Source organism: Mesoplodon densirostris, chromosome 12, assembly GCF_025265405.1.
Source record: "Mesoplodon densirostris isolate mMesDen1 chromosome 12, mMesDen1 primary haplotype, whole genome shotgun sequence".
Classification (NCBI taxonomy): domain Eukaryota; kingdom Metazoa; phylum Chordata; class Mammalia; order Artiodactyla; family Ziphiidae; genus Mesoplodon; species Mesoplodon densirostris.
The window spans coordinates 23018046-23162224 of record NC_082672.1 but is presented as its reverse complement, the minus strand read 5'-3'; the positions used below and the strand labels follow the sequence as shown (position 1 = coordinate 23162224).

Below are 144179 nucleotides of genomic sequence, written 5' to 3'. Positions count from 1 at the left end.
TTGCGGTATGCGGGCCTCTCACTGTTGTGGCCTCCCCCGTTGCGGAGCACAGGCTCCGGACGCGCAGGCTCCGGACGCGCAGGCTCAGCGGCCATGGCTCACGGGCCCAGCCGCTCCGCGGCATATGGGATCCTCCCAGACCGGGGCACGAACCCGTATCCCCGGCATCGGCAGGCGGACTCTCAACCACTTGCCTCACCAGGGAGGCCCTGTCTTTCTTTAATGACTTCAAAATTTGGGATGTAGTTTCTGTGTGTCCACGTTTCATGTCTGAATCTTCATTTAAGTATAGTCAGTTTAAGATGAAGGTGGAGAGAAATCATTAAATTTTCCATACTTAAACATACATATGTGACATAAAAATGTCTTTCAAAGTGCCTCGAATACCTGTCTAGGATCTTACATTCAATGATTCTACACTAATTGAGATTTTAACTCTATAAGTATCATCACTATGTTATGTAACATGAATTAAACTGCCCACTTTTCCAGTTGGCCAACAGAGATGTCTTCTCTTACATCTAGTACCTCCCTCTCTCCAATCACTTCTCTTACCATCAGCACTTTATTGTAATGAATACCACATGTCAGTGAGATCCATGGTATTTTGAGAACCATTCTAGAGATTAATGTTTCAGAAAGTTCAGAAAAAGTGCAAAATTTGAGTAAGAACTAGAAGAGAAATGGGTTCCCAGAGAAGTATTCAGCATGTTTAACTTGCAACAAGTTAATATCCTCACGGTCTAACTTGCTTCAAGTGTATGATAAACTTTTCTAGACAGAAAATTATGCTGAGGTTTTTGTCCAAAAAATTGATGATCATTTATTGAGCTTCTCTTACCGGTGTAATATTTGCTTAGAATTTTACAGACCTTTCACTGGGTCCTGTCAGAAATAGTCGACTTTAAATGATGCTTAAGAATGGTAGTTTTTAATACAGTCGGTTATCTGGGCAGCAATAAAATTGTCAGGTAATAACATCCATCATCCTCAACTCACTGAAGGCAGGTGGTTTTAGTGAATGAGTTGTACATTTCACTGACCAATTTGCTTCACTTAGGGAACAGCCCTGGTAGTGACATAAAGTCTATAGAGCAAAATTTCAAAGAAATACAGAACAGGCAAAAAGGATCCCATGAAAGACAGTGAACCAATATCTAAGAGTGAAAAAGTGGGATTCAGTGAACATTGAAAATCTGAGTTATGAAAATAATTGGCTCCTAATAAGAATGAAATAGAAACAGACTCTTTTTCTTAAGCCATTTTAAAGACATTTTTGTGATATTAACTATACCTGAGAAAAATTTCCACCATGTCAAGTAAACAATGAGCAACAACTGGCAACATTTAAGATGACTGGAGTACCATTTAGGGAGCTTAATTTAACATTTTAATATCCTGAAAACTGTTCTAATAAGGAGGAACCTTCCCTCTGAAACTTGCCATAGCCTAGTCATTCATATATACAATCATTTTTACTCTCAGTAACTGTGGCTTTCCTCACCCCCATCCGCATCTCACAGACTGGTTTAATGCCAACAGATACCATGAGATTAGAAGACCACCATCCTAAAACTTCAGGGCAACTTTGGATCTGAAAGAGAAAATAGTTAGCCCAGGAGCACCACTTCGTGACAAGGTCAACTTCCAGCTAAGTAAGGATAACCCCAGATATGGGGTCAGAAGGCCCGGTTTCAAATTCAGTTTCTTTGTTCTCTAGGTATGCAATCCTGAGCAAATCACACCACCCTCTAAGCCTCACTTTTCTCACTGTGGAGCAGTGATAGTTACACCTAACTCATAGGATTAAGTGTGGCCCTGCACGTGAAATGGTCTTGTTCAGCTTTACATGTAGAAAGCACTTGGAATTGTAGCTGAACCTACATCCGAATGTTGAGATGATTCCAGAGCCCCTTACCTAACTTCTACTCTCAACCCTAACAGTTCATGTCCACACCAAAATGGAGGGCGTGTCCTCTCCAGTGCCCACGTGGAGTACATACATGGAGTGCATACACAGTGTCAGTAATCGTCCTGTCTATTACACATGAGGGGTCTGCATTTCCCTGTTCCTATTTCATGTGCAGTTCACTTAGTGGCAGGAGAAGCAATTTAATAAATATTCCTGACGTATAAAAATAATAACAAACGCGATGTGCCAGGCACTATTCTAAGGTATTACCAGTATTAATTTATTTAACACCAACAATAAGGTAAAAAAAATGTTAATTTATTTTTGTGTGCCTGAAAAACATAGGCAACAAAGAGACTAGAATCCCTTGTGTCTTAGAAATATTTCTAAATAGTGAGAAGCCTGATTTTGTGCAGCTGTTCTTTGCATCCCCCAAGGTCCAGTTTGTTTTAATAATACAGGGAATCACTCCAAATCCAGGATGTAGGATTCCATAGAAATTGTCCAGGTGGCTGGCTGTTTAAGAGAGGTGCACAACAGCTAGAACTATAAGCTTTTGCAGCTAAAGAAGAGGAAAGGTCAGCCTAATTCAGTCACAATACCATTAATCAAAACAACTTTTCTGTAAATCACTGAGGATAATAATGTATAAAGAGGAAGTTTCTTCCTTTCACTTTTTACTTTTCTTGATTTTTTTGTGTGCTCCAAATCAAGAACTTCTGTTTTTACATTGATGGCGGGTATAGTCTTCTCTTGGATTCTATCAGATGGTTGGAAGTATTGAAAATATCTCATTTTAAGATGTCAGAGAAAAAGACAGAATAAAGACAGGCTCCTGTTGAGAGCATTCAAGGGCATTTGGTGACATTTTCACCTTTCAAATAGCAGTGCTTCTTATTGTTCTTTTTCTTTTCTACCAAACTGGCAGTTATATAAGTGTTTGCTGGGATTCAACACTTTTTGCTTTAAAGTTTGAATTTTTTAAATTATTGAATCATCTTCCAGCAATAAGCAGCATTTATTATATTTGTATATTTTGAGGCAATGAAACAAGTACTTCAAAACAGACATAAGACATTCAAAAGCATTCACCAGAATGTACAATGATTTTAAAAATCAAATTTTGAAAGGCTTGTACATATTAAATTTTCCAATATGATAAGGAAACAGTGCTTCCTTCTCTGTTATAATACGTCTTGTTTCTTCATATCAAATTCTATTTTTTACAGTACACTATTGCTAACTATAGTAATCATTCTGTAAGTTACACCCCCAGAACTTATTTATAATTTGAAGTTGTACCTTTAGACCACCTTCACCCATTTCTTCCACCCCTGCTCCAAATTCTTCAGTATGTGATTTTTCTATTTTTAAACGTATGAATCTCAGCTAATGTTTTCCTTTTCTTGTCATACCTTAATACAAATCCCAAAACTATGTTACTATGTTGCCAATGCCTACATTTCCACATAAGTTGGATTCTCATTCATTATATAATTATTTTTTAAAGGGAAAATTGTGTTCTTGCATCTCTACGTTGAGGGGTAGTGATGTTCTGATAATTGCTTGACACCTGTTCTCCTGGGGATGTGTTGTGGGGAAGCCCTAGTTTATATTGCTTGCCAACTTACATGGGGTAAATACTCCCACTGTAGCTCATTTCGAGCTACCAAGGTAAAGTCACAGAATAAGGAAGAGATGTGTAGTAACATTCATTTTGTAGCATTTCCAACATAGAGATACAAAGCCAAATTCTGGAACTAAGTTGTGAGCACAATTTAGCAGTATATTAAATTGCAAGGACAGCTGTAGGTTTCCATCAGACAAGCAAAATAGAGGCAAGGATCTATTTGTGACACCAGACCACAGTCTAGATGAGCCCATGGGTGACCATGGCATAGTGGCATGGGTCTCAAGAGATGTGGAGGAGAGGTGTGGAAAGACAGGCAGAGTCACAATGGGTATAGCAGGGGTCAACGATCAGTTAACAGGCTCTTAACAGAAATCCAGCTGTGGTTCAGGGCCTTGGGTCATGCTAGCCCATAAGGTCTATGACATTTAAGAGAGGATTAGACATCCCAGGTGAAGCAAAAGGAGGGTTTTAGAGTATGGGAATCACACAGGGTATAATAGTATTCAACGTATTTGCACTAGCCCCTCTCCATTATCCTGAAGATCATCTCTTCCTCATGGATGGTCACTGCCCATGGGTATATAATTATTTACTCTCAGGATAGAGAATAAAGGTGCTTTCTTAAAATGCAGTTTTTTTATGTATTGTTTATGCTCACTAGTTAGATTCCATGCAAAATTAAAATGCAGTAAAACAGGTCCCATCAAATCCTATACATGAGGAGAGAGGCTGAGTGCCCTAATGTTAAATGTGCTAATTGGAGTAGTCAAAAATGATCATTGTATCTGGTGGCTCATATAGTAAATCAGTTCAAGGCAAAAGCAGCTGCAAAGTGTCTGCATCAGTAACACCTTGAGGAGGAGGAGAAAGCAAGACAATTTTGTTTCTAAATCTAGCACTGTTTTAGACCATTTCTGCTTTGAAATCCTTTATAGTCAATGAAAAAGCATGAAAAGTACCCTGATCTATTTCTTGTACTGAAATAAATCGTTTCACTTTCCTCCTTGTATGTTTATTGTACTTACAACAATACAAATTATGTTAATTTGTTTTAAAGCAACAGATTTCAAAAGCCAACTTCACTATATTTCTGTTTTTAAAAAAAAGAAAAGGAGGGCCTCCCTGGTGGCGCAGTGGTTGGGAGTCCGCCTATTGATGCAGGGGATAAGGGTTCGTGCCCCGGTCCAGGAGGATCCCATATGCCGCGGAGCGGCTGGGCCCGTGAGCCATGGCCGCTGAGCCTGCGCGTCCGGAGCCTGTGCTCCGCAACGGGAGGGGCCACAACAGTGAGAGGCCCGCTTACCGCAAAAAAAAAAAAAATTAAAAAAAAAAAAAAAAGAAAAGAAAAGGAGCAAAAGAATTTTAAAGGCTCAAGGGTTTCTCAATGCTGCTATAAGGGGGGGATAATAAGTGTTTTGTTTTCTCTAGCACATTTTCTTTCCTAGTACTCTGATTTTTCAGACTTTCTTTAAAAAATTTTTCAGTCATTCCATCGGGTTTCTATAGTAACAAAACTTAATTTCTGGGTTTTCTTCATGAGCTATGATCATGTTGAAACCAAAGAGGACTCACGGGTCTTGCAAAATTCATAAAGTCCTGAACAAATAGGACTGCCATCTTCTGGCATTTGTCGGAAATGACAGATGTTGTACCAATTCTGCATCTTAACTGTCAGATTTTCCCCTCGTATTTCCTCCTGCTGTTGCCAACCCAGCACAATAACGTGGCACATTCAGATGGTTCTTGGGTGACCTCATCAAGTTGCAAATAAGCCTTCTGTCCCACAGGGAACATGAAGAAGAGAGGATGTCTTAATGCAAATATTTGTTCCAGAAAGTTGGACAATAAATGCACTGTTACTGAAAGGATCAGAATCTTCTCCCTTCTTTCAAGAGGTTATTTAATTGTTTCAGATTCAGAACAATTCAAAGAATAAACCATGCGGTCCAAAAGGAAATTCTACCAGTGATTACTATGACAGAGCTTTTCTCTTCTAGGAGAGAAAAGAAATAGGACAAATGGAAGAGAGCATATAGGATGTGCAGACTTCCTCCCGCCCTTTTCAGCTGACAGCAGTGAGTTATGAGGTGTTACAGAGTAAAACAGAGTTACCGTAAGATCTGTCCAAATAACTTATGACACTGAATCACAACACCATCTTCAGGAGATAATTCATGTCACCAGTGAATGTTCAGTAATATGGATTTTCTCCAAAACACCATATTTAACAGGTAACACCACTGAGAGGTGAATTTAATGGCAAAGTGAATTATTTAATAGAATTGAACTATACTCCAACATGGAACAAGAGCTGATTAAAATGTATGCATAGTTGATAAAGTCATTTAAACTAAATACAGTTCGTGAGTAAGAAACAATAATCAGCCCAAAATGTTAAGATGCAAGCCAAATTAATGATTCAAGAGAGTAAATAGTAATCTATTTAGGATTTGTGTATATTTCAACAACGCCTTTTTATTATTACTGATGTAATAGTAAATTAAGCTTTAAATGCAAAGGCAGATATTTATTCTATCAGAATAGTTTATTGTTGCAATATCAGTTCTTTATAATATTAAGCACAATAAATAATTACTTGAATAAATGATTTACTTATCCTAATATTGATAGACACTACCACTCTTAAAAGAATATATTTCTCCATGATTAAGTCCTGTGCAGTTGTGGAGTTCGAGTCACAAAGTAAAAATGGCTCCACGAAGTGTTCATTTATAAACTGAAAGATTATCTGGAGACTGTCCCAAATGTAAGCTAGAGTCTGCTCATCAATAATAGATTAACTGAGATGGCTATGTAACATTATAATATGCAATGATAGTAGTAAAATATTTTGATTCCATTTGAACAACATTACTACCACTTGCCTCAAGTAAAACTGACTCAAAAAGACCAAAATGGGAGTTTAAAGCACTTACCCCTGAATCATACCACTGTGAAAAGAGCTGCAATATTATAATTAGTCGTTGATTTTTGGCTCTAAAATCAGTGTGACATTCTGTCCCAGTAGTAAGCCCCAACTTTGATCCATTTCTACCTGTAACTGGTCAGTTCACCCTGCACAACTACAGACATTTCTCTGGAATTGCTAATGCTAGTGAATTTCTCTGTGATGTGTAGACTTTAAGTTTCTCTCTAAAGTTTGAGTCTTGGTCAGAGTGCCTTGTTCTCTTTCCAGATCAAGTAATTTTCAACTTCACAAGTTCTCTCAGTAAAAGAGCTAATAGTACAAGTAAAAGTCTCATGTACGGACAATTATTAAAGTGCAGAATAAATACCTAGTACAACTCCATGTACCCTGTTGAATACTCTGCGAGCGCGATTTACCTTTAAATTGTCTTTTATATCCACTATCTTCTTTCTATTCCCATTTCCAAAACTCTAGTTCAGGTCTTCACAATTTTTCATCTGCACTATTCCAGGCAATAATCTCCAACTTGCTTCTAAAAATTTTTTCCCTCCACAAACCATCCTCCATGCTACTTTCATATAAGTTACCTGAAGAAGCAACTCTGTTAAAACGTGTCTTTGCACAAAGTCAGTGATTGCCCTTAGCTTGCAACACAGAATCCAGTTTTGCCATGTCTTTCAAACCATGCACAGTATGACATCAATTTACCTTCCTAACTCTTGCTTCAACAATTTCATCTGGCAAGTTTATGCTCCAGCCAAAATAGACCGACTACTATTTTTAAGACTTGCCTATTATACACTATTCCTTCCTCCTGATACCAGTTCATCCCAGATCTCCACTTATTAAATCCTAACTATCTTTCAAAGCCCTGCTTAAGTGCTACCAGCTCTTCAAGGCTTTTCTGATAACCAGCATCTAGAAACTCTCAATCCCTGAACTCTCATCATTTGTACATTTTGTACAATATCTAATACATTTCTCAAGATATTATAATTATCTGTTCTTATTTTTAGGTCCACACTAAAGATGAATTCTTTAAGTCGGATATAAAATTAATTTGCATTCACTCTTTTATTTATAACATCAATAAACATTTGTTGAGGACCTACTAAATCCCAGTCTTCATGACAAGCACTGGGGATAGAGCTATGCACATGCTGAAAAGATTTCTGCCACAAGGAACTCACATTCCAATGGGAAAACAGACTGTACACAAGCTAATAAGTAAATAAATAAGTAGCCTAGATATTGGGACAAATTCTATAAGGGAAATAAATATGATGATATGAATGTGAGAGATAATTTTACCTAGAGTAGTAGAGAAGACTACACTGAAAAGAAAATTAGGCTGAGACTTGAAGAATGAGAAGAAATGGACTTATGAAGCATTCAGGATGGTCATTCCAGCTGAAGAAACTACAAGAGCAAAGTCCTGGATATTAGTGGTTTGGTACATTTTTTTAAAGTCCAGGTGGAGAGTATAGCGGGGTGTGAGATCAACTTGGAGAGTTCGTTAGATCATGCCAACTATGAAGGTCATGGATAGTGTTTGGATTTTTTTTTAGGAGCAATGTGAAGAGACTGAAGTTTATTTATAATTTTCTCCTTTCATTCTTTCAACAAACATTTATTAAGTACCCACTTTATGTCACAAGTAATGAAGTTATTGAGAACTTACAGTTGAATAATAAATTCCCTCCCTGAAGAAAGATACAGACTTTCATAAAAATCATTCAATCTTTGTAGAGTTTAGGCATAGCTGGCTGCTAAAAGAATACAGAAGAAGCAATAATTTCAACAGAGACCATATTTAAATTGTTCATCCCATTTCCAAGCAGCAAAAAAATGTTTTTCTTTATTTACACTATATCTTCAACCTGCTTTAATGGCCAGGAAATAGTCACAAGCAAAGATGATTTTTTTTTTCTGTACTTTGGCCAATTTGGAGCTGGTACAGTCCTAGAGAAAAATCTGGAGAAAACCATGAATGATTAAAATCAGAGGAAGCCAAAGGAAGCTTGATGGTATTGTGTTAGCTTGATGGCTAAAGTGAAGCACCACGGCTTCCTCATTCATCAAAGAAACAGGACAGGCTTTGTGTTACAGTGGAGTCAGTTAGTGCATGTAGAACATGAGGAGTGACATGATATCTCATAAAAGTTCAAGTGCATCACTGTGATAACAATGTCGTGGTCATTACTTGTCTCTAAACTCCTCACTATTGAAGTCTTTTTATTAATCCCCAAAATGAAAATATGAGGGAGAAAGAGAGACTGCCAGGCAAGGTTGAATGAAGTTTACAGGTTGCAACTTAAACCTGAATGAATTTTTTGTTGTTGTTATTGTTGTTCATTTTGTTTTTATTAATGATAAAAACACTGATGTCAATGCCCTCCAGCCAAAGACCACCAGGAATGACCCTATAGTTGAACAAGTTGATTTTTTGCTTGTGCTGTGAGGATGAAAACACATCATGGGACCCACGGGCTAGCTCAGTGACAGGGTGCTAGAGAAGACTAAGGATAGGATGTGAGCTTGTGTTAGATGATTGTGGGGAGGATTTAAGGAAGCAGGACCTGGCTGTGGATTGGATGCCTCAGGGATTGAGGATAATTCTATGACTGAGCATTGTAATAAGCTAAACCCAGTCTAACACCATAACTGGTAAAGAAGCAGTAGTTACTCATATTTAGCTAGGATAAGGGGCTGTCAGGTAATTTCTGTGGCTTGGAGAAGGCACATATTTTTCTTGGTCCATCATAGTTACAGCATGGCCTTATCTGATTTTAATGTTCTGCAAAATTGCTTATGTTTAACAGGAGAACACTAAGGTCTTGCTTGAGCCAGGGCCAGCTTCTTGATGTCAGGGACTGTTTTTGTCTTTCTCACAGGTTATTCTATATAGTTGTAGTAGATTGTCATGGCTTCATTTATTTGTTTGTTTGTGTAGGCACAGTAAACTTTCCCCAATACTTCCATAGGGTAATAGCCCCCTTGGAAATAGGCATGCACACCAGGCCTTAGACAAATGCTTAGTCACTGCTGCATGAGACACCCAAGAAGAGCTCATCAGAATCCTTCTCAGAGACTCAATATGTGGCTGGTGGAAGAAGAAATTTATCTGATTCCTCTGATGTTTTTAATTTAGAGCTGCCTGAGATAATGTGCCCTGAGCCTTGAAAAAGGAAGAGAAACACCTTTTTGTGCACAGAAACAGAGATAAGAGGTCCATACAAAGTCCAGGAATATCCATGGGCTTGGACACAGTTTTGCCTAACATCCCAATCCACCACTAGATTCCTCAATCATATGAGCCAATACATTCTTTTTTTTCTTAATCTAATTTTAATTCAATTTCTGTCATTTGCAGTCAAAAGCATCTAGAATAATATATAAATATCACACACATAAGTAAACTTCTCCATTCAAGAACCAAAAATCCTTCTATTAAAATTCGTACATAATCCAGCAACAACTCTTTGCATGTATACTCCCATTTATATCTTATCTTTGACCACTTCTCCCCAATATACATTGCCACCATGCTGATACAAGACATCAGTGACTACACATCTTTGTCCTGTGTACTACTGCAGTACACTCCTTACTCATCTCCCAACTTCTCTATTCTCCACAAAGCAGCCAAAATAATCTTCAGTAAGTAGAAATAAGTATACATTGGCTTGGTTAAAATTCTTTAAAACTTAGAATTTCCCCTCAAATAGATTCCAAAGTCTGGAGTTAAGACCACTGCCAAACTCCCAAACCTCATCTCATTTTACCTTCCCCCTCACCCACTCTGCTTCAGTCACTCTGGCCTCCTTTAAGCCCATCAAAAATATCCTGGTTTCTTTCTGCCATGAAGACTTTACATCTATTTCCTTTGCCTGGAACACTCCTCTAATCACTGCTACCCAAAAAACCCACCCTTAACCTCCTAGGTATCAGTCAGATCTCTTTCAGGTACATGTAATAAAACAATATTAATAGTAAAATAATTTTGAAAACAAGCCTACTATGAGGTGTCTTTCCATCCTTCCTTTCAGCTTAAACATCAGAGGTCGTTTCTCATCCCCACCCACACATTGTTGTTCTCTGTCTCAGCCCTCTATTTCTCTAACAGCACCAGCATCATATTATAATCATATATTGGTTTTTTGTTTTGTTTTCTTTGTTCTTGTATCTTTCCCACACTTATCTATAAGACTCAACAATACCCATAAGGCCCACTTTAGCTACCTGACAATCCCGCATAAATATTTGTTTTTGCCAATGTTTCTTGCCTAACTTTCCAGTTTCCATGAATTTGGGGAATTCTTAACATTCTTCCTCAAGGTTTTCCTTCTGTTCGAGTTAGCTAGTGTCCGTTCCTGACAATTAAGATTTCTCTGACCATGTCTGCTTTATTTACACTGTATACACAGGACCTAACAGGGCACCCATTACATAGTGATGCTACATAAACATTTGTTCAAATAAAATTTTATGCTGTTTTATGAAGAAAAAACAGGTCTAAGAACTGTAATCATATCAATATAGTTGAAGGTGGGACTTCCCTTGTGGTCCAGTGGTTAAGGCTTTGTGCTCCCAATGTAGGCGACCCAGGTTCAATCCCTGGTCAGGGAACTAAGTCCTGCATGCTGCAACTAAGATCCCACATGCTGCAATTAAAAAGATCCCGCATGCCACAATTGAGGACCGGCACAGCCAAATAAATAAATAAATATTAAAATATATATATATGGTTTACACATGTCTTCTTTACTATTTGGGTCTGCTGAGTAGTTATCACAATAAAGTGCAAAAATGCTGTGTTGGGAAACTTAAACTTGAGGATGACAAATAAGTTATTTCATCTCTAATTGAACCATAACAAAAGAAAAGGAAGGATAAACTACTGAGAAAAGTATTCTGACACTGAAGTTGTACACTTCTATACATTACCAAGAAAGCTGTGCCGTTGTTTCTCATGGGGACTTTTTGTTTTGTTTTGTTTTTTGCGGTATGCGGGCCTCTCACTGTTGTGGCCTCTCCCGTTGCGGAACACAGGCTCCGGACGCGCAGGCTCAGCGGCCATGGCTCACGGGTCCAGCCGCTCCGCGGCACGTGGGATCTTCCCAGACCGGGGCACGAACCCGTGTCCTCTGCATCGGCAGGCAGACTCTCAACCACTGCACCACCAGAGAAGCCCCTCATGGAGACTTTAAAGATGAGATATCACAGTTCTCTTACTAGTGGTTTTGATGTCATCTTACAGCAGATAAAGCTTTGGCACAGATGATGAGTCTAGTGATCTACGGTTGTTCAGAAGTTAATACAATAAACCTGTAAGAAACCACCATACTTGAAATTGCTCATCAAAGTTACAGTTTAAATGCCATTTTACCATGCAAAAATTAGAGATAAGAATAGGATCAGAACCTACATTGGAACAGCAAAGTATAGTACCTGGTAATCCTGATGTGTTAGACTTCACATTTGTCCCAAGTTTGATTATTTTCCCGCTTACTAGTGTTTCACCAATGTAAAATCCTGGGCAACTTTATTTTCATTTTTGTTACTAACCATAGACTGAAAAAAAAAAAAGACCAGCCATGTTTACCCACACCTATATTTTCAATGAAAATATAAGTCAATGAAACAGTCTCTCTCAATCAAGAAAACATCTGGCACCCAGCTGGAGGGAAAAAAAAAACAAGAATTATAAGTCTAGCCTTTCTCAGTGCTTTTACTACATTACACCTCAGCCTTTTAAGGCAACTTGCATCCCAGTGGATAAGAGAACCAAATCTGGAGGGGCGAGAGGGTGGTAAATCATACAAAGTATGGAATTTATAGCATTCAGGAGTTCAGAATTTTCAATACAAGAACTAGATCGGAAAAGCAGACACTCACGACAGCAAATGCCCACAGCTCACCCAAAGTCTCTGGCTTTTTCATCCTAACCTGTCAATTATATCCAACCATAATCATTTAAATTGGAAAATATTTGACAGATATTTCATGAATTTTACACATTGTATTAGAAAACCATTTATCTGTACTACTTATAGTATTAAGAATACTGTCTAAGATTATATTATACAATGACCCTTTCTTTTATTTTTTTCACTTAGTGGAACCTTCAAAAAGAACAGAATGCAGTCAGGTTTTAGTTATAAATCCCTAAAAATGGAAGTAAATTTTCATGCAGATAATAATGGAAGTCAGTGGATTACTTCCCAGCTATAGTAGAATCATGGTCCCACAGCCATAAAGTGGCTGCTTTAACCTGCAAGAGTTCTCAGGTTACCCTAAAAGTTGTTTCCTGATGACCAACTGTGAGCTTTCTTCTCATTTCAAACTACTGGACATTTTAAAATAAGGCAAATCTAAAGGCACGAGTAACTCATGAAGCTTTCAGAAAAAAGGATTCAATTATGCTTTATGCCCTTGGCATTTCCCCTGAAAGGTATCATCCAAATGATACTTTGTCAGACACTCCAAGCTTTGCCTGACATGAGGAAAGCCATGTTTATGGCTGCATAGTAGTGCAGAGGATACAGTCAGAGTATAACGTTATGATGAACCCAATACTTCATAGAGTTTGATCAATTGTCTTCTAATTCCTGTTTGAAAGAAGGTTTCCATTTAGTTCAGTAAGAAAGAGAACTACAGGATGATCCCCTGAGGCACTGAACAAAATGCTTCCATTCTTTATTTCCAGGGACCCTCTTTATCTCCCAGCCCAGCACCATTCAACTCTTCATTTATTCAGTCTGTAGTTACTTGGTGAGCACCAACTATATTAAACTATATTCCAGGAACTGTTTTAAGCCCTGAGGATATGGTACACATTAACACAGACAAGTGCCTGCTCTTATAGGACTTTTATTTAAGATGAAGGAAAAGGACCATACCAGTGAGTAAAAAAAGAAACAAGATAAATGCTGTAGGAAAATAAATCAGGACAAGGTAATGGAATGAAATGATCTGATAGTGGCCTCTATGAATTGTTTGGTGACAGACAACCTCTCTGGCAAGAGTCAGCCATGCAAATATCTGAGAAAAGAGACTTCTAGTCAAAAGGCACAAGTGCAAAGACATTGAAGTGGGAAGCTGTCTGTGTGCTAGAGGAACAAAAAAGAAGGCCGGTGAGGTGGAAGTTCAGTGAGCTAAGTGGGAAGTGAATTTGAAACGGTAGTCAGAGACCAGATTATGGGATCTAAGCAAGTAGTTTTTATTTTATTCTAAGTCTATTGGGAAACAAAGGTGTGACATGGTCTAATTTAAGTTTACCATGATTTCTGTTTGCAGTGTGGAGAAGGCCTTTAATGTGAACTAGAGTGAAACACGGAGATTAGTTAAGCATTTACTTCATTAATCTAGGCAACAGAGGAGGGTAGCTTAGAGCATGTGGTAACAATCGAAATGGAGAGATAGCAAAAGACTCAAGATATATTTTGGAAGTAGAATCAACAGGTTTTGCTGATGTGGAGGGGCAAAGAAAGAATTAAGACACTCCTGGGTTTATCTCCCTTCAGTAAAGTGTGGAAGTCATGATATTTGCCGAAATGCAGAAGAAGGAGGGATCAAGTTTAGGAATGATGAATTAGATGCAGACACATTCATTTGAGGTGACTTTGAAATATTCATACAGAAAGTGTGATTTGCAGGTCTGGACCATAGCTGCTGCCCTCTTTAAGGCCCATCCAGAACCTATGTCCCTTGCTCTTGGGCAAATCAGTTTCCGAGCTAAAACTTGAAAATGAGCCTTACAGTGATTCAAAAATCCCTCCCCTTTTCTTCTCTTTTATTTTCTCATCCTTTGTGGAACTCTTCCTTTTCTTGCTCCCAAGAGTTAAACTGTTTATCCCAGGACACTGTAACACACTTCAGCATAGCTTTGGGACTTTAAGTGATTCTGTATTTGATCTTAAACATACCCACTCTTCCAAAAGAATTTATTCCTATCTCTGCTCTCTTACTAATGACTGATGGTGAGTCCTCATTAATCAGAATCCCCTTAATGCACCAACTGTTGACAGCCACTTCCAAATCATACCCTTACCCACTGCATCTCTAGTTTAGAGGGCCGATCCAACCGAAGTCTAGGTTCCTCTTCAAAGTCTTCACTACAAAGTAATAAACAATGTCCCCTTGATTTGTTTCACAAGTTCTGGGGCATTCTATGAAATAATTTATTGACTGCAATATTAAAGAGCAGTTTTTAAAGTTTTCTGGAACCTTCATAAAAGAATGCATTAAAGATGTCTAAATAGTCCATATCGACAAAGAGAATGCTCTCTGAAATACATAAAAGCTACCATAAAACATTTTGACTTTGCTTCTCTGATAAATACCCAGTAAAATATGCTCCCATTAATTATATTTCTGATTTTTGTTTTACTCTAGAATATTTTTAGCTAAAAAAGCCAATATCTGCCTTTTCATAAGAAATTATATATAAGAAGGCAAATCTTTTGCTACACCTGACCTAGTTATTGTCTCCTACCTTCTATATCTAATAAGCAAATCCACAGAGACTTTCACTGAATATTTGCAGTGGTTATTATTGTTGCTAAGAGCTCAGGATAAAACTCTCATTTGTTTAGATAAAGAAACTATGAAAGCATAATTTTTCTTTCATCATGACTAAAAAGTAGGTGGAAAGAAAAATATTGATTTCATATACTTTGAGGTGACTGACTCAATTTAAGAAAAACATAAGAAACTTATACTAATGAAATAATTTATTTATAGTTAACCTAGCCACTAAGATCTACTATGAGAGTTTAAGCCGTAACAACACTAAAATATTGCAACAAGATGAAAGATTGACATAATCATATAGATATTTCATCTAAACACCAAATAATAAGAAACAGTAAGGTGATTGTGTGGAAGTTTCATTTTCCATCCAGATGTTTGGCACTCTGTTGAAACACCATTGGTTTGTACGTTTCTAGTGGACAAGAATGCTATCCAACCGTAAAATACATGTACAAAAAGGAATGAAAAATACCCTTTAAAGATTAATCAAGTGCAGCAATTTTTGCTTCAAGATTCCAGACCCATCTCTCACTTTGCAATGCATTACTTTATGAAAATTTGAGTTAAGACCCTCTCATTTGTCACCACTTTTGCAGTCTTTCTATTAGGAGGGTTTGAGATACTAATATGCATTAAATCTTATAATACAGTTCTGAAGAGTATGTGCCCAGAAACACTTCCTCTAATGGTGGTTTCAACTGGTACAGAACACAGTTACTGCAACAGAAAACCATGCAAGTAATTTAAATACCAGACATCATGATGCACCAACCAATTAAGCTGTTAAAGCCAAAGAGACTTCTCACATCTTGAACTTTGAAGCAAAAACTCTCCACAAGTATACTGAGAGGGCAAGATTTTCTCTTTTCTTAGAATACACAATTGAAATTAAACCCAAGTTTTTTTCAGTCAAAGTATTTGTGTCTGAAATAACGACTTCAACTTTATTTCATTTCTCTGTAACCCTTATAGATTTCAAGTTTCTGACATATGACATCTTCCTCTTTGTAAGCAGCTATATATTTTATACTTTTTAAATGTGTTTTCCCTTGGATAATACTGCTTACAATTTAGTTTTATGAACAAATGCTATTATAAGAAAAAATAAATTTATTCATGATGCACTGACATCTTTTGTTCATTAAATCAAATAATATAAAAAGTAATCACACATACTTAAAGAGATACAATAATTGCAATCAATAATCTCTGGCCAGTCCCTCAGTGAAAATTCACTCACTGAAAGCACAAGTTTCAAAATAAATCCAAGATTATTTATTCAATTATGCCATTGATTCTGAGATAGAAAGGAAAAAAAACCACTCACGTTAGAACTGATTCTAATTTAACTTGCATTAAATTTATTACCCCTTTAAAATAACAGTGAACAGTCATACTAATATATCAAATGGAATTATTAATTCCCCAATTCTTCACATTCCCACAATCTGTATGTTGCCAAACCATAAATCAAAATTTAAGAAAAATTACCATAATATCCTTTATCATGACATCTAATTCTTTAAAGCTTCAAATAATAGAATGAATATCAACTAATAGTAACAGCAAACATCTTAAAATCAGGTGTTTAAAATTCTAACAATCACAATATGGGTTTTTTACTTATAGTATTATTTTTCCCAATGAATACTTCAAGTTGGCATTCATCTACCCCATCAATATGAAAAACATAACACAGAAGAAAAGAATAGCTTCCTACTTTGAGCCAAAGGCTCAAAATCATAGGCAAATTGTCCTAATATGTACCTTAGAAATCTAAACAGCAGATTCTGATTGAAGCAATCACACTAATGCCCTAAATAATTCTGGGATAGGATGGTATGTCATTAAAATGGCAAAAATACCACTTTTTAAACTTCAAAAACTTCATTCTTTTCTAACAAAAGAAAAATATTCTTTATATTTGAAGCTGAGTGGACTTGAGGGTAGTGAAATTTGTTTATCTGTGACTTTATTGCTAGTTTGATATTTTGAATTATTTCAAAGAGGAAATAAAATCTTCCTCAAAAATATTTAGCAAGGTTTTAGTTTTAACTGAAAAATTATACAATTACCTTAACAAAAGATTGTATATATAGTGATATTTAGATTTTGAATGATTTAAGGAAATATTAATAAAGGAAAGAATATAGTTATTAGATAATTTAAATAGAAATTTCCCTACTTGACACCAAGACAGTGTTCTAAGAAGACTATAGAACTTGACTCCAGAATTTTGTGATTTTTGTCTTCATATGTGTAACTTTGCACCCTGAGTTTATTAAGTAATGTTTTATTAATTAAAGAGAAGTCAATATGGTATTCTAAATCTGAGGTCAATATAAAATGAACTAAAAAGCATTAAAAGTGTTCAAACATTTATCTTTATTTTCTATGTCTTGATTTCATTCACTAATAATAAATTCTCCTAAAGAAAATGTATTCTCCTGTCCTGTTCAGTGAGGTATGCCAAATCATTCTATTTAAAACATGATACATTTCATTGATATGCTTCTTGGCAAATTGCCTGGAGAGGAGAAACAAGTTCTAATTTTTAAATACTCTAGACAGTTTATTATAGCCTAGGTTGAAATACAAAACAAATGTAGGCAGATCAAGTACTCCTGAAATTCAGCATGCACTTTTACATGGTCCTTATTGATTCCAAGAGATTTATTTGATTAAACACATAACCAGAAATAACACTGCTCTTGGTAACTGGCTATTTGGGTAAATTTATGTTTTTAAAATAAGTTAGAAGTCTACATTAAATTCAATTTCCTATTGAATTTTATTAACTATCTGCAAGATACCACATATTTGTTTGACCAAATTCTTCCTGCTTTGAGGTGAAGTTTTAGCCATTGAAAACCATGAACTTATGTGGATGAGTAAGTCTAATGGAGAAAGCAATCATATTAAAATAATTTGTGGGTTTTTTCCTCCTTCTGCACTCTCATAACACCATGCTCTTTTATACTCTCCTTTCTTTCACACATGCACGTAAAGAAACATACAAAATGGGGAAAAAATGGATCATACTGATGAGGGCTTACACTTCTTGGTTTGAAGAATGCAGCAGAATACCACACACTCAAAGCAAATAGATAACTTCTAAAATTCATAAGAAAATTAGAAATTTTAAGCCTAGACTCATGTTTACAATTAAATTTTTGCAACATATGCAAACAACAATTTGAACATTTAAGTGCTTGATCTTCAGATTTGATTATCTACAATGCCAAAATACCTCAAATGATTACAGGTTTCCCATTTCAACTAATTCTGTTAAGTACTTTGTAAAATACTTTTTAGGTCCCTAAGTGGGTTACATTTATATTATTCTTCTACAATGAGTAATAATGGATAATTATTATCTGTTTATTGCCCAAGAGGAGAATTAGTTCCCAGAAATAAAATCTTGGTTAAATTTTGCTGTACACTACTTCAAGTGCAAATTACCCACAACAGATTAAGACTTGGCTTTGTGTATAAGAAAATTTCCTGCTTGAAATTTGGGGAAGACACACATATGGAAAAAAATAGAGCTCTTAAAGTAACTTGGTAAAATAATTTAGAAAATGAAATGGTGTAAAATGCTGTAACCACAGTATATAAGTAACGTTTCCTCCAATAACCATTAAAGATACAGTTATAATCAGACTTTCTTTAGCACTCTTATTTTATTCTGTTATAACATTACAAAAATGGCTTTCTGCACTAAAACTAAGCACACCTTGCTCACATCTATTTACTCACACCTTACTCCTTGTTCAAAAAAGTCTAAGGAAAACATGCACACATGCTACTTTATTTGAAGTTGAAATGCACATGCATTTCATTTCTCAGAAACTTAATGGAAATAGTTCCTCAGTGTGCAATGAAGACAGTAATAAAATATTAGTAAGTGGAAACTTGCACTTGTTCAAAATCTACTAACTATTTTACACCTCTATAGAATTATAAACATTTAAGATATGTTCTAACATGCAAATAGTCCAATAAAATATATGTTTTGGTATCAAAAGGTGTTCCATTAATTTTTATTATTTCTCTTCTCCCTTTTTTGTATAACATGCACAAAACAGAGAAAGAAATGCGGGGGCAGAAACTATGTTTCCACGTTGTTATATATGAAATTTATTTCTGTAAAAGTATTCACATGGGTGACCAGAATTTAAGCTATTATTCTTACCCCAGAATGAGAAAGGTAAGCTCAGAGAACTATTCTTTTTTGTCCTTTATTGTCAAGGAAGCTCTACATTCCAGGGAGGAAAATTTGCATGCTTATTTCTTCTTCCAGTGAATTATCTGATTTCCAGTTTCCTGACAGTATTGACTATAGATAAATTATACAAATTTAAAGTTAGATAGATGAAAGTTCAACACCAGGCTCTTCCATCCTTTATTTATCTGCTTACTAATCCTCAGTTCCTTCACTCATAGAATGGGAACCAGAATAATGCCTTCCTTATGAGCTGACATGAGGCATTCCTGCAAGGGATATACTACAAGATCTGCCACATAGTAAATGTTTAATAAATTTTATTATTATTTTACTACATGTGGAAAGATGACTTTAAAACATGATGATAGAAACTATATTTCCTGAACATGTACTGTTATGCCAGGCACCATGTGAGTACTTTATATGCATTATCTAACTTGACCCTTACAATGTTGTTAACCCATTTTACAGACAAAACAATTAAGGGGGAACATTCTCTAGTCCCAAGCATTTCAAAGATACTATATTTTTTTATCTCTTTTGAACTACTCTAGGCTTAAAGAGGAGATTCAGAGAAAAAGACATAGTCTATATCTACATTAAAAATAATAATTTGGTGAGAAATTTCCCTTCATTATGGCAGATATTACCACATTAGACATAGGTTTTTTTCCTAATACTTCCATGAATTACAATACTACTAGATGAAATTATATAAATCAATTCATTGATTGGTTTTTTTAAAGATCTATTTCACCCTACATTTTTAAACAGATTTGGAATCTGGCATTTTTGTTCTATTTCTGGCTAATAATCAGTTTGATTTGTTTCTGTTGTATGATTTCATAGATGATAAATTTGAAGCTTATGTCCTCTAACTTCATTCCTTAATAATAATAATAAAAATTTTAAATGTCCAGAAATAAATAGAAATATTTCACAATATATGTACAATAACTATAAATAAGCTAAGTATACATAAGATCTGATCAAGGCCAAAGTTGAAACTCTAATTTTAATATGAACCAAATCTCACGTGTGTGAGTATATGTATGTGTGTATAAGGCATGAAGTTTTGTTTGACTTGGAAAATATATGATAAAAGTAAACATTAAATATTTACTTCATCATGTTATATATAGTATGATCACACATCATAGAATATATACTAATATAGTAACTCTCAGGTTTCTATTCCAAAGAAAGGAAATATTTGAAAAAATTGTGCGATTCACAGAACTTCTTGAAAATGAGAAATTATAAAAGTTTAGTGAGTGAATTAAAATTATAACCCAGTTGTAGAATGCAACAGTCAGATTCACAAAAATGTCTGTACAGATAATCCTCAAACTGCTTAATTCATGAAGAGAGCTCTAAGTATTGAGCATGTCTCCAAAGAGCAGGGCTCAACATTAAGAGACAGTCTGGGAGCTGGGGGAAGATGGCGGAAGAGTAAGACGCGGAGATCACCTTCCTCCCCACAGATACACCAGAAATTCAAATACACGTGGAACAACTCCTACAGAACACCTACTGAACGCTGACAGAAGACCTCAGACCCCCCAAAAGGCAAGAAACTCCCCACGTACCTGGGTGGGGCAAAAGAAACAAGAATAAACAGAGACAAAAGGATAGGGACGGGACCTGCACCAGTGGGAGGGAGCCGTGAGGAGGAAAGGTTTCCACACACTAGAAGCCCCTTCACAGGCGAAGACTGCGGGTGGCAGAGGGGGAAAGCTTCGGAGCCACGGAGGAGAGTGTAGCAACAGGGGTGCGGAGGGCAAAGCGGAGAAATTCCCGCACAGAGGATCGGTGCCGACCGGCACTCACCAGCCCAAGAGGCTTGTCTGCTCACCCGCCGGGGTGGGCGGGGCTGGGAGCTGAGGCTCGGGTTTCGGGTTTCGGTCGGACCGCAGGGAGAAGACTGGGGTTGGCAGCGGGAAGAGAGCCTGAAGGGGTTAGTGCACCACGGCTACCCGGGAGGGAGTCCGGGGAAAAGTCTGGAGCTGCCGAAGAGGCAAGAGACTTTTTCTTCCCTCTTTGTTTTCTGGTGCGGGAGGAGAGGGGATTAAGAGCGCTGCTTAAAGGAGCTCCAGAGACGGGCGCGAGCCGCGGCTCACAGCGCGGACCCCAGAGACAGGCATGAGACGCTAAGGCCGCTGCTGCCGCCACCAAGAAGCCTATGTGCTAGCACAGGTCACTATCCACGCCGCCCCTCCCGGGAGCCTGTGCAGCCCACCACTGCCGGGGTCCCGTGATCTAGGGACAACTTACCCGGGAGAACACATGGGGCCTCAGGCCAGTGCAACGTCATGCCGGCCTCTGCCACCAGAGGCTCGCCCCACATCCGTGCCCCTCCCTCCCCCCGGCCTGAGTGAGCCAGAGGCCCGAAATCAGCGGCTCCTTTAACCCCGTCCTGTCTGAGCGAAGAACAGACGCCCTCAGGTGACATACACGCAGAGGCGGGGCCAAATCCCCAGCTGAACCCCGGGAGCTGTGAGAACAAAGAAGAGAAAGGGAAATCTCTCCCAGCAGCCTCAGGAGCAGCGGATTAAATCTCCACAATCAACTTGACGTACCCTGCATCTGTGGAATACCTGAATAGACAACGAATCATCCTAAATTGAGGAGGTGGACTTTGAGAACAAGATTTATGATTTTTTTCCCCTTGTTCTCTTTTTGTGAAAGTGTATGTGTATACTTCTATATGAGATTTTGTCTATATAGCGTTGCTTCCACCATTTGTCCCAGGATTCTATCCATCCATTTTTTTTATTTGTTTCTTTTGTTTTGTTTTTAATTTTTAATTTTTTTAATAATTATTTTTTATTTTAATAACACTATGATATGTTATCATACTTTATTCTATTTTACTTTATCTTCTCTCTTTCTCTTTTTCCTACCTTCCCTCCTTCCTCCCTCCCACCCTCCTTTCTTTCTTTCTTTCTTTCTTTCTTTCTTTCTTTCTTTCTTTCCTTCCTTCCTCCCTCCCTCCCTCCCTTCTTTCTTTCATTCTTTCTTTCCTCCCTCCCTCCTTTCTTTCTTTCTTTCTTTCTTTCTTTCTTTCTCTCTTTCTCTCTTTCTTTCTTTCATTCTTCTACTAATTCTTTCTTTCTACTTTTTCTCACTTTTATTCTGAGCTGGGTGGATGAAAGGCTCTTGGTGCTGCAGCCAGGAGTCAGTGCTGTGCCTCTCAGGTGGGACAGCCAGCTTCAGGACACTAGTTCACAAGAGACCTCCCAGCTCCACATAATGTCAAATGGCGAAAATCACCCAGAGATCTCCATCTCAACACCAGCACCCAGCTTCAGTCAACAACCAGCAAGCTACAGTGCTGGCCACCCTATGCCAAGCAACTAGCAAGACAGGAATACAACCCCACCCATTAGCAGAGAGACTGCTTAAAAACATAATAAGGGCACAGACACCCCAAAACACACCACCAGACGTGGACCTGTCCACCAGAAAGACAAGATCGAGCCTCATCCACCCGAACACAGGCACAAGTCCCCTCCACCAGGAAACCTACACAACCCACTAAACAAACTTAGCCACTGGGGACAGAGACTGAAAACAATGGGAACTACTAACATGCAGTCTGCAAAAAGGAGACCCCAAACAAAGTAAGATAAGCAAAATGAGAAGACAGAAAAACACACAGCAGGTGAAGGAGCAAGATAAAAACCCACCAGACCTAACAAATGAAGAGGAAATAGGCAGTCTGCCTGAAAAAGAATTCAGAATAATGATAGTAAAGATGATCCAAAATCTTGGAAATAGAATAGACAAAATGCAAGAAACAGTTTACAAGGACCTAGAAGAACTAAAGATAAATCAAGCAATGATTAAAAACACAATAAATGAAATGAAAAATACTCTAGATGGGATCAATAGCAGAATAACTGAGGCAGAAGAACGGATGAGTGACATGGAAGATAAAAGAGTGGAAATAACTGCTGCAGAGCAGAATAAAGAAAAAAGAATGAAAAGAACTGAGGATAGTCTCAGAGACCTCTGGGACAACATTAAATGAACCAACATTCGAATTATAGGGGTTCCAGAAGAAGAAGAGAAAAAGAAAGGGACTGAGAAAATATTTGAAGAGATTATAGTTGAAAACTTCCCTAATATGGGAAAGGAAATAGTTAATCAAGTCCAGGAGGCACAGAGAGTCCCATACAGAATAAATCCAAGGAGAAATACACCAAGCACATATTAATCAAACTGTCAAAAATTAAACACAAAGAAATCATATTAAAAGCAGCAAGGGAAAAACAACAAATAACACACAAGGGAATCCCCATCAGGTTAACAGCTGATCTCTCAGCAGAAACTCTACAAGCCAGAAAGGATTGGCAGGACATATTTAAAGTGATGAAGGAGAAAAACCTACAACCAGATTACTCTACACAGCAGGGATCTCATTCAGATTTGATGGAGAAATTAAAACCTTTACAGACATGCATAAGCTGAGAGAGTTCAGCACCACCAAACCAGCTTTACAACAAATACTAAAGGAACTTCTCTAGGCAAGAAACACAAGAGAAGGAAAAGACCTACAATAACAAACCCAAAACAGTTAAGGAAATGGGAATAGGAACATACATATCGATAATTACCTTAAATGTAAATGGACTAAATGCTCCCACCAAAAGACACAGAGTGGCTGAATGGATACAAAAACAAGACCCATATATATGCTGTCTACAAGAGACCCACTTCAGACCTAGAGACACATACAGATTGAAAGTAAGGGGATGGAAAAAGATATTCCATGCAAATGGAAATCAAAAGGAAGCTGGAGTAGCAATTCTTATATCAGACAAAAGAGACTTTAAAATAAAGACTATTAGAAGAGACAAAGAAGGACACTACATAACGATAAAGGGATCGATCCAAGAAGAAGATATAACAATTGTAAATATTTATGCACCCAACATAGGAGCACCTCAATAAATAAGGCAAATACTAACAGCCAGAAAAGGGGAAATCGACAGTAACACACTCATAGTAGGGGACTTCAACACCCCACTTTCACCAATGGACAGATCATCCAAAATGAAAATAATAAGGAAACACAAGCTTTAAATGATACATTAAACAAGATGGACTTAATTGATATTTATAGGACATTCCATCCAAAAACAACAGAATACACATTTTTCTCAAGTGCTCATGGAACATTCTCCAGAATAGATCATATCTTGGGTCACAAATCAAGCCTTGGTAAATTTAAGAAAATTGAAATTGTATCAAGTATCTTTTCCGACCACAATGCTATGAGACTAGACATCAATTACAGGAAAAGATCTGTAAAAAATACAAACATATGGAGGCTAAACAGCACACTACTTAATAACGAAGTGATCACTGAAGAAATCAAAGAGGAAATTTAAAAAAAAACTGGAAACAAATGACAATGGAGACACGACGACCCAAAACTTACGGGACGCAGCAAAAGCAGTTCTAAGGGGGAAGTTTATAGCAATACAATCCCACCTTAAGAAACAGGAAACATCTCGAGCAAACAACCTGACCCTGCACCTAAATCAATTAGAGAAAGAAGAACAAAAATCCCGCAAAGTTACCAGAAGGAAAGAAATCATAAAGATCAGATCATAAATAAATGAAAAAGAAATGAAAGAAACGATAGCAAAGATCAATGAAACTAAAAGCTGGTTCTTTGAGAAGATAAACAAAATTGATAAACCATTAGCCAGACTCATCCAGAAAAAAAGGGAGAAGACTCAAATCAATAGAATTAGAAATGAAAAAGGAGAAGTAACAACTGACACTGCAGAAATACAAAAGATCATGAGAGATTACTACAAGCAACTCTATGCCAATAAAATGGACAACGTGGAAGAAATGGACAAATTCTTAGAAATGCACAATCTGCCATGACTGAACCAGGAAGAAATAGAAAATATGAATAGACCAATCACAAGCACTGAAATTGAAACTGTGATTAAAAATCTTCCAACAAACAATAGCCCGGGACCAGATGTCTTCACAGGAGAATTCTATCAAACATTTAGAGAAGAGCTAACACCTATCCTTCTCAAACTCTTCCAAAACATAGCAGAGGGAGGAACACTCCCAAACTCATTCTACGAGGCCACCATCACCTTGATACCAAAATCAGGCCTGGATGTCACAATGAAAGAAAACTATAGGCCAATATCACTGATGAACATAAATGCAAAACTCCTCAACAAAATACTAGCAAACAGAATCCAACAGCACATTAAAAGGATCATACACCATGATCAAGTAGGGTTTATTCCAGGAATGCAGGGATTCTTCAGTATATGCAAATCAATCAATGTGATACACCATATTAACAAATTGAAGGAGAAAAACCATATGATCATCTCAATAGATGCAGAGAAAGCTTTCGACAAAATTCAACACCCATTTATAATAAAATCCCTGCAGAAAGTAGGCATAGAGGGAACTTTCCTCAACATAATAAAGGCCATATATGACAAACCCACAGCCAACATTGTCCTCAATGGTGAAAAACTGAAACCATTTCCACTAAGATCAGGAACAAGACAAGGCTGCCCACTCTGACCACTCTTATTCAACATACTTTTGGAAGTTTTAGCCACAGCAATCAGAGAAGAAAAGGAAATAAAAGGAATCCAAATTGGAAAAGAAGAAGTAAACCTGTCACTGTTTGCAGATGACATGATACTATATATAGAGAATCCTAAAGATGCTACCAGAAAACTACCAGAGCTAATCAATGAATTTGGTAAAGTAGCAGGATACAAAATTAATGTACAGAAATCTCTGGCATTCCTGTACACTAATGATGAAAAATCTGAAAATGAAATCAAGAAAACACTCCCATTTACCATTGCAACAAAAAGAATAAAATATCTAGGAATAAACCTACCTAAGGAGACAAAAGACCTGTATGCAGAAAATTATAAGACACTGATGAAAGAAATTAAAGATGAAACAAATAGATGGAGAGATATACCATGCTCCTGGATTGGAAGAATCAATATTGTGAAAATGACTCTACTACCCAAAGCAATCTACAGATTCAATGCAATCCCTATCAAACTACCACTGGCATTTTTCACAGAACTAGAACAAAAAAATTTCAAAATTTGTTTGGAAAAACAAAAGACCCCGGATAGCCAAAGCAATCTTGAGAACAAAAAAACGGAGCTGGAGGAATCAGGCTCCCTGACTTCAGACTATACTGCAAAGTTACAGTAATCAAGACAGTGTGGTACTGGCACAAAAACAGAAAGATAGATCAATGGAACAGGATAGAAAGCCCAGAGATAAACCCACGCACAGATGGCCAACTTATCTTTGATAAAGGAGGCAGGAATGTACAGTGGAGAAAGGACAGCCTCTTCAATAAGTGGTGCTGGGAAAACTGGACAGGGACATGTAAAAGTATGAGATTAGATCATTCCCTAACACCATACACAAAAATAAGCTCAAAATGGATTAAAGACCTAAATGTAAGGCCAGAAACTATCAAACTCTTAGAGGAAAACATACGCAGAACACTCTATGACATAAATCACAGCAAGATCCTTTTGGACCCACCTCTGAGAGAAATGGAAATAAAAACAAAAATAAACACATGGGACCTAATGAAACTTCAAAGCTTTTGCACAGCAAAGGAAACCATAAACAAGACCAAAAGCCAACCCTCAGAATGGGAGAAAATATTTGCAAATGAAGCAACTGACAAAGGATTAGTCTCCAAAATTTATAAGCAGCTCATGCAGCTCAATAGCGAAAAAACAAACAATCCAATCCAAAACTGGGCAGAAGACCTAAATAGACATTTCTCCACAGAAGATATACAGACTGCCAACAAACACATAAAAGAATGCTCAACATCATTAATGATTAGAGAAATGAAAATCAAAACTACAATGAGATATCATCTCACACCAGTCAGAATGGCCATCATCAAGAAATCTAGAAACAATAAATGCTGGATAGGGTGTGAAGAAAAGGGAACACTCTTGCACTGCTGGTGGGAATGTGAATTGGTACAGCCACCATGGAGAACAGTATGGAGGTTCCTTAAAAAACTACAAATAGAACTACCATATGACCCAGCAATCCCACTACTAGACATATAACCTGAGAAAACCTTAATTCAAAAAGAGTCATGTACCAAAATGTTCATTGCAGCTCTATTCACAATAGCCCAGAGATGGAAACAACCTAAGTGTCCATCATCGGATGAATGGATAAAGATGATGTGGCACATATATACAATGGAATATTACTCAGCCATAAAAAGAAACGAAATTGAGCTATTTGTAATGAGGTGGATAGAACTGGAGTCTGTCATACAGAGTGAAGTAAGTCAGAAAGAGAAAGACAAATACCGTATGCTAACACATATATATGGAATTTAAGAAAAAAAAAATGTCATGAAGAACCTAGGGGTAAAATAGGAATAAAGACACAGACCTACTTGAGAATGGACTTGAGGATATGGGGAGGGGGAAGGGTAAGCTGTGACAAAGCGAGAGAGGGGCATGGACATATATGCACTACCAAACGTAAGGTAGATAGATAGTGGGAAGCAGCCGCAGAGCACAGGGAGATCAGCTCAGTGCTTTGTGACCGCCTGGAGGGGTGGGATAGGGAGGGTGGGAGGGAGCGAGACGCAAGAGGGAAGGGATATGGGAACAGATGTATATGTATAACTGATTCACTTTGTTATAAAGCAGAAAGTAATAAAATATATATACATAAATTTAAAAAAATTGAAGGAAGGCTGTAGAAGGCAGAGACATCATCTTTATAATTTTACAATAAGCTCATTTGCTTTCCACCTCAGTGCCTGTATCCTGATAATTAAATGCATCTGTGAGTAAATATTGATTTGAATTAATGAGTCATTTGTCATCTGACTCATATGTAATACAGTAGAAGTAGTTACACAGCAACCCACAGTTTTAAAATGCTTTCATATGAATTGTTTCATTTGATAAAATAATTCTGTTCAGTACAACTGATTAGTGTACCCATTTTGCAGAAAAACTCATCAAAACTAAGGGATTAAATGATGTTCAAATGATCACAGAGCCAGTGAGCTGATGACTCAGGATTCGCACCTACATCTTGTGACTACAGATTCTACATTTTTTTCAATGATAGCACATTGCAGAGAATATGAAGAATCAAAGCAACTGAAGAATCAAATGCTTTATCTAACCTATCTATTTTTAGACATTTGACCTCCTTGTTCTTTTAAAGTCAATAGTATTTTTAACAGGAAAGACGTTTTTACGGTGGAGAAACTAAGCCTCAACAGTGCTAGCAGATTACATTTCATATTTTTTAAGTTATCTCTAAAAACTGAATTTTCACAGAATCTATATAAATGTCTATAATCAACTCTAGGTTGTGCTTTCATAATCCAAAACTGATTCCTAATGAGATGTTTTATGTTTGGTTCTCTCTGAAAATGTGGTCCTTTTCCAAAAATTAGTTTGAATTAAATCACAATCATTAAAGTTTTAATTTTCAAAAAGTTCCTCCAAATCTCCACAAACAATAAAAGAAAGTAGAGAAGAAGGTCTACATTGGAAGTTGAAAAAATATTCTTAATGAAAATCTTTATAAGAAAAAAATAAAAACTTAATGACAAATAGATGAATCAAGGGAAGTGCTAGGAAGAAATAAAAGTTTAGTGTTTATTTTTGCTCCCCATGAAGACCTATGAATAACTGAAAATAGAAACTACTGCCCAGAACCTTAATAAATAAGTAGTGTTCATGAGGAGTAGGCTATGGTTCTAATGACATTTAATATTTTGTATCAATAATTAAAACAATGAGTTAAGAAACAGCTCATTAAGTTTGAAGCTAGCAGTATGAAGCCAGGTCATCACTTTAGAGCATGGATTGAAACTGAAAATAACCTTGGTCAAATGGAAATAAATAAGGATAAAAGAACAGAAAATAACAACAAGCAATAAAAAGGGAAATTTAATGAAGACTTGTGTCCTTTTGTGTAGAAAATAAATGAATTTTCCAAATGCCAGGTTGTCAGTACATTTGGGATGTAGGTGGGGTTCTCCAAAGAGCTAAAGATAATCTAATGGTTACATAAAATATTGTTTAAACCTATACATTGATTCAAAAGTAAAAATAATAATGCACTGAATATATACAAGTATAGCATATTGCTATTTATCTTGTACTAAACATTGGATAAACTCTTTCCAGAAGAAAATCCTCTACACTTCATATCAGCATCAATTTTTCCAAAAATGCAATTAATAAACAAATAAGGACTAACTAAAAACTTTTAACTAAGAACTTGTTAAGAATTAGCAAATAAAAAATGCAATTAAATTATTAAAGACCTTGGAAATTGGTCAAACCCTCCTGAGCAATCAGTAATTGGAAGGACCAGAGTAAATTGTTATTTGGGGTTTTGAAATACACAAATGGGAAGTGTACTGCTTGTGACAACTAACAATAAGGAAAGTGTTGAACTTCACTCTCTGATCTCATGGCTCAGCCAGAACAGATGTCACTACTTAAATGCATCACTACAGGCAAAAGACTAAAAGGTATATCTTAGAAGGGCCTTATTTCCACAGAGAAGTAGGCAAATAGAACCAGCATAAATGGTTAAATGAGAGACTTGTCTGAGATGTGGTAATGTGGAACAGTGCGACGGGCAGAGCAGTGACGCAATGCACTGAGTGGCTGAGTCTCTACAAGATTGTTGCACATTCATTCTATAGCTTTTCTGTGAAATGAATAATAAAGATTCCTAGAGTGTGTGGAGGGCAGAGGAAGGCTAGGCTATGCAATTTTAAAACTACTTTTAAACTAATGCAATTTTAATTATTTTTAAAATAATGATTTTCTTATATTTTTTTCAAGCGTCACATCAGTCAATTTTAACTCCTTTTACTCTAATTCCCAGATACTGTCTCTCTCCTTCTCCCCTCCTCCTCCCAGCCCTTCCTTTCTCCCTCTTCTCCCCAGGTACACTCCCTGCCCCTCTCCACTGCTTTTCTAGGCCACCCACTGTTACCTATGCCCTTACCTGTCTGTGCTGAGGGCAGTGAGAGTGAACACGGACACCCACACGGAGGTGAGCTGTATCACCAGGATGAGTTTGCAGCCCACCTTCCCGAACATCCACTCATCAAAGAAGTAGCGGGATTTGTTACCGTATGCTAACACATATATATGGAATCTAAGGGAAAAAAAAAAAAAGTCATGAAGAACCTAGGGGTAAGACGGGAATAAAGACACAGACCTACTAGAGAATGGGCTTGAGGATATGGGGAGGGGGAAGGGTAAGCTGGGAAAAAGTGAGAGAGTGGCATGGACATATATACACTACCAAATGTAAAATAGATAGCTAGTGGGAAGCAGCCGCATAGCACAGGGAGATCAGCTCGGTGCTTTGTGTCCACCTAGAGGGGTGGGATAGGGAGGGTGGGAGGGAGGGAGACACAGAGGGAAGAGATATGGGAACATATGTATATGTATAACTGATTCACTTTGTTATAAAGCAGAAACTAACACACCATTATAAAGCAATTATACTCCAATAGCGATGTTAAAAAAATTTTTTTTTAAAGTTGCAGGAAGCATCCACAGGGAAGCACGTGATCAGCAGCAGCACGTCCCCAACGGCCAGATAAAGATGCTGGGGACGCTCCTCAGGGCGCTGTTGGTGATGAAGATATTCACCGGCATGATGTTGCCCAGCAAGCCCACTGTGATGATGGGCAGGTAGAGGGACGGGATCACACAGCGGATCACGAACTCCGCAGTGGTCCCGCCCTGGGCGGGTAGGAAATCCCTTTCTGAGACCTCTGGAACGAAACCGCTCTGATTCATGCCCGCGGTCCGGGAGAGGTTGGAAGGAGACTCGGGGGGCATGGTCTCTTTCCCAGGAGAGTCCGCTGGAGTTTTCATGCACCCAGGTGCCCTGAAAAGTGCAACGCACTCTTGTGCTTAATGGATTTCCCTCTTGCCAACTTTACCTCCCGCGGGGATCTCATCACACCGCCTTGTCCGGAGGAGGACCGGGCCGGGTGAGAAGACTGGCCACAGGCTCCAGCCCTTCACTTTTAGAAGGGGCACGCCCATTGGCTCCTGCTGGCTCCGAATTAAAAACAAAAAAAAAAAAGAAGAAGAAGTTGAGTCTTTGTTCCAGTCCTCAATGGTTTGTTCTCGCTTATAGGTAGCGGAGAACAGCCTTTTTGTGAACAAAGATTTATCCCTCTGGAATTAATTAAAATACCTGCCAGACCTTTCTCGGGGAGGGGAGGAAGTCATCCTGTCGCTGTCCAGCGAACCGCCGCTGAAATGCTAGGAACTAGCGTGGGGCGGCTGGCACTTTGCTGGTCCCACAGCTTTGCTCTTGTTTCTGCAGTTCCTGCTGTATTGTGTGGGATTGGAGGGGCTCTGAGTCCTCTCTCGCACACTGCCTCCCTATATAGATCTATTCTTACCCACCTCCGAGTAGGAGACGCCCCAGACAGAAGTCTGTGAACCTCTGAAGATTTGGGGGTTGAGCTGATGAGTCCCTGAGGCTCTCGCACTGAATTTAGGAAAGAAAAGGAGTGACAAAAGAGGAAGTAAATGAGTGGAATTCCCTCCCTACTTTTCTTCCTTGATCTACTTTTCTCACCCCAAATATAGAAACTTTCTTACTGCTGACATATTATTTTCTAACTTACAGTTTATTGAAATATAGAATGCATAAGGTACACAATTCTTAAATGTAAGTTCAGTCTAACCACCATTCAGAATCTACAATCTAACCACTATCCCCTAATGTCACCACTATTCATTCTGCCTTTTATCATCTAAAGTTAGTTTGCCTGCTTTTGAGCATCATATAAATGAAATTATAAAATGTTTAATCTTGTGTCCAGCTTCTTTTACTCAACATTATAGCTGTGAGATCCACCCACATTTTTGTGTGTAGTATTTTTCATTGCTGTATACTATTCCAGTATAAATATACCACTGTTCAGGTATCCCTTCTAATGTTGATTGACATTTGGATTCTTTATAGCTTTAGGTAACTTGAATAATGTTTCTGTAAATATCCATGTGCCTGTCTTCTGGTGCACATTGGAATTCCAGAGGTGGATTTGCTAGGTCGCAATGATTATGTTAAACTTGAGCAGAAATTAACAATTTTTCAAAGTGAATTCCAAGTTTTTTTTCTTTTGGAAACTTGCTTGACAATACCTATTAAGGCTGAACATATGCATGTCTATGACTGAGCAATGCCACCCTTAAGTGTATTCTCAATATATATCTGATACATTGTTTTAAATAGAATGTCCCTAAGAACAAAATAACTCTCCAAATTAACACCATTTGAGTCTAATATAAACCTCTCAGGAGTGGCACAGTTCTGAAGTTAGCCAAATAACACTTTTTACATTAGGAAAAAACATCTGGCTAATTCTTGGTTAAAAGATAAAATTTTTTTATCCACTTTTATCCAACATTGTACTGCAAGTTCTAGGACTGCAATAGGGAAAAAAATGAAATGAAAGGTATATTGATAAGGAAGTAAGAAATAAAACACTCTTTGTTAGGGAATGACATGATTGTCTATGTAGAAAATCCAAAAAAAAAAATCAACAACAACAACAAAAAAGAGCTCCTATAACTAATAAGCAATTACAGCAAGGTTGCAGAATATAAGGTTAATTTATAAAAGTCGATTGCTTTCTTATATACCAGCAATAAGCAAGTGGAATTTGAAATTAAAAACACAGTACCATTTACACTAGCACCCACCAAAATAAAATACTTAGCTATAAATCTGACAAAATATGTACCAGATCTGAGATTATTAAAGCAGATGAATCCATGGGGAACCTAACTGGGCTCAGATACTGGAGATCACATTACTTGCAATGAAGGTGGCCTATGGGAGACCCACATAGGTATATTGGGTATATAAAGGTATATTTAGGGGTAACCACTCCCACATGAGTTTGTCTTGGGAAATGGAAAAATTTTCTGTGCAAATGTGTTTCCTAATTTCACTCAGGCAGTTACAGTACAATGGATACAACATATATGGTAGATAAAACAAAACTGGACTACCAGGTCAAAGAGACCATCAGGGGAAATGAGACTAGACATAGGTAAATCAACACAAACAGAATTCACCTTTAATGCAAAGAGACATTCAGAGGATAAAACCTTCTTGCAAGAGTATGGTGCCCCATGATATCTTATTCTAGGGAGAAGGCAAATGAGAGTAAGCTTCTTAGTCTGGTAAAGAAGGTTTAACTAAATTTCTTCCAAAGGGAAGAAATGTTAAGAAAATGTGAATGAACAAACTGGTAGGAAGGAGCTTGCACTCTGAATCAAAAAGAGCTGTTAGATACATTACTATAAATAGAAGCAGAAGTAGCCCAGGATGGGAGGACAATGTCTAGAATGGCAGTGCAAAGAGTCCACATACATTCTCCCTAGTGAAACAACCATAATTGGTGAAAATTATAAGTAAACAAAAATAATCATTTAATGTCTCTAGAAATTGTCCAAAGTACATACAGCAACTGAAGAAATATTATTCAATATTATCTACTAAATCTAAGTGAAAACATCCAAAGTCTGACATTTGAGACTTGATCCTCTTTTTCTATCCCCCACACTGTTAGCTCTGCATGACAAAATCTCCTCTCTGTGTGGGTGCAACAATGAACACAAGACTCCTCCTGCCCCCAGCAGAGAAACCAATCATTAAGCACCATGAAGAACCATGGTAATGTGATATCACAGACACACGAAAAAGAAAATTCTCCGGAAACCAAAATTAAAGTCATGGAATATTATGATCTAACTGATAAAGAATTCAAGATATAATAAAATAAAATAATTTATTCAGGAATAAAATTAATGAACAGAAGGAATACTTTATCAAAGAGATTGAAAGTCTAAAAACAAACCAAACAGAAATTCTGGAGTTGAAGAACTCAATAAATGAGATGAAGAACACATTAGAAAGCACTGGAAATAGAGAAGACCATATGATAGAGAGTATTAGCGAGCTCGAAGATAGAAATATAGAAATGAGACAAGTAGAAGAGGAGACACAATTAAGATGTTAAAAAATGAAGAAATTCTATGACAGTTATCTGACTCCATTAGGAAGGGCAATGTTAGAATAATGGGTATCCCAGAAGGAGAAAAGAGGGAGAAGAAAGCAGAGAGTTTATGTAAAGATATAAAATCAGAGAACTTCCCAAACCTGGGGAAGGAAATGAATATACAAGTCCATGGAACTAAGAGAACATCAAATTACCTAAAAGCAAAAATGTCTTCTCCAAGACACATTATATTAAAGCCGTCAAAAGTTAGTGACAAAGAAAGAATTTTAAAAGCAGCCAAGGTGAAAAGAATGGTAATCTACAGAGGAACCTCCATTAGGCTATCAGCAGATTTTTTCAGCAGAAACTCTACAGGCCAGGAGAGAGTGGAATGACACACTCAAAGTATTGAAAGTATTGAAAGATAAAAACTCTCAGCCAGGAATACTCCACATGCAAAATTATACTTAAGATATGAAGGAGAAATAAAGGATTTCCTAGACAAACAAAAGCTGAGGGAGTTCATCAACACCAGACTTGCCTTACAGGAAATAATGAAAGAAGCTCTTCTATCTGAAACGAAAAGGGGAAAAGCACACAAGACTTTGAGTAAGATGATAAATAGATATACAGGAAAAATGCAACTTTATTGGAATAGGTTGTTAAAAACTTAATTGTAGCACAAAGGTTAAAGGGAAAAAAGCAGTGAAAGTACTATAACTACTTCAATTTGGTAACAAACTCACAACAAGAAAAGGGATAATTTGAGACAAAAAAATCAAAAATGGGGAAGAGGAAAAGGATGGAACCCATATAGGCAAATGAAGATAAGATGCCATTAGCAGAAAAAGGACTATTTTATCTATGAGACAGTTTACACAAACCTCATGGTAACCTCATGTCTTTCAAAAATAGGTAGGATTATAGTTTCTTAGGAGTTATTAGCTCCCAAGAATTTCATTTGAATTCTGAATTTTGTGCTTAAAGGAATCACCACAATGTGATTCAACATTTTCCCCTCTTGCAGCATATGACTGGAAAGTAGTTCATACAGGCAAACAACTTGACTTAGCTCTCAGTAGAAGGTGCTTTATTTTTTTCAAATATTATGAAGTAAACATGAAAGAATAAATTTAATCTTCAAATTCAGTATAAAGTAAGAATTGAATAAATCTCGAAAATCATTGGATGTGGCATCAGCACTCCTCAAATAAGAGACAGGATGACTAGCATGTCTTTACCCCCTAAATTCTTATTACTAAACTATAATGTATCTTCATGGGCAATAGGAGTTGACAATTTAATATTTTGTGTCTGATTAGCTCCACCTACTGAGTGCTGGTCACATTTCAGAAATAGTTACAAGTAAATGCAAAAGGAACCAAATCAAAGTAACAGAAGGATGACAATAGAATGATTGTATCTCAGCATTTCTTTTAATCCATGCTATTTGAGTAGACATGCAGTAGCCAGAGCAGTGACCGTCAGGTCAAAAAAAAAAAAAGAATTATGACACTTAATTTGATTAAAATATTTGACAAAAGCAAATATTAAGCCATACCAGCCTTACTCATCAGAATTATAATAAAAATTATATTAAAAATGTACGTGAAAAATCTTTGCAAAACACTAAAAATTTTAAAATATTCTATACAATTTAACCCATAATGGAATGTCATTTTCAGTTTTAATTTTTTTCAGAAAACTTTAAAATGCTACAACTGAACTTATGATCTAAGCTAGGCTGTTACCTTAACTTGGATTAATCAAAAAATTTGGGAAAGCTGAAATATTTCATTTCACTGGAAAGAGATTTTCCATATTTGATGTTTAAACCCCTTTCTTAGTATTTTCTCATATCTAGAAATAAAGGGGGGTATATTTATAGCCTAAAGTCATATTTTATTTTTCAGTTTTGAAAATGCATTGAATCATACACACTGAACATGGTGTATTAAGACTCAATTGATGAAAATGGAGTGGTAATTCAAACTTCTGACTTCTCTGAAACAACTGAAAGAGTCAGGAAGCACATGAAGAACTTAAAGTAGTTAAGTATCAAGTTTATTGATATTCAACTGTTGGTAAGTTTTATAAAACAGAATGGTTCTATTTGGAAAGAGTTCTTCTCACAAACTTTAGCTCTTTTACCACCTTCCTGGAAATCTTGTCTGAAGTAACAAAATAACAATAAATAATAAAGTAATAACTAATAATAAAACTAAAATTAAATAATTCCATATATCTGATTAAATACTTTCATTGCATGTTTTTTTCCTACCATATGCATAATGCAGGTAAAACACCAGGATTGAGGAATCAAACAAAGCTCCCATTGCATGTTTTCTCATCCACAGTCTCCAATCGTATAATAAGCAGCTTACTAAATTTGAAAGCATCTAAATATCTGTAAACATTTAAATATTTGCCACTTTTCCCTGACATTTCAATTTTGTCTGAACATTTCTTTTTCATGTAGAGCCTTTGATGTTTTGAAAATATAAACGTAGCCAAAATATTGAAGTCACTAGTGGTCTCCAAATGCAAATACATGAATGTTTAGCAGAAATCTTCCTTTGGCTCAATTCCTTCCTACGTTCACATTTCCCTGGCTGTAAACCTCTGGTGATGCCCCAGAGGTTTCTCAGCATGAAGAGCCCAATTATGAAATGGGAAAAGCTCACTCAAAGCCTATACATGCAGTTACAAAGTGCTCTGGAGAGGTTAAAAAACTGATAAGAATCTGGTCCACTGAATATAACCTGCCGTGATATTGCTAGAGAAGACAAGAATTTGAATGCACATAGGTTGGAAAAATAAATTACCTCTTTGCCTTGAAGGCAATCTCCTTGGGTCAAGGCCAAGAACTTTTTCTTTGGTTTTGTGTGGAGAATTATCTCTATCACTTTTTTTCTCCACATAACTAGGTGGTTTGTGGTCAGTAATCTGCTATTTTTTCAAAAATTGCCTTTCAAAAAATGGAAAGGGTTCTCATTAGTTGAATGGAAATGGTTGATCATGCTAACAAATGTCTTTCTCAAAATCCATCATGACTTTAAATCAAGGTCAGGGTATGACTAGGACTTTTACCTTCCTCATATTTATTTTCCTCTCTCTAGGTTTGTATGTCAGTCTGTGTCTAGCTAATGTCAACAGCAGAAGAAAATAACATCATGCTTCAAGGAATGCCGTCTTGTTAATATTTATTTAAGGGGTACGGACTTGATAATGGCCATCGGAAAACATTTCAGGAAAAAAAAACAAAAATGTACTTGTGTCTACAAATACATTTAATTTCTATAGCAGAAACTTTAATTCAAGGAGAAAATAGACTAGTCCTGAGACTAAGGATGGTGGCACAAAAAACAATATTTGTAAAGGTCGGTACAACTTACTGATTAGGGTTTCTATGCCAAATAACTTGCTAGACAGTTTACACTCATTATCTCATGTCATATTCTTACCAACACTATGAACTCCATATTATTATGCTTGTTTTACCAGGAAGGAAACTAAATTTAGAGAGGTAAACTAGCATATCCAAGGTCATCCAGATAGACAGTGACAGAAGAGATAACTGAAGTCTAGTGAATCTCCATTCACTAGGAAAAATGCATCCCGGAAAGGAGTTACATGTGATAGGATTAAGAAGTACTTTTTTCTAATTCACTTAGAATCAGAGTCAGCTCACCCAGCTGTGCACCTGTGGGACTGTCTGCCCAAATTGAGTGAGTCTTTCTCATTTATACAAAAATGTCCAGGGATCTAGTACCAGCCCCGTGTGGTGGCAAATGTTCTAAAACTTCAGGGAGAAGTTTGCTTTTAGCTCAGTTGATCAGAAATAGGATCATACACATAAAATTTAAACTTAGCCTGAAAAAAAGTATAGAATTTTAACTAGGAAGATGAAGAGTGGGAAGGTAAAGTAGGACATTTTTTGGAAAATGCAAAGGATCCACCCATTGTTCTGTGTATTCTCTTAATCTCACAAAAACATATACCTACCCAAACACATACACCCACACCCACACAAAAACATATCTTTAGCCTACAATTACTATAGGAAGCTGTGCATAGAATATTTGGCTCAAAGGAAATGTGTAGCATTATTAAAACCTTGTTTGAATGCAGATAAAGTTCTTCAAGGGGTTCTATTTTTAGAACCTTTTATGAAGAACTCATGCTCAAACGGTACTTTCACTAACAGTCTTGAAATTCTAGAAGGTTGTTGATGCTTTTGAGTTGTGACATAGCAGGAATCAGGGGAAGGTCTCTATATCATATCTGTGATACCACTTGATTCCAAATTACTCTGTCTACCAACTCCAGGGTCTTGCTTTTTCACAAGATCTCCTTGTGTCATTTGACAATTGATAAGCAATTTTCAGCCAGGTGTGACTTAGGCATTCTTTTATTTTCTTACCCATCAAATCTCCATTCATAACTGTTACATATCTCAATAGATTTAAGATCTATTGGCATAAAATCATTTTTCAGATTATTATTATTGTAAATTTTTTTTCATCCATGTATGATTTTGTTTTTATGAGTTTCTGCTTTATAACAAAGTGAATTAGTCATACATATACATCTGTTCCCACATCCCTTCCCTCATGCATCTCCCTCCCTCCCACCCTCCCCATATTGTAAATTTTATACAGTGAGGCAAATAACCCCATAATTATTATCTTTGTTGTTAACATAATTGCTTTAAACAAATTAACTTATAACATCATCGTTAGAAACCTGCCACCTCACCCAAAATAAGTTAAGTCTTACATACGTTTTATAGATAAAAAGTGTTATTAGGAACTTGCAGCCCATAAACTCACCTTAAATTGTTTGTATCTCAAAAACATAAATGATGGGACTGGTTTCCATTCGTTGCAGTGTACAAGGATCTTGTGATGATAAGGTCACTAAAGGTCATTAGACATTCACAAAACCTTTCACTACATCTTGAAAAGTATGTACCCTGAACATATAAAGCTGGATAAATCATTCCTTCTAAAACTATCAGAGACTACATGATGGTTTTAGTTCATCTGACTCATAAAACTCGAATAATTATAGTCAGTGGCATATTTATATAATCATCTAACATATGGTTGCATATTTTACCAGCTCCAGTACATTTGCATCCTGAGATCTATATTAACATTTTAAAGGTAAATTAGCATATCCTAATACTTAATAAGTAGGAATTCATAGAAAAATGGGCGTTAAAATGTGCTTCTAAAAGGGAGAAAACATGGTTTATATATTAAGTGTTCATAGCAGGAAAGGCATTAATCAGCTGTCAAAAGCTAAATTTGTCTCAAGCTCATTATTATTCAAAGCAATGAATTTTCCCTGGTAACATGTCACAAAGGGAATAAAGAATGGAAGTTCTAATGATAGCCCAGCAATTTAGCACAGGGTTTTAATTCAGTAATCTGGAGTTTATGCACATAAGACTGATTATATGCACCAAAGTTTGATTCTACAAGCATTTCATAAAGTAAAGGAATACTATGTATTTCAACAATGCAAAATATGATTCAGTATATACTGAAATTAAGAAACTGTTGGAGTATACTGCTTTGCCAAATATAAAAGAATCATACTTTTCTCCACACTAAAGCATGCAACAAAAGTACTTACAATTTCTCATTATGTCCAACATTGGAAAATTACAGCAAATTGATCACTTATAGAACTTATACTGATGAAAATCGGGGTGAAATCAAGGATAAGCACTGACAAATGAGTAATATCAAGATTGGGCTTCTGAGTTTGACTCTATAGCAAATAATTTCACAAAAACAATTGATTGTCAGATGTTTAGTTCCCAGCAGATACTTGGTTCATAGAAAATAATTTAATAAAACTGAGCATGAACAAATTTTAAAATTTAGTATTTCTCAGGAAGATGAATAAAGCCTCCAATCAATAAATCTAAAGGGTCCTGTTACAGCGCCATAATGCTCACTAACTCCTTTGGTATTGAAGTAATTTGAAATAATATGAAAATTTGAGCATGTTAAAGGTATATGTTAATACACTCATATTTGTAGTCATCACTAAGTTATTACTAAGAATATTAATCCTGTGCACATAGCCAACCCCAATACCTAAGTTTCCCATTTGCTAATGGCAATTTGTAATAACTTCAGATAAGAGCCCTCCAAAGTCAGGTCTATTGACGCAGATTGTCTCATATCGGGAGAACCTGTTAATTGAAGAATTACACTAACACACCTTCAGGTTTATCTAGGAATCACTTTTAGGAGAAATGGCCATGTCTGAAAATCTTTTGGAATATGTGGACTATTCAAAAAGTGTCAGGAAGCATGGAAGCTTTGGGGAAGTTAATGTGAATCTGAGAGTTAAGAAATATTCCATCTTCTGGCACATCTGAAAGATAAACACCTCAGCTACCTAGAGCTATCTTTTTTTTTTTTTTTTCCCAAAAGCGACTGTGCAGGTTGGTCTAATTATTGCCTCTCTTTCTGTACTTTCTCCATGTCCTTCCTTCCTTCCTCTTTAAGATTGAAATGTATTCAGGAACACATGTATTATAAAGGTTTCCAATTTAAAAAGAAAAAACAGGGGCCCGGAGGAAGATGGCAGAAGAGTAAGATGCGGAGATCACCTTCCTCCCCACAGATACATCATAAATTCATCTACACGTGGAACAACTCCTACAGAACACCTACTGAACGCTGACAGAAGACCTCAGACCCCCCAAAAGGCAAGAAACTCCCCACATACCTGGGTAGGGCAAAAGAAAAAAAGAATAAACAGAGACAATAGGATAGGGACGGGACCTGCACCAGTGGGAGGGAGCCGTGAAGGAGGGAAGGTTTCTACACACTACAAGCCCCTTCGCGGGCAGAGACTGCAGGTGGCGGAGGGGGAAAGCTTCGGAGTAGCGGAGGAGAGCACAGCAACAGGGGTGCGGAGGGCAAAGCGGAGAGATTCTGGCACAGAGGACCCACACACCAGCCCGAGAGGCTTGTCTGCTCGGGCGCCGGGGTGGGCGGGGCTGGGAGCTGAGGCTCGGGTATCGGCTTTCAGTCGGAGCGCAGGGAGAGGACTGGGGCTGGCGGCAGGAAGAGAGCCTGAAGGGGTTAGTGCACCACGGCTAGCCCGGAGGGAGTCCAGGGAAAGGGTCTGGAGCTGCCGAAGAGGCAAGAGATTTCTTTCCCTTTTGTTTCCTGGTGCGCGAGGAGAGGGCATTAAGAGGGCTGCTTGGGGAAGCGCCGGAGACAGGCGCGAGCCGCGGGTAAGGCGCGGACCTCGGAGACGGGCGTGGGACGCTGAGGCTGCCGCCGCCGCCGCGGGGCCTGTGTGCGAGCGCGGGTCACTGTCCGCCCCGCCTTCCGGGGGGCCTGTGCACCCTGCCACTGCCGGGGTCCCGGGACCCGGGGACGGCTTTCCCGGGAAAGCGCACGGAGCGCCACGGGCTGCTGCAACGTCATGCCGGCCTCTGCCGCCGCAGGCCCGCCCCGCACTGCGTGCCCCTCCCTCCCCTCTGCCTGAGTGAGCCAGAGCCCCCGAATCAGCAGCTCCTTTAAACCCGTCCTGTCTGAGCGAAGAACGGACGCCCTCCGGCGACCTACGCGCAGAGGCGGGGCCAGGTCCAAGGCTGAGACCCGGACCTGTGAGAGCAGAGACAGGGAAATCTCTCTGTGCAGCCTCGGAGGCAGCGGATTAAAGCTCCACGGTCCATTTGATGTGCCCTGCGTCTGTGGAGTTCATGAATGGACAGCGAATCATCCCAAATTGAGGAAGTGGACTTTGAGGACAAGATTTAAGACTTTCCCCCCTTTTCCTCTTTTTACAACGAATTATCCCAAATTAAGGAGGTGGACTTAGAGAGCAAGATTTCAGACTTCTCGCCCTTTTCCTTTTTTTACAACGAATTATCCCAAATTGAGGAGGTGGACTTGGAGAGCAAGATTTTTGATATTTCCCCCTGCTCTCTTTTTGTGAATGTGTATGTGTAATCTTCTGTGTAAGATTCTCTCTGTATAGCTTTGCTTCCACCATATGTCCCAGGGTTCTATCGGTCCGTTTTTTTTTTCAATAATTACTTTTTAATTTTAATAACGCTACTATATTTCATACTTTATTCTATTTTACTTTACCTGCTCTTTCCTTTTCTCCTACCTTCCCTTCCTCCCTCCCTCTGCTCCTCCTTTCCTTCTTTCTTTTTCTTTCCTCCCTCCCTCCCTCCCACCCTTCTTCTTTCCACTTTCTTTTTCTTTCCTTCCTCCCTCCCTCCCTCCTGTCTTTCTTTCTTTCTTTCCTTCCTCCCTCCCTCCCTTCCTCCATTCACTCTTCCTTTTGCTTTCATTCCTCCCTCCCTCCCTCCTTTCTTTCCTTTTCTTTCAATCCTTCCTCTCTCCCTCCCTCCTTTCTTCCTTCCTTCCTTCCTTCCTTTCTTCCCTTCTTCCTTTCTTTCCCTCTCTCTTTCTTTCTTCTACTAATTCTTTCTTTCTACTTTTTCTCCCTGTTATTCTGAGCCGGGTGGATGAAAGGCTCTTGGTGCTGCAGCCAGGAGTCAGTGCTGTGCCTCTGAAGTGGGAGAGCCAACTTCAGGACACGGGTCCACAAGAGACCTCCCAGCTCCACATAATATCAAGCAGAGAAAATCTCCCAGAGATCTCCATCTCAACACCAGCACCCAGCTTCAGTCAACGACCAGCAAGCTACAGTGCTGGCCACCCTATGCCAAACAACTAGCAAGGCAGGAACACAACCCCACTCATTAGCAGAGAGGCTACCTAAAAACATAATAAGGCCATAGGCACCCCAAAACACACCACCAGACGTGGACCTGTCCACCAGAAAGACAAGATCGAGCCTCAACCACCAGAACACAGGCATTAGTCCCCCCCACCACCAAGAAGCCTACACAACCTACTGAAACAACCTTAGCCACTGGGGAGAGACACCAAAAACAACGGGAACTACGAATCTGCAGCCTGCAAAAAGGAGACCCCAAACACAGTAACATAAGCAAAATGAGAAGACAGAAAAACACACAGCAGGTGAAGGAGCAAGATAAAAACCTACCAGACCTAACAAATGAAGAGGTAATAGGCAGTCTACCTGAAAAAGAATTCAGAATAATGATGGTAAAGATGATCCAAAATCTTGGAAATAGAATAGACAAAATGCAAGAAACAGTTAACAAGGACCTAGAAGAACTAAAGATGAATCAAGCATTGATTAAAAACACAATACATGAAATAAAAAATACTCTAGATGGGATCAATAGCAGAATAACTGAGGCAGAAGAACGGATAAGTGAGGTGGAAGATAAAATAGTGGAAATAACTGATGAAGAGCAAAATAAAGAAAAAAGAATGAAAAGAACAGAGGACAGTCTCAGAGACCTCTGGGACAACATTAAATGCACCAACATTCGAATTATAGGGGTTCCAGAAGAAGAAGAGAAAAAGAAAGGGACTGAGAAAATATTTGAAGAGATTATAGTTGAAAACTTCCCTAATATGGGAAAGGAAATAGTTAATCAAGTCCAGGAGGCACAGAGACTCCCATACAGAATAAATCCAAGGAAAAATACGCCAAGACACATATTAATCAAACTGTCAAAAATTAAACACAAAGAAATCATATTAAAAGCAGCAAGGGAAAAACAACAAATAACACACAAGGGAATCCCCATCAGGTTAACAGCTGATCTCTCAGCAGAAACTCTACAAGCCAGAAAGGATTGGCAGGACATATTTAAAGTGATGAAGGAGAAAAACCTACAACCAGATTACTCTACACAGCAGGGATCTCATTCAGATTTGATGGAGAAATTAAAACCTTTACAGACATGCATAAGCTGAGAGAGTTCAGCACCACCAAACCAGCTTTACAACAAATACTAAAGGAACTTCTCTAGGCAAGAAACACAAGAGAAGGAAAAGACCTACAATAACAAACCCAAAACAATTAAGGAAATGGGAATAGGAACATACATATCAATAATTACCTTAAATGTAAATGGACTAAATGCTCCCACCAAAAGACACAGAGTGGCTGAATGGATACAAAAACAAGACCCATATATATGCTGTCTACAAGAGACCCACTTCAGACCTAGAGACACATACAGATTGAAAGTAAGGGGATGGAAAAAGATATTCCATGCAAATGGAAATCAAAAGGAAGCTGGAGTAGCAATTCTTATATCAGACAAAAGAGACTTTAAAATAAAGACTATTAGAAGAGACAAAGAAGGACACTACATAACGATAAAGGGATCGATCCAAGAAGAAGATATTACAATTGTAAATATTTATGCACCCAACATAGAAGCACCTCAATACATAAGGCAAATACTAACAGCCATAAAAGGGGAAATCGACAGTAACACTCTCATAGTAGGGGACTTTAACACCCCACTTTCACCAATGGACAGATCATCCAAAATGAAAATAAATAAGGAAACACAAGCTTTAAATGATACATTAAAAAAGATGGACTTAGTTGATATTTATAGGACATTCCATCCAAAAACAACAGAATACACATTTTTCTCAAGTGCTCATGGAACATTCTCCAGAATAGATCATATCTTGGGTCACAAATCAAGCCTTGGTAAATTTAAGAAAATTGAAATTGTATCAAGTATCTTTTCCGACCACAATGCTATGAGACTAGACATCAATTACAGGAAAAGATCTGTAAAAAATACAAACACATGGAGGCTAAACAATACACTACTCAATAACGAAGTGATCACTGAAGAAATCAAAGAAGAAATTTAAAAATACCTAGAAACAAATGACAATGGAGACACGACGACCCAAAACCTATGGGACGCAGCAAAAGCAGTTCTAAGGGGGAAGTTTATAGCAATACAATCCCACCTTAAGAAACAGGAAACATTTCGAGTAAACAACCTGACCGTGCACCTAAAGAAATTAGAGAAAGAAGAACAAAAAACCCCCAAAGTTAGCAGAAGGAAAGAAATCATAAAGATCAGATCAGAAATAAATGAAAAAGAAATGAAGGAAACAATAGCAAAGATCAATGAAACTAAAAGCTGGTTCTTTGAGAAGATAAACAAAATTGATAAACCATTAGCCAGACTCATCAAGAAAAGAAGGGAGAAGACTCAAATCAATAGAATTAGAAATGAAAAAGGAGAAGTAACAACTGACACTGCAGAAATACAAAAGATCAAGAGAGATTACTATAAGAAACTCCATGCCAATAAAATGCACAACGTGGAAGAAATGGACAAATTCTTAGAAATGTACAATCTGCCATGACTGAACCAGGAAGAAATAGAAAATATGAACAGTCCAATCACAAGCACTGAAATTGAAACTGTGATTAAAAATCTTCCATCAAACAAAAGCCCAGGACCTGATGGCTTCACAGGCGAATTCTATCAAACATTTAGAGAAGAGCTAACACCCATCCTTCTCAAACTCTTCCAAACAATATCAGAGGAAGGAACACTCCCAAACTCATTCTACGAGGCCACCATCACCTTGATACCAAAACCAGGCAAGGATGTCACAAAGAAAGAAAACTACTGGCCAATATCACGGATGAACATAGATGCAAAAATCCTCAACAAAATACTAGCAAACAGAATCCAACAGCACATTAAAAGGATCATACACCATGATCAAGTGGGGTTTATTCCAGGAATGCAAGGATTCTTCAATATACGCAAATCAATCAATGTGATACACCATATTAACAAGTTGAAGGAGAAAAACCATATGATCATCTCAATAGATGCAGAGAAAGCTTTCGACAAAATTCAACACCCATTTATGATAAAAACCCTGCAGAAAGTAGGCATAGAGGGAACTTTCCTCAACATAATAAAGGCCATATATGACAAACCCACAGCCAACATTGTCCTCAATGGTGAAAAACTGAAACCATTTCCACTAAGATCAGGAACAAGACAAGGCTGCCCACTCTCAGCACTCTTATTCAACATAGTTTTGGAAGTTTTAGCCACAGCAATCAGAGAATAAAAGGAAATAAAAGGAATCCAAATTGGAAAAGAAGAAGTAAAGCTGTCACTGTTTGCAGATGACATGATACTATACATAGAGAATCCTAAAGATGCTACCAAAAAACTACTAGAGCTAATCAATGAATTTGGTAAAGTAGCAGGATACAAAATTAATGTACAAAATCTCTGGCATTCCTGTACACTAATGATGAAAAATCTGAAAATGAAATCAAGAAAACACTCCCATTTACCACTGCAACAAAAAGAATAAAATATCTAGGAATAAACCTACCTAAGGAGACAAAAGACCTGTATGCAGAAAATTATAAGACACTGATGAAAGAAATTAAAGATGAAACAAATAGATGGAGAGATATACCATGCTCCTGGATTGGAAGAATCAATATTGTGAAAATGACTCTACTACCCAAAGCAATCTACAGATTCAATGCAATCCCTATCAAACTACCATTGGCATTTTTCACAGAACTAGAACAAAAAATTTCAAAATTTGTTTGGAAAAACAAAAGACCCCGAATAGCCAAAGCAATCTTGAGAACGAAAAATGGAGCTGGAGGAATCAGGCTCCCTGACTTCAGACTATACTACAAAGCTACAGTAATTAAGACAGTGTGGTACTGGCATAAAAACAGAAAGATAGATCAGTGGATCAGGACAGAAAGCCCAGAGATAAACCCACGCACATATGGCCAACTTATCTTTGATAAAGGAGGCAGGAATGTACAGTGGAGAAAGGACAGCCTCTTCAATAAGTGGTGCTGGGAAAACTGGACAGGGACATGTAAAAGTATGAGATTAGATCATTCCCTAACACCATACACAAAAATAAGCTCAAAATGGATTAAAGACTTAAATGTAAGGCCAGAAACTATCAAACTCTTAGAGGAAAACATAGGTAGAACACTCTATGACATAAATCACAGCAAGATCCTTTTGGACCCACCTCCTCGAGAAATGGAAATAAAAACAAAGATAAACAAATGGAACCTAATGAAACTTCAAAGCTTTTGCACAGCAAAGGAAACCATAAACAAGACCAAAAGACAACCCTCAGAATGGGAGAAAATATTTGCAAATGAAGCAACTGACAAAGGATTAATCTCCAAAATTTATAATCAGCTCATGCAGCTCAATAGCAAAAAAACAAACAACCCAATCCAAAAATGGGCAGAAGTCTTAAATAGGCATTTCTCCAAAGAAGATATACAGACTGCCAACAAACACATGAAAGAATGCTCAACACCATTAATCATTAGAGAAATGCAAATCAAAACTACAATGAGATATCATCTCACACCAGTCAGAATGGCCATCATCAAGAAATCTAGAAACAATAAATGCTGGAGAGGGTGTGGAGAAAAGGGAACACTCTTGCGCTGCTGGTGGGAATGTGAATTGGTACAGCCACTATGGAGAACGGTATGGAGGTTCCTTAAAAAACTACAAATAGAACTACCATATGACCCAGCAATCCCACTACTAGGCATATACCCTGAGAAAACCATAATTCAAAAAGAGACATGTACCAAAATGTTCATTGCAGCTCTATTCACAATAGCCCTGAGCTGGAAACAACCTAAGTGTCCATCATCGGATGAATGGATAAAGAAAATGTGGCACATATATACAATGGAATATTACTCAGCCATAAAAAGAAACGAAACTGAGCTATTTGTAATGAGGTGGATAGACCTAGAGTCTGTCATACAGAGTGAAGTAAGTCAGAAAGAGAAAGACAAATACCGTATGCTAACACATATACACGGAATTTAAAAAAAAAATGTCATGAAGAACCTAGGGGTAAAACGGGAATAAAGACACAGACCTACTTGAGAATGGACTTGAGTATATGGGGAGGGGGAAGGGTAAGCTGTGACAAAGCGAAAGAAAGGCATGGACATATATACACTACCAAACGTAAGGTAGATAGATAGTGGGAAGCAGCCGCAGAGCACAGGGAGATCAGCTCGGTGCTTTGTGACCGCCTGGAGGGGTGGGATGGGGAGGGTGGGAGGGAGGGAGATGCATGAGGGAAGGGATGTGGGAACAGATGTATAGGTATGACTGATTCACTTTGTTATAAAGCAGAAACTAATTTAAAAAATAACATAAAAAAAAGAAAAAACATTTCCAGATTCACTTGGGTTGCTGAAGGTTGTGTTTAAGAACTACAGGGAAGGAAGGCATAGGAAACCATCTTAGCAGATGTTCAATAACTCTTGATCTCCTTACTCCTGATTCAGAGGCCTATGTCTGGTCTCAGAGAGAGCCAGAGCAATGGATCATCTGTATGCCTGATTACCATTCTCTCACTGGTTATGTCTCATATTCATGCTCCCCAAGTTTCAGAGTGGGTTTCACAAGAATGGACTTTGAGATGATGACATGTGTGCAGAAGGTTTACTGAAGAATGCTCTCAGGAGTTGACACTGTAAGGAAATGAGGAAAGTAGGACTGAGCAGATGAAGAAACACTTGCAATGTGGTTGCAACTGAAGTCTCCATCAATCCCAAGGGTTTCTCCAGAGCTGGAATGGCCATTTAGAGTTGTTCTGAAATAGGATGGGAGCAGGCCTTTTAGCTCTGCATCAGCCAGTTTCTGGCCACATATCCCTTCGCTCTGGGAAGGGACACAAGCTTGGGTGAGGCATTTCCCTGCAATGGAGGGCTGTGTTCGGTGAAGAATATATGCATTCCCACCAGCCAATGTTCCCAGCAGCAGGGGTATGGTGCAAAGGCAAAGGGCCATAGCGTTCACCACCCCAAGAAGAGAGCTCTGACTCAATCAGGTTACTTCCACTAAATAACAACACGTCATTAGGCATGACCTTCTCTACTATACCTACTCATGGCCAGTTTCAGCTGGTGCCCTAAGAGCTTGTTCGGTCTGTTGAAGCCAAGTAAATTGGCCTGCTTTCACCCAAAACATAAAGCAAGGACTCTAGCAAAATTGGTACTTAAATGTTTATAGACTCATCTTCAGTACAACTTCTCAATAACAATCACATCAACAACAGTAATAAAATAGTATTTTACGTTAATTTGGTACATACAGTGCTAGGTACCATGTTAAATACTTCTATTTAATCTATCTTACTTAATCTTAATTGCAACCCTATGAGATGTGTACTGTTATTTTTATATTACAGATGGAAAATTGAAACCCAGAAAAAAAGACTGACAAATGTAATTAATATCACATGACTGATAAGTCATGGAACTTAGAGTTTCACATTCCATCACTGTAAGAACTTTACTAAACTATCTACACAACTTGACTTATTACTAACCATATACTACTTGACACTTGAAGAGTACTCTGTTGACTTCTTAATTTTAAATGTAAAGTTAGATCTACTGTGTTACAAAGATTGCAAAATTGACGTTATACTTATTCAAAGCTCATATGATCTTAACTCTTTGGAACATTGTCAAGAACCATGAGACCAGTGTAAAAGGTTTTATGTTCTGGTAGAAATGGAGTAATGAGGATTGGATATTCTTTTCTACTTTCTGCATAACAACAACTAGAAAACTGGATCATAAAATGTAACCATCGTTGTAAAATATGAGATAGCCATTGGAAAACAAGCAGCACAGGACTATAATCACCGAGAAGAGGGAAGCAAACCATGGGAGACTTGAGCACAAGAACTTACTTCCTCGAGGCAGTTTTCAGGCCACTGATCAGGAAGTGGAAACCCTAATAGAGCCCAAAGTCCTCACTGAATTTAGGAACCAGAGGCAGGATCTGAGGAGGCAGAGATGGCTAGAATTTGGAGGGCAGTGTACTACTGAGGTGGGAGCTAAACAGAGAGAACTTCAGAGGTCTGCAGGGGGTTCCACTTAAGGCTTTGACTGAGTACTGATCTGCTTATGCATGAGAAGAAACTTCCCATGGCTAGAGAAAGAACCACCCACTAAGATTTAAAGTACAATCAGGGCTGAGAGTAATTTGTGTCTCCACAGGAGAGTGGAAAGACCTTGTAAAGCAATGTGTACCCTGTAGAATACTTAGAAACATATTATTTGAGTTGTGAGCCTAAATACGCCATATTCTACAAGTTAATCTAAACTCAGCTTTGCAGTGCTTTGATCAGGCCTCAAGGGTATACAACTGATTCCAGTGACCTACCTGCATGCCAGAACAAATTCTAACACTATTGAAAGTATGACAATACAATACAGCAACCAACAAGTCAAGCATCCAGTATTAAAAATTATCAGTTATATAAATACCAGGAAAATATAACCCATAATGAGGAGAAAATTAATCATTAAAAAGAGACATAAAAATGACAGAAATGATGGAACTAGAAAATAGGACATTAAACAGCTATTAAAATATACTCCATCCTCAACATCACTCATCATCAGGGAAATGCAAATCATAACCAGAATGAGAATTCACCTCACACCTGTTAGAAGGGCCATCATAAAAAGACAAGAAATAACAAGTGTTGGCAAGGATGTGGAGAAAAGGGAACACCTGTGCACTGTTGGTGGGAAAATTGGTGCAGCCTCTATGGAAAACAGTATGGAAGTTCTTCAGGAAATTAAAAATAGAACTATCACGTGATCTACCAACTTCACGTCTGGGTATTTATCTGAAGGAAACAAAAACACTAACTTGAAAAGATATATGCACCCTTATGTTCACTGGATCTGTGTTTACAATAGCCAAACATGGAAACAACCTAAGTGTCCATCAGTGGATGAATGAATAAAGAAAATACAGAATATATATGCAATAGAAAACTATTCAGCCATAAAAAAAGAAGGAAATCTTGCAGTTTGTAACATGGATGGACCTTGAGGGCATTACACTAAGTGAAATAAGTCACTGAGAAAGACAAATATGATATGATCTCACTTATAACTGGAATCTAAATTTTTTTTTAAAAACTGAATTAATAGATACAGAAAACAGATTGCTAGTTGCCAGAAGTGGGACATGGGAGGTAAGTGAAATGGGTGAATGGGGTCAAAATGTACAAATTTCCAGTTATAAAATAAACAAGTCATGGGGATTTAATGTACAGAATGGTGTCTGTAGTTAATAATAATGTATTGTATATCTGAAAGTGGCTATGACAGTAAATCTCAAAAGTTTTCATCACAACAGAAAAAAATGTGTAACTATGTGTGGTGATGGATGTTGACGAGACTTGCTGTGGTGATCATTTCACAATATACAAAAATATCAAATCACTCTGCTGTATGCCTGAAACTAAAATAATGTAATGTTATTTGTCAATTAAGACAAAAAGTGAAATAAATATATATATATTCCATCTACATTTACAAAGGTAGAGAAAAATATGAACATGATGCTCAGAGAAATGGAAGACTAAAAAATGACCCAAATAAAACCTCTATAGCAGGGCTTCCCTGGTGGCGCAGTGATTAAGAATCCGCCTGCCAGTGCAGGGGACACGGGTTCAATCCCTGGTCCGGGAAGATCCCACATGCCACGGAGCAACTAAACCCGTGCGCCACAACTACTGAAGCCCGCGCACCAAAAGCCTGTGCTCCGCAACAAGAGAAGCCATTGCAAAGAGAAGCCTGCACACCGCAACGAAAGTAGCCCCCACTCACCACAACTAGAGAAAGACCATGCGCAGCAACAAAGATCCAACACAGCCAAAAATAAATAAAATAAAGTAAAATAAATACATTTAAAAAAAAAAAAACCTCTAGAGCAGGATTGGCTCTGGAAAGATTGGCAATTTTTTTCTTAAAGGGCCAGATAGTAAATATTTGGGGCTTATGGGCAATACGATCTTTACTGCAAATATTCAACTCTCACAAAAGCAACTACAGACAACACATAAATGAATGAGCATGACTACATTGCAATAAAACCTTATTTTACAAAAGGAATGGACTGATCCATGGACAACAAATAGTTCACTGACCCCTGTCCTAGAGATAAAAATATCAGAAATGAAAAATGCCCTGAATAGGATTAGCTTCAGATAAGATTCTGTACAAGATCAGGGAAATTAACATAGTGACTATTCACAATGAAACACCATGAGAACAATGATTTATAGAGAGAATCAGGTATGTTTGGCAACATATCAAGCAGTCTTGATATATATACATATTCTTAGTCCCATAACAAGAGGTGAAGGAGAAAGAAAAAATATTTGAAGAAATAATGGCTGATTTGTTTTCCCAAATGTGTTAAAAACAAGTCTACAGATACAGAGAGCTCAACAAATTCCAAGCAAATGAAGAAACTGAGGTTTAGAGTTGTTAGATAATTTTGCCAATGTATTTTCATTACAAGCTATGATTCAAATTCATGTTTGCTGTTTAAAGAACCCGAGTTTTTACTTATTTGGTAGGCTTCCTCTCAAACTTGATAGAATGACTCTAGTCTCCGTAATAAGAGCAAAGCTCATATTTATTGAGAAGCCAAATATGCATCAAGCACTGCACTCCATGTTATCGCATATATTCTCTCATCTAATTACAGTATCTCTATTAGATAAGAATAATTTTCCTCATTTTACAGATGGAAAAACTAAAACTCACAGTTAAGACAGAATGTTTAAATAACAACCAGTAACGGTAGAAAAAGACATGAACTCAGGTCTTCTGGATTTACAGGCTGTGTTTTCCTATAGAGCTTGGCTATATGGATGGAGTATCTGAAAAAAGAAATAAAGCATATGTATTATATAACTAGATACCATGTATTTTAGGAATATTTAAAATACAAACTCATTGATAAAGATGGAAAACAAGGCCTTCAATTTAACCATTAGGTCAAGTAATTACTGGCATCATAAAAATTACTGACAATAAATCTCAGAGCTAGTACAATAGCTCCAAGTATGGTTATAAGACTTAGAATTTTAAAAAAAGCATAGATTGTGAAATTATTTACAAATCATAGAATCCAGTCTTTTCATTTTGGAGAAATGGAAACACACCCCAGAAGGTTAAATAACTTGCCTAAAATAACATCATTGGTTACTGACCCTTTATTCAAAGCCATTCCCAATTCCATTACAGAAAATATAAATTATTCATGCAGAAGGATAAACCCAATTTTGGCAGGTCAGGGATTTCAATGAGATGTGAATTGGTTAAGGATTGTGATTTATGAATTGAGGCAGCTATCCAGATTGCCTTATCTCAGCTGTCCTTCTGTGAAGCACACTGTTGTGAGCACCTAAATTGACCTCTAGTCCATCCCATTCAACAGTCATTGGATAGCTCATGTGGAGGAGGGTAAATACTGTAACAGTGCAAAACTTATATAGAGATCATTTCTTCTTGTTTGACAGATATAAAATAACCCAAGATAGTTTACGACACTACTCTGAAGGATTTAATGTCATGCCTTATTTTAAGCAAGTTCTCAGCAGTATACACATCAACTACGTGCATGTATACAAATGTACATATGTACATACATACAACACAAGCACACATGCTCTTATGTAAGCCCTATGAAGGCAGGGGCCACAACGTTCTTACATACTACCAATACCTTACACAGCAGTTGATACTGTAGGTGCTCAATATTTATTGTATGAATGAGAAAAATGTGTGAATAAGCGCAAACACATAGAAAAGCATAGATCTAGAACAATACATATAATTCAATTTTAAAGTACTAATTTAGAGCAGATTATTAAATAGTAATAATAATTAATGTATGGATTGATTTTCATGTGTAAGCTGTCATGAATAGTGCTTTTCTACACTTTAAATTTATTCAATACTGTCTTGGGTTCTGCACAGAATTAAAGGTTTATCCCCCTTCCAGGTTAGACCACAAAGGTCTTAAATGTTTTTAATCTCAGAAATTTTAGGACATCAAGAATATGTGTCAAAGATTATATGTGACTTCCAGGGTTTAGATTAGTACTGGAAGATAACAGCCATCAATAAATGCCAGCAATTTGTGTGTATGTGTATAGTAGTAGTAGCAGCAGTAGTAGTGCTAAATCTGAGCTTACCTTCACCCCACTATCTGAAGTTAAAAGCTTTAAGCAAGTTTGAGCAAGTAAGCTGGTATGGTTGGCTCAAATTTTTGGTCATTTACTCAGGAAATTGATAGAGGTGTCCTGGTCATTTTTAAAAATCTTTGAGGCTTGGAGAGCAGAGGTAGCTTTTAATGATTAAATTTACTCAAAGCCCACTGGGGTTCAATCCCACTAGTCCTTGCTGAGCAAAAGTCCATATCTTGCCATCTTAGTAATAGACCCTAACAGAAGAGACACGCCTCCCAAATAGATTAAACAGAGAAGAAGAGAGAGACACTGAAAATAGACATGGCATTTGCATGTTATTTATCCTTCCCTGAAACATTCTTACTCTGGCCAACTCGAAGTTTCTTTACATTGAAGAAAGTAGTGGTTCTTCCTTGTTTAAGAAAGATTATTAATATATATTAATATTACTATATTAATATTATATTAATATATAATATCCTGTAGTCTCCACAACAAGGAAAAATGAATAGAAAACAATTGATGGTTCAAGCTCTCATTAAAGACAGGAGGAATAGTCCTCCAAATGCTTTAATAATCCACATGCAACAACCCTGTGAGGTAAATACTATTGTCATCCCCAGCTAAAGAAGCTGAGATTGAGATAGTAAATTTTCCTGAGATCTCAAATCTAGCCAAATGGTGAAACCAGGACTCCAGAGCCCCTGATCCCAGATACCATGTGGTCATTTCGCCTTACACTGAGGCCAAATGGGAAAGAAACATTAGCTAAATTCATTCTGTGGAGTCCTTCATGTTTCTCAAGTACTCTCCCAGCATGTATTATACTTGGTTAGCTCTCTTCATGGCCTTTCATATTCACAATGAGATCTGGCCAGGAGCATGGGATAAGGGCCAAGCTCTGCAGAACCATCCAGCTGCTATGTGCCCTGATAACTCTCTGAGCTCTTCTCAGGAGAAAATAAGAATGTCTGAGCTTATTTCCCCTTCATTCCCTGTGTTTCAGGATCCTAGCAATCAACCTATTAATATCCTCAATAATATCCTTTAGCTTGTCATTTAACAACAACTAATTCATTCACTGTCAGTCCCTACCTGGTTTTGCCACTTACTAACTGTAATTTTGGATAAATTGCTTAAACCCTCTAAGTCTCATCTGCAAAATAGATCTATAAGAGTACATACTTTACGGAGTTGTAAGAATTTAGAGAGATAATTTGTTTAAAACACTTAGTAGCAAATAGAAACCGTTGAATAAGCATAATGCATTATTATTAGCTTTTAACTACAGGAGAGTTCTTTTCCCATCTGTTCTAGTCCTTCTCATGTTCCTTTCAGGGCTCAATGTAACAGCACACAAGCCTGACCTCAAACTTTAGTTCTCATAAATCGATTCTAGGATTCTCTATGAAAGAAAGTACATATCCATGATTCTCAAATTGCATTTTCAAACAGCCAAGATTCTTGAATATTAGATTTATTCAATTTATGCCCCCAGTCATGTGGTAGATTGTAAAATTACTGCAAATTCTTCATCTTTCCACATCCATGCCACTGGAATGTGACTTCAGATCTTCCCACTAAAAGGTGGAATCTAAGTTTGCAGTGACACTTGCTTTGGCCAGTGGAATGTTAGCAATCATGAATCAAGCAGAAACTTGAAAAGCTCTTGCACATTTGGGCTTTTCCATTACTTGCTACTTTGGGAACTCTGCAATCACCACCATAATAAGAAGCCTGGGTTAGTCCCCCAAACGACAAGAAACATGTGCCATAGTCACCCTTATCACTCCACCCAAAGCCTGCCAACCACCTGACATGAGTGAAGTCATTCTAGATAATCCTCCTGGCAGCTTATCTGCATACTGACCACACATACATGTGAGAATCCAGCAGAGGTCAACTGAGCCAGCCCAGATAAGGAAAAATAATCACCCAAACCATAAGCTAAATAAGTGTTTGCTGTTTGACCATTAATTGAGTGGCTTGCTATGAAAAAAATTCTTAACTGATATAGATATTGGTACCAAGGATCAGGGACTACTATAACAAATATGTTTAAAAAAACATGACATCATCTTTGGGACCAGGCAGGAGGCAGAAGGTAGAAAAGTAACAAAGAAACTATTACTAATGTCAGGGAAAGCAATGAGAAACTATTAGTGAAGGCTGGAAAAGCAGTGAGGAAACTACTGTGACAGGCTGGAAATATGGTAACCTTTATTATATGTAGTGAGACAATTAGCACAACAGTCACCTGTAATAACTTGGAAGGTAAAAAATGTATTAATTAAATGTTGGATTTGACTAAGGAACATCCCAGAGAGAATACTAAAGGTAACAGTTTGGTACTCCTGGCCACATTTTATAAGGTATAAGAAGAGAGAGATTACCTAGTGAAGAAGCCTAGAAATGAATTTGCAAAGAAAATTTGGGGAAAATATAGAGGGATCAGGACTTGCTACACAGGAATTCCTTTCCTTTTTTTTTTTTTAATCCCTAGTGTTGGCCAGTAAAACTTTCTCATGTAAAACATGGTTTGAGGGTTAAAAACAAATCATTCATGTGACTATAACAGCCTTGATAAGACCCAAATACTTAAGGCATAACTAATGATCATCTCAATCAATTAGACAAAAGTTTTCTAAAAATCTTAAAAGCATGGTCTCAGAGAAGCTTAATCCAAAAATATCAGCAAATAAATAAATAAATATCTGTAAAATAATTGTGGGTACAACATTTTTTTCCAAATTAATTGCATTAAATCTAATACATAGAAAATTCAAAAAGTGATTAAGAGACTTGTACAAGTAAAAGAACTACTAATTTCAATTAAAATAAAATAGTGGTGAAATTGTAGAAACGACTTCTGGGGCCCCAACTTTCTTCTAACAAGAAGCAGTTTGAGGAAGATAATCAGCTTCGAATATAGCCATTCTTTTAAATGCAAAAGGGAAGATATTTTCAGCCAAGGACCCACTTCCATTAAGCAGTAGAGTACACTAAACTAGGGAGTAGCTTTCAGGGAATAGTACTATACCGTAATCACGGACCTTTTCTGACTCCAGAAGAGGAAGAACTGGCAACATTTCCCCTGCAAGATTTCAAAATTGTTATGGACCAGTGACAGTGTTGTGCCTCCTGTTGGAGTAGAAGCATCTATTGGAATCATCCTACCCCTTATCATCATTGTATATTGACTTTGTATGGAAAATAACTTTTCCTTTTGTTTCATTAGATTCTGGATCACCAAGAGTCACCTCTGAGCCACATCCAGATTTGCACATGAGACAAATCACAGAACCCTGGACTCAAACTTTAATGCTATAATTAGATGAGAGTTCTGACATCCTGGGATTAAGGTGAAGACATGTAGGAGAGATATGAATATAGGTGATCATAGGGCACACTGTGGTAGAATATAAAGTTGGCCACAGATTTTTTTCTATCCTTGTACCCACAGCTCTGCAACATGATTTTGCTGGTCCATCAAGACATAGAATCTATTTCTTGAATCTGGGTTGGGATTGTAATTCATCTTGCCTAATGTAACATCAGCAAACATGAAGCAAGCAGAGGCCTAAACAATGCTTACACACTGGGGATTGCCCACTTTTGCTGTTTGGAAACTTGCAATTATTAACATGTAAGGAAGCTCAGGTTGTCACCCTAATTAACAGCCCTACCAAGTATCATGCATGTGAGGCCAACCTCACTATCTTATCTGGTGAGTTCACCTTACATTTGGAAAGTAAAATTTGGCATACATCATTCATTTCTTAGCATCTTCCCCTTGGGAGCAGGTTGCCCACAGAGATCAATAGTTCTATCTGCTCTTTTCATGCATAAATCTTATACAGGAGGGGGGCGCTCCATGCTGGAAAGGCAACCATGATACAGCATTGAACTAGCCTGCACCTGTGTCTGCCTGAGAGTCATGCTTTCCCAAAGAGTTAAGCTATGTCCCTCTTCCAACCACATCTTTATGGTAGTAAGAGTGTAACAAAGGTGACATTTTGGCGCCCATCTGCCTTATTCCTTTGTCTTATGATTCAGTCGGGTCATAACCCATAAGAGGAAGACCAGTATTATTTATTTTGCCTCTCATAGATCCCAACAATGGAATGATGCTGCATTTTCCTCTTCTTCACATGCAATTAAGGTTCAAGACAATTTCATTCATCTCTGGAAAAACACAGGAAGAACTCGGATGATTTTTACAAGTCTGACACTTGAATATATTTGTCTAAACAAAAACATTTACTATTGTACAATGGTAGAAGTCAAAGCAGGATTCCTCTCATGCAAATGATGGTTTTGGCTTTTGGATACCCCTTCGAAGGAATCAACACGTAGTGAACCTGGAATTCTGTTTCACAGAAGATGAGAATATATACCGATTTCTCTTACTCAACAGTTCTGAGGGGTGATTACATTGCCCATTTTTATTTTTTCCTATCCAGTACAACAGTCTGGTTCAAAAGGCTACTGCCTCTTGCTCATTGGTTATAACTACATGTGTTATGCAATCACTTCTCCACTTGCTGACAAGAGCAATGAAGTCAATTGGAGTTATCACTTTCACAGATTGCAAACAAAACAAAGATGAGAAAAGCAGATGAAGAAATCAAGTTTGATCAACCATTAGCTGAATAGTGTTATAGGTGGCTGGAAGGTAGCAAGCAGATGTATTATCAGTTAGAAGGCAGCCACTTGTTCTTGGCCCCTGCTCCTTCTCAGTACCCATAACCATCTCTAGCAGATGATGTGTCTACTGAGGACAAAAGAAAGGGAGGGTGGGGGCTTCCCTGGTGGCGCAGTGGTTGAGAGTCCACCTGCCGATGCAGGGGACATGGGTTCGTGCCCCAGTCCAGGAGGATCCCACATGACGCGGAGCGGCTGGGCCCGTGAGCCATGGCTGCTGAGCCTGTGCGTCCGGAGCCTGTGCTCCGCAACGAGAGAGGCCACAGCAGTGAGAGGCCCGCGTACCGCAAAAAAAAAAAAAAAAAAAAAAAAAAAGAAAGGAAAGGAAAGGTGGGATTATTCACAGGATTTATGCTAGATCCAGGTCTTATCTTGGTTAGCAGTATCCTATCTTTTTCCTTAGAATCAAGATCTAACTGCAGATTTTTCCATGTCTGTGGTAAGTATTCATCAAAAAGACAAAGATAGTAACACATTAGTAATATTCAGTGATGTAATAGCTATCATAACCTGCTTCACAGTTCCATAAACTTCCCAGAAATCAGTTTTATTCCATGGAAGTAAACAAGAAAGAATCAGGAATATTTCCCACATACTTATCTTTTCAGATATACCTAAAAGGAAGCCAAAAAAAAAAAAAATCACTTGACATTTCAGAGAAAATTCTAAGCTAAAGAGTCCACTGCTTTACGCACAGGCATTTCTTAGGTAACTAGAGGCACTGAGTGTCAGAACCCTTGCCGGCCTGGCCTCCTGCTTTACTGGCACTCCTGTCTGGCTGGCTGGCTATGCTGACAGTGTAAATCAAGGGATTATCAGATTGACCACATGTCCTACTCTTTTGTTTCTTTGTTTTTGTTTTGTTTGGGGAGGGAGAGAGGAAAGTTGACTGGAGCCCCAGAGATCTATGAAAAAAAAAAAAAAGAAAGAAAAGGAGGAGGGGAGAGAAATGTGCAGTGATAAGTGCTTTCTGTTGTAAAAGTTATGACAGAAAATAAGAGTTTGATTCTAGCAGAAACAAACTGGCAATGTGGGTCAAGGATTAACCCACAGGGATGCTGGGATAACATCTCCTGAGACATGTCTCTAAATTACATCAAAAACTTCTATGAAGGATGTGTAAGTATCATACAAGCAGCAGCAACAACAATTGTATGAGTCCTATCTGTTATTTTAACCTGATTTGCATGAGTGCTGATGAATAAGGTCCTCTACATGTATGGAGAATAATATATATATCAACCATTTACTTCAACATATTCTGAATTTAAATAACTGTAACTAGAATAATTCAGGAAGTACTTTTAGCTGTTGGTGCTTTAAAGCTGATCGTTCTCTCAATTTGATAATTGAGAAGAGAAGCTGTAATGACAACTAAATAAACATTATTTGCTTATTAAGATAGTGTGTATACTAATGAATTTAATGTTGGATTTATTATCCAATATTTTAGAAAGGTACTAGATATACTAAGATTACCTTGATTTTATTGCAGAAGGATTAGAGGGGTAAGGGATATTAATTAAATTCAAAGTTTTTTACAAGTTTCCAAAATTATTTATGTCATTAGCAACAAGTCCCTATTTGACTTGCACTTCATATTTTCAAAGTGAAAAGGGTAAGAAATCTCAAAATGCAGGATTTGAATTTGGCTTGATGATCTCTAAGTTTCTGTCTTCCTTCAAAACTTTATGAATCTTAAATTTTTTAAAATGTGATAATGAAAACATACTTTAAAATATCCCCCTTTAATATTTGTTTTCAAAAGTTTTTTTTTTTTTCTCCTAAAACTGTAACAGATGAAGCCTCCCACTGTGATCGGTCAGTTCCACACCCTTTTCTTTGGATCGGTCCGAATGTTCTTCCTCGGGGTGTTAGGCTTTGCAGTCTATGGGAATGAGGCTTTGCACTTCAGTTGTGATCCAGACAAGAGAGAAATAAACCTCTTCTGTTACAATCAGTTCAGGCCAATCACTCCACAAGTAAGTATTTCTGTGTGCACAAATGTAAACCTTACTCCACACCAGATAAAATTGTTTTCTTTTTAAATGTAAAATAATGTCATAATAAGATGAAGAATATTCTAACAGGTATTATTTCTAGAATAATTACCTTTTAAAAATATTAGCTGTATATTTCAGGTAAATTAATTTGAGTTGGTCAAGAGTTTCTTCCAAGTCCAGCATTCTATTATCTATTGATGTTAGAATTATACTCCAGGCTTGTAATTAGAAATGGAAATTGAGTAGATACTAAAATAACATATTTCATCATTATTAGTAATTGGTAGGTGATGACAGTAAAATATGACTACTTTTCACAAATACTAAGTGTTTACAATTTTAAACTCTAAACATCTTGGTAATTAAATGAGATTATGTCCAGCATTACCACCTTCATTATATTAATTTTATCCTCATAAGACTTACAAAACTTAGAATTTTTAAATTAGCCTCTATTGAGGGTCAGTGAATTATTGGGGGTTTTTTTAGTGAATTTTTTCATTACGTGTTGACTGATTTGACTAAGATATTTCTGACATACTTTAGGTGTTCTGGGCATTACAACTAGTGATTGTCCTGGTTCCTGGAGCTATTTTTCATCTTTATGCTGCATGTAAAAGCATCAATCAAGAATGCATTCTTCAAAAGCCCATCTACACTGTGATTTATATCCTCTCTGTTTTATTAAGAATTAGTCTAGAAGTGGTAGCATTTTGGCTTCAGATTCACCTCTTTGGTTTCCAAGTAAAACCTCTCTACCTGTGTGATGCTGTGTCTCTTGGGAAAAAATTTACTACTATAAAATGCATGGTGCCAGAACACTTTGAGAAGACCGTTTTTCTTATTGCAATGTATACATTTACTGTAATTACAATAGTTTTATGTGTTGCTGAGATTTTTGAGATAATATTTAGAAGATTATGCTTTCTAATTAGGCAATGACCAAAAGGTTGATTACCTACTGTCATGCCACAATTATTTATCAACCATTTTTATTTAGTTTTATCTCATTCAGTGAGTATCTCAATTTCAAACATAAATATCTGTTCTTCAAACTAACCTCACTGTGTCTAAAATTTATGTCTAGTATAAAATACAATACTCAGTTCTAAGGCAGGGATTCTTGAACAAAACCTTTGTTCCATTTTAATTTTGTCACACATTAGGAAACATACATGGAACTAATGTTAACTCTTTTTTTTTTTTTTTTTTTGCGGTACACGGGCCTCTCACTGTTGTGGCCTCTCCCGTTGCGGAGCACAGGCTCCGGACGCGCAGGCTCAGTGGCCATGGCTCATGGGCCCAGCCGCTCCGCAGCATGTGGGATCCTCCCGGACCAGGGCACGAACCCGTGTCCGCTGCATCGGCAGGCGGACTCTCAACCACTGCGCCACCAGGGAACCCCAACTCATTTTTAAATAGTACTTTTACAGAGTTCTTTCATATACAACATCTTAATCAATCACAGTATTTTATGGCCAGAGAAACTTTTATTAACTCTTTTACACAGAGTAGAAAAATGAGGCTCAGGGAGATTAATATATGCAATCCTAGGATTCAGCTTTCCTAACTATAAAGCTATTTCCCTTTCCATTTAACTATGCAGCATAAATTTTGAGGATGTAATTATTGTTGTATTCATGTAAAATATAACTTATTTAAGTGAAAAAATTGTCAATTAATTATTAAAAGAGTCATTCTATAATTTGATGACTAACTTGAAGAAATGGAGCACTTACATTTTTAATATTATACTCATACTGTTTTCTTGAAATTTTTAATATTAAATGATATGGTAATGTGGCCACCAAATAAATAAAAAATGCTATGGAAAATACTGTGCATGGTTTCCTTGTTGCTTGTTGGAAAAAAAAAAAACCCTCTGTGCTCATAGATATCCTACAACTATAGTTTCTATATTCAAGACTATTGAAATAGTAAGTTATATTTATATTAAGCTAGACTTCCTAAATAGCTATGAAATGATTTCAAAGGCAAGTTTTTAAACTTTTTATTTTATAAAGGAGTATAGCTGATTAACAATGTTGTGATAGTTTCAGGTGCACAGCAAAGCAACTCAGCCATACATATACGTGTGTCCATTCTCCCCCAGACTCCCCTCCCATCCAGGCTACCAAGAACATTGTCAAAGGTAATTTTATATTAATTCAGTGCATTTCTTTTTATCTGCCTGTCTTACCAAGAATCATGTCCATATGATATCATTTAAAAACTTTATGTATGACTGCCTTATACTGGTCCTTTATTAGGGAAATAAGTATAGTCAGTCAAAAACTGAGGTTTTCAATTTTTTTCTTAAGCATTATTCAACCTATGGTTGATATCATGAATTTCTACATTAATTTTTAAGTCATTGAGGCTTTCTCCACAGAAAAGCACAAGAAAAAGTCCAATTTACCTTCATTCAACAAATAGTTGCATAGTATCGATTATTAAACATGTACCACATTAAAAGTTCAAATACAAAGATAAACAATATGTAGAACCTTTATAAGATCATATTCTAGTGAGGGGCACAGTGACATGACAAGAGGCTAGGGGCTGTTGGAAATAGCCTCCTCTGAAGGGAAAGACTATTTGCTCATTGTTTTTGTTTAGAATTACTGGCCCTTAGTGATAATAAGCAGCAACAATGTCTAGTATGTTTTATTCTTATTTTTAAATTATCTGTAGATAATTTACCCTTTATTGCCTGTACCTAGGGTGGACTGCTCCTACCAATTCTCCCACAAACACATACATCTTCAATATGGGTCATATTTTCCTGCATCTTTAGAAGGCATGTAATTTTTTATTGGATACCAGACATTGTGTGTTTTACCTTGTTGGATGCTGAATATTTTTGTCTTCCCATAAATAATTCTTAAATTTTATTCTGGGGTACAGTTAAATTACTTGGAAACAGTTGATCCTTTGTACTTCCTTTTAAGCTTTATTAGATGGGACCAGTGTAGCCCTTACTGAAGGGCTAATTTTGCCCCGTTACTAAGGCAAAATGTTTCTGAGTGCTCTATGAGATGCCTCTTTAGTGCTTTGGAGATGGTATCTTTCCACCATTCTCAAATTCTTGAATTCCTTCCTCAAGGTGGTTGACTCATTGTCTTAGTCCATTTGGGCTGCTATTACAAAGTACCTAGACTGGATAGTTTATAAACAAAATAAATTTATTTTTCATAGGTCTGGAGGATGGAAGTCTGAGATCAAGGTGCTGGCATGTTCAGGTTCTGATGAGAGCCGTCTTCTGTGTTACAGACTTGTCATTGTATCCTCACATGGTGGAAAGAAGGCCAGAGAGCTCCCTAGGGTTCCTTTTATAAGGACACTAATCTCATTCATGAGGGCTCCCTCCCCATGACCTACTTACTTCCCAAAGGTCCCACCTTCTAATACTATCACATTGGAGGTTAGGATTTCCAAAATATGAATTTTGGGGGACACAACATTCGGCCCATTGCACTCATGGTTACAACAGAAATTGCTGTAGCTACAGGAAACAGGTTTTTGCTGTGCCCAGGGAAAGAAGGGAGAAGGAGAAAAAAGACATTCTTCTTGTTTGCCTCTCAAGATTTTTCTAAGGGAAGATCATTTTTTTAAAAAACCAACAGACTTCCCTTAATATCATTGCCCATTCACAGGCAAACAATTTGATTTATTCTTATGCTGATTCATCCTAGGACATTGTCAAAGTATGCTCCTTTTTAAGGGGATTTCTACCCTAGCTGCTGGAAAAAGTAACTATTCTCAGTTCTGTGTGAATCTTGGGTATTGTTTCTTTTAATCCTTTCAGGTAGCTCATTTTCTGCAAAGATGTTTAAAGATGTTACACTGATCAGGACTCAGTTGAAGACCCTTTACAGATCTCTGGAGCTCTCATGCTTTGTAGCTTCTCCCTCACAGTAGTCTGTCCTATGAAAACTAGCCTCTTTAGCCCTGGACTCTCTCTCCTCAACTCACAAGGAGGAAGGATAGCATTTCTAAGCCACTAGAGGAACCCTGGTCACCCCTGCTTCTTTTAAGTACACAGTCCATATTGTTATGTGTAAAGATTCAGATCCTGTGAGAGTTGGTTTGGACAGTCTTTTCAATTCCTTAATGATCTATATTATTCTATGATTTCATTTTGTTAGTAACTATATCAGGATTGTTAGCACACAGCTGTATACTCCTGGATAATAAATGCTACATAAAAATATAGCATTTATAAAATATAAGATATTTAAATATATGGAATATAGTTTAAAATATAAAAAGTGATTTTTCTAACTAAACTGCAAATGTAGAAAAAATTAATAAGAATGTCAAAGCTAAACAAATAACTAACCACTTGAAAATATATTTAAAGTTATTCCATAAAAAGTTGTTGGGTCAAATAAGGTAATTCAACGAGAAGTTTTTCAGTTTGTTTATAAATGAACAACAGTCAGACTATTACATATTAAAACCTATAAGATATTGCCAAAATTGCAGTGCATGGCCAATTGACAGTGGAAAATATATTTCTTTTTAAAAAATAAACAATAAATGTAATTCAAACAGCAAATGTAAGAACTTCAAACTAAAACTAAGGAAAACAAAAATAATTTAATAAGGATAAAGACAGAAAGTAATAAATTAGAAAACAAACAGCTTACGATGGATAAATCCAAAATTGTTCATGAAAAAACTATGTGTGGCATATCAAATCAAGTGTGGAAGTATATCCTTATAAGATTTTATAATATATATGAAGTTATATATTATCACTTGAAGTACACTGTGATAATTTAAAGATGTATACTATTAAATACAAGACAACCAGAAAAACAAAACAACAAAAGTTTAGCTACTAAACCAACAAAAGAAATTAAAACATTCAATTAATCCAAAAGATGACCAAAAAGACAAAAAGGAAAAAAAAACAGATGGGACAAATTGAAAACAATAACAAGGTAGTAGAACTAAACCTAAAAATATCAACAGTTACAATAAATATAAAGATCTTAGCAATCCAAACCAAAACAGGGATTTCTGACTGCATTTTTTTTTTTTCGGTATGCGGGCCTCTCACTGTTGTGGCCTCTCCCGTTGTGGAACACAGGCTCCGGACGCACAGGCTCAGCGGCCATGGCTTACGGGCCCAGTTGCTCCGCGGCATGTGGGATTCTCCCGGACCAGGGCACGAACCCGTGTCCCCTGCATCAACAGGCGGACTCTCAACCACTGCGCCACCAGGGAAGACCCACATTAAAAAAAAAAAATCCAGATCAAATTATTAACAAGACCCCACTTTAAATATTTAAAACATTTTAATATTTTTACAAATAACAATAAAAGTGGAAAAAGATATATCATGCAAAGAGTAAGCATCAGAGAGCTGAATTAGCTGTATTAATATGAGAAAACTCAAGAAGATTTCAGGGCAAAGAATAATGATGGGGATAAAAGAGACATTTCACAATGTCATTAGGAAGCATAACAGTTATAAATGTGTATGCCACCAGTGCCAAAATAGAAGAAGCAAAGCCTGCTAGAACTGAAAAGAGAAATAAATCCAATTATAATTAAAGATTTCAACATTCCTCATCAGAAATCAATTGACAAAGTAGAACATCAGGAAGGGAACAGAACACTTAAACATTACCAATAAGCAACTTGAACTAATTGATATTTAGAGAACACTCTTACTAGACAACAGCAGAATTTACATTTTTTTCAAGTGCAAGTGTAACATTCACCAAGAAAATTCATTTTCTGGGTCTTGATAAAGTCTCAATGACTTTGTTTAATTCACAATAGAATTAAACTAGAAATTAATAAAAATAAGATATCTGAAATATGCCCAAATATTTGAGAAACTAACAATACATTTTTATTAACCCATTGATCAAAGAAGAAATTACATGGAAAATTTTAAACTACTTTAAACACAATTTATCAAAATTTGTGGAAAGCAATTAAAACAGTTCTTGACAGCATTTTAAAAGTTCTATATATTATGTTAGAAAAAAGAATTTTTAGCTTCCATCTCAAGAAATTATTTTAAAAAGCAGTTTAAAAACAAATTACGTAGTAGGGAAATAAAAATAAGAGCATGAAACATTGAAATAGAAGACTGAAAGACAATAGAAAAATCAATGAAAGGAGAAGCTGGTCTTTGAAAAGATTAGTAAAACTGACCAATTTCTAGCTAGACAGATTGAGATAATAAAAGAGAAAATGAAAATTACTCATATCATAAATGAAAAAAGAAAGAAACATCACAACAGAACATTTAAATGATTATAAGGAAACACCATGAATGATATTACACCAATAAGTTTGATAGTTAGATGAAATGGAAAAATTCCTTGAAAGACACATATTACTAAAAACTGACTCAACAATAAACAGAAAACATGAATATCTCTATACCTATTAAAGAAATTGAATTTAAAATCAGAAGCTTTCCCAGAAAAAAAAATCAGGCCCAGTTAGCTTCATTGAATTCCTTCAAATGTTTAAGAAATAATACTTCACAACCTCTTTTAGGAACTAGGAGGGACTATTTGCCATGTCATTTAACAAAGCCAGCATAAACGTGATATCAAAACTTCTTAGCAAAAATAGGCTATGTAATCCAGCAATATATATATAAAGATAATACATCATGTTCAAGTGGGGTTTATCCCAGGAATGAAAAGTTTTTTTAACAGTCGAAAACCAATTAATGTAATTCAACTAGATTAATGGAATAAAGGAAAAAAATCACCTAGTCATCCTAATAGATGCGGATTAAAGCATTTGATTACATAACATCCATTTATAATGAAACAAACAAACAAAAACCCAAATCTCTCACTGTAAAACGGAAGTAGCTAAACTTGATAAAAAGCATCTAAAAATACCTACAGGAAATATCCTATTTAATAGTGGAAGAATGAATAATTTCCCGTATAATCGGGAAAAAAGGTAAGGATGTGTACTTTTACCACTTTTGTTTAGCATTGAACTGAAGGCCAATAAGACTAAACAAAACAAAAATTATATATATATTTAACATATACTTATTCAATAAATGCAGTAAGACAAAAAAATAGAAGATATACAGATTAGAAACGAAGAAATATTATCTTTAGTCACAGACATAATCATGTAAATAAAAAATTCTAAAGGATGTGCTAAAAGTTACTAGAATTTGTAATTAAGTTATCAAGATTAAAATTTCTGTAGAGCAATAAAAAATGAAATTTAAATTTTAAAATAAGATTTATAATATTATTCATTAAGTATGAAACAGGTAGAGATAAACTTTACAACAGATGTGCTAAACCTGTACAATGAAAACTACAAAATGGTGTTAAGAGAAATTATAGATGTTAGGGCTCCCCTGGTGGCTCAGTGATTAAGAATCATCTGCCAATGCAGGGGACACAGGTTCGAGCCCTGGTCCGAGAAGAACCCACATGCTGCGGAGCAACTAAGCCCGTGTGCCACAACTACTGAGCCTGCGCTCTAGAGACCGTGAGCCACAGCTACTGAAGCCTGCACACCTAGAGCCCATGCTCCGCAACAAGAGAAGACACCGCAATGAGAGGCCCATGCACCGCAATGAAGAGTAGCCCCCGCTCGCTGCAAATAGAGAAAAACCCACACACAACAATGGAGACCCAACACAGCCAAAAATAAATAAAATAAAATAAATAAATTTATTTTAAAAAAGAAATTAAAGATGTTTTAAATAGGTGGAACAATAAACCAAGTTCATGGTTTAGAGGCCTTAATCTTTTATAACTTCAGTCACTCCAAATTGATGTGTAGATCCAATACAGTTCCAGTCAAAATCCCAGAAAGCTTTTGTAGAAATTCATAAGCTGCTTTTAAATTTTATATGGGATACAAAAGACCTAGAATAGCCAACATGGTTTTGAAAAAGTAAAAGTAGACGACTTACATTACGTATTCTCAAAACTTACTACAAAGTTACAATAATCAAAACAGAGTAGGGTTGGTATGCAGATAGGCATGTTGATTACAGGAACAATAGAGACCAAAAATAGTTCAGCACATATATAGTTGTTGTTTTTTTTAAATTCTCCAATTTAATTCAATGGTGCTGGAACAACCAGATATCCATGTTGAAAAAATAAAAAGCAATTTTTTACCTCTACCCCTGTCTCAGCCATGGATGTGTAATGGACCTTGGTCTTCTCTTTCAGTCTTCTGCTAGTAACTGCAGGGAAAAAAAACAACTCTATTTTAGGGGATGCTAAACAATCAGAATGTGAGTGTCATATACTGGAAGACAAATTTCTACCATAGAGAGTGTACCCAAAAGAGACAGCTATAGTATATACTACCTTTATTACATTGGTTGAGCCCTGTCGTTTCCCATCAAAATATTGGTGACCACAATTAGAACAGAAAGTTTTGCTGTGAGAAGACCACGAGTACACTGGAGTCCAGGGAATGGTGCAGAACATTTAACTTTTCCCACCAAAACACCAGTCAGTTCTGGTCTCTCTCCCTTTTCTTCTTCCTGTGGTTGCTCCTATCCCCTATCTCTGCCCTCCCCTAACTTGCCAAGATTCTAGCCCCAACCTGGAGGGTGATATCAGGTCCTTCAGCAACTGATCAGAGTTGGATGGAAGAGAGTTAGGTCTTTCTTCATAGCAAAATATCAGTACATTCTTAATTGTAAATCATCAACTGGAAAAATCAACTTCATGTTGTTAATATTTACTTTGTTTACACTCATACTTACTAGCTGTGACCTGGTGCAAGTTAAATAAATTCTGTGTCTCATTTTTCTTACCTGTAAAATAATGGAAATGATAACACCTTCTTTGCAGGGTTGTAGTAAAAATTAAATGAGTTGATTTAAAGTCACTAGAAACATGCTCGATACACAGTAGATACTTGGCAAACTGCTAGCTAGTTATTATTGCTTTGTTGTGGCAGGGAAGAGGTGAAACAACTCATATTTGGTGAACTTAACTTCAGTAGCAGGAAGTGCAGTTTCTGACCAAGGCAATCAGGCTAGAGGGTCTGACTTGAAGAGAGTGGAGAAGGCTTAAAACATCAGCCATGTACTGATGATTCACTAGGGCACTGGCCCTCGAACTTGAGTTGAGATCTTGTTTCTTGGAGATGGTGTGATTCCAATGAAAACCAGTTTTAAGATGAACTCTCAAAACTGGGGAGTGAGATAAAATAAAGAAATAAAGATTAAGGTTACTGGAGGAGGTAAATAAAGTGTAAAGTCCTGATAGCATGGGCTGGAGAGGCGAGAAAAAGAACTGATGACGTCACTGATGGTAGAAGGAAAAGTTGATGCCTACCTACAATGGTATGAGTCCGCAGCATTGAGCAAGAACTACAACCTGAACGCCTTATCTGTGCATTGACAAGATAGTAACTGTCAAATGACTTTGCAAATCGCTCATTACTCTCCAGAAACAAACGATCTACAAATTATTCATTCACTAGTGTATACGCTCTCCAGCTCAGAACAAAAGCTCAATTTTCTTTAAGCTTAATGTGTTAGTATTTATGTTGAAAAAATATCTGGTTGTTTTATCCAATGTGCTCATACAGAAGAGTGTAATTTAAAACTGAAACACATCATCTCTCATCTTACGCAAGAATTAAATTTAAAGTTTCTGAAATTAGAAAAGCTTCTATGGACGCTATTAATATAATCTGAGGTACTGGAAACGATAATTCCTGAAGGATACCAAAGGCAATTCATGTCTTTACCTTTTCTCCCAATCAACAAACATTATTTTCTTTTTGTTTTTCCCTTTCTACCCATCCTTCAGCCACAAAAGGCGGGTAGAGGCTGGAAACAGAAGAGAAATAAAACAAAATCTCTTCTCCCTCCGGCCAGCGGCCAGCAGGGAGCGCTGGTGCCATAGGCGGTATCACAGCCAAGCTGCTCCACCCACTCTGGGCTCTATAGCTGCTACGAGCCAGGCGCGCTGAGGTTGTCCCTGCTGGGAACCCGTAGTTGCCTCGATCTCGCGGAGCAACGGGAAAATGGGTGGGATTTGCCTGCGCGTTAGTGCGCGCACCCTCCCAGACGGAAGCGGAAGTGTCGGCAGCCGGCGAGTAAAAAGGGCTTATTCCTGGAGTGGAGATGGCGGCGCTTGCCCCGCTGCCTGTGCTGCCCCCGCTGCCCCCACAGTTTAAGAGCATACAGCATCATCTGAGGACGGCTCAGGAGCATGACAAGCGGGACCCTGTGGTGGCCTATTACTGTGAGTCTTGCCGAGTCGCCGCGGCCCTACTTACCCTCCGGGGCCCACACACCGCCCCGTGGTTCTTAAGGCAGGCCCCGCTCCCCTAGCTTTAGATCTGAGCTTTGACCTCTGACCTGCCCTGGGAATCCCTTGGGGCCCCTCCCTCCTCAGGGATCTCCACCTCTCTCCGCCCCCTCGAAGGCCCCAGAAAGGCAAAACTTCACAAGGACCATGGTGTCCACCACCTATCCAGTCTTGTGCTTAAATATTTTTAAACAGAATACTTGGTCTCATGAACTCCGGAACACATTGTTCTAAGGGTTTTTTTTTTCCTGCGTGTACACACAAGAGCCTCCTGTTGCCACCAGGCAATCCTGATAATAACCTGGGTAGTTAAGTAATTGAGTTGGAGCTAAAACGAACGTAAGTGTCACAAAGACAGTAGTGATGTGGACAAAAGGAAGATTGACTAGTTGAAACTATAGTAATAAGTGCAGGTGAATTAGGACAACATGCAAGCCCGTTCAAAAATTCATAAAGAGACAGTAGCTGCTACAAAACAAGTACTTGGATTTGTCCATTCCCCCTTCTGCATTCAAACTACCCTGTCCCACCAATGAGAATTTATAGTCTTGATTTTGAATAATACCTGGGGTTGAGACATTTGGTAGCAATAGTCTCACTTTGGTTGACTGTGATGCTTATAATCTACAGGTGATGAAAAACACAGATTAAATTTGTTGACACTTTTTCCTTTGCAGTGAAGAGAGTAGGTCCGGTCAACTTTATTTCCTATTCCATACTCTAATGTTACTGCAAATAAAACATGTGACTAAGCAACTATAAAGCTTCTGAAAAGGATTTTTAGCCTTGAGAAGCTCAATATAATGTGTCCTCTATTATGGACGTTTTAAGATTATCTAAAAAATGGTCCACTGTCATCCCTGCCATACTCCAGGTGACCCCATTTTCATTTCTCAAATTGCAAGGCCCTTTCAAACCTCCACGTTCTTCACTGTCTTGGACCGTCTTCCTTTTTTCTCCAATTGGCAAACTCTTTATGATTCAGGGTCTAACTCAAATGGCACCACTTCTGTGGGCAGTAAGTTGATTACTCTCAAGGCTTTACCTCAGCTTGTTCAAATCGTAACAGCACTTTCCCATTATACTTGTTTTTGAGGTTCCTCAAGTAGGGACCATTAGTCTTTCATTCAGTTTGTATTTATTGAGATTCTACCTGTATGAGCCTTACCAGACACTGTGACTACAGTTCCTGCATTCATGGAACTTACATACTATGGGGTGGGGAGATTAAGCAATAAAATGAGTATATTATATAGAACATTAGAAGGTTACAAAGAAAAATAAAGCAGGGAAAGTATAGGGAGTACCAGGAGTAGGGTGGTAGGAAGTGAGGAAGGGATTTCATTTTTAGACTGGTCAGGGAGAGCTTCACTGGTTTTACATCTGAGCAAGACTTGAAAGGAGTGAAAGGCAGGCTTTGCATCACCGGGGAAAGAGTACTCTCCATAGAGGGGGAAACAAGCACAAAAGTCTTGCTTGAAGGAGGATCAAGGTGACCATTGTAAGGAGTGATAGAGCAAGGAGAAAAACGATGTGATTAAAGTCAAAGAGGTTATCTCTTATAACAATGAAATAGGAACCCTTGACTCTGTGTAAAGCTAATCCCTGTTTATGGGTTTTGTATTATATACCTTTGTGACTGCCCAGAGACCCTTTATTTCCCATGTCATTATCTTCCCTCTTTTGCTATTTCTTTCTAAACTTGCCCCAGTTTCCTTTATTTAAAAAATAAAAGGAGCTCTCACTGTGACATTCCTCTAAAGTTGCAGTCCTGTCTGCCCAGCCTCAAAGATAAGCTTGAAATAATTGTCTGTAGTTGTCTTTACATCCTTATCTCATAGAACTTTTTCAGCCCATTGCAGTCTGGTTTTCATGCCCATTATTTCACTGTAATTGCTCTCAGCAGGGTCATGAGCAAACATTTCTATTGCTAAATCCAGGTGACACTTAAAAAATATTTTTGTTATGAAACATATGCATGTTAAAGAACATATATAATGTATGTAAGGAACAGTAAAATGAATGCTAATGCACTCAACCATATTTGCTGCTATTAGACTTAAATTTTTGCCGATCTGACGAGTGTGAAATGATGTCTCATTCGAGTGAACTTTGCAATTCACTGAGCCTTAATAAAGTTGAGCATCCTTTCATATTTTAATTAACCATTTGTGATTTCCTTTTGAAATACCTATTTATTGCTTTTGACCGTTTTTCTATTTCATTGTCTTTTCTTAATACTCTATCTACTGATCCTTTGGTATATGCGTTGTGATTGTCTTCTCCAAGTTTATAGTTTGATTTTTCACTCGATTTATGAAATCCTTTGATGTGCAAAAGTTTTTAATTTTAAAATATGGCCAGTTTATTAATCTCTTCCTTATGGTTCATGTTCTGATTTTCTAGGCCTTGATTTCTTTTTGTGTACCTTATTTGGCACTTTGGCTTCCTGAGTTTGTAGGTTGGTGTCTTTCATTAAATTTAGAAAATTTTCTACTATCATCTGTTCAAGTACTGCTTCTCTGCTATCTCTATTCTCTCCTGCAGTTTTAATTAGGTATGTGTTGCATTTTTCTCCTTTAGCTTCTTTGTCTCTTAATGCTTTCATAGTTTGTATCCATTTTTTTTCTGTGCTACATTCTGTATAATTTCTTTAGGTCTGTGTTCACCTCCACATATCCTATTGTAGAACGCATCTGTTGAGTTTCTATTTCCATTTTTTATTTCTAGATGTTCTCATTTTGTTTTTAAATCAGCTAGCCATTTCTGATAATCTTTTGTTAACTGTGTTTTTAAAACACTCTTACTTCTTTAAATGCTTTAAAAAATATTTACGTTTATATTTGCTGTCTGATAATTCCTGTGCATGTTATATTTTAGGTGTGATTCTGCTGTCTAACAGAAGATGGCTCATGATGACTTTTCTCCTTGTAATTTATGCTCTAGACGTACTAAACCAGTGTTCTTCAAACTTCAGTATGCAAATAATTCTACAGGAATCATTTTCACAATTCTCAACTTCTGTATGTCTCTTTCCTGACAAACTTCCTTTGGTCAAGGTAGCAAAGTAGTATGCTTCTTTTTTTTTTTAATCATCTCCTGTTCTCAATTGCCCTTCTCCTACTTTAAAGAAGAAGGACATACTCTGATGCCTCATTATCATTTTTATGGTGTATTTCCCTGGAGGAGAAGGTGGAAAATACTCCAGGGTGTCCAGAAAAAAGGGACAATTCAAATAAATGACTGGTATTAGTGAAACCTCCATTAATTAAGGTATTAGGTAGAGCTTCCTATCTTTCTCTGTCTTATTTGGAAGAAAACCAGTCAGAGCAAAGAATAAGCTTTTATTTTAAAATGCTGGGCATGAGAAAGAAAGGATGTCAAAGGAACATTCTAACATATAACTTTTTATAAGGGGAGCAGTCAATGATGAAACTCAGAAGAAGAAGGAATTGTTCTTAGCTATTAGCAGCCATTGTTTGGTCATTTTGGATTTTATCCAGAGGAGTGCAGAGGGACAGTGTGCGACCAAGATCAAGTGCAAGATGGTGTGGAGAGGGTTAGCTGTGGGGACAAGGACATGAACGTAGCACAGTGGAAACTTCTTTGTATTTCAGAGTCTCTTACACTTGTATGTATATATATTAAGGGTAACATCTCATGTTCAAAATTGGCCTGTGTTGAGGTGTTCTGAAGTTTCAAAATGGTAAGAGTTTTCATTATATGACCTTACCTTTTTGTTCTCTGTTCCTTACCAAAGTGTCATTCCGGAGGTACGAAACAAAAGGGAAATGCTGAAGTGGGGCAGTGCCTTACTTCATCCAAGTCACAAGCTCATGTAAAGGTCTGTAGGTTATCAAAATTTTAGAATTAGAATTCAGAAATGAGATGGGGCTTGTGGGGACGTGTGAACATATTTATTCAAATTAGAGAAGTCATATTTTTCTGAAAAAAGTAAACCTCCAGTGGCTGATTGGTTTGGCTTTAACAACTGGTTTTGTCATTTATGTAAAATGGTGGACATTCTCCTTAAATGAGGTAAATCTTTAGCTCTGAAGTGTTTTGTTTTTTCAGAAATACATTTAAAACAAGTGACAAAATTAAAATATTTAAAAAAAAATTTTTCCTGCCAGCGGATGTTGAAATGAACAGTATTTCCATTTTCCCAATCCTGTGTCACTGTCTTAGGATAAAAAGAAGCCTTTGAAAGAAAATGTTGAGTCTTTCTTTATAAGATCTTTTCTGAATACTTCACAGGAATTGAGAAAATGAATACTCTAATGATGGGGTGACAGATTCTTTTCTAGTCTTAAAACAAATTTTGAGGCAGACCTAATTAAAATGTCAGCTAAGAGAGATTATTAACAATATTATTTGATAAGTGATGATGTGGTTTTTAGCCTATAACCCAGAAGGAATTTAAAGAATTCAGTGATTTTGCTGTGACAGAGCTTCCATTCTCATCTGCTGCTTTATATGAATGAATTTTCTCCCTTGTTAGAGTCATAAAAATGAAAGTAGGAATAGAACTAATACTCTACCCTGGTTCATTATGAGGATAAATCATATTAATTCATAGATAGGCAGTTTAACTCATTATTTGATGCATTTCCAAGAAAATTGTACTATTTATACTTAATGATTATTAAAATAAATAATCATGTTGTCTTGGTCAATTATACATAATAATAATTGCCAAAACTCAATTCCAGAAGAAATATTTTAACACATAGTACCTTCTCTCACAGGAAATTTTGTCAAAATTTCAATTTTTATATCCTTTCTGTTGCAGAGCAGTATGATAGGATAATCAAGTAGGACTTTTAAGCATACAAATACATTTTTTATAATAAAATTCTATAGGATAAGTAAATAGAAATATGGGTTAAAAGAAAATACAACAGTGTATTATTTCTGACTCTTAAAAAAAGAGCTTTTTGTATCTTAAAATAGATTATAATAGATACCAAATTGCTATGGTATTTACAGTTGAAAGAGTGATAATTTTTAGATGTCAATATTTGATGTAGTACAGAAATTACATTTTTTTACCTGTTTAAACTTCTGATGAAAAGTGGTAGATGTCAACTGAAAAATGTGTGAAGGGATACATTTCTATAAACTTAGAGCAAACGAAAATATTCTAAATCCCTAGAGCAAGGAAGAATTTTTTGTGAGAAAAAAATTCAAGATTATTTTGCTAAAGTACTTGCCGATTTATAAAAGTTCCATATTCTCTTATTTCTGAGGCTTTATATATGTTGCTCTCTGCTTGGAATCCCCTCTGACTTCCTCTTAATCTAACTAATTTATGCTTACGGACTCAGTACTTTTTGCAGATTGGTTTTCCTGACCTCATAGAATGGTCTAGAAATTGTTTCACATATGTCCCTCATCTTGATCACGTTGTGTTATAACACTGTTATCTTTCTGTCTCCTGGATTCTCCTGGAAGACAGGGATTGATACCTTTTTTTCACCTGGCACATAATTGGCATTCATAAATATTTAATGAAAGCCATTGTTCTAAATATTATGAATATTCCATTCTTACTAGAATGTAAGCTCTGTGAGAGCAAGAAGTATGTCTTAGTTGAATCTCTTAACTCCTAATACAGTACCTAAGCCATGGTGGATAATTTAAATTATGTAATTTACATGTAATATCTGTTGATTGAATTAATGAACTATACGGTAATTCTTAGTTTTTTCACATGCTCTTACTCTACAGTAAGGAAACGTAATGAAAAGAATTTCAAAACACAGTAATTTATGACTTGTGGGTATTAGATTAAGTCATAGATATGTCATAGGATGTGCTCATTGTGCCTTCTCCTTTCCAGTATTTTGTGATTTCCAAAAATGATTTATATCTGGCCTTAATGGGAATACTCTAGTGTTTTATCTTTTTTTTTTTTTTTTTTTTGCGTTTCGCGGGCCTCTCACTGTTGTGGCCTCTCCCATTGCGGAGCACAGGCTCCGGATGCGCAGGCTCAGCAGCCATGGCTCCCAGGCCTAGCCACTCTGCGGCATGTGGGATCTTCCCGGACTGGGGCACGAACCCATGTCCCCTGCATCAGCAGGTGGACTCTCAACCACTGCGCCACCAGGGAAGCCCCTGTTTTATCATTTTTAAAATTGTTACCTTAATATTCCTACATTTCTTAATTGATCTTTTATTTTCTTTTTAAGTCAGGAATGAGTGTTGAAACACCATAGATCAAATTATTTTTTGACTAATATGCTTAGTGTTTACTTCTCTGAACCTTTTAATGTAGTAAGTAATAACAAATTATTAAATTTACTCATATTTGGAACACCTCCTCATTCCTGGAAAGAATCCCATTAGATTTTTTTTATTAAACTTTTTATTTTGAGATAATTGTAGATCCACATACAGTTGTGAGAAATAATACAGAAGATCCTGTGTGCCTTTTACCCATTGTGCCCCAATGGTAATATCTTGCAAAATTACAGTACAGTATTACGACCAGAATATTGACATTGACACAATCCACTAATCTGATTCAGACTTCCCTAGTTTTCCATGTATTCATTTGCGTGTGCGTTTTTAGTTCTAAATAGTTTTGTCAGGTGTAGGTTCATGTATCCATCACCATAGTGAAGATAGCAGTTTCCTAAGAAGAATCCTTCATGTTACCCTGTTACAGCCAGAACTTTATGTTTTGGGGGGAAGTTATTTCTTATATTTGTCAATTTCTTACATTTAAAAAATTCGACTTCAGCTAATATTGATGTATTAAAGTTTTCTAGAATATCTTTCATATCTGTCAGATTTTCAAATTTATTAGTTAAAAATTACAAATTTAACCTTCCCATCCTTTCCTCATACCTGTCACAATCAACCAGTCATCAAATGTTTAAAATTTTACTTATCTCCTTAGTTTGTCTGATATCATCCCCTCACCTTATATCTAAGCTATTGACGTAGCTTCCTACCTTCTACTTCAAGCAGGTAATCCCTGTTGCTACTAAAAAGTTCTGCTTTAAATGTTTAGTGGAAAAAAACACAGAATAAAAGAATGATAAAGTTAACTAAACATTTAGGAATTATATGTGACACAAACAGTACAATTTATAAAAACATTGCATTAGGAAAAAATATTTCCAATAGATGAGAGACAAAGGGCCAATATCCCTGATATATAAAACACTCACATAGATCCATTTAAACAAAAACAAAACTAAGATCCCCATAGATAAATGGACAAAGAATATGTATGTACTACTAAAGGAGAGAATACTAGTTATTAACATTCAGGTAAGTAAAAATGGCATACCTTTTTTGGACTATAAAGTTATAACTCAGTGCAAATGAGTATATGGTGAAATTTTCATTGACATGGCTGTGTGAGTTGATTCATAGTTTTAGAAAGCATTTTGTCAGAGTGTATGGAATTGTGAAACTATCTGATGTTCAGTAATTCCAGTTTTGAAAAGCTTGTGCTTAGGAAATAATCACTAATATATTAAGAACTTTATGCAGAATTCTCTGAATGATTATTTATACATTTGTGGCAAGCTCAAAACAACATAAATATATATCATTGTGGAAATGGTTAAGTAAGTTATGGTATATCCATTAGATAGAAAGTGATGTAATCATCTAAAAATTAGAAAGCATCTTTTGTAACATGGGAGAAAATTGATATAAAAATACAGGATATAAAATTATATATATACTACGATTTGAACTTTCTTATATGTACATACATACATACACTTGGAGAAGAAATTGTAGCTTTTAGGTTTATGTATGGTTTTCTTTTGATTGTCTTTTTTTTTTTAATGTTTTCTATTCTGTAAGTGGGCATGTCTCGTAAATACTAAAAAACAAAAGCTTTATTAAAAGCAAAAATTTTTTAAAGGTACTTGCGGTAGCTCCATCTGACTATCAGAAAAAAATATAAGTGCCTTTAGGAACCACTTACGATTTGAATGTGGCATCATCTTTTGTAGTTTTAATCAAACTGAATTTCATTCCGTTTCTAGAACCTTACTGGATTTCTGTTGTCTCCAAGCCTTCCAACGTTTTCTCTCTCCCTTGGTCCCTCTTCCCTTCCCTACCATCCCCGCTTCATTTTTATCCTTTGGATACTAGCTTGAATGTCACTTTTTCTGGGAGACCTTCTCTTAAACTCCCTAGTTTTAAGGTGCATCATCTCTGTGTCCTCATTATGCCTGTATGGCTTTACCTAATTGCTTTTCATTTGCCTATTGTGTTTTCTAGGTGGTAAACTTAAGAAGGCTGCACCCTGCTGGGAGCTCTTTATTCATTTACTGTACCAGGTAGTGCTAGGCCACTAGACATATTTACACAATAAAGAATAAGTGCTCCAAAAATGTTAAATTGATCTGAATTTTAAGGCAACTATGGTCCCTACAGGGAACTTTGGCCTTACAGCTGTCACTGAATAAAGAGGCCAGATGACTAACATTTATGTAGCTCTTGGCATTAATAACAATACTTTTCTTCAGGGCGTCTGATTTGAACCTTATAGTTATCCTGGTCCTTTTATTAGTAAGTGATGGAGCCAGGACCTGAATGACAGATACTAGATGAGAAATGGTTATATGTAAAATTGTTGATAGTAGGTAGTAATTAGAATACCACTTACAGAGTGAAGGTAAAGGGACTAGTTAAATTGGTGAAAAAGAAAGGGGGAGCCAATGCAGTAATCTGGAAGATTTCTAGTAAGTGGAGGGTAGAAATGGAGGACAGGCTTGATGTTATTAACATATCTCTGAGCTCTGTATGTCTCTCTCTTGTTTTTTTTCCTTAATGAAGCCAGAAAATACTTGAGTCTCTACTAAGCATGGGTACCATATGATAACTATTTTGATTCTGTGAAGTTTGGTGTTGTGGATAAAAGTAGAAAGATTCCTTCCTTTTAAATTTGCTTAAGTAACTAAATACATAAAGTTTCAAGTTTGTTTTTTTAAAGTTTCCTCTAGGGGGTGATATTGTACAGTCAATAGACATTCAGTGAAAGTGTACAAGTGTTCTTTCAGAGTCATGTTTATGTGATCATAGGAAAATTAAATGTAGTTTTCAGGAAGTTGTAAATACGTATGGTATATTTCATATACAAGATGTTATAAGATGCACAAGTGTAAATTTTTAATTTAGTTTAAATAAAGGCTGGAAAATATTGGATTTTTTGCTTGCTGGTGGATATTAGGACTAATAATCAGTTGCCTGTTATTTTTTTGTTGTTACACAGAAATTGGATTTTTTTAATGACAGATAAGCTTAACTAAGCCAATGAAAATAAGCAGTGGCTTTTTTTTTTTTTTTTGCTGATTTCTGAACCTGTAACAATTAATTTGAGCCCATCATAGTCCTCTAAGTACTTATCATTTTTTATTATAAGCTGACTCGGGATACTTTACTGTAGCAATGACAGGTTAATAAATTCGCACAGAAAGTTGGACTACTGGCTTATCCATTAGTATTCCATTCTTTTTGTTTTTGCAAACATATATGCGGACATGCATTTTATATCGTAAAATAGTCGTATTAATAATTACTCTTTTTTGTTGTTGTTGTTGTTGTTGTTCTTGTTGTACAGGGGCCTCTCACTGTTGTGGCCTCTCCCGTTGCGGAGCACAGGCTCCGGATGCGCAGGCTCAGCGGCCATGGCTCACGGGCCCAGCTGCTCCGCGGCATGTGGGATCTTCCCAGACCGGGGCACGAACCCGTGTCCCCTGCATCGGCAGGCGGACGCTCAACCACTGCGCCACCAGGGAAGCCCAATAATTACTCCTTTTTTGAGTAAAGTAAATCATTTTGGTTTTAGACTCTTTCAACCTGTTTCTAAGGTTGAGGGGACAGGATCAGTGTAGTCAAGTAACTTGTCCTTATCTGTCATTGTCTTATGTTTGGCACCCATGCAAGTTTAAATCATCTTTGATAAGATTCCTTTTCTTAATGACAGTTATGATTGTTCAAAGTGAAAGCTTGCATCCTCTGAGCAGCACAGGTTTCAGTGCTTGATAAATTCTCACTTTAATTCAATTCATCATGTATTTTTCTGTGGCTTGTCCAGGTTTTTTGGTTTTTAGGTGTTTTTTAATCCCAGTTAATTGTTTCTCTTTGGAAACACTTTGGAGTCCATTGTACCTCCACTGTGGGCTTATTAGATATTCCTCTTTGTTTTAATTTTTTTAATGGTTGCTCTAGCATTTACAGTAACTTATCACAGTCTACTATCATATAACACCTCACATATAAGTTAAGAACTTCGCTTTCTTTTGTCCTGTCCTTTGCCTGTAGTTGTTATGCGTTTTATTTATACATATACCATAAACCCTAGAATATATTTTTTATTTTTTAACCATCCTTTTTAGAAAGGTTCATAAAATGAGGAAATACAATTTTTAATATATCCCCACATAATTACCATTTTTAGCACTCTTCATTCCTTTGTGTAGATCGTTTTAAATCTGGTATCATTTTCTTTCCTGTTGAAAAGTTTATCATTTCATTTGTAGGATTGCCACCAATTCTTTCAGCTTCTCTTTTGTGAAACAAGCTTTTATTTCATTCTCATTTTTGAAAGGTATTTTTGCTGGTTAAAAAATTTTAATTTGTCAATTGTTTTTGCCACACCTCCCCACCTTTGGAGGGGAGGATTCCAATTACATGTATGTTAGAGCACTTGGTGTTTTCCCACACCTCACTGAAACTCCGGTTTTGTTTTTGTTTCTCTTTTCAATCCTTTTTCTCCCTGCTTTAAGTAGTTCCTATTGCTGTGTTCTGAATTTCACTAATTTTTTCTTTTATGGTGTCTAAACTACTATTAATCCTGTCCGGTAAATTTTTTATTTCAGATAGTGTATTTTTCATCTCTGGATGGTCCATTTGTGTTCCTTTGTGTATGTTCCATTTCTCTACGCGTTTTATTCATGGTTTCCATTAAATATACTTTATAATAGTTCCCCAGTATTTTAATGTCATTGTCTGCTATTTCCATTATTTTGTCATTGTTTTATCTTATCTTATTGTTTTATCTTACGTTCACGTTCTTCTGCTATTGCCATCATTAGTCATTCTTTATTTTTTTTCTTTTGCGACATGTGGGCCTCTCACTGTTGTGGCCTCCCTGTTGCGAAGCAAAGGCTCTGGACGCGCAGTCTCAGCTGCCATGGCTCATGGGCCCAGCCACTCTGTGGCATGTGGGATCTTCCAGGACCGGAGCACAAACCCGTGTCCCCTGCATCGGCAGGCAGACTCTCAACCACTGCGCCACCAGGGAAGCCCCCATTAGTCATTCTTGATTGGTTGCAGGACAGAGTGAATTTTAAGTACTTGAATGTCTGTTCTTGAAGGGATTTAATGTGACCAACAATTAAGTTAATCACTGTTCAGTTAGATTCTTTTGTGCTTTGTTTTGTTTGTTTTTAGCTTTGTGGAGCAGGTCTAAAGTAGTCTTTGCTTTAGGGACAGGTTAACCCTATCACTAAAGCATATCCCTTTGGGGGTCTCTACTGAATACCTTGGGTAAGCATCTGGGGCTCTCCACTCCTTTTGGTTGGAACTTGAATACATCCCAGCCCTGTGTGTGCTCTGGGGACAACCCAGCTCACAGCTTCTGCTCATTCTTTGGCCGTGTGGAGTTTTCTCCTTCACATGCACTATGGTAGGGTTCTCCTGAGCCTCAAGTTTACCCCTACACAGATTTCTGGATTTCTTTTCTTCATAGCTTCATCCTGTTCAGAACTCTGCCCCTCAACTTACAGCTGCCTCAGTCTCGGTGAACTCCAATCTGTTTTCTCAACTCAGCTAGAGGACTGTGCTCTGCTTTGTACTCCCCTCCTGCTCCTTAGACTGGGATGTACCTCCAGGCAGAATGCTAGGCTGATATTGGTGTCACTTCATATATTTCCTTTCTTCAGATGTCTTGGTCTTACCATGTTTGTTTCCATTGTCTGAAAACTTGTTTTGTATATTTTGTCTAGTTTTTTGGTTGTTTACAGTGGGATAGCAAATTTCACTACTCCATGTGGTCAGAATTAGAATCTGTGTTCTCATTTTAGTAATCAAATCATCACTTAGTGTTCGCTAAGTACCAGCATGTTCTTTTAGTAGTAATTCAGAAATAGCTTTTTCTTAAAGCTACTGTATTATGACAGAAGCTCTAAAAAATTTGTTTAAGAAGGAATGAGTGAAGTAAATACCCTTTATTAATATATATTCATTCATACTTTGTTTTTATTCTTTGATTTGGAAGTCCATTCACAAAAGATAATAAAATCCCTGCTTTCACAAAATCAGGGATTTATAATATACTTATGAGTAGAGTAATATATTCAGTTCTATTTATTGGAATAAAATTTGCCTTTATACATCAGTGTATAGCATAATGATTCCTATTTGAGTGCTACATTAATTTAACCTATTAACTCTTAACCTATTAACCTATTAACAATTGCTTTTATATACCTTTTGTGTGTTTATATCATGCATTTCATATTTTTAGATTTCTCATGTATAAGCAAGGGTGTGTTAGAATGTTAATGTTTAGATTTAATGTTCATACCTTCAGGATTAGTAAATGTTTTTCTCCTAAATGTTTCACATTAAAGTTAGGTTGGAAAGTATTTAATCCTTTTGCAAATATGCCTCATTACTCATCTTCAAATAATATTTATTCATAAAAAATAAACATATTTCCCTGATGAAATAAATCAAATATATTTTCTTATACATGATTCTAGCTACATATTTATTCTGTTTCAGTAGGTAACTTTCCATGTTAGACATTAATTTTTCATCGTACTGCTGCTGCTACAATGAATTACTTGTCCTGAACAGAGTTCTAGATGAAAGTGATGCTTTTTTCCATCCATTATGAAAAGGATGTTGTTGGTGTGTTTATTAATTTTCATAAATAGATTTAATGTCTTTTCACTTTTATTAATATTAGAAAGTGTATCTTGTGATACAACTTAAGAATTGTAAACCATGTAAGATATTCAAAAATGTAAAAGGCCAACTTTTATCCTAAATCTTTCTGGGTCTGAGATGATTCTTTCCAGTCCTTCAATTAAAGGTGTTGCTTTATAATGATGTCCTTGTAATTGCAAAGACTGAATATGCATGTAAGCCAAGAAAAGAATGCATGTAAGTGAAACCATTAAACTGTATTGTCATTAAACTATATTTTGAGTATCAGCCATTTGTATTAAGGTTAACTTTTAAAGAACAAGAAGCTGACATTTGTTTATATTTGTGTTGTGAGGGAGATTGATGATGGTTGTGGTGATAGTGAATTGGGAATAATTTGATTTTTGCTTCAAAGGAGATACAGATAATCTTCATCGCTTGGTAGCAAGAAATTACTGATTAATTTTCTGCATGTTTGCTTAATGGGCTGTTACCTATGCTAGATAGCCATTTATGCCCAAAGTTGGTCCACTAAGTAGCTAACTACACTCCATAGATGGTAGGATTCATATATTGTTCACTACTTTGATATAGTAAGGAGAAAGACCTCCTAGGGAAATGAAACTGTCAGTACTGTATTTCCTCACATTATTGTGTTATTGTGTTGACTAATAGTATATATAGATATCGAGTAATTAATTAATGTCTACTAAATTTTCTGTGTGTGTGTTTGGGTGAGGTTTTGTTTGAAAGATGTTTGAAAAAGTCATTTGAGAGGTTGGGAAGATAAGGAAATCAGTCTTACACAGTTAATATAAAATGTCTTCAGAGAATGGAGAAAACAGGAGAGAAGATGGTAAACAAAATAGAGAACTTTCATATTTTCAAACCAAATGTTTCATATAGGATGCAAAATGTTGGCACATCATAAAAATATGGATGTTTAAACAACTGTAGCTTGTGCTCAGTTTATAGTGATGGAAAGTGTATTTTACTTTGGTAAATGTATAATTGAAATATTCAATTATAACAAAAGGTATTAAGCTCATTTGAGGTTGATAATTAGGGTATTTATAGTGATGCTGATCTGCCCGTGGTCTCTGTTGCTAGTATGTAGGCATAGGGAGAGAGGATAGTTGGGCTTATATATGAGTGTGCTTTTGCCAGAGGAATGTAATGAAAAGATTCAGGGATAGGAGATAGGACAATAAAGTTCAAGAAAAATCTATCATAAAATCAAAGCCGGTTGCAGAGGGAAGTTAAAGGAGAAAAGACTGGTTGTAATGAAGAAGTAGGGCAACACCAGTGAACTGGAGGAGGCCTGTTGTAACAAGCAGAGTTTAAAATTGGAAGAAAAGGAATTATGCTTAGAGTGAGTGCTTGATATACTGATATTGACAGTACAGCAGTTTGAGATGGTAATTTAGTTATGGGGTGACTGGCATGTAAAGGAGAGTATGTACAGTTATTGGAGATCATTGTATGCATAAGAAATAGATTTGCTTTTTCATCACAGAAAATTCAAAATTACGATTGCTAAGTAAAATAAGGATTTATTCCCTCATTTAAAGCAAAGTCTGATGTTGGCAGTACCCAGTACCAGTGTGCCAATTCCATGAAGTCATCAGGGACCCAAGCTCTTTCTAATTTCAAGTCTACAAACTAGCACGATTACCAAGGTCGCCTTGTGGTCCAAGATATCTGCTAAAGTTTCAGTCATCCCATTTCTATTCTTGGCAGCAGGGAGGAAAAAGGGGAAGGAGTCAGTAAGGTCTTTCCCCTGCTGTCATTCCCCCTTTTAAGGTCCAGAAGTCTCTCCCAACAGTTTCTGTTTATATGATATTTGTCTTAGGTAATAACATGGCCATATTTTGCTTTGAGGAATACTGGGAAATATACTGTTTTGGCAAGCCACATTACAACTCCCTAATAATGTGTAGGTATCTAGTTTGTAAAGAACACGGGGAGAAAGGATGCAGGTAGACAGCTAGCAGTCTTTGCCAGAAGTATTGATTATCCATGTGAACAGCGAAATTTTCAAGATGGTGGAAAGACAAGGAAAGACCCTGAGGTCCATGGGCAATTACAAGCATAACAATCCAATGGAAGAGAGTGGATGAGCCCTAGACCAGCGTATTTAGAAAACATTGAGAGAATACTGTAATAGTGGGATGCAAAGAGAAAACCAATCATACCTGCCAATTCTCTTTTTCTATTCTCTTATGCACTAGAAGGAATGTAAGAGAATTAAAACTCATTACTTGAGAGGACTGCAAATAAAATGATTTCTTCAAGTGACATTCAGGTTTTAATTAAGACAAAGAGGAAGAAGGAATCTGAGGAGAGGTAGGGGAGTTTGCTGATTCTGAAACAGTAGTTCCAGGGAATATGGTAGAAGGAACAGGGCTGTGTGGAGAAAATACAGTATACAGTTGAGAAGAGCAAGGATGCAGTGAGCAGTGATTCTTAACCTTTTGCTCATCTACCCACAAGTTAAAAATAATTAAACACAAATCTCCAATATTATGTAATTATTTATAAATAACTTTTCTGTATTGATGTACTAATACTATATATGTATTATAAAAATACTATATGTGTTATAAAAGATATGTAAAAATAGGAACTTATAAAGAATGAGATAGATGTATCAATAGAAATGCTGATATCTTCTTCCCCACACTCCTGCCAATCCCTGGGATCTTATAGGTCTCAAAGGCTGCAGCCTCAGTATAGCTTAGGGTGGGGACTATTAGGGGAAATAGGAGCAGCCTAGCACAGAATTGATCCCTACACTCAACGAAAAGCCTTCCCCTTAAAAATAAGAGCAAGGGGCTTCCCTGGTGGCGCAGTGGTTGAGAGTCTGCCTGCCGATGCAGGGGACACCGGTTTGTGCCCCGGTCCGGGAGGATCCCACATGCCGTGAGCCATGGCCGCTGAGCCTGCGCGGCCAGGGCCTGTGCTCCGCAACAGGAGAGGCCACAACAGTGAGAGGCAGAGCAAGAACACTTAAAATTCTTCAGAAAAATATTTGTAATACTGTAAGACGTAGTAAGATTAAATATGGAAGAAAAAAAGCATATTATCAGTTACAGGTATTATCATGTGAGATGACATTTAATCTGTGATCTCAGTGAAATCAAATAGCCAAGACATATAAAAAGCAAACACATATTAAGGAACCACAAATCATTAGAGAAAGAAAGGATTATTTATTGAGTGTATTTGAGACAGATGCCAGTAACTGAGATGGATGCATGTTATTAAAAGTTAAATTCAAAAAGGAATTTAACTGGAAAAATCATAACTGAATATCCAGTTTCTTAGAGATAAAAGAGCTTTCCAAGCTTAGAATTGATCAGGGGAAAAAATCGCTTTGGGTACATAAATATTTTAAGCTTCTGTGTTTTAAAACAATATTCAAAAATTGAAAGATGGCACAATATTTGCAGCCAATATGTTTATTTTCCAAAGAGCTCATGTGATGCACTTTTAATTTAAAAAAAAATGCAACAAAAATGCTGGAAGACCAGAACAACTCACAGAGAGGAGGTGTTGGGAGTTCAGTCACAATTATAACAACAAAAGCTGACTAAAACAGGTACAGAGCTTGAACAACTCAAGAGATATGACTGGTTTGAAGAGGGGAGGGTGTTCAGCCATGCTTTAAAAAGCGTGGAGTGGGGAGAGGTGATTAGAACCTGGTACTCAAATGGGTAAACGACCTGGACATGTTGTTAAATATGACTGGTTAAAAGAAAGAGAAAAAGACAAAATTTAGTCACACTTGTGATTAAAGCAATGGATAATAAGTGCTTTTTTTGCTTCTCAGAATTTTTTTTTTTGTCAGAGTGATATCCAGTGCTGGTTACTGTGCAGTGAAAATGAAAGCATCGTGCTTTTTACACTGTAAGTCAGTGTAAATCTATACAGTACTTTTAGAACTCCATTTTTTTCCTCTCATTAATACCTAGATAGATCAAACCCTTAAATTTGATATAGAAATAAATGCGTTAATTAATTAAGCTTAAAGCTCTATATCATGAGATAGCTCTAAAAGCCTAAGCCTTCAAAAGTAGTTCCCTCAGATACAGCTATTGAAATTAAAAATACATGCAGAATACATAACTGTATTATTTGTATATTAATACATCTTTAAAGAAGATATGATTGGGTTGACATAATTGAATTGGAAATCCTGAGAGTAGCTAACATACCAAGCCATGTTCTAAAGCTGCAGTAAATAAAGCAATGATAGACCAGTAGACTAACAAATAACAAAGCAAGATAGACAATATAAAGAATTAGGCCCTTTTATCCCATGAAAACTTAATATATGCTAATGAATGATAAAAGTGGCATTTAAATCAGTGGGGCAGAATGCGCTATTCTTTCATTCATGTATTTATCTATTCAGAAAATGTTTATGGAAGGCCAGGCACTATCCCAGATGCCAGGGATACATCAAACCAAGTAGACTACAATCGCCATTTTCGTGGAGCTTAAGTTGGAGTTGTAGTAGAATCAGAGAATAAAAAAATTGAAGATGATTACCTGCTGAGGAGAAAAAAAGGAAGGAAGGGGGATAGTGTTCACAAGATTCCATTTGGTGGGGGAAACATGATCTCCCTCCTTCCTACTGTATAAAGAACTGCCAAACAGCAATTTGTTAAAAAGCAAACAACGCAACAGAAAATTTGGCGGATTTTTTCCTTTTATTTTGATAGCTATTCCTAATTCATAAAGGAGGATACAGAGCTATCCAGTAAATCTCTAATACCTTTTGAATAGTGAAAATGCAGAATCAAACAGTGAGATAACACAGTTCTGAGATTGATAAGTTTAATATCAATTTTTAATTTAATATCAATTTTTTGTGAGTTTAGGAGAAATGGGTGCTTGCATGTGTTATAGATATAACTGCATAGTTGTAATTTGTTTTGGAAGACAGTTTTAAGAGTACCTCTTAGGGCCTCCCTGGTGGCGCAGTGGTTGAGAGTCCGCCTGCCGATGCAGGGGATACGGGTTCGTGCCCCGGTCTGGGAGGATCCCATATGCCGCGGAGCGGCTGGGCCCGTGGGCCGTGGCCGCTGGGCCTGCGCGTCCGGAGCCTGTGCTCCGCAACGGGGGAGGCCACAACAGTGAGAGGCCCGCATACCACAAAAAGAAAAAAAAAAAAGAGTACCTCTTAAAGTGGGAAAGGTACTACATACACTATGAGCCAGCAATTCTCATTTTTGGTATCTCCCTCAGGGAACTCTTGAATGTGCAAGAAGGTCTGGTAAGCGCAACATGGTTTGTAATGATGAAAATCTGAGAACTACCCAAATGTGCTTTAGTTTGTTGTGGCCATAGTGTGGAGCACTGTAGTGCTACAGAGATCTCCTTAGCGTATTGTTGAATGTAAGAGGTAAATTATAGGCAATATATGTACATACCAGTGGTAACAACAATTACCACCAAACTTTACAGCTCTTACCACTGGGAAAGCTATTTAGGATTGTGGTAGCAGAGAGGTTTTTAGCTTCAGCCTTATCTCTAATATTTCTATTTTTTTAAAGAGATGGTATACCTATTTTTATTTGTATATATAAAAATGACCAAAAAAATTCTCCCTGTTAGCCTCAGCTCGAGTGGCATTTCCCACTGTCCCAGCCCATATTGTGTATTTTATCAGAATTACTTATCTTGCCCTTGGCAAGTGCTCCTGTACACGTGGTTGTTTTTCTGAATGCCCTCACTTACCTATTAAATTGCAGGTCCCTTTGACAGCTTAGGACTTAGTCCTTTTATTTTTTAAACATAATGCCAAAAGAGAAGGCCTTATTTCATAAAAACTTGTTATCATCATCATTCATCTTGCATTCTTTGGATAATATTTTTGTGTTCTTTATATTTGTGAATAAGAGCCATAGTAAATCAAAGTTTTATTTCTAAATTCACTTAAAATTTGAATTATTAATTAGACAAAACATATTTTAAACATTCAGTCCTGGAAATTGTTCAAATTGTATTTTTCTTTGTAGGTCGTTTGTATGCGATGCAAACGGGAATGAAGATTGATAGTAAAACTCTTGAATGTCGTAAATTTTTATCAAAGCTAATGGATCAGTTAGAAGCTGTAAGTTGAACACTGAAAATTTATTTTCTGATTAATGTTTAAAATGCCGTTTTATTTCATTTGTGTGTGTGTTGTCATTTTAGTTCTTCCTGTTGACAGCAATCAGCAATGTCATAGCTGAGGAAAAATGAGACACATTTTTTTTTTCATTTACGTCATACTGCTTAGGGAGTTGTAAGTAGGTATAAGTCGGTTTCAATATCTTTACATATACATTATATCTTGTTCCAGGTTACTGTAGATGACCTTTGAGTCATTCTTTCGTATGACAAACCCTTTCTAACCTTCCTTCATGCAGTCACATGGATGATTGATTTGGGAATTCTTAAATGGCTCTTGTAATAATGAAATCGGGGACTTCCTTGGTGGTCCAGTGGTTAAAACTTTGCACTTCCCCTGCAGGGGGTGCGTGTTCGATCCCTGGTTGGGGAACTGCGATCCCACATGCTGTGAGGCATGGCAAAAAAAAAAAAAAAGAAAGAAAGAAAGAAACAGGCTATTTATTTAGTGAAAAGGACCATGAAGGAAGTTGCCTGTTGTTTCTTCCTCCTACTCTTGGTCCCATAACAAGATACTCTTATGGTCTAGGCATTTTCCTCTGCTAGCAGAAATGTGGTAGGTGACTAATAAGTCATCTTGAACTATGATAGAACTTCACAGGTTATGTAGAAGCACGAATCCAGGGAAAATTGAAGGATTTGATTGGGTGTCAGTGCATCAGGAAGTCAGCGTTAAACCATAGTAACCTTACTTAGTAAGCAGGGCTCCACCCTGTGCCTCCCATGCCCAGCCATCCCAGTTTCTTTTTTAACAATGTCAAGGTTTACTTCTCATGAATGCATCTCCTCCAAGGCAGTTATATTCATAGCTGTGACTTACTTTTTATTTGCTTATTTAGTTATGTGACCTGCTCAAGAGAATTAGAATCCTAAATGTTTATTTGATCAGTTGCATTATTTTGTTTAGAGAAACAAAATTCAGACATATTAAAAATCAATACACTTATACCAGTCAGCCCAGAACTTTTTTTAAATGTTGAAAGTTATTCAGATCAAAGCCTACTTGTATTAAGCAGCCATGGGCAATAGTGTTCTCTCTAACTTTGTATGGGTGCCTGGCCTTCTGACCCAGAATCCTGTCATCTGCTACTATTAACCATCCAAGGTAGCCTGGTGGCACCACTGATGACAACTCAGCTGCCCTTGGAGTCTGTCTGGCCTTCTACTTCTAACACTGCTTCTGTGGATGCAGGAAGAATTTGAGTACCCTTCTTTTGGAGGGTGGGGTTAGGAGATGGGAGGAAGAATGTGTCTGACACGCAGCAATACATCTGTACAATACTGTCTCTTACAGACATTTTATATAGAATATATCTCTTTATTAATTTTACAGCTTAACAGTAATAGCTAAAATAACAATAGCTTATGGATAAGACAAAACTCAAACAGTTCTTTATAATATGCAAAATGTAAAATCACATTTATAAAGAACTTACCAGGAATTTATTATTATCTACATTAAATAACAAGGAAGTTCATTCCATGGTGAGAACATATCTGCTTGTGCTATAATGTTTATATTTATAGTTGGAACACTTCAAGTATATTATGTTTTTGCTGCCAGATATTTTATGCTGAAGGCGAGATGAAATGACATGCTCCCACTAAATTTTTCTAGAGATAAATTGCCTCTACAATTAAATCATTTCACAGTGTGGATACAGTAAACCAGTGTTACATGTGGGGCTTTTTTTCTGTTGTTGTTCAGGATAAACGTGCCCAGATGTCCTTAAATTCCAGTATTCAAACTCTTCTGGGCCTTAATTATGAGAATATGTACTTTGCTGATTTTATGAAAAATCCCCTTGCTTTCTCTAAATTTAATTTGTTATTTTATAATGTTCTTTGAAAAAAGCAATTTTTAAACAGTAGTGTGGTACTCAGATCTAATATTGCAGAAGGTCATTTTACTCCAATATGGCAGTCTGAGTAAAATGTAGGAATTCAGTTTGTTGTTTTTAAGATACTTTAAATTATTGTATGTGTAGGAAAGGGATGTACTGACTGGAAATTTACATGGTTGTAAATTGTGTTGATTTGAGATATATATTTGTCTAAATTTTTAAAACTTCCATAATCCTATTCTAAGTTTGTTTTCTTATACCTTACTTAGAATTAGATCTCTAATGCAATGTGCTCTGAGAGATACTTTTTTAGGATATAATGATCTTTCTCATTGTATTTTTCTACACTTGATAGAAGAAATTGAAATAGGAATAAATTAAAAATTTAAATTACGCATGGTTAGGAAAGAATTTCTTAATCCCATTTTTAGGATACTTGTTAGTACATTTGAAATATTTGTCTGATGCTTTACATAGATAGTTGGATGTTTTTTATTCTTGATTATTTTGATATTTAGAGCTAAATTATACTTTCACATTATCATGAGTGTCTTTCTTCAAAATTTTGTGAATGTTGGATTTGATTATTGGGAATTTTTATACCTAAGTATACACTTCTGTGAGCCCAGAATCATAAGTTCTGTATCTCATTTTATTTTAGCTTAAGAAACAGTTGGGTGATAATGAAGCTGTTACTCAAGAAATAGTTGGTTCTGCCCATTTGGAGAATTATGCTTTGAAAATGTTTTTGTATGCAGATAATGAAGATCGTGCTGGACGATTTCACAAGTAAGTAAAGATAGATAAAATAAAAATTATAAGTTTAGTTACTGTATAACCAGAATTTATCCAGTTTTCTCTTGATTACTCTCAGACTTCCTGATTAACGATTTAGATTTTTTTTTTTGAATCTCAGAATGAGTTTGGGTTACAAGAGTGATCCTGGCTTTTTAGAGAAAATGGCTAAATGAAGAACACCCAGAGCAGATTCATTTTCTTAGTAAATATACCCTAACTAGCCATTTAGTAAAATCTGTGTTGATTTTAGCCAAAAACAGCCTGGTCCAATGATACTGATTTTAAAAATTCCCACCCCTACCGATTCAAATGATTTATCATTATTATAATAAGACTTAAATACAGAGAAATACACATGGCTTGATATGGATTCAGATAGTACTGTCATTACATTTTCTAAAATCAGACGCATACTATGAAACTTTGTTGTAGCATATTCACCTGTTATATGTGTTGTAACTTTCTCCTAATAACAGATTACAGAAGGAGCTCCATTGTACTCTTGAAATCTGATATTAATTTCAGAGTGCTTTTATAAACATTGGAAGTTTTTGTCTTGTAGCTACAAGACTAATTCTTACATTTTTCATTTGAATTAGATGAACTTTTCTTTTCTCTTCCAGAAACATGATCAAGTCCTTCTATACTGCAAGTCTTTTAATAGATGTCATAACAGTGTTTGGAGAACTCACTGATGAAGTGAGTGTACATTCTTTATTGTCTTATTAGCTGGAGATCAGTATTGTTGCTTTTTATTAGTTTTATTATTGCATTGTTTATTTAGAGCAGCATGTCCATCAGAAATGTAGTATAAGCAAAACGTGTAATTTTAAATTGTCTACTAGCCACATTTTAAAAAGTGAAAACAAAAGATGGAATTATTTTTAATGACAAACTTTTTTTTTTTTGTAATAAGTTCTTTAAATCCAGCATGTATTTTATACTTAATGAGTACATAGCTAGTGTATTGGTCCCTGAACCCCAGGATCAGAGTTTGATTTTATTAAGTGTTTAAGTATTACTAATCCTGGATGCTGTTAAATTTCTGTACTGTTATTTGGTAAACATTACTGGAGGCAGAGACTTTTTAGTGCTGTTTTTTTCCTATTTTGTTTCTAGCCAGAAATATTATTGTTAAAGATTTGTCTCTATTGTAAAATACATATAGAACTAGATATTTTACAAGATACTTCCTATGCATTTTATCAGTTTGTTTCTCATAACCACTCTAAGATAAGTAGAGCACATATTCATTTTATATATGAGCAAACTGAGGCTAAGTGACAAACTTGTTGCCGTGAGTTCAGTGTTGTTTTCACTGTAGCAGGCTTTACCATTGACGTGGAAAATGTGTTTTCTGAGAGGGGAGATATTAATCTAGAAAGAGAACAAAAGAGAGAGAGAGGGGAAGGAAGAAGGGAGGGAAGGAGGGAGGGAGGAAGAGAGGAGAAAAGAGAGTTACAAATGAGACTGATAGAGGCATGTCATATTAGTGATTTGAGATCTATGAAGACCACTGCTTTCTATGAAATGATTTTTTCAAAATGGTGAGCAGCTCAGTGTATCATTCCAAACAAAACAAAGTACAATCTATCTATGAGATATTTTACATGTTCGTAAAACAGTACATCAAAACTGTGCAATAAATGCTTTGTTTATATGTAAAATGTAGTTAAGCTCTAGGCCTGATGATCATAAGCTGAGTTTTTGAGTTGGCAGAGGTGTACAGGACATTTCAAAATTGTGCCGAATGAGGGACACTTTTTTATTGTGTGTGACTGTCCCTTTTCTTTCAAAACATCAAGCATCCTGTCTCTTGCCCACACAGCATTCCCCAGTCAGATGACTAGAAACCACCAACAGATATTTCCAAACACCCGCGAGGGTATGGGGCAATGCCCAGTGAGAGCCACTGCTGTTAACTTTTCTTGAAATAGAGAAATATAAGAGAAAACTGAGGCCTGGAGTGTGAAAACCACAAATGCTTCTCACTTTTTTGCATTTTAGAGGCCCTGTGGATCCACTCTTTAGCTCCCTTTCTACTCCTGTCTCCTGTTACTACGGATCTGGATTTTTTTCCTGTTTTACTAGTATGGGGCTCTATACTAAACAGGGCATACAGAGGACCTAGAGGTGATTTAATCATGACATTATGGAAAACTGTAGATAGGTAGTCAGGTTTTGGCGAGTACCAGGTGGCTGAAGGAGAATAATGAGACCAGATTAGAAAAGTAAGTCATAAGCCAGATCAGACAGATGATAAAAGGCCTGGCATCTTCAATTAGGGGATTTATTGAATAAAGAATTATGCTTTGGGGTGCTTGGTATGATAAGACTCTATAGAATGAACTGGGGTAGGAAAGAACTACAAGTCATTTGGCAAAAGAACTAGTTAATGATTACTGTGGAACTTCGTACAAAGTGGGTTGTCGCTGACCTGAGGAAAAATAATATGTTTAGACTTAAATTGTAAAGTGTGAGGTGCAGGTATAGCCTACAAAAATAAATCACCACAAGACACTTGGAAAGAAAAAGACAAGAAATATGCAAAATAGAGATGAAAGTTCAAGTTAGGAGATTAGACAAACCCTCAGGTAAGAAGATAGTTTTGAAAGAAAGAGAAGATGGTCAGGTAAACATCCTGATAAACACCTGTATTTAAAAGGCTAGAGGAAGAAGTGAATAAAGAAACACAATTAGAGAAGTGGATAGAAATGTAAGATATCAGAAGAGAAGGTCATGATAAGGCACAGTAGCAGATAAGTTTGCCAGATACTTCTGAGATGGCTTTTCTTGCCTCTCCTACTTCTTACTTAGAGGAGCTGCTTTTGCCCACATATCTCAGAAGCAAGCACACAGTTCTTTTAAGTTGTAACTGCTAACAGTGGGGAACCCAGATAAAAGGTAAAGTAATAGATACAGGAAAAAGAACAAAATGTCCAGAAGTCTTAAGTGAGTAATGTAGGTTTGGTTTTGTTTGTTTTTGTTTTTGTTTTTGTTTTACTTAAGGGACACATAAATACCTCCACACATAATTAGCATGTCATTCATCTGCATTTCAGAAGGAAAAAAAAATCTAAGTTTACATATAGGTATCCTTAACAAAGAACAGCTTTCTTAGTTATTTGAACATAGTAGCTAAGGCGAGGACTCTTAATGGGACAAATGAGAGGGCTTCAAAAGGAGTTGGGGGAGAGATGTTTATTTACTGAGGATACTAAAGACTACATGTAGCCCAAGAGTGAAAGAGACATTTTTCCAAAATGTTTACACTCTTTTCTTTCCCTGTCTATTCACCCAACCTGCTACCTAAGTTTTTCTGCCTTGCATTGGCATTAAAGTAGGAAATAGCATCTGTGTTGGTGGTTAAGGGATCCAGAGAGCAGGAGGGGTCTGAAATGGTATGGAAAAAAGAAATTAGGCATTGTAAGGCCAGCATGGAAAGGACGTCCCTATAATTATTTGATTGGGCTGAGGTTTATTCTTTGGGCCTTTATGTAAATCCTGCATTTTAAATTAGAAGATGTATGTACACACATTTAGTGTGTAATTATATGTGGGTGCTCTTCACTAACTTACATATGTTTGTTATAACATGCAAAGTTTATACATCCAGTGAAAGTTGTATATATCAAAAGTTATAATTTGTTGGGCATACAATACTGACATTTCTCATATCCATTATTATACAGTGATCTTATCCTTACATAACTAGTGAACTGGTTTTTGGCCATTGAACTAAGGTTGACTAAATAAAGGCAGCCGACAAGGAAAGTGAAATACTGGCAAGACTGTTCATACACCAATAACATAATCCCCCAGCCAGGCAGTTTGATCAGCCTAGTTTCAAATTCTATTTTCCCTTAATTTTAATGCTGGTTTTTGTTCCATCATTTTCCATTTCTAGAAGTGGCATATTCATCATTATCACTGAGATACAGATTTTTCAAAATAATGATTTAAAATGTCATAACTTTAAATAATGCTCCACTTGAGTGGAATAGGGAGGAATACACTCTAGCTGTGACTTTCGCAGCTCCTACCAAAACAGATAAGCAGAGTATCATCGGCGTCAACCCTCTCTGGTAGGTCCTCATTGTTGTCTGAGGAAATCTAAGGCTTGTATTTCTTTACTTGTGATTTAAGCACTCTATGCCTAAAACAAGACACAAACTAGCAGAACATTTCATTTATTTCACAATAACTATTAAAAACATGACATGTTTTAAAAGCTGGGTATAACTGGTTACTCAAAGCATTGTAACTCATTCCCCTTTCCACTTTCACTTTAGTTTCATCCTATACTTTGAAAACACTAGCAGAGACAAAGACAGGAAACAGAAAGGTGGGAAAAGAATAAGTTTAAGGATTTCAGGTAGGGAGATTTTTTTTTTTAATATGTACTCCTGTAGGTATATTTCAGGAATTGCTGTTTCTTATTTGTTCATTTATAAAGGAAATGTGGTGGTGTTATTACCTGCATAATATCCCATAGCTTTTTAATAAAGCTGGAACTTTCTTCAAAAAGAGTTGTTTCCCTTGCTTCTCAAAGAATGCTGTATGAGAAACATTAAAGTCTACAATAACAGAAAATGAAGAAGGGAAAGGCATTATAATTATCTTATAGTTTTTATTTGTGTATTTTAAAATTATCTTTTAATTTTATCATCTTTATAATCAAGATACTGGGTTTTTTTTAATTATATTTTTTAAAGTTTAAAAAATGGTGTGGTTTTTTCCTGTCAGTCCTGAAAATTTATTTAAAAGAACAGCAACAGTGGTTGTCAGTGCCAAGCCTAAACTCCAAAGCAAGAGGTCATTTTACATCTCAGGACTTGGTTTTTCTTCTGTAAAATGGGAAGCCTAGTCAAGCAGATCTCTGAGGTCCTTTGCAGCTCTACCAGTCTATGATTATATGTTCCACGCATGCAAGAAGAGATGGGAAAAGGAGAATAAAAAGCAAAGATGAAAAAGCAGACAGAAAAAGAAAAGGAGAGAAGCAAAAATAGTTTTAGATTAGAAGCTCCAAAAGGAGGGATGAAAAATTACCCATTTAAGTTATATAAATGATAACGAAAAGTAGAGCCACCAGAAATTATGACAGCCAAGCACTAATTTCTAGTAGGAAGAAAGGAGAAGAAACATGACATGGCAATGTAGGGGCTGTCAGTGTAGGGAGGGAGCAAGACGAACATCTGGGGCCTTCTTATGGCATTTGTACGTAAAGATGTTGAGTCTTCTAGTTAAATTCCTTTTATTTAACTTTCCAGCCATTTTTTTTAAAGGTCGTTGGTTCACAAGCTACACTACTGCAGTTTACCTAATTAATTTTCCTATTTTAGGCTCTTTTACCCTGGAACCTATTCTCCTCTGTCATTGTTTTATTGAAGAACCTAACAGGGACTTTTCCTTTCCTGGCTTTGCAAGTCCAGACTCCTTCTTGTGCTACTTCTTACCAGTCCCATTGTATGTTTGTCAGACCATTCTGCTTACCTCCCGCACTCAGCTCTCACTGTTGTAAACTTTGGATTTTTAGCCTGCTTTGTCTAAGTCTTACCTTCTCTTCGAGTCTTAGCTCCATTATTATAGCCCTTATATGCATTTCTCCATTCTCTCAACTCATTTAGGATCTTAACTTTATGAATGTTACACTATAAATGTGTTGACTTAAGATTTTTGGGTTTTTTTAATTTTTTTTTTAATTTTTAATTTTGTATTTTAAAGCAAGCGATGTTCAAAATATATATATAGGTTATTTTTCTACTTTAACATCTTGTGTTAACTACTTATGGCCAGTATTGATAGGCTTTCTTTTATCATATTTTAGATCTATTTCACTTCTAGCAGTGTTTGAGGAGCAGATACCATTTTGCCTTTATCTGTTGAGTTTCTGCTAATTTGGGGGAATCAAATGAATATGGTATGTTTTCCTGCCCTCACAAGGTTTGTGTTCCAACTTGGAAAGGGAAGCAGAATAACTGAGTATGATGATATATGGTGTAGTAATGACAAAATACAGTGACGCGATCCAATCCTACCATTTGCCTGGCACTGTGCTTAGACACTTTAGATATATCTTGTTTCACTTTCACAACCCTGAATTACTGTGAGAAAACAGAATCAGAAAATAAAAGTTCCTTGTCCCCAGATGCTATGGCCCAGAACAGTATTAACAAACTCTGTGTGATAAAGGTCTAGCATTTTTTTCTTCTTAATTCCCATTCTGTTGCAAGCTGATTGTTTTGTAAAATATAAATAATGATTAACTAGAAAAATAAAACCTTAAAAAGACATATAAAGTACAAGCCTAATTTGCTATAAGTTTCCCAAATGCTCTCAATTTCTGTACTGTCTTGTCACAAAAGTGGTAAACAGTTTGCAGGCCAGCTCTGGTTCTGGGACCATATTTTGATTGGCACTGATCTACATCCCTCTATGGGAGCTCCCAGAGAATCCTGTTTGTATCTCAATCAGGGACTCTCCCTACTCGAAAAACAGGGCTGCAATATAACTGGAATAATAATGTACATGAATAGCTGTCTGCAAAGGAGGTAGTCTATTTAAGGTATCCATTTGCACTGTAAGTTTCAGAATTAAGCAATATCTTCTTGCTAGCCTAGAAAACCATGGTAGATCAGGAGAAATTCATCTACTTACAAAATTGTGTTTTGTACATACACCATACCTTAAGTTTTCATGCTCTCACTGTACACTGAAGGTCTCATTCTTAGTAATTGTAATAATAAATAGAAAGATATGAGGGTAGTATTGTCTGTCTTATTAGAGTAGGAATTTCATGTATCTTGTATTCATTTCTGTATAATAATTGCCAAGAACGGTGTCTTGTACATGATCTTCAAATAGTTGTAAATGAATGAAGTATTTTTGCATGCAATGTTAGTATAATGTGGTTCAGAATACTGCAGGCATTGGCCTCAAAATCCCATATGCCACTTCATAACTGTGTGACTTTGGGTAAGTTATTTGACTTATGTAACCCTGTTCCCACATCTGTAAGATGAAGAAAATTGTAACAGCTACTTCTTCAAGGTGTTTTGGATTTTAAATGAGAAAATACATGTAAAGCCTTTAACAAAGTACCTAGCATGTAGTAAACACTTAAAAAACATTAATTTTGCTTTTATTAGTTGATGGATAATGTTCTAATATCCTGTATTTAGAGAGGACATCCACGTAAAATACATGAAAATTTTAATGGAAACTATCCTCATCTACTCAATCTTATATATTAAGATAAATTTATTCAGAAATAGGCATATTATGTATTATTACTACTATATTTGGAGGTCCAGCATGTACAATTGGAGTCCCACAAAAGAGACTAGAAAGAAAATGTTGAAGAAATGACCATAGATTTTCTAAATTGGGTGAAAAAAACAGTTATGGAGCCAAGAAGCTCAGTGAACCTCAAGTAAAATAAATGCAAAGAAACCATACCTGAGAGCATTTACTGGTTGTGATAGTCCAACCAGTAAAGTTCAGTGATGGAAGAGGAAATCTTGAAGGAGCTGTCTTGGGAAACGACACATTACGCACAAGGTAACAATGCTTTGAAGGATGGCTGGCTTCTCATTTTTTAAAAAAGTTGTGGCAAGAAGGTAATGAAATTGGCATATTTAAAGTACTGAAAGAAAAAGCAAACAAGCAAAAGAACCTGACAGCTCAGACTTCTCTGTAGAGCAAAGCTACCCTTCAAATAATGAAGGTAAAATAAAAGACATTTTTAGATAAATTAGTTCATTACTAGCAGATCTGCACTAAAGATCTAAAGAACTAAAGAACAGCAGAAAGGAGGTTTTTCAGGCTGAAAGAAAATGATACCAGATGACAACTTGGATTTATAGGAAGGAATAAAGTACACTGATACAGTGTGTAAGTAAATACATTAAAAACTATATATTTCCTCTTTTATTCGTTTCTTTAAAAAAATATATATGCCATTTAAGTAAAACTTATTGTAACTATACATATATATTTGGTAAACCACCCCCAAAAAAAGGCAGGGAAAGGGAACAGAGAGAAAGAGAAGCAGATAAGACTAATATAAAACAAATAGCAAATTTTAGGCCTACATACAGCTGTATCAGTACATACTATAAATGTAAATGGAGTAACACTCCGATTTAAAAGTAGAAAGCAAGTCCCAACTGTATACTATTTATAAGAGACATCCTTTAAATACAGAGACACAGATATTTTGAAAATGAAAAGATGAAAAAATATTCAATGCAAATACTAAGTTAGCAAAATCTGAGGTGGCCATATTAATATTAGATAAAGTAAACTTTAAGATGATGTTTTACCAGAGGTAAAATGGGACATTTTGTTATCAAGAAGATATTACAGTTCATTAAGAAGTTACCACAGTTATAAATGTCTATGTACCTAATAGCAGTTTTAAACTTTATGAAACAAAACGTGATAAAAATAAAAGAAAATACAAAAAAAAAGTCATAATAGTGGTTGGAGATTTTAACACCCCCCTCTCAGTCATTTGTAGGATAAATAGTTTAAAAGCAGTAAAATTATCTAAAATGAATAAAGACTGCCCACATCAAATATTGGCTAGAATGTGAAAACAAGAGCTTTCGTACATCGCTTGGTGAAAATGTTAGATGTCATAACCAGTTTGGGAAGAGATTTGGCAGATTTTTATGAAGTTAAACATACACCTACCTTTTTACCCAGCAATTCCTTGGTGTTTATCCAAGAGAAATGAAAACATATGTCCAGAAAAGACTTGTTCAGGAGTGCTCATAGCAACTTTATTCATGATATCCCAAAGCTGTGTAAACAGCCCAGATGTCCACCAGCAGAGGAACTGATAAATAAATTGTACTGTTACTAAGGTATAAAAAGAGGCTACTGATATACCCTAAAACATGGATCAATTTTGTAGACATGTTGAGCAAAAAAAGACCCAAAAAAATTCAAACTATATGATTCCCTTCATATAAAGTACTACAATAGACAACTTGATTCTAGTGAAGAAAATTAGGAGTTTTTTGGTGTATGCCAAGGGGAAATTGATCCGGAAAGGGATATAAAGGAGCTTCCTGGGGAACTAGAAATGTTGTATGTTGATAGGAGTATGTTTTACACAGGTAGATCTTTTTGTCAATACTCAAACTATACACTTAAGATTTATACATCTCAAGGTATATCAGTTTTACTGCAAAAAAAGTTAAATATTGAACTGTTGTTTGTAGGTTTAGTTTTTCTTGATGATATTAGTTGGCAATTCTAAAACTGCGTACTCTATATTCGAGGATTGTGCAAATGAGTAAATATATTGAGGGAGCCAGATTTCTCACTTCTGGGGAAAGAAGTTACAGTGGAGGGTGGGAGAAGACTAGATTGTATTATAGTGTTGGATTGGAGTTGGAGATGTCCATATTAACTCATGCTTTTAAATATACAAATAAGGCAAAATAGATATATTTCTATAAACAGTATGCATGTATACTATAAATGTGTGCATATACAGTATATGCATGTATTTGTATATACAGCATATATACATAGGTGTGTGTACACATGCACATAAAACATAGTTCCTATATCTCTGTACTGAAAGAACCTAGAAGCAATGATGCATCAGTAACAGTGAGCACCTCTAGTGCCTGATTTTGGGTTCTAAATACCCCTCATCTTTAAAAGGAACCAGGACTCTTATAGGGCTGGGTATCTAGGGCTGGGTAAGGGAAAGTATTAAATGAAGCTGGACCTTCTTACTGTGCCAGAAAATAAAGAAATGGTTCACATAATCACAGGAACATGTCAGAAGGATCCAGAAGCCAACTTGAAAGGGTTCCCACTGTCAGCATCAGGGACAGTTTGACTATCGAAATATGAATGATATTAATAGGTAATGCATTGAATAAAATAAGAATTCATTGGTACCTACTGAAACATACAATGGAAAAAATAAATGAATGAATAAATAAATAATGGAAGGACGGAGAAAGCTCCTTACAGTAGCGTTCTAACTAATAAATAGAGAAATGACAATGAAGTTGGAAATCATTAATGGGATTTAAAACTAGTGGGCAGAAAATTTAGTGACGAGCAGGATATTTACATTAGTCTCTAAATTTCTCCCCTCAGATTGCTTATTAATTTTAAAGGGGAAAATAGTAAGCCAGTAATGGAAAAACCTGTCTGACACCACTTTAACCAACTCGTCAAACCTAACACAAGCAATATTGGGACCAGCTGATATTATGTGGCTCCTAATAAGATGAAGTGAGAAAGGCAAATATCACTTCAGTGCAAATCCTGTGGAAAATGCATAATCTGAACCTAATCATGAGGAAACATCAGACAAATCCAAACTGAAATGTCAAGGTCAAGAAACACTAACAAAGGCTGTTCCAGATTAAGGGCTAAAAAGATAATGACAACTAAATAATGTATGCTTTTTAAGTTAAATAGACCCAGGGGAGGAACTACCAAGGACATCATTGGGCCAATTGACAGAATTTATTGGGACTGTGGATCAAACAGTATTCTTGTGTAAGTGTTAAATTTCCTGATTTTAATAACGATTGTGTGTGAGATTGTCCTTGATCTTAAAAAATGATTAATGAAAGGGTAAGGGGGCAGAGTGACTTCCAACTTACTCTTAATTGGTACAGAAAAAAATGCAGTAAACATTTTACATATTAATATGTGCATAGTAAGTCCATGCATATATGAGTAGATTGATAATACAAAATGTAAACAATTGGGTGATCTGAGTGAAAAGTACCGTGTACTAGTTTTAAAACTTTTCTCCAAGCTTGATGAAATTATATAAAGTTCCTTCACAAAACTATATATGTATATTTTTTTCCCCCAGAAGATAGCATTGGCTTCTTTTCTTGCCCTGGTGGATTAAGTTTTAAATAGTTAATGTTCATACCTTCTTTGGATATCTTTCAGCTAATTGGAGTGTACCTTTCAAATATTATAAAAATAGAGTAAATTTAAGTATTTGTGTATTATAGTTAAGACTTTTTGGTACAGTTTTACTCTCATTTTTAAAATTTGTTTTATAAAATTCTAGTTGCTTTGAAAAATATAAAGGTATAAAAATTTTGAATAAGTCTCCAGGAAATACATGTTATTTGTGATAACACTTTAATATTTGAATCATGATAGTAAGTTTGTTGAATATGTATTTTTAAAGTGTTTCTCATTGTGCTATGTCCAGTGTTCCTGGGAGTTATATAGAGCCCTTGTTGTTTGTGTAATATACTTGGGAGAATTGAGGGCCTAAGAGTATAAATGTGTTATCTGTGATGTTACCACCAACTTAGAGATTCTTATTTTCTTTTGTGTTACTAATTACTTTGAAATGTTATGAAAGCTGTGGCTTCTCTCCCATGCATATGTGTATTGCTTTTTTTTCATATAATTCAGGGGGTTTCAAGGACACCCTTCACCCCATCCACTGACCCCTCCCTGCAAGCTTAAGTGAAACTGTGTACTGAAGTTTAATGTTCACATTTATTCGTTGGCAAAAAGTGTTTCACTCCAGTTCAGTGTTTTTCTTAGTGCTGTTCTAGGACAGCCAGCTTCAGAATCGTTTGTGGTACTTGATGTAAAAAAAAAAAAAAAGGATTCCAGAGTCTACTGTCCATTCATTCATTCACCAAATATTTGTTAATGTCTACTACATGCTAAACACTGTTCTAGGCAGTAGTAATACAGCAGTGGATTAAATCCCTGCCCTTGTGGTAATCACATTCCTCTGGTGAAGACAGACAATAAGCAAATAAACACATAAAATGTATAGTATATCATGATAAATATCATGGTAGGGATCCCATGGTAGGGATAGGAAGGTCAATTTAAATAAGGTGTCTGGGGAATGTCTCACTAAGAAGGCAACATTTTAGCAAAGCCCTGAAGAAGTAAGGGAGTGAATCATACAGATGTTCCAGGAAGAGACAAGAGAAAGTGCAAAGATTTGTGAACAGCACAGTTACCTGTTGAAGTTCAAGACATAGCAAGGAATACAACGTGGCTGAATCTAGAGTGAGGAAAATGCTGGCAGGTGACGGTGGGGTAGGGGAGTTCAAATAGAGTTGACAGGATTTGACTGCTATCTTTAAGGTGTTATTACTTGCATTATAATGGACAAGGGTGGAAATAAGGGGCACCGTTAGTATATTATTAATAATCAAAGTGAGGGCAGTGGTGGCTCAGACCAGAAATTGCAATAGAAGACATGGTGAGAAACTGGATACATTTTGAATGTAGAACTGACAGAATTTAAGATTCATTGGTAGAATATGAGAGAAATAGAGGGCTCAAAAATGACTTCAAAGGTTGGGGCTTGAACAACTACAAGACATTTACTGACGTGGAGGAACGAATTGAGTAGCGGGAAGATCTGAAATCGGTTTTGAACTCTGGATGTTTTGAGCTATCAGATGTACAAGTGAAATGCTGAGTTGAATGTATACATCCTGAAGTTCAGAAGAGAGGTCTGAGCATTTGGGAGTTGACCGCACAGTATTTAAAGCCATTAGACTGGAAGAGGTCGTCAAGGTAAAGTGTTGAAAACAAGATGAGAAGTCTTAAGAACTGAAGTCTGTGGCGCTCCCCACCCTGGAGATGAGAAAGAATCACTGTGAAGGTCTGAAAAGGAACACCCAGTGAGGCAAAACCAGAAGACCTTGATAACCAGGAAAGCAAGTGAAAAGGGGGTTGCGAGGAGGAGGGAGTACTCAACTTTCCACCTTAATGGGGACAAGTAAGATGACATCTAAGCTTTGGATTTAGCAAGAGAAGTAATCCGTAACCTTGACAGAAACAGTTGCAGTGCATGCTAGGGATAAAAACTTGATTAGGATGGGTTCAAGAGGAAGAATTGGAGACAGCTAATGTAAAGCATTCTCTAACACACCATTGTAAAGCAATTATACTCCAATAAAGATGTAAAAAATAAAAAATAAAGTATTCTCTTTCAAGGTGGCTTTTTGGTATGCTAATGGAGAATGATTTATATCAGGTTTTCTGTAATTTGGGCCAGGAATTTTTTTTTTCATGTGGACCATTTTTTTAAAGTCTTTATTGAATTTGTTACAATATTGCTTCTGTTTTATGTTTTGGTTTTTTGGCCGTGAGGCATGTGGGATCTTAGCTTCCCAACCAGGGATCAAACCCGCACCCCCTGCATTGGAAGGTGAAGTCTTAACCACTGGATCACCAGGGAAGTCCCAGGAATTTATTTTTTTATTACACCCTAATATGATTCTTACATGCACCAGGTTTGAGAACCCCTGTTTTAACGTATGATTGGTGTTTGCTGGCCAGTCATTCTTCAGTGTAGCAAGTGCAAATGATTTAAAAATTAAATGAAAATTCTTATTTAACCACTGCTGACTTAGTGGCTAAAATTTGCAGTTGTCAGTGACTCTTATCAATCCAGTTACAAAACAGGAACATAGAGGCCAGGGACAAAAGTAAAAGTTCTTTTTGTAATTCCTGTTTCCCAGAAAGGATGTCTAATCAGCCAAAAGAAGTTAAAAGATTTCAAAAATACTGACATCTTGAAATTCTCCTCTTCAAATATTATTTAATATTTAGCATCCTTTATTTGAAAGAAAACAATGAAAAGGTGAATTAGTTTTGAGTTACAACTGCCAAAATCTGCTCAAAATTTAAGCACCAGTTTCTAGGGGTGTCTTGGAAATAGTGTGGAATAAAAATCAAGCTGTTGTGTTGATTTATCTGCTTTGGGGAAATTTTTTTTTCTTTTTCTTTTTTTTTTTTTTTGGTACGTGGGCCTCTCACTGTTGTGGCCTCTCCCATCGCGGAGCACAGGCTCCGGACACGCAGGCTCAGCAGCTATGGCTCACAGGCCCAGCTGCTCCGTGGCATGTGGGATCTTCCTGGACCGGGGCACGAACCCGTGTCCCCCACATCGGCAGGCAGACTCTCAACCACTGGGCCACCAGGGAAGCCCTGGGGAAATTTTTTTTAATGTATTTATTAAAATGAACCCATTTCAGGTTAGAGTAATGTTTTTTAAACTTCACATACTAATGAGGAACCCAACGTGGTTGAAATGTCTCTACACTGTTCGTACTATGAAATTAGGAATGAAGGAACCTTCTAAAGTCATTACAATATGACTTACCCAATTAAGTCTTTAGACAATGTTAAATTATTTCAGACGAAAGAAAATCTGTCTCATTTTTAAAAGACTCCAAAAGAAGGTAACTTAAACTTTCCTAAGCAATTTATTCATTTACTTTCAAAATGATTCTCTTTATATTTAAAGTACCATTTAAAAGCCCATTTTCTGGTTCTGAAGAACCTAGGAGCAGGACAGGAATAAAGACTTAGTTGTAGAGAATGGACTTGAGGACACGGGTAGGGGGAAGGGTAAGCTGGGACGAAGTGAGAGAGTGGCATGGACATATATACACTACCTAATGTAAAATAGATAGCTAGTGGGAAGCAGCCGCATAGCACAGGGAGATCAGCTCAGTGCTTTGCGACCACCTAGAGGGGTGGGATATGGAGGGTGGGAGGGAGACGCAAGAGGGAGGGGATATGGGGATATATGTATACGTATATCTGATTCCCTTTGTTATACAGCAGAAACTAACACACCATTGTAAAGCAATTATACTCCAATAAAGGTGTTAAAAAATAATTTTTAAAAAGGCACACTTTCCCTTATTGTATACATTGCTGTCTAAATTGCAAATTGCAGTTTGCTAATTGTAGCTTACCAGAACAGCCCTAAATTGAATGGCTAGGTTGATTACTAGTGTGACATGGGGTAAGTCATTTTACTTTTGTAATGCCACTTCCTCATCTCTATAATGTTGGGACTATAGAATCCTAAGAGAAAAAGATGAAGAAAATATTATGGACTTCAGATAATACAGGTGTCACATTTAGTGATGGAAGTTATTGCCTGGCTTTCACATTGGACTCCAAAACTCATGCCTAACTTGTTCATCCCATTACCTCTAGCACTTAGCATGGTGCCTGACTTGAGTAAATGATATATAGCTGTTGACTTGCTGGGAGTCAGGGTAGCTCATATGGGAATAAACATTTGAACTGAACCTAAGAGAAGAAGAGACTTTTGGCAGAAGAGGAAACCGTATGAGACAAAGAGAATAGCACGAGAAAGACTGCAGGTGAGGCAGAATCCCAGCTGGATTGAGGGAAATGGTAGGAAATGAGACTGAAGCCATGGCCACAATGTAGAAGGCCTTGAATGCCAGGTTAATCTATATTTACATTGAGTCAGTCTTTTAATGTCTCAGAGCCTTACTGTGAGTAAAACATGACCTGCCTAAATTTCAAGGTTGTGGTAAGGACCAGGTAAGGGGAAGTGGAGCAAAATATAATTGTACCTGGAAGAAAATGAGAATCAACGTATGGAACTTTTTTAAAAATGGAATATATGAGAGGATTGTTTTAGAAGAGAAGAGAAGTTAAATATACAAATTCAGTAATTTGAAGGGTTACTTTTTCTTTAGGTTTCTGTATATTGTACTACTTATCTATAGTAGTATGTAGAGAATCTCACATTACAGAATACTCAACTAAGTATTTGGACTGTATGCAGTACTTGTAGTTATTGCTGACTTAGTGGATCTTTACAAAAGGCAAATTACAGTTGTTTTCAACATAATAAAGTCACGTGTTCTCTCCAACTTTAATGTGCATACAGATCACCTGGGGGGTCTTGATGCAGTGCAGATTGTGGTTCAGGAAGTCTGGAGTGGGCTATAGAAGAGTCTGCATTTCTAACAAGCTCCCAGGTGTTAGCAGTGCCACTGGTCCATGATTACAGTAAAGGTCAAATGAAAATATAAACTGAAAATCAGTAGTCCATCCTAAATTCTAACAGATTTTACTCTTGTATTTTTAAAGCAAATTTTTGTCTTATTCTATAGCATGTAGCGTAAATTTTAAGTCAGGAAAGAAGAAGAGGCAACTAGCAGATTCTTCACTGATTTTCCATTTCTCTTTACAGCAACCCAGTGATGTATTATTTTCCCCTTTTTAGAACCGAGGTAACTGAGATTTAGAGCTGGTAAATAACATAAGTTAAAAGGTCAAGTTTGTGTAGCTGTCAGTCTAATGTTCATGTGTTTGCTGTAACCACTACAGCATCTTAGTTTTTTGTTTGTTTGTTTTCATATATTTGTACAGATTAATTTTTCCCTCTTTAGTGAAAATCGTTTAGTATGTTGTTATTTTATGTTTAATTTTAAATTCAATTTAGCCTATTTCTGTCCTGTGCATAAAAGTTGCAAGTTTTGCTGAAAGGACACTCCTATAGTTCCTTTGTAGACCTCTTCTGAAACATAAAACCACAAAAGAGAACTAGTTATGTGTCTTGAGGAAGATGGCTTTTCATGAAGTCTGTCAAGCCCTAGGCAGTTGGTAGAATCCCATGATAAGGTGGGGAGATTGCCAGAATATGTCAGAGCTGTACCGTGCAAAAATAGGTTTTATCACAGAAGTATGATGTAGGTCATCATAATGTATATTTTTATTTGACTTTCTTACTGCAGTCTAACATTGACATAAAAATATTTCTTTTAGAATGTGAAACACAGAAAGTATGCAAGGTGGAAGGCAACATATATTCACAATTGTTTAAAGAATGGAGAGACTCCTCAAGCAGGGCCTGTTGGGATTGAAGAAGATAATGGTATGTATTTATCTAAGTAAAATGATTTAGTAGAATCATAATTGCTCAATATATTATTATTCAGAGTTTTTAGAAGGAGTGATACAATTTTGTTTCCTTCATCAGGTCCAAAATCACGTGTAAAATTATAAACTTAGGGACAAGTGAAAAATTAAGGCCAAACTGTTCTAATATCTGTCTGTGTCAACTGCTCTGTCTCCGGCCTCTAATCAGATTTCTTTCCTACGTGGGACAGGCAATCCTTTTTTAATCTGTAAAATGTTTCCAAACTACAAAGAACACTGAATTTATTTTGTATATACCTGAGGTGGGTTTTTTGGGGAGGGGGGCAGGTAATACTTTCACATGGTTAAAAATTTATACAGTATATAAGAAATAAGTGAAATTCTCCTTTCCACCACACCCTTTATCTTCCTAGATTCTACTGAAACCCAAATAAGTAAATGTTTTAGTGTTTTGTGTATTTTTACAGAGATTATTTTTTATAAATTACTAGTAAATAGGAATATATACCCTCACTTTTTTTCACACAATTGGTAATACACACACTGTTCTACATCTGGTTGGTTGGTTTATTTATTCATTCATTTGGAGGACTATTTAGAATTTTATAATGCCACTCAGTAAAAAAGCAACACTACAGTTCTACATATAAATACTATGTATAAACTGTTTTTGCAGCTCTTCTCCTAGAGAAGCAAGCTTTTATGCGTTATTTCAAATAAATTTTTTGCTATCTATTCCTGAAGGACACTTCCTGATATATCCTTGTTTAATCTTGAGGTAGCCTTTTTCACATAGAATGCTTCTTGCAGTCATATAATAAATGCCTTGCATTCATATAATGCCTTAAAGCTTGCAGATCATTTTCATGTATCTCATACCCTCAGAAATCTCCAAGAGACAGTTGATGTTATTTCTGTTTTACAGAAGAGGAAATTGAGGTTCTGGGTTTTGGCCTGCCTAATGTCATAGAACCACAGAAAAGGAGAACCAGAAGTTGAATTATACTCAAAGTCCTTTGTTCTTTTTACTAACACTATAGCATGAATACTGTAATATTAAGTTGTTATTAACTGTTTAAAGTTAACTATTCTAAGACATGGTTAAGTTTTGGAGTTATTTACATCATGGCGGTGAAATTGGATTTTTTCAAGTGTATTGCTACAACCTTATTTCTCACTTTTTCATTTAATATTTTGGAATGTTTTACATACTTCCTTCGCTGCTTTAATACTGACCACAATCAGGCATGTTTTATGTTAGTCCTACTGTTTACAAAACCATTACTCACTTCCAGTTTTCCAAAAGAAAAGATCCAAGATCCTTAGCCTACCAAGCAAGACTCACCACGATCTGGCACTGACCAGTTTTATTTCCTACTCCTATCTCCTGTGGTCTTAGTCCTCTAGGGCTGCCATAGCAAAATACCATAGACAGGGTGGCTTAAACAAAAGGCATTTATTTTCTCACAGTTCTGGAGGCTGGAAAATCCAAGATCAAGGTCCAGCAGAGTTTGGTTTCTGGTGAAGATCTAATTCCTGGCTTTCAGAGGACCACCTTCTTTCTGTTCTCATATGGTGGAGTGTCAAGGAGAGGGGGCAAAAGAGGGGGAGAGGCACAGATCATTCCTGTTGGATTAGGGCTCCTCCCTTATGACCTCATTTAACCTGTAGTTACCTCTAAAAACCCTGTCTCCAGATACCGTCACATTGGGGGTTACGGCTTCATCAAACGAATTTTGGGGGGACAGTTCAGTCCATAACACCTATATAAACCCTTTATTACATCCATAGACGTTAACAGCAAGAAAGTACCTTTTTCTCTTTCTTTAATTAAAACCATTTCTCCCTCCTAAAATGTTCATCTTTCTTTACCTGTCTGAATCCTGCCTATCTGTAAAAGTCTTCCTTCATGTGAATTTCTGCAGAGCTATTTTATGTATGTATGTATAGTTTCTTATAAAATATATATTGTTTAATAAAGTGAGTATTTTCCTAATTTATGATAATATTTATAATTTATAGAGCACATGCTAGGTGTTAGGCACTGTGATAGACATTTTACATATATTATCTAATTTAGTCCCCATATAATTCTGTTGGTAGCTGGGCATCCTTATCCAAGTTCTAATGACTAGTTAATGGAACCTAGGATTTGAACCCAAATCTTTGTAATTCTAACGTCTATGTTAGATGTCATAACATCTAACAGTGTCTGCTCAGAAATGGCTTACAGCTCTAAAAGAGGATGTTATTAAATCTGAATATGTATGCAAAAACTCTTCCTTAAAACTGATTTTTCTTTTTCTCAATGTAGCATTATATTCTCGTGTTTTTTAATTGTATAAGATATTCTCGATGTAAAAGATATTGTTTAATAAAAGTCTAATTTTCTGTCATTCTGGAATTGAATTCTAGTAAAGCTAGTAAAAAATAATAGATACTATACCTTAGTTAATTTAGAGTAAGAAAAAAAAGAAGTATATTTAATTTTTGAAAACAGTACTGTGTCACCGTATTGTCAGAAAATACTTAAGGAAGCCATATGATTGGTACAAAAAAGTGTTCTAGAAAAAAATTTAGGCTCAACTGAAGGGATATCTGTTAACATTCAAACTCTAAGTTTCCATATCCACTTGATTTCAGTATCTGCAAAATGGTATTGTTTTTAGGTGATCAATATTAACCTATACCCCAGCAATAAAAAAATAAAAACTAATGAAGGTGGTAATTGTTTCTTTCAAATTTCTAGTGATTTAAAGTTTCCTTCTTTTGGAAAAGCCTGAGGTATAGTTAACATCAACATTTTTTAGTCTCAGTAAATATTTGTTATTAAGATTGTTGGTTAGATAATATGGGAGATATAAAATAAGTCAATACATGGTTAATCTAAAACTTAAAGTATCATAATCTAGTGTTAATGTCATAACTTTTAACAGTATCTCCTTGGAAATGGCTTACGGTTCTACAAGAAGGTATCATTTTACATATATAAATTTTTTTGAAGTATTTGAAAATAAATTGGAGATATGCTCTTTTACTCCAAAAGTACTTCATTCAGCTTTGATTAGTTGATTCAGTAATGCCCTCTGTAGCTTTTTTTTTCCTCCTCCAAGATCCAGCCTGGGTTCATGCACTGCATCTAGTTGTCATGTCCCTTTAGTTCCTTATTAATCTGAAATGGTTCCTCAGCCTTTCTAGGTGTTTCTTCCCTTGACGTTTTTGAAGAGTACAAGCTAGTTTTAGACTGTCTCTCAGTTTGGGTTTGACTGATCTTGCCTCATAGTTCTATTAAGGTTGTGCATTTTTAGCAGAAATATACCCCAGTGATATAGATTTCTCTCTACCCCATATTGGAAGTATGATTCTGTTGAAATATTGGTGATATTAACTGATCACTCATACAATGTGGTATCATCTACATCATTCCACTTTAAAATTATTTTTTCCTTTGTTATTAATAAGTAGTTTGTGGAAGTTACTTTGAAACCATGTAAGTATTCTATTTTTTATGACACTTTATCCACTATGTTTAGCATCTCCTGATGATTTTCTAATACCATCCTTCCTTATGTATTAATTGGCATTATACTATAAGGAAGAGCTTTTCGTGTCTCCTCCATTTGTATATTTATTCATTTAATTATGTTAGTATGTGATCATGAATTTATATGCAGTGATTATAAGCCAGTACTATCCATTCTTATTATAATGGTCAAATTGTGCCAGAATCATACAGTGGGAGTTTTCCAAACTGGCTTATGTGTCTTTTTTTATATATTCCTATCCTTCTTGGAGATTTGAACTTCCTTCCTTGCTTTCTAACACTTCAGAATGCTCCAAGTACATCTAGTTCTTTCTTTGCCCCAGCCCCTAGAATGAGCCTTTCTTTAAAGAACTCTGAGTCCTTTTTTAGTGAAGAATGATATTTAGAAGCCAAGTCCTGGGCACTAGCTGTACTCATTGTTACTGGTATATCATTGCTTCTGGTCCCTGTCAGAAGACAGAACAAGAAAGTACTCATTCATTCTTCAGCACTACAAATCCTTATCTTTAACTTATTCACTCATTTGTTCATGTCTGGAAAACATGATAGAGTCAGAATCGTTAATTCATACCACTGTGAAAAGCAAACACACAAATTAGTTTCCTGTTTGCTTAGTTATTATTTTTTTAATGTAAAACCTCATGCATCTTAAATATGTAATGCAATGACTTGACACACAGCTCTCTAAATATAGAACATTTCCATTACCCCTAGAAATTACCTTGTACTCCTTCCCAGTCTATTCCCACCTTGAGAAGCAAATGATTTTGTTGTTTGTTTAACCAAAAACTAGTTTTGCCTGTTCTAGAGCTTTGTATAAATGGAGTCATAATGTCAAATGAGCCCAGCATTTTTCTCTAAGCATTATATCTGTGAGATACACCCATGTGTTATTTATCAGTAGTACATTCTTTCTTACTGCTGAGTAGTACTTCATTGTATGGACACCACAATTTGTTTATCACTTCATCTGCTAGTGGACATTATTGTTGTTTACAATTTGAGGTTATGATGAATCAAGCTTCTTGACATTGAAATACATATATTTTTCAGACATATTTCACATGCTATATGTGAACACATGGCATATTGTCAATTCCTCTGGGTCAATAGCTACAGCAGAATTGCTGTTTAATTTTTAAGAAACTCACAAACCATTTTCTGAAGTTAGTGTACCATTTATACTCTCATCAGCTGTGTATTAGTTTCTGTTGCTCTGTATCCTTGCTTACACTTGGTATTGTTGGTAGTATGTTTAAATATAGCCATTCTGACCCATGTGTAAGGGTTCTACATTGTGATTTAAGGTACATTTTCCCAATGACTGTGATACTGAGCTCTGCGTGTATTGGCTTTTTATATATATTTATGAAGTATCTGTTTAAATCTTTTACCCATTTTTTGTGGTAAAATAGACATATACTATAAAATTTACAATTTTAACCATCTAAAATGTACAGTTGACTGTCATTAAGTACATTCAGACTGTTTAGCCTGTAACCACCGTCCATCTCCAGAATGATCTTCATCTTCTCAAACTGAAATTCTGTGTCCATTAAACAATAACTCCCCTTTACTCCCACCATCCCCAGCCCCTGGTAAGTTACCTTTCTCTTTTCTGCCTCCGTGAATTGACTACACTAGGTAACTCATCTGAGTGGAATCATACAGTATCTGTCCTTTTGTGACTGGCTTTCTTTTAGCATAATGTCCTGCAGGTTCATCCATGTTGTAGGATGTGTTGGAATTTCATTTCAAAGCCTGAATAATATTCCATTGTATGTATATACCACATTTTGGTTATCAGTCATTCATTGATGGGTATTTTGGTTGTCTCTATCTTTTGGCTATTGTGAATAATGCTGCTATGAATATTGATGTATTTGCCCATTTTTAATGGGTTGTTTGTCTTTTTATTATTGAGTTGTTTAAAATTATGAATAAAAGTCCTTTGTCAAATACATGTTTTGCAGATATTTACTCCCAAATATTTATTCTGTTGCTTGCCTTCTTACTTTCTTAACTATCTTTTGATTACCAAAAAGTCTTTAATCCTGATGAAGTATAATTTGTAATGTTTAAAATTTTATGGCTATTGTGTCCTAAGAAATCTTTACCTGGACTTCCCTGGTGGCTCAGTGGTTAAGAATCCACCTGCCAATGTAGGGGACACAAGATCGATCCCTGGTCCGGGAAGATCCCACATGCCGCGGAGCAACTAAGCCCATGTGCCATAACTACTGAAGCCCGCGCTTCTTGAGCCCGTGCTCCACAAAAGAGAAGCCACCGCAATGAGAAGCCCACAAACCACAACGAAGAGTAGTCCCCGCTCGCCGCAGCTAGAGAAAGCCCACGCACAGCAACAAAGACCCAACGCAGCCAAAAAATATATAAAAGTAAATAAATAAAGATTAAATTAAAAAAAGAAATCTTTACCTAACTCAGCCTCAAAAATTCTCTCTCATGTTTTTAATCTAGAAGATTTTAGTTTGAGCTTTTACTTTTAGACCTTTATTAGATCTTAAATTTTTTTTTTTTTTTTTTTTTTTTTTTTGCGGTACGCGGGCCTCCCACTGCTGTGGCCTCTCCCGTTGCGGAGCACAGGCTCCGGACACGCAGGCTCAGCGGCCATGGCCCACGGGCCCAGCCGCTCCGCGGCATGCGGGACCCTCCCAGACCGGGGCACGAACCCATGTCTCCTGCACCGGCAGGCGGACTCCCAACCACTGCGCCACCAGGGAAGCCCTCAGATCTTAAGTTTTTTGTGCATAGGGTGTAAGGTAGGAAATCAGGATTCTTTCCTCCATAAGGATGTCCTGTTATTCCAGCATCATTTGTTACACACTTTCCTTTCCTTCTTGAATTTCTTTAGTTCCTTTGTCAAAAATTCATTAACCATGTAAGTGTGATTTTATTTCTGAACTCTTTTCAGTGGCATTGATGTATTTTTCTGGCCTGTACCAATATCACACTGCCTTCCACCTTGTTATAGTAAATCTTGGAGTCAGACTATTTAAGTCCTCCAACTCTTCTTTTTCAAGATTTTCTTAGCCATTCTATGTCCTTTGAGTTTCCACATAAATTTTAGAATAGGTTTCCCAGTTTCCATTAACAAAAAGCCTACTGGAATTAGGATCAATATTGCATTGAATTTATAGATCAATTTAGGGAGAATTCATATCTCAACAAAATTAAGTCTTTCAATATATGAACATATCTTTCCATTTGTTAAGCCTTTGTTAATTTCTATCAGCAGTATTTTGTATTTTTCAGAGTAGAGATTTTGTACCTCTTTTGTTAAGTATTTTATGAAAATGAATGAAAAGTTCTCTTATAAGTGGAATTATTTTAATTTCATTTTCCAATGTTTACTTTTAGTGTATGAAATACAAATTGATTTTTGTATAATCTTACGTCTTGCAACCTTGCTACATTGACATGAGTCTTGATGGTAGTTCTGTAGATTCTTTGGGAGTTTCTATGTAGATAATCATCTCATCTGCAAGGAGAGAGTTTTGCTGCTGCTTTTCCAATCTTCATACCTTTTCTTTCTTTTTCTTGTCTGTTGCACCAGTCATGATAAATATGTGCATTGTTTTGGTTTGGTTTTTTTGCCCTTCTGATACTGAAAGATTCCCTTTATTTTCCTAGGGTGCTGAAAACTTTTGTCATAAATGGATGTTAAATTTTTTAAATACTTTTTATGCATTTATTGAAATTATACTGTTTTTCCTCTTACATTCTATTAATATGAATTACACTGATTGATTTTCAAATGTTAAATCAACCCTACACTCCTTGGTGAACCCCACTTGGTCATGAGGTATATTATCCCTTTAATATATGGCTAGATTTGATTCTGATGTTAAGGAGTTTTGTGACCATGTTCAAATCTTCGTGAGTTTTGCTAACCAAGGTTACACTGGCTTCAGAAAACAAGTTGACAGTGATTTTTCTTCCTGTTTTCTTAAAGTGTTTGCATGAGATTGGTATTATTTCTTACATAGAATTCACCACTTATTGAGGCTAGGTGTTTTCTTTGTAAGAATGTTTATAGCTATGAATTCAGTTTCTTTAATAGATATAGACCTATTCAGATGATCTTTTTCTTGGGTGAGTTTTGATAGTTAGTGTCTCTGTTTCATGATGATAATGATCCTGCAGACATTAAAAGGATGAAGACATTTCACTTAGGTTTTCCAGTTTATTGGCTTAATATTTCTTTGTTGTCCTCATTACCCCTTAATGTCTGTAGGATTGGTATTGATATAACCTCTTTAATTCTTTTTTTTTTTTTTTCTTTTGCGGTACGTGGGCCTCTCACTGTTGTGGCCTCTCCCGTTGCAGAGCACAGGCTCCGGACGCGCAGGCTCAGCAGCCATGGCTCATGGGCCTAGCCGCTCCGCGGCATGTGGGATCTTCCCGGACTGGGGCACGAACCCGTGTCCCCTGCATCGGCAGGCGGACTCTCAACCAGTGTGCCACCAGAGAAGCCCTCTTTAATTCTTAATATTTGTAGTATCTATTTCCTTTTTTTTCTAATCCATATTATTTTCAATATTTTTTATTGTTTCAACAAACGCTCTTCTAAGATTTTTTCTGTCTTATTTTCTATTTCCTTTATATTTGCTCTTATTTTTTTCCTTCTCTATACTTGAAATTTAATTTGCCTTTTTTTTTAAGCTTCTTAAGGAGAAAATGTAGACTTTTTGAAATTTTAAGCCTTTTTTTGGGAATTCCCTGGCAGTCCAGTGGTTAGGACTCAGTGCTTTCACTGCGGGGGCCCAGGTTTGATCCCTAGTTAGGGAACTAAGATCCTGCAAGCCTCGCAGTGTAGCCAAAGAAAAAATAAATAAGCCTCTCTTTTTTTCTAATATAAACATTTAAAACTATCAGTTTTCTTCTAGGCACTGATTTAATGTCATCCCACAAATTGTGATATCATTTAATTCAAAATAATTTCTATTTTCTTTGTGATTTCTTTTTTGGGGAATGGATTATTTAGAAGTATACTGTTTAATTTTAAAATATTTGGGCTTTTCTAGCTGTCTAAATTTAATTCTGTTTTGGTCAGGGAACATTTTTTTGTAAGTTTTCAGTATTTCAAAGTTCATTAAGATTTATTTCGTGGCCCAAAATATTATCTGTCTTGGTGAATGTTGCATGTGCATTTGAAAAGAATGTATTCTGCATTTATTAGATGTGGTGTTCTGTGAATATGAATTATATAAGGGTATATTTTAGTTAATATTTTAATTGATATTTTATTCTCCAACTATGGGGATTTTACTAGTTCTGTCAGCTTTTTTTCACTAGAAACTTTATTTTATTAGGCACATACACTTTTACAATAGCTTTTTTTATATATATGTAAATTTATTTATTTATTTTTGGCTACGTTGGATCTTCATTGCTGCACGTGGGCTTTCTCTAATTGTGGCGGGCGGGGGCTACTTTTCATTGCGGTGCTCATTGTGTTGCGCTGGCTTCTTATTGTGGTGGCTTCTCTTGTTGCAGAGCAAGGACTCTAGGTGCGTGGGCTTCAGTAGGTGTGGCATGCAGGCTCAGTAGTTTTGGCTCGTGAGCTCTAGTGCTCAGGCTCAGTAGTTGTGGCGCATGGGCTTAGTTGCGCCGCGGCGTGTGGGATCTTCCCGGACCAGGGCTCGAACCTGTGTCCCCTGCATTGGCAGGTGGATTCTTAACCACTGCACCACCAGGGAAGCCCTACAATTGCTTTTTTTTTAAATTGACCTAACCTTTTTATCATTATGAAACATCCAATTATATCTCTGCTAATATTCCTTGACATGAATTCTGTTTTGTCTGTTACTGAAATTAGCCACTTTCAGCTTTTGCCTCTTGATATTTACATGGTATGTATTTTCATCCTTTCAGTAAACGTATCTGAGTCTTAAAGCACATAAGTGTGTCTTTTATTTTTCAGTCTTTCAACATCAGCCTTCAAAATAGTGTTTAGCCATTTACATTTTATGTAATTATTACTATATTTAAGCCTACTGTTTTAGCCATTTGTTTTCTCTTAGGCCCATCTGCTTCTGTTCCCTCTTACAGTTTTCTTTTCTCTGGTGAATTTTTCTTCTTTCATTCATTATGACTACATTTTTCTCTGTGGCCTTGAATGCATTTATAGTACCTGCTTTAAAGTTATTTTCTGCTAATTTCAGTATCTGGGGCATGCTGGGGTCTTTTTTTTTTTTTCCTCTCATCGCGGTACGCGGGCCTCTCACTGCCGTGGCCTCTCCCGTTGCGGAGCACAGGCTCCAGACGCGTAGGCTCAGCAGCCATGGCGCACGGGCCCAGCCGCTCCGCGGCATGTGGGATCCTCCCGGACCGGGGCACAAACCCGCGTCCCCTTCATCAGCAGGCGGACTCTCAACCACTGTGCCACCAAGAAAGTCCTGGGGTCTTTTTCTATAGGCTCTCTTTTTCTACTGACTCTGGTCACATTTTCTTCCCCCCGCCCCCATATTTCTAATAATTTTTATTATTGATAACATCTTGTGGCTTTGCATTCAGCTATCTTCCTCTGCAAAGTCTTGATTCTTGTTCTAGCAGACGGTTAACTTGCCTGAACTCAAACACTGCCCCTCTTTTCTTTCAGCTTTAAGGCTGTTGCTTTCTTCAGGCCCCTTAGAATCTTCCCTGAGTGTGCGTGCATAGTTCAGGGCCATATAGGTATTTAGTTGAAGTTCGTACACACATTTCAAGGCTCACTTCTCTGCAACTCTTTCTTTTGCATAGACTTTTGGGTGCCCTCAGGTGAAAAACCACATGAAAGCAGACTTTACCTGGTGAGATTTCCTCTCTCAAGGGCCATCTTCACTTTAATTTCTACCAGCTTTTGATCACTTGCCAGTATCTTTAAAAAGTGTTGGGGGGGGCCTCCCTGGTGGCGCAAGTGGTTGAGAGTCCGCCTGCCGATGCAGGGGATACGGGTTCGTGCCCCGGTCTGGGAGGATCCCATATGCCGCGGAGCGGCTGGGCCCGTGAGCCATGGCCGCTGAGCCTGCGCGTCCGGAGCCTGTGCTCCGCAACGGGGGAGGCCACAACAGTGAGAGGCCCGCATACCGCAAAAAAAAAAAAAAAAAAAAAAAAAAAAAAAAAAAAAAAAAAAAAGTGTTGGGGGTTTTTTTGTTTGTTTGTTTGTTTGTTTGTTTTTTCCTTCCCAGGATGTACTAGTGTTAGAGTTCTCTAATATGGGAGAAAATGATATATATATAAAGTATACTTACATCTACAACTTTACTCAGTAAAATTCCCAAAAGTGGCTCCCTTATTACTTCTTTCTACATAGACAGCTCAATGTGAAATTTTATTCCTTTGTTTTTGTTTATTAATTTGTTGAATAACACACAGGTAATCATTTAATAGCTAGTAAACAATAAATATTGAGTAAAAGACAGCTGTCAGAGAGTAAAGTTCTTATGGAGAGCATAAATGTGACATGTTTTGCCAAAAATGTCCTCCATTTTTCATAAATTTAAAGAATGGGTTTAAAGAAAACTTATTTTTAAGAAAAATATAATATATGCAAAGATGTTACAGAGTTGGAAAGTATTAATTTAAAGAAATGTTGATCATACTGCCAGGCACAACTAAGTGTTTTAAGAAAAGGAAAAAAATTAAAACAATTATTTTAAGAGAAGCTGCTTATCAATTGCATTAAATAGAATTACATTCAAATGTCTGTCATGTCCGTATAGCAAAATAAGAATATTTGGCATTTCTATTTCAAAATACAGATCTTCCTCAACTTACAATGGGGTTATATCCTGATAACCCATCATAAATTTGAAATATAATTTGAAAATATATTTAATACACCTACCCTACTGAACATCATAGCTTAGCCTAGCCTACCTTAAAAGTGCTCAGAACACTTACAGTAGCCCACAGTTGGGCAAAGTCATCTAACACAAAGCCTGTTTTATAATAAAGTGTTGAATATCTCATGTAATTTACTGAATAGTGTACTGAAAGTGAAAAACAAAATGGTTATAAGTGTATCGGTTTTTTACCCTTGTGATTGCGTGGCTGACTGGGAGCTGTGGCTGCAGCTGCCCAGCATCACAGAGAGTACTATACCGCATATCGCTAGCCTGGGAAAAGATCAAAGTTCAAAGTGTGGTTTCTACTGAGTTGCTATCACTTTTGCACCATCGTACAAAAACCCCGTGAATCAGGGACTGTGTGGACCTCATTTAACATTGCATGTATATTATATAATAGATGTTGAGGAAAATGAAGACGCTGGAACAGCCTCTCTGCCCAGTCAGCCACCTCAGTCGTCATCTTCAACGTATGACCCAAGCAACATGCCATCGAGCAGCTATACTGGAATACAGATTCCTCCCGGTGCCCACGCTCCAGCTAATACCCCAGCAGAAGTGCCTCATAGCACAGGTAGGAAGTTGAAGCTTAACGAGTGTGAACTCTCCTTTCATAAATAACAACTGCACTTCTCGTGTGTGTGTCTCATAATGATGGTCCTAAAGCATGATAAGATCTTTTAAGTTCCACTTGAACCCACCAAAAAATTACATCCTTTTTGTTGAAGTTTTAATATTAGTTGTATTTTAATTTTTTAAGAAATGACAAAATATATTTATGTGCAATTGATTACTATTGACCTTATGTTTTATTAGTAAGTAAAGTTCCTGTGCTTTTCGTGTGTGTGGCTGTTTTCTTTTTCTTCACCTCCCTTTCTTTCCCCTTCACTGTTCAAGAATAGTACTGAGGTGAGTGGGGCTTATTATAGGATGTGTCTGTCAGGTTCCCACTGTGATCGCAAGATTCATTTTTCTTGACTTACTCCCTTAGGACCCTGTCTCTGCCCTCAACATGGGTATTATTGATGAAGGAGCAAGCTTTGAGGCACAGAATCTCAATAGCAGTGGATTCACAGACAAGTGAAAGGAGGGGGGTTGGGGTTTGTTTGGTTGGTTTTTTAATATTACAAACGTGTCTAAAAATAAACCACAGAAGTGATGCCTGCTATCTTTGAATAAATTAGTACTATATGTCTGTGTTTTCATAGAAAAAAGATCTGACAAAACTAGTCTCCAGGGATAAGTCAATGTCATAAGATAAACTTTTGAAAGTTTCAGATACTCTTGTTTACTTGTATTGTTGACAGAGTACACCCTTACTTCCAAATAGAGGGGCATTTAAAACCATAGTTTAAATAAATCTTAAATTTAATTAATTGTAATTTTTTTTCCAAAAATTGTTTTTAAACTTTTATCTCAGCATAAGGGTAATCTATGGTAGTAACCTATATATTTCAAAATATTTAATTAATAGAATAAAAGTTGTCTTTGTGCCTTGATTTCTACTATTGCGGTTATTCACCATTACTTCATTGACTTTCAAATTTTCAGCCTCAGTTTACCCAAACCATTTAGGTTATTTTGCATGAGTTGAACAACATTTAAGAGTTTTCTGTTTTGACCCTTGTAGCAGCAATTATGATTAGTTTCTTTCCTCCTATCTTAAAGCTTTCAACTTCATATCATCTACAAATAATGCAAACATTTTTGTAAGCATGTTGATGAACATGATAATTTTAACACTGATCTCTTTAGTATCATCATTCTGTATATTTTACCCTGCCTGACTTTTCATTGCTTTAAGGTCTATGTGATGGAATTAATAGGCCAATTTCCATTAGTTTTGCAAGTAAAATTTCATGGAACATTGTTTTTAATATTTTATTATCTTTTGGGAATATTCAGTATTTCCAGGGTAAAATGAAGTAAGCAAAACCAGCTACATATTTAGATGTATTTGCCTTTGATAAATACTGCTCAAGTTATACTATTGGTAGTAAATTTAAAAACTGACCAAGAGCCTCCAACACAAGCATCCTTACAGAAGGGTGAAGTGAGAATAAAATACACTTGGGAGTCACATAGTATTAGTTATTAGTTTCTACTCCTTGCTAAACCACAAACTCAACTGTTACTCAGTTTCTGACTGAGGTTTTTCCCTCTTTTAAAATGAAATTAATCATACTTCTCATAGTTGTTTCATTAAAAGGGAAGAAGTATGAAAATTGACTACTATTCCTAACACAAAATCAGTGTTCAGCAAATTAGCTTCCTTTTCCTTTTTTTTTCTTTTTCTTTTCCCATATATTTTATTACAGAATATTGAGTAGAGTTTCTTTTGCTATACAGTAGGCCCTTGTTGGTTATCTTTTTTTTTAACATCTTCATTGGAGTATAATTGCTTTACAATGTTGTGTTAATTTCTGCTGTATAACAAAGTGAATCAGCTATATGTATATATATACATCCCCATATCCCCTCCCTCTTGCGTCTCCCTCCCACCCTCCCTATCCCACCCCTCTAGGTGGTCACAAAGCACCTTGGTGATCTCCCTGTGCTATGAGGCTGCTTCCCACTAGCTATCTGCTTCCCACTAGCTATCTGCTTTATGTTTGGTAGTGCATATATGTCAGTGCTGCTCTCTCACTTTGGCCCAGCTTACCCTTCCCTCTCCCTGTGTCCTCAAGTTTGTTCTCTACGTCCACATCTTTATTCCTTTCCTGCCCCTAGGTTCATCAGAGCCATTATTTTTTTCTTAGATTCTATATATATGTATTAACATACAGTATTTATTTTTCTCTTTCTCACTTCACTCTGTATGACAGACTCAGGGTCCATCCACCTCACTACAAATAACTCAATTTCGTTTCTTTTTATGGCTGAGTAATATTCCATTGTATATATGTGCCACATTTTCTTTATCCATTCATCTGTCGATGGACACTTAGGTTGCTTCCGTGTCCTGGCTATAGTAAATAGTGCTGCAATGAACATTGTGATACATGACTCTTTTTGAATTATGGTTTTCTCAGGGTATAGACCAATAGTGGGATTGCTGGGTCATATGGTAGTTCTATTTTTAGTTTTTTAAGCAACCTCCATACTGTTCTCCATAGAGGCTTTATCAATTTACATTCCCACCAACAGTGCAAGAGGGTTTCCTTTTCTCCACACCTCTCCAGCATCTATTGTTTGTAGATTTTTTGATGATGGCCATTCTGACCGGTGTGAGGTGATACCTCATTGTGGTTTTGATTTGCATTTCTCTAATGATAGTGATGTTGAGCATCCTTTCATGTGTTTGTTGGCAATCTGTATATCTTCTTTGGAGAAATGTCTGTTTAGGTCTTCTGCCCATTTTTGGATTGGGTTGATTGTTTCTTTGATATTGAGCTGCATGAGCTGCGTGTATATTTTGGAGATTAATCCTTTGTCATTTGCTTCGTTTGCAAAGATTTTCTCCCGTTGTGAGGGTTGTCTTTTTCTTGTTTATGGTTTCCTTTGCTGTACAAAAGCTTTTAAATTTTATTAGGTCCCATTTGTTTAGTTTTGTTTTTATTTCCATTTTTGCATCTATGTTCATCAGTGATATTGGTCTGTAATTTTCTTTTTTTTGTGACATCTTTGTCTGGTTTTGGTTTCAGGGTGATGGTGGCCTCATAGAATGAGTTTGGGAACGTTCCTCTCTCTGCTATATTTTGGAAGGGTTTGAGAAGCATAGGTGTTAGCCCTTCTCTAAATGTTTGATAGAATTCACCTGTGAAGCCATCTAGTCCTGGAGTTTTGTTTGTTGGAAGATTTTTAATCACAGTTTCAATTTCAATGCTTGTGATTGGTCTGTTTTTATTTTCTGTCTCTTCCTGGTTCAGTCTTGGAAGGTTGCGCTTTTCTAAGAATTTGTCTATTTCTTCCAGGTTGTCCATTTTCTGGGCATATAATTGCTTGTAGTAATCTCTCATGATCCTCTGTATTTGTACAGTGTCAGTTGTTGCTTCTCCTTTTTCATTTCTAATTCTGTTGATTTGAGTCTTCTCCCTTTTTTTCTTGATGAGTCTGGCTAATGGTTTATCAATTTTGTTTGTCTTCTCAAAGAACCAGGGTTTAGTTTTATTGATCATTGCTATTGTTTTCTTCATTTCTTTTTTATTTATTTCTGATCTGATCTTTATGATTTCTTCTGCTAACTTTGGGGTTTTTTTGTCCTTCTTTCTCTAATTGCTTTAGTTGTAAGTTTAGGTTGTTTATTTGAGATTTTTCTTGTTTTGAGGTCGGATTGTATTTCTATTGACTTCCCTCTGAGAACTGCTTTTGCTGCATCCCATAGGTTTTGGGTGGTTGTGTTTTCTTTGTCATTCGTTTCTAGGCATTTTTTCATTTCCTCTTTGATTTCTTCAGTGATCTCTTGGTTATTGAGTAGTGTATTGTTTAGCCTCCATGAGTTTGTATTTTTTACAGATTTTTTTCCTCTAATTGATATCTAGTCTTCTAGCGTTGTGGTCGGAAAAGATACCTGATATGATTTCAATTTTCTTATATTTACCAAGGCTTGATTTGTGACCCAAGATATGGTCTATCCTGGAGAATGTTCCATGAGCACTTGAGAAGAAAGTGTATTCTGTTGCTTTTGGATGGAATGTCCTATAAATATCAGTTAAGTCCATCTTGTTTAATGTGTCATTTAAAGCTTGTGTTTCCTTATTTTCATTTTGGATGATCTGTCCATTGGTGAAAGTGGTGTGTTAAAGTCCCCTACTATTATTGTGTTCCTGTTGATTTCCCCTTTTATGGCTGTTAGCATTTGCCTTATGTATTGAGGTGCTCCTATGTTGGGTGCATAAATATTTACCATTGTTATATCTTCTTCTTGGATTGATCCCTTGATCATTATGCAGTGTCCTTCTTTGTCTCTTGTAATAGTCTTTATTTTAAAGTCGATTTTGTGTGATATGAGAATTGCTACTCCAGCTTTCTTTTGATTTCCATTTGCATGGAATATCTTTTTCCATCCCCTCACTTTCTGTCTGTATGTTCCCTAGGTCTGAAATGGGTCTCTTGTAGACAGCATATATATGGGTCTTGTTTTTGTATTCATTGAGCCAGTCTGTGTCTTTTGGTTGGAGCATTTAATCCATTTCAATTTAAGGTAATTATCGATATGTATGTTACTGTTCCCATTTTCTTAATTTGGGGGGGTTTGTTATTGTAGGCCTTTTCCTTCTCTTGTGTTTCCTGCCTAGAGAAGTTCCTTTAGCATTTGTTGTAAAGCTGGTTTGGTGGTGCTGAATTCTCTTACCTTTTGCTTGCTGTAAAGGTTTTAATTTCTCCATCGAATCTGAATGAGATCCTTGCTGGATAGAGTAACCTTGGTTGTAGGTTTTTCCCTTTCTTCACTCTAAATATGTCCTGCCACACCCTTCTGGCTTGCAGAGTTTCTGCTGAAAGATCAGCTGTTAACTGTATGGGGATTCCCTTGTATGTTATTTCTTGCTTTTCTCTTGCTGCTTTTCATATTTTTTTCTTTGTATTTAATTTTTGATAGTTTGAGTAATATGTGTCTGACATGTTTCTCTTTGGGTTTATCATATATGGCACTCTTTGCACTTCCTGGATTTGAATGACTATCTCCTTTCCCATGTTAGGGAAGTTTTTGAGTATAATCTCTTCAAATATTTTCTCAGACCATTTCTTTTTCTCTTCTTCTTCTGGGACCCCGATAATTCGAATGTTGATACATTTAATTTTGTCCCAGAGGTCTCTGAGACTGTCCTGAATTCTCTTCATTCTTTTTTCTTTATTCTGCTCCCTGGCAGTTATTTCCACCATTTTATCTTCCAGTTCACTTATCTGTTCTTCTGCCTCAGTTATTCTGCTATTCATTCCTTCTAGAGTATTTTCAATTTCAGTTATTGTGTTCATCACTGTTTGTTTGCTCTTTAGTTCTTCTAGATCCTTGTTAAATGTTTCTTGTATTTTCTCCATTCTGTTTCCCAGATTTTGGGTCATGTTTACTATGATTACTATGAATTCTTTTTCAGGTAGGTTGCCTAATCATCTTCATTTATTTGGTCTTGTAGGTTTTTACCTTGCTTCTTCATCTGTAACATATATTTTTGTCGTTTCCAATTAAAAAAATTTTTTTGATGGGTGGGGCTTTATTCCTGTCTTACTGGTTGTTCGGCCTGAGGCATCCAGCACTGGAGTTTGCAGGCAGTTGGATAGAGCTGGGTCTTGGTGCTGAGAGGAGGACCTCTGGGAGGCCTTACTCCGATTAATATTCCCTGGGATCTGAGGTTCTCTGTTAGTCCAGTGGGTTGGACTTGGAGCTCCCACCACAGGAGCTGGGGCCTGACCTCCAGCCTGGGAGTGAAGATCCGGCAAGCTGCGTGGCACAGCAAAAAAAAAAGAAAGAAAGAAAAAAAAGGGGGGTGGGGGGGAACAAGCCAAAGGGAGAGAACAATAACAAACTATAAAGAATAAAATAAATTTAGAAAAATTAAAGCTTTATTAGGAAAAATAGAAATGTAAATGAATCAACAACAGTGAATCCACAAGGTAAAACAGAACCCCAGTCTAAAAGAGGGAAAAAAAAAAAGCCTTTGTATGGGGCAGAATTTAGGCAGGGGTGGAACTTAGGCAGGGGTGGGGTTTAGGGTGGGTTGGGGCCTAGGCGGGTGGGGGGTGACATTTGAGCGTGGGGCGGGGCCTCTGCTCAGTACCCAGCTGGAAAAGGCCCTGGGGACGGGGCCTCTGCTTAGGACCTGAAGGGAAGGCGAGAGGCAGCATGTACAAAGGAGGGCCTCTGGAGTGTGGAGTTCTGGAGTTTGGAGGTAGGGCCTGGGTGAGGGTGTGGGAGTGGGGCTTGGGCTCCACACGGCAGGAGGTTGGCTCTGAGGGCAGAGGATTAGGCCCAATAGCCCAGCAGGCTCCCCGGTAGCTAAGTGGACAGGGAAAGCGCCGGCCCCATTCCCTTCTTTTCCTCAGAGCGCCCCCTCTGCCTTCCCCCGCCAGGGTCTCCCCCATCCCCACGGGACCTCTAACCGAGTGTGGGTCACTGGGTGTAGGAACTCCTCCCCTCCCTCAGCCACCCCTCAGGGGTGCTGGTTCCTGAGGTCCAGCCTTTACTTTTGCTCCCCCTTCCTTCCCTCCCGCTCCCTCAGGACCCGCATGGCTGGAGGGGGCCTTGGTGGGCAGAGGATCAGGCCCAGCATCTCAGCAGGTTCCTGGGGGCCCAAGTGGGCAGGGGAAACCTGGCCACGCTCCCTTTTGATCCTCTGCCCTCCCAGTGGTTCCCCAGTTTCCCCCTTCGGGCATGGGATCCCTTCCCCTCCCCCAGCCCCCCCCCCGCCAGTCCCTCCCACATCCACTTCTCCTCCCCCTTCACTCCCCCCCCCACTCCCCACGTCCTGTCCGGTCGCTGGGGGTTCCTCCCGTCCCCTTAGTTGTCCATGGTCCTCCACAGGTGCCTGGTACATGCCTTAGTTATGCTTCCTTTTTTTTTTTAATGTTCCTTCCTATTTCTGTGCCAAAGAAAGGGTATTTAATAGCAAGTTAATGAACACTTTAAATCATTTTGTGAATCAAGAAAAGTGTCACTGTTAGGGTAAGACATTGACCTTACAAAAAGATTGCCTAAGGGGTATTGCTCAGACAGTGTATCTTAGGGCAGAGTTGTGGTTATAGGTCCATATACATATATTTTATATGTAGGCATATTGTATGTATATACGAGAGGGAAAATATGCTTGTAGTAGGAGGGTTGTAATAGGTTGAACCAAACAAAGTGTCTTTTTGTACAACAAAAGTGATAAAATATTAGTAGTTTCATATGTTCAAGCTAATAGACTCCTGCTCAGAATATCCACACATAGAGATAGATAGCAGGAGGTAGTCTTCTATTTCTGTTAGGAAGTTTTCTGGCATGAGCAGTTCATTTTGATCCATTTAAATCTGGCATGAGCCTTATTTTTTTTTTTCACTCTCATGTTCTTCAGAGTGGGACATAAAACTAAAAACTTTGGAACTGCTTTAGGGCATCAGGTGTACATTCTTATAGACTTAGCATTTAAATAATTATCACAGCTATTTCATAAACTTATTCTAACAGAGCTATATTAGATATTGCTATCCCTACTTTACAAACTAAAGAAATTAAGCAGTTATCCCAAAAAAAATACACATAGAAACATACCTAATAAGTAACAGTACTAGAATTTGAATCCAAGACTTTTGGATTTCATGTTTTTGGCACCTGTCTTCTGTTTCCCTTCCAAGGAACTAAAGTTCTATCAAATCAAAACCTACATTTCTCATAATATTTTTCCTCTTAAGGTTGGCTTGAGATATGGGAATCTCCTCTTTGCTGGCAGATTTTTTTTCTATTATATTTAAAACAGTAAAAAAAAAATAGTCCATAGTTGCCTAATAGAAAGTGAAATAACATTTTTAGTTTATAAATATAGCAGATGTTTCCCCTTTTACTCACTTTAAGAATGATTTACTTTCTCTCATATAAAGGTCCAGGATGCACTTTTATCAAAGGGAAATCCTTAAGATAGCTGAAAAGAATAGTATGTACTAATATACAGTTTTTAGTTCTTCCACAGAAAAGCAGAGGGTGCAAGGAGGGTGGGGATAGTGATTGTTTGAACAGCCAAGTGTTTACCTCTTTGTGCTTTTACCACTGTGTAATATCAGATAGAGGCAATACAGCCTAAGGTTTTTCTTTCTCTTGAAACATGCTTTTCACAGTCTGTAAATATTGAAGAAGATGTCAGTAATAAATCTAAATAGATTAAAAGAGTTATTTTAGAATTAATGCTAGCCTTTTAATTATAAATGCAGCTCACCTCATAAGTAAATCAAAAACTTAGCTCTTTTATTGTTGTTCTTTTAAGTGACAGAAGTACTGCATTTGAATTCTGCTGTACAGCTTTCAAAGTGGTTAATATTCTGGCCTAACCATTTCTATCAGTGCTATTTTCCATGACTGTTCTGAGGTTTATTTAACCCAATCTTCTTACATTGCTTACAGTGTTCCTCATAGTTAGCATGTCTTTCTCTTTCTCTGCCTCTTCAAATGCTACTGACCTTCAGGGTTCTGTTTAATTAATAATTTTTACAACGTCTTCTAGAGTTTTCTAACTAACACCCATTTCTCCCTTTTCAGAATCCCCACACCACATAGTCAGGAGAACAATTTAGTACTTAATTAGAAATCATATAGCATTTAATTCTTGAATATATATTAATCTCATCAAATAGCCTGTGTAACAACCATCTGCTAAAAAATTAACCAGAAGTTACTTGTTAACATTTCTTTATGTTAAGTAATAGAAAGAAAGAAATTTCTAACACAGTTCTGCTTTCCCCCAGGAATGTTTTTATGGTGACATTATTCCAACATACTGTAGTCCAGGGGGCTGCAACCCATTCACAAATTGACAATTGAAATCTTTCCAAATCAAGAAAGAAGGAAAATTAACTAGATTTGGGAATTTCAAAAAATAAATAACATAAACTAAAAAACATTTTTACTGATTTAACAGATATTTATGCACTTAGTTGAACCTGTATGCTAGGCCCCCATGGGAACATGTCATGATGGCTGCCAAGAACACAGGCCTTGGTCCTTGGGCATGGAAACAAATGAGAAGCAGCATTTCTGACTGCTGCATGAGGCGTGTTGAGCAGCCTGTGCTGTCAGTTCAAGTCTTGGTTGAATGACTGCGACCAGAATTCTTAATAAAATGCAGATTACCTGTGTTTTTCTTTTAATATCGCTCAAGTAAAATTTTACTACATAAGTAAATTCTCTCTCTGTAAATTCTGTTTTGTTCTTGTTAAGTAATATTACCTACTTAATTAATCATCTGGAGATGTACAAATAAGCATTTAAAAATTAATGCAGGAGGCTGACCAAAGAAAGTATGCCTTCTCCATAGAGAAAAGGGTTTGTTAGGAGAATTTTAATTTAGGCAGAAGCACAAATTACTTAGTAAGGAATGGCACTGATATCCAGATTGTGAGATGGTTGTCAACTTATCCTCTTTTATAAAGATCTGTGTGAAGAATATATATAGTCACCTACCTGTGTTTTTATGCTCAGTTGCTTCAAATCACTGGACTTCACCAGGTAGTCTCAAGAGCCCTCTCAAATCTTGCATTCTAACTTAAAAAAATATATGTTACATAAATTATGTGCCTTTGAAAGTTCAAGTTTTGTGGGGAGAATTATGTCATATTTTTACAGTTTAATGTATTTTGTTAGTATTTATAAAAATCAAGCAAAAGATAGTCATTGAATTGGTCAGTTTAAATTTGTATGTCTCCTGACTTTGCAGTTATACTTCTGTAATTTTTTCCTGTAAATATATTCATGCATATATATGTATTCAGTGTATAAAAATATTCATGTAGTATTAGCTGTAGCAACAAAAGTTTGGAAACAACGTAAATGTTCATCAGTAATGGATAGCATTATAAATTGTGGTTCATGCATGGAATAGAACACTATGTAGCCATTAAAAAGAACAAGGAGGATTAGGGACTACCCTGGCGGTCCATGGGTTAAGACTTTGCCTTGCAATGCAGGGGGTGCAGGTTCAATCCCTGGTTGGGGAGCTAAGATCCCACATGCCTCACAGCCAAAAAACCAAAACATGAAACAGAAGCAGTATTTTAACAAATTCAATAAAGATTTTAAAATGGTCCACATCAAAAAAAAATCTTAAAAAAAAGGCGGATTTAAATATATTTAATCTGGAATTATTGCTAAAGCATATTAAGTGAAAAATGCACAGAATAGTACAGTTTGCAGACATATTACCATTGGCAAAACATACATACCAAATAATGCATTCTCCATAGAGAAAGGAGTTTGTCCGGAGGGTTTTGATTTAGGCTAGAACACAAATTTCTTAGCAAAGTACATTTATTTCCTTGCGCGCGCACGCACACACACACACACACGCGCGCACACACACACACACACACAGGCTTGGACACACACATGTTTGTATGTGCATAGAAGGGTATCCTAAAACTAGTGATAGCCCTCAAGTGACCTGGAATAGGAATGAGAGGCAGGCTTTTCACCATTTTTTTTTCTCTCTCTTTTTTTTTTTCTTTTTTTTCACTATTTAAAATTTGTACTTGACTTTTCATCCATACCCCTTTGTACTGTTAAAATTTTTGTTAGTTCAATTTTTAGTTAAAAAAGTAAGATTTTCATGAATTAATAGCACCAAACCTGTAAAGTGAAACTAGTTTGTCCTAAGACAAAATTAAATGAGATAAAATAGTATATATTTAAACCATTTTTTTTTCCTTTGGATAAGGATTGAGACGATCCTTCACAGTCAAGACTTCATAGCTGCAGAATGTATTTCAGAACTTCAGTCAACCTTTGTGAAATCATAGCTCTAGAACTCTCATTGGCTATGTATCCGTGACCCTGAAAACTTCACAATTTGTTTTCTCCCTCTCTTCTGTTCCTGTCTTCTTGTCCTAGTGTCTATCCTACTTTACCTTTACTACAGATTGCCTGTTCAGATTTAACCTCTTAGCTTAGGACAGAAGAATCCTGTTTTCTATTTGAGTCCATTAATCAAGAGCAATCAACTTTTCCTGTTCATTTGCTTTCTTGTTAATTGAATCACCTAAGTCTCTTTTGGGAAGTTTCAACAATTTGTGTTAATTTTTTAGATGATTAATAATCTTCAACTCTAGTATATTACTTAATATTAGTCAAGAATGCTAGTTATCCACTGAATATGACAGACATGACAAGTTCTAATAGGAAGTCAAAACTAATTGCTTATTGGATATATAAAAATATTATCTTAAAAACATGTAAACTGGAAAACTGGAATATATAATTTATAATTTCATTCATAGTGATGAAATGGGACTCATCCCATTAGTTAAACTAAATCATAATTATATCCCACCTTATCCCCCAAATTAATTATTTATTTAAGAAATTAAAAGGTAGGAAGGGAGTCTGTTACTTCTACAGATATTAGGTAAGCTTTACTTGAGAAGCAACTTGAAGTATTAGACATGATAGAAAATGCAAAATACATAATAAGAAATGTGTGGCCAATACATGTGTGTAAACACTCAAAATGTATTTTTCTGCATATTTCCTGTAGCAGCCTCCACCATCAAATAAGTATATCAAATTTCAGTTCATTAAGGTTTCAAGAAAGTAATTAAGTGAAGTAATGAAATTCCTCCATGATCCTTTGAGCGCTTTCCTAGAATGTAATTGAGAGGTGTAACACTTTTATACCCATTTATGGTTTTCTGATTTGCAGGTGTAGCAAGTAACACTATCCAGCCTACTCCACAGACTATTCCGGCCATTGATCCTGCACTTTTCAATACAGTTTCCCAGGGTAAGTCAGCTGTTTTATGAGATATAGTGTTTCTGCTGTTTGGGGCCGTTGTTTTGTACTTTTATCTTAGGAGTCAGTGTATTTGAATGTCTAGGTAATTTGAAACACATTTCTTTGAATGCCTTTATTCACTAGATTCTCCAGTAAACCAAGATTGTTTCTTATTATCAAAAATACCTAAATCCAAAGGCATTTTCTCTTTTTTTTTTAATCTTTTCAACTTCTTTTTTTCCCCCCACTTGGTTGTTCTGTTTGTTTAATTTGGTCATCCTTATTCAGAGTTTTCTTCATATGTCTGCTGAGATTAGTCCTTTTATATTTAGAATGAAGATGTTGATTGGTTATTTTCAGTAGATGTTATTGAATTTCCCCAGATACTATGTCTGCAGGTCTGTTTCCCACTTGATTTTTCTGTTCTCCCCTGTGAGTGGGAACAGGCCATTCAGCTTCCTCCTGCATCTCAGCCATGGATGAGGAGATCTTTTCTTGGAGGGGGATGGCAAAGGGTGTACCACACATGCCTTGTCAGTCCTAGCTCTGTCCAGGAAGTTAATTTCACAATTTTGGAGAGACATTCTCTATCTTTTTTTGCCTAAGGTCTCATATGAGAGATGGGAAGCCATTAAGGCTGAGGGTGTACAGGTATGCAGAGGTTGATAGAGAGGGGGAAGGATGTGAAACTAGTGCAGATAATTGTTTTAGACTGACTCAGTAAAGATCCCCCCAGTCCCACTCCTCATACAGCTAGACCCTCTCTGAAGTTTCTCTGGATAGGCTCCCCAGTTGCCTCCTATATTACATGTTCTGAGTTGGGATTTTTCTGGATACTGTTTTATCTAACAGCATACCTTCACTTAATTTCTACTTTTCTAGAAGTTTCTTTAAATCTCTTGTCAATTAACCTTTCCAGTTTTTACACTCTTTTCTCTTCTCTGCTTTTCCTTCAGTTTTAGAATTTTATTTCCTTTTGTTTTACCTTATCATTTTAATATAGTTTCAGAAGGAAAAATAGTCAATTATATATGCTTAATCTACCATCTAGAACTAGAACCCTGGAATTCTTTACCCAACCAAACTGTCAGGTGTGAAGGCAAAATAAATATTATTAAATATTTAAGGATTCTGAAGTTTTGCCTACTGTACACCATTTCTAAGGAAGTTATCAGAAGTTACTCCATCAAGAAAAGAATGATAACCAAGAAAAGAAATATGAGATATAAGAAATGGTGAAATTAATCTTAGGTCACCTAAAGAAAAAAATTCCATTGACAGCTTTTCCATAGGCTTGAAAAACAATTGCTCTAAAATTAGAACAGAAAATCAGAGCTCCCCTCCTTTAAGAAAAATCAAGCAGATTCTATGCAATACATAGAATAAGAAGCTGTAGAATGGGAAAGAAATGGATAAGAAGCTGTAGAATTCCTTTCCCAAGAACGAAAAGATCCAAGAAAACATTTTAAATCGTACAAGTAGTTTCAAGTAAGAAGCAAACTGAAATATGCCATGATTTTGAGCAATAATAGAATTATGAAATATAAGAAAAGGGATTTTGTTTGACTTGGACACAAAGAACATTCTCCTTGCAATGGCATAGGCTTATCACAAACAGAATACTTTATTCAGGGCAGAATATAAATCAGCACTGACAAGTGAAGGTAGAGAGATATTTCTGGAAGTTGAAAGGTGGAATAAAAGAAAGCTGTTATTAGGACAAGTGTCCAGAAGTGAAATGTTGTGATTTTTTTCTAGAGTTGATGGAATGAGAAATAGAAGACAAAAGTAAGCAACTAAGAAATTTAAAAGCACTAATAAATTTAGAAGGAGATAGGGCAGGAGAGGAGGAAAGTGAGATAAATTCTTTACCTTTCATAGCAGAGTGTCAGTAGATAAAGCCTAAAAACTGATAAATCAAGAAATGGTGATATAAGCTTATCAACTGGGGTTAGGGAAGTAACCTAGAGAAAACAAAAAATAGATATAATTCAAATGTGAAGTGGGGAGGGGCAAGGTAGATGACTTGTTTAAGTGTATGAGTTACGTTAAGTTTATTCTACTTTTCCTGGTTTTATTAAAAGCAAATAAGTTATAAAACCTAAAATCAAGAGCTGCAATGGCCTTTGAATCCTGAAAGGCCTAGTTTAAGAGTATGTGTATGGGGCTTCCCTTGTGGCGCAGTGGTTGAGAGTCCGCCTGCCGATGCAGGGGATACGGGTTCATGCCCCGGTCTGGGAAGATCCCACGTGCCGCGGAGCGGGTAGGCCCTTGAGCCATGGCCGCTGAGCCTGTGCGTCCAGAGCCTGTGCTCCGCAACGGGAGAGGCCACAACAGTGAGAGGCCCGCGTACCGCAAAAAAAAAAAAAAAAAAAAAGAGTATGTGTATGTTTCATGGGGGAACATAGTGCTAAGGTAAGAAGAGTAAAGAAACTATAATAAACTAGCAAATTACCCAAGAACATAGTGGAAAATATCTATTAGTAGACAGATAACCTGCCCAGCAAATGCTATATTCCTCTGTTAAACTTGTTTTCCAGATTCCTCTCTACAGTCCCATGTACCTGTAAAAGCTCTCCCTAAAATATGATGTGAAAAATATCTGAAGCAGAAATAGACAGAACAGTGAAACAGAATAAAGAATCCAGAAATCAGACCACACAGTATGGGAATTAAAATAATGACAAAAGTGGTATTTGGATCAGTGTGGCAAGAAAAACAAAACATCAAAACTGATGTTAGAAAAAATATATATTAGATAATATCCCCCAATTCCTGTATCTCATTTGGTTGTATCTTAACAGGTTGGACTAATGAAGAGTAATAAATTGCATACAGCAAAAGATTTCCTCTCCCCATTATATTGTTAAAATGCAGCTAATAGACCAGGAGGAAATAAATACTTAAAAAAATAAAGAATTACTGTTCAGAGCATACATAAACAGCTCCTGCAAATAAATAAATGAAACTTAACTCAATAGGAAAAAAAAAACAGAAATAAACATAGGGAATGACTTGTATACTGTTGGTGGGAATATAAATTGGTAAAGCCTTCTTCAGTAGCATTCTGTCACTGTCAGAACTGCAGATGTTTTTTTGACTCAGCTATTCCACTTTAGGGAATCTATCTTAGAGAAATATTTAGACATGAGCACAAAATGTATTTACAAGGATATTTTATTTCAGCATCACTTGTATTAGTAGAAAACAATTTTAAATGTCTATTAATGAGAAATTATGGTCCATCTGTCCTATGGAATACTGTGTACATGTTAAAAAAGGTTAAATACTTTCATAATGAATTTGTGGCTCACTCTGAAGAGGAGAATGGAATTGGGAAGGTAGGTATTTGAAGTACAGCATTTACTTTTTTAACTTGTGTATACCTGACAGTATTAGAGTGCGAATAACAACTTACCTCTTAAAGGTTTTTTAAAAATTAAATGGAATATATGAAAAATATTTAGCATGGTTCGTGACATAATAATATTCTGCCTCTTATCATTACTATTGCTGTTGCCATTATTAAGTGATGTGTCCTGGCGATGCCTGGATTTAAGGGATCAATACTGTACCTTATATTTACCTCCAAGAGTTACTTCAGGGAATCAGCTGATTCCCATATGATTTTGCCTATGCTTTCCATTCAAGTCAGAGGATAATTGAGTACACTAGGATCAGATTATCCAGGGTCCTTCACGTGAATTTCTAGTTAAGTAGGAAAAAATCTCTAAAGACCCATTTCGGAAATATTTACAATTAAGTATTCTATATTCTGTCAAGGTTAGATAAATCAACCTTGAAAATGGATGCTTCTAGCAACTGAGCATGCAGGGATTTCTCTTTATACCAAATAATGTTACCTTTGATCCAGTGCTGACCCAGGCTCTTTCCCCCGGAATAGAGAACTTAACTGATGGCTCTACCTCTCCTCTGCCCGGTTCTTGTCCTGCCCTATGAAGGGGAGAAGCAGCTCTGTGATAAAGATAGTCTTCTTGAAGGCATCTGGAACTTATAAGCACAGATTTCAAAAAAGAGATATTATATTAAATTAGACAACTTCTCTAGTTCTTTTTTTTTTATGGTTGGATTAGCTGTATGTGATCTTGCTTTTTTTTTTTTTTTTTTTTTCCTAATTCTTCAAACACCTTTTAGGTCCACAGTGTGCTCTCTCTGGTTCTGATTATGGCTTCTGGTAAATTTTAATGATAGAAAAAAAAAACAGCTTTCATTTAGGTGCATTAAGTAATAGTTACTATTTTGAATATAAAATCAGATAAACTGAAATTGAAGTTGTTCTCTTCCTGAAATGTGTTTTCCTTTGTTATGTCTTTTTCACTTTCTCTATTTAGTTTTTAAATGCTAAGTTAAAAGAATCCTAACTAGGAAGCAGATTTCATTTTTATTTAATTTAAAATTTTAATTCATGCATTTTATTATTAATGACTTATAGATAATATTTTAAAAGGAAAGAAAGCTTGAAATATTACAGAATAGCAGAAATAACTATTTGACATGGCTTTTTAAGTTCTTTATATATTTATACTATATATTTATATAGAATATTTTTATATATTCTACATATATATATTTACTTATAAATGTTTATATATTTATTTAACTAGTAAAAATCTTAACATCTGTATAAATCTGTAAATTACATTTTGCATCTAAATCTAAGTTGGTTCTTATCATCTAGTTATTACATTTTATAAGATAGTTACATAATTTGTTATACATGCTGTAAGCTATAATGTATCTGTAATTATAGTTTTCTAAGATATATTATTCACATTTTATAAATATTGAAATTGTTATTCCATGAAAAAAATGCAATATTTATGTTTTAAAATAGTTTTATCACTAGTAGATAAGTTTAGTTTATAAAAACTAAAATATAGTAACAGAGTTCTTACTACTATACACATTTTTATCTTATTAATAAATAAGTGATATGTCAGCAAAACAGTGTTAAAGCTGATGCTGTAAAAAATAAAATTAGTCCTGAGCATTAGGGCTTTCCTCCAGCAAGTCCAGTAAATTCTGGATAGATGTCTTACATATTTAAATGTTGCCTGGAGATAGAAGAATAGACTATTAAAGCACAAAATGAGTAGTATTAAGGTAAACTTAATTTTCATAGATGTCTCACTCACCTAGATAATAGTATACATCTAGGTGACTAGAGCCTCTCAATATACTTTGAAAAAACATTGATGAATCTTTCAGTAAAAAAAAAAATAAGCAGAAGTGTGCCTGACTAAATTGTCCAAAGAACTGCAGGACAATTGTTTTTTAGGTTTAATGGGTAACAAATGCCAAGTCACTAAAATACTAAAAATAGAACTGTGGAGAAACTGTTTTTTGTTTTTTAAATATATAATTACATTTTACTAGTTTATTCATTTGTATTTCTTACGTGTAGGCAAGACCAGAATTCAGGGAAATTAAAATAAGTTCTGTTAAAATTGGAATGTGTAATCTCTGATTCACAACAGTAAGGACCAACTCTTAATATAAGCTTTAATAATATTAATTCAACAAATATTTGAAGGCTTGGTATGTGTAACACACTGGGCTAGTTACTATATGTAGATGTATAAGTGCATTATCTTAAAATCTGAAATTTAATTAATGTTTAATTCTGTGTGAACTTTTATTCCTTTTAAAATGTGGGAAAGAATTTAAAGTACAGACAGTTCTTTTTTTTTTTTTTTTTTTTTTTTTTTTTTTTTGCGTTATGCAGGCCTCTCACTGTTGTGGCCTCTCCCGTTGCGGAGCACAGGCTCCGGATGCGCAGGCCCAGCGGCCATGGCTCACGGGCCCAGCCGCTCCGCGGCATATGGGATCCTCCCAGACCGGGGCACGAACCCGTATCCCCTGCATCGGCAGGCGGACTCTCAACCACTGCGCCACCAGGGAGGCCCCAGACAGTTCTTTTATATTCCTTTTGTTGAAGTTATTCAGCACTTACACTGGGCTAGAAACTTTAGGATACATTGTTTCAGTATTCTTTTTTGAAAGTTTTTAGAAAGTAATAATTTGGCTAAGAATTTAGTATCAGAGTACCTGGAATTGCTACATAATTTCAAGTCCTTGCCTAGGGAATGTCAAAGTTTTCATTTAATGCTGTACTATCTGGCAAAGTTAAAAGCAACTAAAAAAAAAAAAGTAATTATATTTATAACTACAAGCTTATAAATAGGATCAAAATATATGTTCATTTAGAAACAGAATCGAAATATATTATCTTTTCGTTATATTGTATGCCCCCAGCCTTCTGACCAGTTCTCCTTAGAATCTGCATAAAAATTTCTAAAGAAAATTGTATTTATTTCCAAAGGTAAGACACAAAGTCAGTTTTAATTTCACCTTTAGAAATATATATTCAAGTATGTTCAAATCTTAGATTAAATGAAATGTTTTCAGTGTGGTTTTTTTGCCCAAATTTATTTAGTTGGGTTTATCCATATCAATCATATGTGTAATTAGAAAACTTGCTGGAAAAAAATTGTGGACAAATAATTGGTAAGAGTTGTTTACATGTTTAAAAATTGTGTAGTGTAATGATATATCTTAGTTAAACCTTAGAGTTTTGTATATGGACAGCACAAAAATGCAAACTATTTTCATGCTTAAAAAAAGATGACTTATGTAATTTTTTAACATAAAGTTTGTTATTTAATTTTTTTTGAGTTATATTTATATTCTAGTTCAAATGAGGTTTGAATAGTTTAGTCTGTGTATATTTATTGTTCCATGAAAAGAGAGTCTCAGCAATTCTAACATACACACCAAAGCAATTTTCCTTGTTTTATACAGAATATAATTTTTTTGCAGTTAGTTTGCCAAAATATAAAGGCTTCCAGTTTATGACTTCTGGTAGGAAAATCTTGCTCATATAAGTTGTTATGTATTGACATCTGTATGGTTTATGTTAGTAATTTAAAAATTTAAAAGCATAAAGAAACTTTATTCAAATACAACTGGGGATTGGGGGAAAAAACCTTCATTTTTAATATAGCATTAAACATTTTCTGTAATCTTGAATATAAGCATGTACCTAGCCTAAAAGAACGCTTCCTGTATTCTTTATAAATATCTTAATTACTCTGTATTTCTCTTAGGAGATATCCGACTAACACCAGAGGACTTTGCTAGAGCTCAGAAATACTGCAAATATGCTGGCAGTGCTTTGCAGTATGAAGATGTCAGCACTGCAGTGCAGAATCTACAGAAGGCCCTCAAGTTACTGACTACAGGCAGAGAATGAAGCCTTTGTACAACATCCATGCATTTTTGGCTTAAAGAACTAACAGTCCACTACTCTATCTTCAGCCTATCAGGAGCATATTTTAAGGAAGACTTCAGTTCCATTGACTATAACAATGGAATCTGTGTCTGTGTATCAGATTCCTGTTGAAGCATTCATCAGCAGCCTCAACCAGTTTTCATTGTCCATTTAGTGGATTCAGTAGTCTCTGGGTGTATAGGGCTGATGTGAGCAAGGTCCTAAAAATGCCCATTTGAACCCTGCTTGTTCAAAAAATGAGAACACACTTCTATAAAATGTATTAGGAATTAGCTTTGTATCTTAATCCACATAAATTAAGGAATTTTTTAATCTATAATTTGGACAAACACCATATTACTTTGCTATAAAATTCTAAATTTAACTTTTAATAAAGATTGCCAGAATAGTCTAGAAATGTTTTTGTTTTCCTCAGGACTTCTGAAACAGATACGAACATCCTAAACTGTTAGTTGAATCTGAAAGAGATTATGTTCAAATTTCAATTTATATTCATATTAAATATAGCTACATTAAAAGTTAAAATGTTCATGGAAGGAAATGTAATAAGGTAAAGAGGTAGAATCAGTTTTAGACGTAAGAGTAATGTTGGTTGCTCAACTGTTTTCCCTTTTTCATTTACGCTTAAGGTGAATTGGTATTTGCTTCCTAGGCAGTTTGACTGCATGTGTTAGAGAATGAAAACAAGACATTTGTAATAATGCCTGGAAACTTGGTGCTTTGAGTTAAGGTTCTCCTCTGCTGCTATGGAATGGATTCCATAGAGTGAATAGTTATGAATGATGCAGAAGATTATAAAAACATAGACTCTCAGTTGTTAAGTTTATAAGTTATGTGGGAATTATGGACTTCCTATGTCACCTGCATTTGTGCTGTTTAAAAAATAAATACAAGGATTCTTTTAACTAATTCAGTTTATCACAGAGCCAAATGTCTGTTTTGCATGCTAAAATTGTCACTTTTCTAAAGTCATTATCTTTAGTTATAAGAATATAAAGAGAGAGAAATTTGGCAGATTTACCTGAAATTATCTGGTCCATTTCATTCATTCCACTAATATTGGGAATCTTTTAACATAGGAGTCAGCAAAGTATGGTCCATGGTCTGGCCATTTGTGTAAATAAAGTTTTATTGAAACCAAATAATAGCCATTTATTTATGTTTTGTGTTTGGTTGCTTTCCACGATGGCAGAATTATATGGCCTGCAAGTCTAAAATATGTACTACTTGGTCCTTTAAGGAAAAGTTTGCTGACCCCTGTTCTGACAGTCTGTTTGAAAGGAAATGAATCATTATCTCATAATCTCTTATGTCTTTCTATTTTTCTTTGCATAAGTGTAATGTTATTTATATAGAGTTCGATAGAATGAATATTGACAGAATAAACTGTTCTAAATTATTGCAAAAACAAGCCCCCCAAACACATGCCTCCTGAAAAACATTTTCATATCTTTCACAGCTGAATTCTTAAAACATTTGCAGGGTTCAACATTGGCATCTGGAATTCCAGGACTCTGATATAGTTCTATAGCAGTTTATTGAAATAGAAAAAGGACTAGGGTGATCTTTCATTTTATAAAAGGTAAATGTAAAATACAGTTCAGCAAATCTTAATTCAAATCCTAACATGTCTGGCCACTAGGAAGAAAACTGTCACCTCTCATTTCACACCCTACCTGTTGCTCCCAGTTGGGAGAGCACATGGAGGGGAGAAGATGCTGTGGAAACCACGGAGTCCACTGAGAAGTGAGCTGTGATGTAACACCCCTTACCTGTAAAATGGAGGTGACACCACTAGCCACCTCAGAGTTTGTTTTGAGCACTAAGGTACTACACATGAAGTGCTCGGCAAGTAGTAGCATTCCATAAATGTTTATTGTTATTAACATTAATATTACAATAATAATGTAAATGGTTAATCATTTGTTTCCTGACTATCGGGAAATCCCAGTTGTTTCTGTGGCCCATTACGTTAAAATGCTTTCTTGCATGAAGGGATTGAACTATAAAGATTTTTTAGCTTTGTACTTCTGCATATAAAATCTGACAGGAGAAAGTTAGAATTTTTCTGATGTAACACTAGGGTAAATAGCTTTCATTTAGTCAGTCAACATGTATTTATTGAGCAGCTACTATGTGCCTGGTATTGTCCTTTGCATGAGGAAACAGCAGAAGACAAGAAAAAAAAAATCCCTGCCTCATAGAGTTTATTCTAATGGGGAGGAAATGGACAAACAATAAAAAGTATATCATATATTCTTTTCAACCAGTGGTTTTGAACATGTAATTGTTAGAAATGTAAATCTCAGTCCCTACCCCAGTCCTACCCAATCAGAAATTCCAAGGGTGGGGCCCAGCCTTCTGAGTTTTAAGAAACACTTTACAAAACACTTCTTGTAATCTGGTGGTCCCTCGAGTCTGAGTGGTTTAGCCCTACTCCCATTGGAAAGATTGAGAGTCTGGGAGGAAGATTCGCCAGAAGTGTGCCTGGATGCCCAGCATCAGTGTCACGTGGGATGGGAATCACACTTCAGGAACTTCTGTAGTAGACAGTGATAAATGCTCTGGAGAAAAGCACAGTATGGGATAGGAAATGCTTGGGTGTGTGTGGGCCTGTGCAAGTTTAGGATGGGATAAGCCTCACTGAGGTGACAGTTGAGTGAAAAGGGAAAGGGAGGAAGAGTATTTGTGGCAGAGGGAGGTCGACAGGAGGGAAGAGGGGATAAGTGAGGAAGGCGGTGAAGAAGCGAGAAGCTCAGGATTATACAGGCTTTTTGTAGAACACTTAGCTTTTCCTCTGAGCAAGATAGGGAGCCACTCAAAGGTTTTGAACAAAAGAGTAGCCTGATACAACTTTTAAAAGGTTCATATTGGCTACTGTGTTGAGACAAGACCATAAGGTGGGCAAGGGTGGAAGCTAGGAGAGGAGTTAAAAAGAGTACTGCAACAATTCAAGGTGGAATGTTACGATGGCTTAGATCAGGAGTAGAAGTGGAGGTTATACAGTGTAATGGGTTTCTGTAGAGCCACAGTATTTCTGATAAACCGGATCTGAGGTGTGAGCATAGAAGTAGTGAAGGTTGACTCCCCAAATTTAACTTGAATGCTTGGAAGGAGCAAGTAGTCATTAATTGCAGTGGGAAAGTCGTGGAATTCTGCTGACATTTAGGCTGAAGTACAGTGTTCCCAAGTTCTTGTGAGCATCCCAGTAAAACTATTTGATAACATAGTTTTGTCAATACAGACAGAGGAGGAAGAAGAAAAGATAAGTTCTTTCTACAGTGATTGTCACAGACATCTCACCAAATCACTGCTGAACTGGACC

At 36.4% G+C, this 144179-nt stretch overlaps 2 protein-coding genes across 2 annotated transcripts; both read left to right on the top strand.

Moving 5' to 3' along the window:
* Positions 1-60100: 60100 nt before the first annotated feature.
* GJE1 (gap junction protein epsilon 1) lies at positions 60101-61965 on the top strand. The gene is made up of 3 exons (XM_060114344.1): positions 60101-60139; positions 60820-61002; positions 61570-61965. The coding sequence occupies exons 1-3, from the start codon at positions 60101-60103 to the stop codon at positions 61963-61965; spliced, it is 618 nt and encodes a 205-aa protein (XP_059970327.1).
* A 9121-nt stretch (positions 61966-71086) lies between these two features.
* On the top strand, positions 71087-141999 carry VTA1 (vesicle trafficking 1). Its single transcript, XM_060115271.1, has 8 exons — positions 71087-71258; positions 90260-90354; positions 92919-93046; positions 93679-93754; positions 109646-109754; positions 121554-121727; positions 133471-133551; positions 140670-141999. The coding sequence occupies exons 1-8, from the start codon at positions 71138-71140 to the stop codon at positions 140813-140815; spliced, it is 930 nt and encodes a 309-aa protein (XP_059971254.1). The 5' UTR covers positions 71087-71137; the 3' UTR covers positions 140816-141999.
* The last annotated feature ends 2180 nt before the right edge of the window (positions 142000-144179 follow it).

Excerpts from the sequence above, each read along its gene's own strand:
- GJE1 (XM_060114344.1), top strand. The coding sequence starts at position 60,101 with ATGTCTCTAAATTACATCAAAAACTTCTATGAAGGATGT. Across the intron at positions 60,140-60,819 it reads AAAACTTCTATGAAGGATGT|ATGAAGCCTCCCACTGTGAT; the intron begins GTAAGTATCATA and ends AAACTGTAACAG. Across the intron at positions 61,003-61,569 it reads TCAGGCCAATCACTCCACAA|GTGTTCTGGGCATTACAACT; the intron begins GTAAGTATTTCT and ends GACATACTTTAG.
- VTA1 (XM_060115271.1), top strand. The coding sequence starts at position 71,138 with ATGGCGGCGCTTGCCCCGCTGCCTGTGCTGCCCCCGCTGCCCCCACAG. Across the intron at positions 93,755-109,645 it reads TTGGAGAACTCACTGATGAA|AATGTGAAACACAGAAAGTA; the intron begins GTGAGTGTACAT and ends TATTTCTTTTAG. Across the intron at positions 133,552-140,669 it reads TTTCAATACAGTTTCCCAGG|GAGATATCCGACTAACACCA; the intron begins GTAAGTCAGCTG and ends TATTTCTCTTAG.